Raw genomic sequence first — 126214 nt, 5'->3', positions numbered from 1 at the left:
GTGTGCAGGACCCCGTGCTGTCGGCTCCTGGCGGATGATGACCCAGCGGGAATCTGGGGAAAGAAAATCTGATGGTGGCATGATGCCACCTGGTATAATCTCTGTAAACGATGACGAGCTCTGACAGCATGTCTGTCAGCGGGAACCGATGCACAAATATTTTGACGGTCTAAAACACCCTCTGAGCCCCCCGCGGCACAGGTGGTTATTTGAGGATTCGCTGGGCAAACAAACCGTCGCCTCTGACATAGCATCTGAATAATTTCCACTCTTAGAAAAAAGGGTTCCAATACAGCAGGGGTGGCCAACCCGCGGCTCGCGAGCAGCATGCGGCTCTTTGCCTGGTGTCATGCGGCTCTTACGTTCATATCTAAGTTTGTGTTTTTTTTTATGTGCGTGTTCGCTTCGCTTGAGTTCAATACGGTATTTTTCGTCAAACGCGCATGCGTGAGATGAAAAAAACGCAAAGTTTCCCAGTAGGGCACGGGTCTCAAACTCGTGGGCCAAACGCGGAAAGACCACATCCGAATGTCGAGCGGGCCGTTCTACGGTGGGTTACGCGAATGAAAGTGTCCGAAAATCAAACACTGCACTTACGCCATGAACGCCGCATTATGGGCAGCTGGATGTCCCGCACTATGGCTAAAGTAGTTTACGGTGACGCTTTCTCCAGCCGCCCTCAATTCAGCGGACACGGTGTAAGAGCAGCGTTGCGGAGAACCGCATCCGAATGTCGAACACTCTCTTCGGCTAAAGTGGTTTATTGGTGGGCGTTTGATTACTCCAGCCCCCCATAATGCGGCATTCATGGCGCAAGTGCACCGTTCGATTTTCGGACACCTGTTCTGATTGACACCATGTGAAGGAATTGCTTCGAGTGGCAACAACGGAATTAAGCCAGATTTGAAGAGGATTGTTCAAGGCAAGGAATCCCATAAGTCCCACTAAGCAACATGCATAGTAAAAGAAAACGCTATTGTAAATTATTCTATTTTTGTTTGTGGACTTGGTTGAACTGAGATAATGTGTGTTTGTGTGTGTGTGTGTGAGACAGTGTACACAATGTTCATTGTTGAACATGACAGACCTGTTGTCTTAGTACTGTAGGAGTCCATTTCTGTCATTATCATGTTGGTGTGTGACATTTACAACAAATCTGGCTGATCAGAGGTGTGTGTGTGCGTGTGCGCGCGCACACATATGTGTATGATGTGGCTCTTTGCGGTGACACAGTAAAAAATGTGGCTCTTAGTCTCTGACTGGTTGGCCACCCCTGCAATACAGGATCGTCCTGAAGGGCTGTTGTATACCCAGAATCCTTTGCTGCTGAGCAAACAAACTAAGATGAACTGGTTTCGAGAGTTACGCTGAGCCCTGACCCTGAAATGATATTAACATGTTGATGAAGATCTTGGAAAACAAAAGTATCCCCAGTTCAACCTCCCGGGTGGGTTTCAGATGCAACCCATGGAATATAAAGGAGTCTTCTGTAGAATCCCTTGGTGGCTTTACATTAGCACCCTTCAAAAGTGTTCTGGAACGAGCCTCCACAGAAGATTCTGATGGAACGTTTCTCTGGTTTTAGTTCTAACCCTTCAGGTTGGGTTATTGGTGGAAACTTCTGAAAGGATTCCAAAAATGATTCTCCTTTGAGAACAAACTGAAGAACTATGGTTGTCGTGCAGCTCTCATTATATTGCTGCACACCTCTTCAACCCTCATTTCCTCTCAGCCATTGCAACTAAATTAATTATTAGATATCACCGTGAAACGTCTCCAGTTGATTACTTAATGAGGCATTCTCTTATCAAACATGTTCTAATTTTCACACATTTCCAGAACATAAATCTGAACATTGGATGAAGTCAGGTTCACCATTCTTATTTATTTCTGTTGACATATTGAGTTAAAAAGGTGTATCACAAATACTGTTAGCCATTAATAAATGTAGTAGAAATGAGGCTCTGAATGCAACAATTCTAAAAATTCTCTTTTTCTATATATACATATATATGTGGAAAGAAGCATAGAGCCGAGCTCATAGAAGAGTTAACGACTGTTTATGTGGAAGAACGGACAGAAAGAGAGAGAGAGATACACACAAACAAATATACACACACACACACACACAGGTCCAGTATGAAATACATTTCAGTAAAAGTGTTACATTTTATTACACAACTTCACTTATGATGGGGTTACTTGGGTTGGTTACCGTCATCTGGTGAACATGTAAATGTCAATAGCAACTTTAGAAATATGTTTCGTGAAAAAATTGTGTAATCTTCAATACTTATTATTATTATTATTATTCTCTTTGAAGAATGTCAACAGACTTTATGGCCCTTTGTTAAGTAATGCAATTGTATCTTTTAATATTTTCTCTATACACAAGACTGGTAGAGTCAGGATTCACCCTCTAAAAAAGGCCCAAAACATAACTCTGTATTAAGTCAGGTGTTTTAACATTAATATATTTCTAAAACAATATGTGAAATATGAAACAAAAAATGTAATGCACTTAATTTTCCTTTTTTGGTGCTCCTCCCCCACACCTCACGGATGTCACCGTTTCTATAGTAACAGTTATTTATTTATTTATAATATTCTCAAATTGATGATCAATAAACCTCGCACCACTGTCACTTCATACTTTAGATACACTGTACACACTTTCATTCTTCAAGAAAAGAAAAAAGTTTAAATTTAATCTAATTAATTTGATCAGATTCATAAGAGTAATGTGTGTTTATTAAGTGCAAAGAACGCAGTTTAAATATTAACATTTTAGTGAAGACGCGTGTGTTTGGGGAGAAGTGTTATCACATATATCACATCATGCCTAGTAAATGCTCCTGCAGACCACTGGTTGCCCGAGAGGGTATAATTTACATGACCTTAGGCAAAGTGATATTTTCACAATTATGGCCATGTGAACGGCTAAGGGTCAGACAGTGATCCACGTCATGTCTCTGGTGTAACGCACTCAGTAGCTGACAGCATGCTGCAGGCAGTCATTATCATATTACCGAGAGTTATCATACATTAGAGCATGGAGATATGACGCAACAGGAGGAGGGTTCGTTTCCACCTGAATGATGTGTGTGCAGAATACTGCTGTCCGAACGCTGACTTTGCAATAGCAACACTACGTAAAATTATTTGAAAATATATATATATTGTTGTGAAGGTTGTCATATTAGTCTTAAAGGGGAACTTTACTGCATACACATAGAATACAAACACACAAAAAAGGGAGCTACTGCAAAATATGATTCCTCAAGTGATGTCACTTGAGGCCTGACCTCTGAAGCTAGCTCCAGGCCTGTTAGCACAATACACCTAAATCTCCAACTGAACTGTCTGCGTTCAAGCTGCATTGTGGGTAATGTAAGCGCCAGGTACGGTAATAGAGTAATTAGAAATATTGCTGGTTTTGCTGCATTAATTTGGATCATTTTCTAAAAATTGTGAGTGCTACTCTTCAAAATGTATAACTACAAAATGTGGGCCGGGGTTGTTTTTCCCCTGAATCTTCTCTTTTCTTTCTGCTCTCGGCTCAAACTGCCAGACAAAGATGGAGAAATACATTTTGAAACCGAAGGGCGAGGAAAACGGTTATTGAGAAATAAGGACATTTAGAAAATTATGAAAACCACCAAATTGAAGTGGTTGACGTGGGGCCATGGTTTCTCTGTTTACTCTTTTGTGACACGCCGTCTCCACACTGCACCATGCGACTCACTAATTAGCCTCTTCTCCGAGTGCCACTTACCTGAAGACATTCTTACCTCAAGCAGAAGAAAAAAAGCCTGACTCACTCCAGCTGTCTGGAGATGACGCAACACCACCTCCCAAAGTCAAACACACGCCATTGCTTGCGATTGTGCAAAAAGTGCATGTAGGCCTATCTGCCTGAAGGTGGCGCCATCCGTCTGGGAATATATAAGGACACAGCAAGCAGGTCAAACCCTGACTCCATCTCAGAATCAGCTTTATTGGCCATGTACGTGTGCACATACATGTAATTTGACTCCGGGTTCACTTCATCTCGTCGTACATACATGTAATTTACCAATTAACAAATAGCAGGATAAATATAAAAAAAAGACTATTCACTCAGGAAACATCATTTCGGTTGTAAAGTAAAAGTAAAACTCTGGGGAATATGTCATCGTGATGATTTGGATTCAGAAGATTGAAGTCTCTAGTACACCTGCCCACAGGGTCCAGAGACCAGGAGGAAGATGAGCCACTGTGTAAAAACTCCTTTATTGTCCATTGTTGTGGTTTAAATAAAGGACTTCAGCTCCTGGAGTGAGGCCACGCTTAATCCCCTGAGCAAAAGAAGCCCATGAGAGCTCAGCCATGTAAATCAAATTCAGATGGCAGCCGCGAGGCCTTACACCCAAAATGAAACGTCTCGTGTTGTTCTCCCCACACACTGTTTGAATAAAAGTGTGTTCGGCGCTGCTGCCGAGCCAGGTCGAGGTTGCCATGGCGTTCGTCTCTTTGTGTTCCAGGCAGACCTTTTGGCTCCGGGGCGAACCATAACTCACACCTCATTACCATGAAAGGTGCGCACGCTCAGCGATTCTGCCCAGGTCACATCTGGCACCACCCAAGAATAGAGGAGATGGGGGTGGGATGTGGTGTGTGTGTGTGTGTGTGTGTGGGGCACATTGAACTTCAAAGCAGGCGTTGCAATTAGCTCGGAGGTATTCCCGCTGTATACTCGCGTGACATTGTATTCAGCAGAGATTGAGCACTTGAGAGGCGTCCCACGTGTTGCCATGGAATACGTTGAGATCACCCCAGAACACTCATCGGCTTAGAGGACGCTGAGGACTTCTGTCAGATCATTTGTTGTACGCCACAATTTGTCAGTTTTATACTCAACCTATAGAGGGCCCCATTAATCCCAACGTGTTGTTTGCAGGAGAACATCTGCTGGAGTTATGACTTCATCCACAAGGCCGGTGGAGGATGAGAGCGAGGCCGTGATTGGCTTACCTCGGGCTGCACCAGCCGGGCCCAGCTGTGGTATGAGCCGGGTATATTTCTGCAGGCTGAGAGACATGAACGTACGCAGTCAAAGGAGCTTTAACTCTGTCTCTTATCCAAATACATGCACACACAAGGCATTACCTGCTGCTGTCTTCACACCCCTCTCACACACACACACACACACACACACACACACACATATCACGCCACTCGCAAAAGGCTGTTGGCGTTTTAACAGGGCTCTGACTCAACCTCTCACAATGCACCAGCGCGAACGCAAGTCATGCTCTCGGCGCAGCCAGCCAGGAGGAGATGTTCCAGCTTGTACCTTGACATGGCGGCTCCGTACTTCACTACCACACTTTTCACGTATAATTTACCACTGCGAGAAATTCCTCTTTCGTGTATTATTAAACGGAATAACCCGTCATTTGGACGCTGCACTGTTTTCAATGTGCAATTATGTCCCACACACATGAGCTGACTGTTGGAGAGGGTTTGTGAGTATAGTGACACTGGGTCAAGACACTGGCAGTCAGATGGTATAATGTGGTAGAGGTCTCAATTTAGAAACTAAATGAAGTGAATTTAGCTGATCTATGCATAAAGGCAGTGTATTCTATGGGTTATATGGCTATATTTCTACTTTGTCTTATCACGGTATGTTTATGTATTAGCTATAATTGGTTATTTGTAAAAAGGATGCACTATGCAGGCTTGATTATACATTTAAGGATTACAAATCCATAGTACAACTAGAACGGGCACTCGGTAGAGCGCATACCTTCGCATATCACAAGATTGGGCATTGAATTATGAACATTTTGGCATTAGTTGCATGCCAATTGGATAAAAATTGACCGTGCTATGGTAAAAAGAAGATTTTGACCTTTTCATGACCTTGAACTTGACCTTTGACCCGATTGATCCCAAAATCTAATCAAATGGTCCCCGGATAATAACCAATCATCCCACCGAATTTCATGCGATTCGGTTTAATACTTTTTGTGTTATGCGAATAACACGCATACAAATAAATAAATAAATACACGGCGATCAAAACATAACCTTCCGCATTTGCAATGCGAAGGTAACAATCGTACATTGCACCCTTTAACATATTGTGCACATGTGTGCACGTGGGTATTTCCCATGGTCCACTGCAGTTTATGTGCATACTGTTATGTGTGTGTGTGCCTGTGAGCATGCAACACACATAATCGTTGTGTGTATACGTTTATGTGTATCTGTTCTTGTGTCCATTTGGTGTGCTGGATCAGAGGTCAGTGATGACAGGTTGGGCTCGTTTCAGCCAGTGTCTCACCTTTTCATTAAACTTTTTCAGATCAATTTACATTTTTTTTCATTTTAATTATTGGTTCAGCGCTCTAAAAATCAACTTTCCGACTGAAAAAGAAGACCGAAAGTAGTTTTTCATTGCGCCGCACTGCAGCTGCAAGAAAAACAAACGTTTTCTCCGATCATTCAAAGTAACAAGATGGGAGGAACGGATATACAGCCAGTCATTTTGGAGCTGAAGCATTCCTTTAAACACTAGTGTTATGTCTTCGCTTCAGTCCGTTTCCAGACCTATTTCTTTTTCTTTTTTTTTGTCCTTTCCAACGCAAGATGCTTGAAGCTGTTATTACCAAAGAGATGAGAGTTGTGTGTGTCACCCACGCACAAAGTGTCACATGTGTCCCAATCCTCTCTAAACACCGCTGCTCTCGGGTAAACTGCCATTTGCTTTGCTGAGCCTGCCATCGTGTCGACCTCTAGTCCTATAGTCACAGAACCGCTGCCCCTGCATCGGCTCCGGGTGACGAGGTCACTGCCAGTGTTCCTCGTAGTGAAACCACATGAGAGAGACGGGCTTGACCACAGAGTCATCTTGTGGACTTGGTTGTGGACTGGGGAGGCATACACCGGCCATTCACACGAACTTAACAAACTGAAATGCACGCACTACCCCCCCCCCGCCGCCTTTTGCCCCAGGGTGACACAGGGAGGGTTCATATCCGCGCCGTGCGCGCTGCGGACGGCGGCGCTGGACCGGCGTCGGTGTCGGTTGTTCCCTCAATGCTCCCCTATCGCCCAGTCTCAGTCTTTCCTCCCTCCCCTCCCTACCCCTCCCAAAGCAAGTCATGATCAAGATGTATGTGTGATGTGCAAGGGTGTTTTTGTTTTGTTTCTCCACACTGTACCTCTATCGCACAGTCGGGGCTTTTTCTTTTTCTCGCTTCTCTTATGCTGTCATCTTCATTCTGCTGTCATCTTTCATCCACCCTTCCATATGCGGCGCCGGGGTGTATTGGTGTGCATTGATTTCACCTTCCGCCAAAAAGTTCCTCGTTTGTTTGTGTTTTTAATATGAACATTCTTTGGCAATAAACATGTTTCTGATTCTGATTCTGATTTCTGATTCTATATAAAGGGAGCAGAGCCGTCGCCCGGAAAGAGCCACAGAGCTCCGTCTTCACCCCGTTTTCAGCCGAAAATAAAAAGTATATGCAGGGCCCTATTTGTGGGAGGCAGCGCGTTTATAGTAAAAGGAGCTGTGGGAACTATTGTGGCATGCCATCGGCTGGTTTATAGACTCACTGGTACAACGCAATGTTTTATGAGTATGAGGGGGAATGTGAACGTAGCCTACAGTATGTCGTGCAGGGGCAGGAAGAGCGAGCCAGCACAGGAGAGGCCACTTCCTTCCTGGCGCTCGCCTGTATCTCCGTCCACCGTACTGTACGTGTGAATCAGGCTTCCTGAGGAGTCGTTCTGTGAGAGAGGACGCTTTACATTTCAGATGAGACGGCTGCAAGGAGGAGGACTCCGAAATACCCGATGCCCCGTTACTCAGAAAACAGCAGTCAAGGTGATGTCATCGCACAAAGACCGATACACGGATAACCAAATCATCATTAAGTTGAGTGGAAATGCACACATTCATAATTTTATTTAAATGAAAGGGTATAAGTATCATCAGCACAAAACCAGCCAAATTTACAACATTATTCAATGTAAAAGTACGAATTTCAGAGATTGGCCACTTTAAGAGTGCTATATTATTTTATAGGTGATAATTCTGCTGATTATGTCTGATGCATTCAAAATATTTTAATCATATGATATTATGACCTATGGTGGTGTAGTGGCTAGCACTGTTGCCTCACAGCAAGAGGGCCGTGGGTTCAATTCCATTATTCAAGAATAATCTTCACCGTCAGCACTCTGTAACAGACAAACCTATAGCTATAGGTCGAGGTGGAGCTATTTAAACTACCTTTTAAAACATTTATATTCAAGGTGTCAAATGTATTGTTTGTAAAATCTTGATAATCAATTGTTCTATAGTTGTCAGATAAATATAGGGATGTAATAAGTAGAATATTTATCTTTAAATAGTGTGAAATTAAAGGGTAAAGTAAATTAAATGGAAGTAAAGTGCAAGGAGAACCTCAAAACTGTACTTAAGTACAGCACTTTAGTGAATACTTACTCTCCACCACGACTAAAAATAGTCAACATGTGGGAGTTATTCAGTCAGGGAAATTATGAAAAAGTGCATTATGTGCATTGTAATTTCAGCATAAAAAGAATAGTCAAATCAGCCCAATAGTTTTGATCATTGAAAAAAAATTGGTCTTGAAATTAAAAAAATTCAACAAAGTATTCAAAATACAAATAAGTGTATGAGATGTTTTTTGGGGATAAAATACCATTTTGATTCAGCTCTGGAATGTTTTGGAATAAAATATATATGTTTCTTGTTTCAATCTTTTTCGTCAAATCTTTTTTTTCACTTTCATCAATAATTCTTTTCATTTTCAGACTTCCGGCCTGAATTCGTCGTGTCGACACAATGCAGGTGAATCAAAGTGGGTCACACTGACGTGTGTGTTGGGTTTGTTCTCCTCAAAGTGCTCAGCTTGAAGCATCCAGTGTGTGTTCATGCCGCCTGTACGCATGGGTGGAGGTGTGTGAAGTGTGTGTGCTTGCTCCCTCACGTCGTGGGTTACTTTGCCCGTGTTCCTGCATGTGTGTTCAACCCCCCCACCCCACCCCCTCGGCCCTCGAGCACCACAGAGCATGTCGGGAGGCGGCGGGGGCGTGGGGGGCGTGCCTCAGCGTGGACGGTGATGAGACAGGACGCTGCTGCATCACACAGATTTGAATATTGCATTAGAGCGCTGAAGCTGTGCCTCCTCCACCCCCCTGAGGCTCTGTGGAGCTCTAGCCCAGCCCTGAACCCTCATTCTAGGGGAAGGCACCACCAAGCCTCAGCCTCGGTTGACCCGATTACTCCGGACCAGCCTCTTCCTCGGCGTATTTTCTACTTTCCAAGGAGTTTCCAATGGTGCAGCGTGAGCCACAGTGTGCTGGCGTGTGTCTGTCCGTGTAAATGCGATGACATGGAGGTTATGGAGGTGCTACTGTGAGGAAAGGGAAACTGAGCTCCCGTTTCTCTCAGCCTCCCTAAGTAGCGGCTGGCCACAGAGTTGCATTCTGGACCGAACCCAAAACCACAAATCCCTGTGTGTTTAGAGTGAAGAAGGGTGGGAGCGTGCCGTCTCGGGCTGGGCTGGACTCTACGGAGCGGGGATAAGGATCTGCATGTGAAAAAGAAAAAAAATCAGGAAGATGTTAAGAATTCCTGAGGGGAAAACCAACGTCAGAATATATACTATAAATACCGACATTATGTGGGCTACATTATGTCTCATAGGGTGCAGGAAAGGAGAGTTCACCGACTCTGAAACAAGAGAGACGTTGCACATCTGGCAGCTCAAGCGCCACGAAACATGAGTACAAAGCCCCGAGTCTGTTAGATGTAACCATTAAGCCCAACAGGCATTTTAAAGTGCGACGCTCACATGCGGTAATGCTTTCTTTAAAACAACGCCGCGCTGAGCGTTCATTTGAGTCACAGCCACGAACAATGACCGCTGGAAAGCCAGACGCGTTGGCAACCGAGGGAACGACACGATAGACAGACACCGCTCTGTAACACAATGCCCACTGGCGGATTCCAAACCAAGATGTCATCTACTACACATGTGAGTTTGGGAAACGGTAATGTTGACAGGAACGTTGAGTCTGCTGCAAAATGGAGGAAACGTCAGCCTGCAGGTAGGTGAGAACCGGTCTGTGACTGGAGCACTGTTGGAGCTGGAGTGGGTGATTAACGCTGATGATGGAGGTGGTGTATTTGATGTGCTCCGAGAAGATTCACAACGGGCGGAGTTCAGACGTCCTTTGAAAGGAGGTCATCCAGATGTATTCAATCGGCGCTGCAGCAACAGAGGAGCCCTTCTTCTGTCTTAACCACATCGTCTGCGTCTGTGACAAGAATGAATGAATGAGCCATTGTCTTGAGTCTGGTCCACAGCAGCCACAACAACAACAACAACAACAAAGGAAGACGACAGAAACAAATAACAATTGTGCGGGGTTCTTTTTTTTCGGCAGAGTAGAAAAAAGTGGCCGATTGTTGAAATCGTGCACGTCAGCGATTATGAGGGGCGGGGGGGTGGGGGAAGGGGGGTGGAAGGGAGAGAAACAAAGAAACATGTCATGGTGTTGGTTTTTGGGTAGAACTTGAACCACAGTCCTTAAATATTGAAGAGAGCGAGGGGGACTGTGTGATGTGGCGCGTGCTCTTGGGTGGAGCGTGTGTGTGTGTGTGTGTGTGGGTGTGATGATGACTTCATTGTATGTCTGCATGCGTCGACACATGCATGTAGTCCAAGCTATAACATTTTAATGTCGCCTCTTCATGTCTTCATGTCCCCACTGAGCTCAGGCAGACTCCAAGTTAAGAACACTGCATCCTAAACATAGCACGCGTCTCTACCCTTTAAGTTATTTAGAGGCACTAATTTCAGGTCAGGCGAATATAGCAGCATATTATACATGCATGCACATTAGAATGCCAACTGAAAATGTGGTACAATACTTTGACATTACATATATTATATATACTCACGCAGCCCTTCTCTATGTGGCAGGTTTACTGATTACCCGGAGAAGAGACCTGGAGACTCAGTCCCTCCGTCCAGCGTTGGCTCAAAGCAGCATTTATATATTCACCTTCAAAAGTAAAAGAGCTCAAGTTGTCAAACCCTTAACAACTAAATGTGTTTCGGGTTTTGCTTTTACCATCTGTCATTTTACAGACGTTTAACCTTCCCAGCTGACTCAGCTGTTTCCCATCAAAACAAGGAGAGGAGGCTGAAGCCTCCTTTCTCTGATAGCCACAGGTCCTACCTCACTTCATCTATCCTTCAGTGATTTTCACTTTATCTCCATGAAAGGATGCCACTGAAATCTGAACTGGGGGTCTGCCGAGGTATGCAGAGGTCAGACTGGGAGGCGTTCTGGGGCGAGAATTACTGAACACAAGGGCACGATTTATTTGTGCATGTGATAAATGGACACAATTACAACATTGTATGATATGATTTATTTTCTGTGTTCGTGATCAGCGTGGCACACTCCTGAAACCCCTCCAACCTTGATCTTTGTCTTGTTTTTATATCTCCTTGTGTAAAACCATTTGGTTGCATGTTTACAAAGTGGCTCCATAAAATTCTGAATCTCTTTTTTTTGGTTATATATGAGAGATTTAGTTTTTATTCCAAAGAGTTGTGTGTATGATGTACACAGCAAATAAACACAAAGAATGAAACGAGTGTGTGAAGTTAATTTATTTGTGGTCTTCATTGAGTTTTTGGGCGATTAAAAAAAAAAAATGTCAGTGTCCCTGAATAAATGATACTTAAAAACATCCTGTGAATATTTACGAAATAATTCATGTACTTTAATCTCCTGGTTGACTGAGTCAGTGTTGTGACGCTGTCTCGTCCTTGACTCCTCGTGGCCCCACTCCACCACATCGCGTCTCATTTTTCACATTATCTCAAGTGGCTACGCGCTAATCCTTTTAGCATTCCCTGCATGGTCTGCTCTTGAGTTGCAACAGGTTGTGTTTATAGACAAGAAGCCCTCTGTGTGGCCCGGTGCTATGTCTACGTCGTCTTGAGATCCGAGCCTCCGCCCCCGTCTGCAGACTCTTCCTGACGCTCCGTCTTTGTGTCCTCTCTCTTTCTTGGATTTAGCTACCGGTTCACAATGTATTCAGATCTCAAGGGGAAAGAGAAAAGATTTTTTAATTTTTTAATTTAAAGTCACAGAGCTTTAATCCTGAAGTGAAAATATCAGATGTCACTTTTTTAGAGTTGGTCCATTTATCATCCGACTGACTTTATTTATGTATTTATTTTAAATCAAAATTTTTTGGAAATTCTGCGTAATCACTCTCCTGCTGTTAGTTACATTAGAACATCGTCAAGTGTTGAGCTAGAGCCCAATACACTTGGCTTAGCTTAGCATAAAGACGGGTAAACCGCTCACCTGCCAGTGCTGCTTCGGTTCTCCAAGAAATAGTTACAGCATGTAATTCCTAGTAAAAAGAAAAACACATGTTGTCATATTTAGATTTCTGTTAGTGTACAGATAAATCAAACACGCGATATTGTGTCAATTAGTGAGTTTTAGAATTGCTGAAAGGAAGATTTTAATACTTTGGAGAGCCAGGCTAGCTATTCCCAGTATTGCTAAGCTAGGCGCTTACTCTCGGCAAGAGACCAGAGTGAAACCACTCTCAAGTCTGTATAATAGATATGTAGCCACAGCCGCTGGGAAGCTAAAAAACAACAACCCCAAAGCATCTTTAAAGAGCACTAAGTAGCTTCCCATCATTACATTACATGTCATTTAGCAGACGCTTTTATCCAAAGCGACTTACAATAAGTGCATTTCAACCTAGAGTACAAAACGAAGAACAACAAGAATACAGAAAGGAAGATTTCCTCAACATAGTCGAACTACAAAAGTACCACAATAAGAGCCATTTAAGTGCCACTGAAGTGCAAATCTGTGTTTTAATCCAGATGGTCGGAAAAGATGTGTTTCATCATCTCAAAACTGTTACTTTAAGCTATCACAATGAACTTCATTATTACAAGCAAGTATTGCATATGTGAAATACAAAATGTCTCAATACATAACAATACAATGATCATGTGTGCAGCTGGAAGTTGATCCATTATTAACTTTCCATGGAGCAGTTACAGGGTTTGTCGGACGACTTTTCAGCTTTAATAAAGACTTCAAATTCACACAAAAATAAGATATTATTTCTATGTTATAGAGGCCGAGCATGGTTTCAGGACATTGCAGGAAACAATCAGCCGACACATTCCCAGAGCTCTTTTTTGCAGACGCTGAACAAAATTGTGCTTGTTGGTTAGTTTCTTCGGATCACTCCAAAGTCCTTAAGTCTCTCACAGCAACACTTCAGTGTAACTACACACATAAAAACGCACACATCCAATTTCCCCATCCCTTCACCACAGGTCCCTTTCCCTCTTTGTGTCTTTCCCAAAGCAGAAGAAAACAATAGCCCTCCTATGTGCCTGTGTCTACGTCCGTTACTCTGACCGGAGGTCCTGCTGGGACATCCTGTTTTGGGTTCACAGGACAAGGTTTAAACACACGGTCATGTTTTGGGTTTGGCCTTTCTTACACAGTCTTCCTGGAAACAAAGAGACAATTAAGATTGTATTATTACAGGGTTGTGTCTTTTATTGGCTCATTTGAGATGGTGTACCTGTTAAAATCATTTTGGCATGCTTGCAGAAAATGAGTCGTCTGCAAAGTGGATGATGAACTGGCAGCGACCCACCACCACTCCGGGCTTTGTGGTTTTCCACCGACATACAACAATCACCACAGGGGGTCCAGAAACCTCCCGCTTTACACTTTTGTTGCCCGCCAGCAAATCCTGTCCAGCAAAGCTCTGACACAACTTTGACTTTGAGCATCTCTTGAAACTTTTATGTTTTGGAAACAATTTAATAATCTGCTCAATTAAAGGGCCATTTTGTTTCCTTCCTCCCACGCGAGTACAGCCTACGAGATGTATTTCTAGGGCAACGAATGAAAATGTGATTCCCTTCTTGCCTGGAGTTTGAAACTCACGGTGGTCTTGAACGCCTCGGGCAACTATCAACATCAACCTTTCAGTGTCACAATGCAGAGGCACACATAACATGAGCTTCTTCTGGGCTAAAAACCTCCAGTCCAGCTGTTTGTCAACAACTCCGGTCAAATAATACCATCACTTTATGTCCTAGTGGCCTCAAACTGTGATGCATTTGTAGTTTTCCAGGGTTAGCATGGGTTGTGAAGTGTGTCAAATCTGGCCTGGTTCTTCTGCGTCAGCGGCTTCAGCAGACTGCGGACGTCTCCGCCTGAGAGAAGCTGGCTTCGTGACTCAGGTGGACAGAGAGAGAGAGAGAGAGGCTGGACACACGACACTAGCACAGAGGTCTGTATGATCTGCCGGTACAGGAATAAAACTGCGGTAATAAAGCCAGTTAGCAGCTGTCACCGAGGCACAGTTTCATTAGCGATGTGCTAGCTACATCAAAATGCTACGAGCGTGGAGACGCTGAGGAAGCAGTCGAGAGCTGTGTCCCATATTTTAGTCTGTAGTCCCGAAACACTGGGAGACTCAAATATGACATGTTGTCTAATAGATTAGCTGGATTTTTGAACGGGCACGTTGACGGCCACGTTGCAATACAAAACAGAAACTTGATGAACTCAGAGCTGGAGACGTGTAAGAATGGTGCAGAGTGCAAATTGAGAATGCAACCTTAGTTTTCTCTTTGTAAGCGGTACACTGTGCAAGAATAATCCCTCTTAATCCTCACATATGTCACACTAGAAGTGTGTGGAGGTGTCTGTATCCGCGGAGACACTCGTATACACTTATTTTACTGTGTTTGGGACGTTTTTGGGTGCATGCAAATACACATCCGTGTATAAAGCTATCCCCAACTCCAGACACATAAAAACACAACAAGGTGAAACGTCAAGAGGTCCAAAAACACAGAATCTAGGGTTGCTGTGAGCGAGGGCGAAACTTTGAATGCTGTGTTTACGAACTGTAGCCTAAATCCTTCATGATATGCCTTTAAGTTAAAGCTTCTTTAAAACAGTCTTTGTTTGATTCATGTCTGTCAGCACGAGAAGGAAGGAAACCAGCACGTTGTTAAATTCAAGCAATGCTGTAACAAAGTTCAGCATAAAGCTCCATGTGTTGAGTTCACATCAAACCGAACAGCGTGTTTATTTTGCATTGTTCGAACTATTAAATGGTAGCTGCGGTATGTAGTTTTGGAACTTGAGAGGCGGTTATGAATCAAGAGTGGAAGAGGCCACCGGCTTGATTTGATACAGTCGCAGACTCACGTGTGTGAGTGATTCCAAAGAATGACCGGAATGATCCAAAGCAGCAGCACTCGTATCAGTCATGTGACGGTGTGCAGAAATCCGGCAGCTGGAAAACATCTGGGAACGGAAAGCTACCAGAAAAGAAGATAACTGTTGTGCCTGCTTATTGTCGGACACAGCGCAAAGAAGAATTCAGCTTGTGCCCCTTTCGACTCTGAATGCCAAGCTTCCCCCTCTAAATGGCTGAAATCTTAAACCAGCGTTGGCAGGAGGTCGTAGGGGGGGGGGGGGGGGGGATCTGCTTGGCTGTACCTCCACCTCCGTAACAAAAAACCGTCGCGGAGCTGGAGGTATCCTGTGGCTGCGTGGGGTCATAAATCAGAGGAGTGGCCCTTTTCATTCCACTTCTCTTATGCGTGACCTCGGCCTCCCGGGGGGGTCGGGGAGATGTGCTGAGCCTTCGGGCCGGTTGGAAACCTGACCAGGAGCCACGGAGCCTCTTCAAATAACCGCGCGACGTCAGGAAAGACTACAGCGGCTCAGCCGGGGGGGGATCGGCTTCATCCCCAACTGAAACTTACAGAGGAGACGGGAGATTTATGGATTTTCTTCTTCGTTGACCATCATTGTAGAACGAGGGCGAGGATCGACTGCAGCGGAGCTGAAGCCACACCGAACAGTTTTCAATCAGGGAGTATTCCAGCTATGGACAGTTCCTGGTTGAGGTGTTATATCAGATAGTTTACTTTAACCGTAGGTGCTTATATTCTTGTCGTTTTACACCCAGAGTGTCAGTGTAACACGAAATGATCAAAAGACAAAGCTGTCAGCCGTCTCTGGTATGATACTTCCAGATAATCTCCGACAGGGTGCATTACCCGTCAGCAGAAAAGTGGAATGATTGTCTCTTAAAACTTTCTTCCCCCACAGAAAATATTCAAAAGAAATAGATTAAACTGTCAGAAATAGTCCTTTTCTTTATAGGAAGTTGCATTTCTATACTGTCATAGATGCCTTTAGTTATCATCGCGTATTTTCTTTGTCGGAATATTTTCTCTTTCGCACCTATCTTTGATTTTAATAACATGTCTGCATCGTGACTTTACAACCAAAACATGATTGTGTATTTCTCTCTGCTCATGACACATCTACATATTGAAGATAAACCACGACATATTCTTAATCTGAGATCAGTTGTTATGACTCTTTGTGTGTCTTCCCAAAATGTAATCTCTGAAGTTTGAATCAGAATAGCAATGTATGGCCCCAAAATACATTTAATTATGTAATTATTTTATATATAAGTACTATTTTAACTACTACGTAGTCATGAGTGAAAACGTGCATACCTTAACCCTCCTGTTACTTTTAGGGTCAATTTGACCCCATTCGATGTTTAATGTCGGTGTTCTTTGGGGTCAATTTGTTTTTCACTGTGTCAAACATATAAGAAATATCAACTTTTTTATATATTTAAAGGGCTATTTAGGTAGTCAACAAACAAACATAAAGTACCTCACACTTAAACTTGGGAAACAATATTAATTCTAATAATTTTCTGGAGGTTTTAATTGCTGGGGTCAAATTGACCCCGAGGGTAAAATATGTTAGTAAATGTGAAGGTAACAGGAGGGTTAAAACCACCGAGCAGAGAGCACTATTTTTTGGGATGGGAAAGATAGAAATACATTTTCTTTGTTGTGATAAGTCCAGTGTTTTGGATAGTTTGGGATTGAGGTCGAGAGTTCAGAGCACTGGGCCAAGTTCTACCTGTAGATAATCCTCCATGTTTGCTAGCAGTGCAGATTAACTGGGTTTACTGCACATTTTGCTACGAGAAAGGGGAATATTTTCATTGCGGGGTTTATTTAACCAATATTTAGTGTTGGTGTTACGCCCTTCTTACTCCTTCCCTTTCGGGGAAGAAGAATGAGATGAAATCAACACACAAATTAGTAAAGATTTAGTGGTGAATGCTTTTAGTTGTGCTTTGAAGAATGTTCTAGAAGTGCGGTAGATGTATAATCGTACAGATGTGCATGCTGGTATCTCCTATTTTATGAGACTCGTCTCTATTCCAAAGACTATGGGAATACACTTTACGCTGTAAACCACAAAATAATATTTTCTCCAGCTGCCAAAGAGTGCATCTTGAATACCAGCACAGAGGTTACAGGTGTATTCATTAAAATGAATTCACGCACACTACCTGGAGACATTTGAAAGTTCCTTTGAGAACAGATGCTCCTCATAACAAGAAGTAAACCGCTTTATAATAAAACTACGGAGGTAAATTAAAAATCCTCAGCCAGCCACGTGACATCTTTGGCCAGATTGATGATTTTGATCAAAGTAAGATTTCTTTATTATTTTATATTTTAGCTGTAGGATTGCACCCCATTTATTTTGATCTGAATGTCTCTGCTGTCGCACCAGTCATTACTGACTGACATTCATTTTAAGTTCAATATCTTTCACAATGACCCGATTTTTGCAAAATCTTGATCCATCTAGATTTTTTACTTTTATCCAATTTATGATATATTCCCTACAAATAATCCGTTGACTTTCATGCATATCTGGCATCAACATGCAAACACCACCTGATAGCTGTGTCAGCAAGTCTTACAAGACTGGAATACCGAACTGTTGAAGGGCAAAAAACTATTTAGGTTTCAAACTCGTGAACTTGTTGTTACAGACTGTGCGATCACCACCCCCCGGCATTCCCCCCCCCGGGCAGTCCAAAAACATGGATGTATGTGTTTTCCACTCTTGTTAAAGTATTACATTGACATGTTGTATAATTTCAATACATTTTGTATCCAAATCCATCCGTCATCTTTGACTGAAGCCTTTTAGGCCACTGGGTAGTGAGAAAGCAGCTCAATCACACGGTCAGATCTATATTCACAGTCACGTGGGAACATGTAAACATCAGGTCGACAGCTGGCCTTCGCTCCCCGACTGTATCCATGAAAACATTCATCTACACTTCTCCGCCGCTGACACTCGACTCCCACCAGGGCACAGAGTTCACAGCCCTAACTCCTCGATACAGTCTCTTTATTGGTCACTTTATTGCCCCCCTAGGGTTTTCGTTTACTCTCTTTCACTCGCAGTTTCTTGATCTTTTCACCAAACAGGGAAAAGGTGTCTCCGGAGGACCATATGTTCACGATGTGGCCTGGTGTACAACCAATGACAGACCTTTTTTTTTCTTCTTCTTTGTACATGGTAAAGCTTTGATGTGTTCCACGGCCTGTGGAAATTTGTTTGGGAAAATGTACGTCGATAAATCTTCCTCGACTTCAAATGCTCTCCCTCGACTCCGCCCCCTCCTCACACAAGCCTTCGGTGACGGGGAAATCCACGTTATGCAGTGATCTTCGGGTCATTAACAATCGAAGGAGCAATTATTTGTCATAATATATGCAGGTAGGGTTCACTTGAACAGGTGCTGGTACAAACCCAATGGGTCAAACTCCAAAAACACTCAATCCCACAACTCATAATGCAGTTTGAATGGATTTGTAGAGCTAGAGATCCAAAAATGTTGAACCATGATGGCAAACTTCATACCTGGGAATGCTCGACATGTTTTATGCCACTGTTGGAAGCAAATAGACCAATGGCAGTTATTTTGACTTCACTGAATAACAATTAGACAGACACCAAGTGTCCAGAAGCCTTTAAGACTTGTTCAGGAAGTCATGGTGAAAATATTTTACGGATGAATCTCGACTGCATTTGCGTACGGAATTGTTAAAGAAATTCATTTCCTTTTGTTGTTCATGTGTTTTGGAGAAACACCTGGAACGCTTCAAGCGTAGAGATGGAAAGCTTTCTTTTTGAGCTGCAGCTACAGTGTGTCGACACACCGAGTCCAGGATCAGACTGTAACCTCCCGGCTACAGAGAGAGGAGCAGTGGCCGACATCAGGAGACGGGACTGGAGACTAAATCACTGTCTGCTCCTCCTGTCTGTCCAGGTGACCGTCAGCTCAACGCCACTCCCCTTTGCTGCTGCGGTCACGCTTGTCAAGCTCTTCGTTCTCACGCGGCACACAAGCAGTTCTCAATTCTAACAAAGGCACATTTACCAACCACAGTTCTGAATAATGAGTAAGACAACAGATCTTTCATTTCACACAGAAGTGAACCAACGGAAATATTTCTGGCCGGAAATTTTTGATTAAGTGACTTCATCAGCTGGAGCTAGCTCGATAATAAATGCTAACTCCATAGCTTAGCTGTTAAAACTCAGTCTCTATAGCTGACTTTTTTTATATATCTAGCAGATTTGAACGATCATTCATATATACATATGTATATGAATATATATATGTATATCCATATGTATATATATACATACACACACACACACATATATATATATACACATATACATACATATACAGTACATATATACAAGTACATACATATATACGTATGCATGTATTTTTATATACATATATACATACATATATATGTATATATATATTTATATATATATACAAATATATGTATATATGTATATATACATGTTATATATATACATGCTATAGATATATATATATATATAGATACATGTTATATATAAAGATGAGGTTGTGGTTCCTATGATTGCTAAGCTAGGATTGGACAACGGTTGTTTTGCTTGGTTGTATTTTGAACAGTTAGAGGCCCACTGTTGATACACAGAGGACAATTTACGACAAGTCCCATGCAATCTCACAGAGTGTGTGTGTGTGTGTGTGTGTGTGTGTGTGTGTGTGTGTGTGTGGGGGTTCAAGCTGCGGCACAGTGGAGAGGGTCAGGGAAACAAACGCCGCAGATGGTTTGCACGGGACACCCGGAGATGAATGGCCGGCGGTGCCTGAATGAGCCGGTTCTTCACACGCAGCCAGCAGTTCGGACGCGTCAGCACATCAGGCTCCGGGTGAAGAGCGTCTGCCTTCTCCAACCTCCTCCGCCATCATCAAAGCATGCGAGAACGTTTCACCTCGCCCTCGTCTCCGCCGCAGCTCTGAGGTTAGCCTTTCCTAATTTAACCCCCGTCTGGTTGCCAAGGCGAGGGAAGGCCCATCACCACGGCGCCATGCTGGGCAGGACCAGGACCTCCCCAGAGGATCCGGCCAATGACAGCCCCGAAGAAAACCACAGAGGATCCCCACCTGACTTAATTGCACCGGAGAGGAGAACAGCTGTTTAGCTGTGTTGGAGGGATCACATTTGCTTTTAGGACATTTTTTGAATCCTTGTCTTTCCTGTTGTTATGTCAGAAATAGTTTGATTTGATTTTAACAAAGAATAACTTAACTCCATAATTCTGTCCAGTATGTTTGATTGGTTATTTGTAAAGACACCTTTTACTTTTACAGTATAACTACTTAAAGTATTTGTTATTGAAACCAGTAAAAGTGGAACAACTAAATTAAGAATGGCCTCTTGTACATCCTCTGCCCTTTAGAAAAACACAGAAGTAAAATGTTACCAATTAGATCGTCTCGATGTAAAAGCAAAACAATACATTACATTTTTATAAATGACAACCACCACCAGCATAGTTTAAATGGAAAATAAGTGAGTATTAAATGCAAGAATAAACTCTCTGAAGTAAGCATATCCGGAGGTAACTACCCACAATGCTGATCACAGCTGACAGATAAAACACTTGAAAACAAATTATCGGTCAGCAAATGAAATGAGAACTGCCTGTCGACCCGCTGAAGGCTGACGTGGTCTAATACAGCCCGTTTCCTCTAATTACATTCTTCAGTCCATCAGCATGAGCTCTCATGACTTACTGGCACAATCCTGAGTAACACTGCAAAGTCCAGGGAGGAATGCGTCTCCGTGACGTCACACACTGCAGAATATTTGAGTTTCCATCCGTGTGGTGTATTATTCACTGCGTAGGCAACGCTAAGAGGTGAAAGCAAACGATGCAGCCTGGTGCAGTCGGTCTATTCGTGGAGACTTCTGTCTTTCGGAAAGCATTTTGCTCCAACGTGCCTCGGGGTGATGACACGTGGAGCTCTGTGACATCTTCAAACTGCATGTGTGAAGGCCACAGCTGAATCTGAATGGAATCGCCCCAAAAAACACGCCGCGCAATGGGATTTGAAGCAATTAGTGAGTCACTCACACAGGTGTAGAGGAACAATTAGTCACTCCATTCAATATGTCCAGAGATGACGGGAAAGGATTAGGCCCGCGGTAATCTCCCAGGATTCTCCGAAAAGGTTTCACCATCTGCGGCGACACGCCAGCTGGAAGGTTTGATGACAAGTCATGACACAACAACACTGGATATTGTGTATACTTTTATGTAAGGATGTATAATTGTAACTGTACACATTCCTTGTATATATAATGTTGTTTCCTTTTTTTCGTTTTTAGTGCTATATGTATATAGTTTCTTCCATTTAAATTCCTATTTTCTGATTTATGTTCTATTAAAATGTATATATGTTGAATATCTGTTAACTAATCCTTATTGTGCAACTCTGTATTGTATAATGAAAATAAGAAATATTTGACAAAATGCAAGGTGGCTGCACTTTAATAGATAGAATTATAAGGAAATCCAAGTTGTATGAATAATTCTGGAGGAATATTTCCTGTTTATATATTATAGCCACTTATCCATGCAGTATTGTAATTTGTGTCATCCTGCTTCCGATGTGTGTGTGGGTGTGTATATGTGTGTGTTTTTGATCCCACATCAGAGTGTGTTTATTTTGTTTCACCAAGAAATGGCGCGTGCATGATCTTACAATATGAAATAATGTCAGAGAACAGTTTCAACATTCAGTTGTTTTAAGTCCTCATGAATGCCAACTCCCCACAATAGCCTTGTCCCACAATAGCTCTACCTCCTGACGGCCTCCATCAACTCCTCATCGCGCGACACACCGTCCACTCCGCACCGTCTCCTCACCCCACCTCCTTCACGTCCAGACAGGCTGCGACACCACAGACTCCCACGTCAGAAATAGAGACGGACAGAAGCACGGCGACTCCGACGAGAAGCCGGCGTGAAGAGGAAGGGAGGAATTTGTGTTGGGGGGGGGGGGGGGGAGAGAAGCAACAGAATGGAGGATGGAGGAGGGGCTTTAATGACATCTTGATGACAGGCTCGGTGGGATGTGCAGGGCTCCTGCAGGAGAGGAGCAAGAGCAGGATGTAAGGCGAGCCATTTGAGCCTCGGATGGCTGTGAAGAGACATCTGCTGCTTTACCTGCCAACCCTGCATGGCCTCCATACCTGCTCTGTTCAGACACGATGAGAAACAGGAGCAGTACAGTCGCCAGCTGCGCGTCGATGAGTCACATCCGACTCGTTACCTTACGGGCCACTGGCTGCGGGCTCGATTTGCTGAGCATGGATGCGTGATCGGTGTGTGGAGTATGAGGGCTGCGCGGTGGAAAAAACCCCCGCCGATGACATTCCTTCTTCCTTGAATTAAAGAAGTCCTGTAAAGAGGGTTCAGTATGCTTCACGGTCAGAATCTGTCACCATTCTGCCTCCCTGATCCGTCTTCTGCATCTTTAATGTCTTGGCCTTGACACAAGTCATCATAACAATGGGGATAAGAGTGCTCCCTTTGAGACCGTCTCTCCTCGAAGACTTCTACATTGAGAGAAAAGTTTAAACCCTTAATAGGCATAGTTTGACATTTTGGGAAACGGAGGAGCGTCTTCTTATCTAACTCCAGGAAAGATTAACAACGTATGTTCCTAAATGTCAAACTATGCCTTTAATAACTCTGCCCATAAATCTCCGCTTCCTTATTGAATAGTCCGATTCAGAAAGTTACTAAAATGTACGCTTTTAGACAATATGACAAGCAACTGGAATTGCTGTGCACAAAAAACAACAAAGTATTTCAATAAAAAACATCTAAGAATTACCACCTCGCCGCTGTATGCCTCCACCAACCAGTCATATTGCAGTTTATATCCGTGTGTGTCCAAAAGGGCATCACGTTTATGCTCATAGATATTTCTCAGGAATTGTCAGATAAGCAGAGTTTTTGATTTATGGCCAAAAAAACATGTTTGTGAACAAAATGTATTGCAAGTGGAAGTTTGTGCCAAATTTAAAGCAACGTTCCCAATGTTCACGAGAAAGGGACCGACCTGAGGTCACAGTGACCTTGACCTTTAATCAGATCGACCCTCAAGTCCAGCTGGAAGTTAGTGAAATATTTGAAGATACGAACAGACAAACACAATGCCACTGTCATAAAATGAAAACATGCTTATCTTTGGAGCACTTCTACTTCCGGCACTATGACACCAAACTGGATCGCAGAGATTCGTCACATACTTTGTATTTAAAACTTAAAGTATGACTACAGTAAACGAGAGACGGGAGTTTTTTTATCTCCATCATGCTCAAAATTCAGATACATTTTCTGAATACCTCCCCAGTGTCTTGCTGGAGTCGGTCAGTTCTCACAGTGATCTCTGTGTGCGCGCGAGTGTGTGTGTGTGTGTGTGTTTAGGCTTAGCGGTTATAGCTGCAGGTCGGGAGAAAAAGCAAAGAACAATGACCCTAAACAGCTGTAGCAACAGTAACTTGAGCCTGACAGAGACCGTGTGGAAGGCTAAAGAATCGATTAGCATTCCAACAACCACAATACCCAAATATATACGACATAAAAGATTTCACACGCATGCAAGCGCTTGCGTTACAGTGACCAAAACACCCATAGCAGCAGACCGTAACCCTCTGGCATATCGCTCCCTTAAAAATAACTCCACAAACTATCATTTCCGAGTCAGAAACATCTCAGCTGCTCCGTTATATATTTTCTATGTCATGCATGGAAATACTAGGGCTCATGTTCTTCAGCTCTCAGTGCTGCTCTTAGTAGGAGGCCCACATTATGTGGAAATGATCAATACAACCAACATGAAGTGAGGACAAAAACAAAATTAAAACACATGCTGACTGATAATGTATTGACTCTGTTAAGCCCCGAGCTCTTGTCAGAGCATCAAGAGCTGCAGAAAAATCAATCTATTTACAGCAGACAGAGACAGACCTACATGTGGAGATGGGCGATCAGATTTCAACAGAGATGTAGATTGAGGATGGGAGGCAGGGTGTGTGTGTGTGTGTGTGTGTTTCTGTGTCTGCGTGCCTGTGTGTGTGTGTGTGTGTGTGTGTGTGTGTATTTGTGTTCTTGGTGGACCAGAGGGGGGTGGTGGTTTAGCAGAGAGATTACCCCTCTGCTGGGAACTTTCAGGGGGTATAGGAGGCAAGTTTTCTTTTCAAAGGGGGTCCCAAATCCGATGCTAAAGAGCCTCGAGATTACAAAACTGAGATTGAGTTTCTAGATTAGAGGGATGAAACGTCCTGTGAGAATCTCCTTAACGCGAGGCGAGGGACTGAGGATTGTGGGTCTTTGAATATTTCACCTCCTTGCCTCCATTCTCCACTGAAACGCTGTAAAAATCTTTTAGAGTCACGACACAGCAAATTATTAAATAATACTATAGTTCTTCAAAATGGATCATGATTAAGCATCATCCTATGTAGTTGTTATGAACAATTTTAAGATGCGTATCTTCAAAAAAAAGTACCTGTTTTGAGGATTTATCATCCCAACACGGAGTATTAAGTGACAAACGTTTCATTAAATGAAACAAAATCCAAACCGCACTTTCAACAGCGACCACACATTATCTCTTGAGGATTAACAAGGTTACAGGCTGCAAGGTCATAATAACCCAGTAGTCGAGAGTGAAGACTTACTTTAAAGGGGGGGGGGAATCAAGTTGCCTCCTTCTTATCTCTGCAGACATACTGCAAACACTGGAGATTAACAACTGCTTTGGCTCCATGTTTGTTTGGGGTACCTCCTGCTTCTGGCTGATAAAAGTATCGGAGTGATGTCTGGTGCGAAGTTAGAGCTAATCGCTCACACTCCTCTGCCTGAAGATATGACCTCTGTGCAGCAACTGTAGCTCTGACACATCCGTTCAGTCAAATATGACCACATTATCTTCATTACTATAAACAAGAAGAACCATGAGAGGAGAGATTAGCAGCCTCCATTGGTGTTTCATAATGTGTGGTCAAATGAACTCCATTACAAATAATAGTTTACGCCACAAACTAATGTTGCTCTAAAAAAGGAAGCATGGAGCACTGTTAATGATGTTGGACTGAAAATCAAATAAGAGATAATACTTTTGCACGGTTACTCCAAATGCCAGGTTAAAGGAGCCCTGTGGAGTGTGTTACCTTCAGTGTTACTCGTGAAACACACACGCAGACTCTAACGCACAGCGGCCACATTTAATTCTGCATTAAAACATTTGAAAAAGGCAGCTTTTTGAAGGATTTGAAGTTGAAATTATTTGCATCTATGCGTTTGTAGCCAGCCACCTTGGTTTACCTCGTCTTTATTGGTTTATTACTCAAGCCACCAAGAAGAGGAAAGTTTACATCGTGGTCAAAAGGTGGAATTCCAACTTTTGGGTCAAGTGATGCAATCGGGCCCAAAAAGACTTAGAGGGGGGGGGGGGGAGACGTCTGTAACTCAGTGGCTAATTGTTTTAAAAGGAAAGCGTTATCTAATTCCTATAGCGTGTCTGATATTTCGCGTCTAACTTTCATGACGCTGCACTTTCGTCCTCCCGTCTTACTTGTTTTGAGGAACTTTGTCCTTTCGGCAGGTGAAACACATGTTCGGTTGAACGGAGGTCGGCCGGCTCGCCGGAGAGGAACACAACTCCCTGGGAGTCTAAAGAGGGCTCACCTCTGGAGAAGTCAGCTCGTTGCACCGTCATAGACATTTAATGTCAAATCCAATGCGCTGCAGGGGAGGAAGAACAATGGCATCACAGTCCTTCGCTCGTCTCGTCAGACTTTAATGTTCGCACGTTCCAACGTTCCACAGACTCGTTGCCACATTCTTGCCTCAAGCAGGTGTGGCAGCGGTAGGTACGTTTTTTTCTTGTGTACATCTCTGCAGCCGCAAGTGTGTGAGTCAATCGAGTCTGTAGAGCCGCAGACGTCATACCTGAGCGCTGCCAGACATGTCTGTCTGTCTGCGAGGGCGTTTATGTAAGAAATGCATGTGAACTTTAAAGTCATCTTTAACATCCCCTGTAAATCCCCTCGCCGACTACACTTCTGATCTCAGGTTTCACAAAAAGACGACAGCTCGGTGCCTTGACTTGTAGGCTACGCACGTTTCTCACCGACTGATGCTGTTGCATACATTTAACAACTTTGAGAGCTTTAGCATCTCACTTTGGCTGATTTACGACTCCAGTTAGCCGGGAGGAGTCACAAAGGGACAGACGCTGGAAACACAACTTCATCTAAAATAGTCCCGCTGACCTCATGTGAGGATTTTTTCTTTCTTTAGTGCAGCAACAAAGAAATGAGTTTTCCCTCAGAAAGCATCTCTGTAAAAAACAAATCTAATTAAGATGTTTCTTCTGTATTTAGATGGTCTAAAACTATGCACTTGGCTTGAAAATGTGATATAAAAGCACTTATCATACAACACCTTTGTAGTATTAACCTGTATTGCCATAAATCAGCATTATTACAAAGGCAATACCGCCACAAAAGACAACCATGGTTATAAATAGATTACACTCGTTATCTTCTATTCACCATCTCTCATCCATATGGGCAAGCAGAGTAAAAAGAAAAGCATTGTGGGCCAGGTGCAATAATACACAGCGTTGTGGGCTGCTCTTGTTTGAAGTAATTACGCTGTGTGCAACTGAGCCCCGGGCAAGGTGCGGAGCAGTGTAGTCATCCTTGTTCATCAGCAGGAGAAAAAAAAGAGAATAAAGTCCTGTGTCTGAGTGTTTTTCCGTGTAGGAGGGGTGGGAAAATGTTAGTGGTACAAAACGTGAGCAAGAAAAACCAGATCGTAGAGACAGGGTGACGTAGCGTTTGACACCTGTTAGAAAAGACAAAGAAAAGCAGACACTTTCAGCGGAGCGTGTGAGCAGGAGAGAGTCGGATGTATTAAGGACTTTAATTCTGATCCACAAGAGTGAAATGTGTTAAGAGGGTTGGTGGTTTGATCAACTAGCTCCTCTTGGCATGTCAAAACGTCCTTTCAAAATGTCCGCCATCTTGAAAAATGATCCTGATTGGTGAGAATGTCGGGCGTATGATTGAAGTCACTTTAGCGTCTGCCGAACAAATGGAATGTATCGAGAGAGTGAAGGCGAGGTCAAATCCCATTCGGCTGTGGTGAGTTCAAGTGACAGACAATAACACGGCGTTTAATTAACAACGTTGTGGACTGCTGCTGTTAAGCGGCTAGCTATGCTAGCTATGCTAGCTATGTTTCCAGCGGCTTGATGTCCCAGAAGTATGTTAGGGTGACCAGACGTCTTCTTTTCCCCGGACATGTCCTCTTTTTGAGACCTAAAAAATGCGTCCGGCAGGGATTCCAAAAACGTCCTGGATTTTACTTCGTCGGATATTTGTGTTTCTCTGGGTCTTTCACAAACTAGTTATTACCCCTTACAAGTTTTGGAAATGGTATCTCCCTTACGTTCCACCTTCTTGCGCGAACTCTGACTGTATAGAGAACAGTCATTGGTCGACCGATCTCATAGTTGCCAGATACACGAAAATTATCGCTCAGCACCCTTGACCCCGATGACGATCAAGCACCGAGTTGAGGGCTAATCAGGCCGGTTAAGTGGAAACACCTGTGCTAGCGGCCCTTTAATGAGGGAACCTGCTCCAAGAAATATAAAATTAAATTAAATGCTGTAGAAACTGAAGTAAAAAGCTAAAGCTATGAATAAACTACACCGCGGTCACATGACTTCAGGAAACCAGCTTTTAAATTAAGATTAGTGTTGGCCGTGAGGCCGTGAACGCCTTTTTTGTGAAATTAAACGGATTCTCGTAGTTACGAACTATCACCTTTAAATTGTCTTTGAAGGAGTTCTCCGGTTTATCATACTCCTAACTACAGCTTTTTACTTTCCATTGACAATATACCACGATGTATAAAGTACACGTAGCATGGGAGGAGCTGCTTTCAAAGACATGGTGGACTTCCCATCCACCAGTCTCCTCCGGCACAGACTGCCAACCATATACTTCAGTTTCAGATGCTTTCATGCATCTCCACTGAGGTGTAATAAGAACTGCACACAATCATCACACAGTCAGCAGCGTGATCAGCCTTCACCCAAACAAGCAACTATCGTGATTAAAATCGGCTCCTGTGGAATAGATTTACCTCTCGGGCTTATTTGATGCTCTGTGAAACAGAAACTTGGTGAGTTACATAAATATGTCCAACAAGACGTGTGAGAAGAGGAAGATCTGCTCTGGAGTGAAACTGAGACTGACAACTGTGGAAGTCTGGACGAAACTACCGAGAATCATCGAGTTTCACAAGGTACACGATGACAGCCTGAAATCGGACTGACACTGGAAGCATGTAGAAATAATGGAGGCTGGGTCAGCTGGGAAAAATAATTAAAAAACATGAACTCTAGCTTTGCTCACCTTTTATTGGGGCGTACTGCCACATTCAAAATGGAAATGTCAACAAAGGCCCCATGAATTGAAAAGGAAACATTTGTATCTGAGGAAACAAAGACACGTGAGAGAGGAAGTGTAGATCAGAGAACGAACAGAAACAAAAGGAGGAGGAGAAAAAGAGAGATCGGAGTATTATTGACAGAGCATTTGGTCATAGTTTCAGCTCCATCATAATGGCGTAGGTGTGTATGTGATGGAAACACAGGCAGTAGAACAAGACACGTGTTTTACATCCAGAAGGTGAAGAGAGCCCCCTGCTGGTGAGAGGAGCAACAGACTGGACACCGATTCAAATCATGTTTTATTGAGTCACATCTACATTTTGGATTTAAGAGAAACCTCCCACATAAATGAAGGAAACTGGAAGAAATACCCCAAACTTAAAATTCTGAAAGGAATATGTGAACCACTGTTTACTCATCGTGCTATTTGTGACTCATGATACACATTTAAAGGCCTTTTGAAAACAATAGTTACACTTTTGAGGAAAATGATGATGAAGCAAGTCCAACATGTCACAATGAAAACTTTCAAATGCAGTAACTGTGTCACTGTTGTTGTTGTTGTTGTTGTTGTTGAGTGACTATTTGTAGCACTATAAATAAAGTCCAAACATTATTGTTGGAGCTATTTAATTTGACATTTGTATTTAGGTTTTACTGTAAAGTTATATTGCTTATTTATTGCTTATTTAGGTTATATTTTGATATGTTAGTTGTTTCTTATGATAGTTGTAGTTTAGTTTAATATATTTAGTTTTAGGTTCACTGATTGGGTAACACTGGGCACCTGTGGTTATATGTAGAGGTGGGTAGGCACAGGACCAGCATGCACCATGGTGGCCAATATTTTTTTTTTACCGCAGCATCAGCGAAGAGTGTCAGCGTTTTGTTTGTTCTTTTTGTTTGTTTGGAAAATAAATTATCAGAATCAACATACCGAAATGGACGTTACTTTTCTTTTGCCTGCGTCAACTCCGAAACCCACGGTGCATCAGTGGCAATTTGATTTATAGTTTTGTTTGATTTAGAAGGACAAATGGCCACGACAATTATATTTCTTGACACCTATCAATAAACCTCGCTTTCCTACAGATTGTTTTCTGAGCAACTCCCTGGACAAGAAAACTGGTCCCGCATGTTGCGTTGTTGTTTCTGTCAATATGTTTTGTTGTGGTATTTATTTTTCAAAGAAGACAAGCGAAAAAAAGTGCCGTAAAAAATCAGTCTTAAGAAGTCCAGAGAGACGTAGTTGTAATAAACGTCAGTAGCAGTGAGACAGACTTAAGTCTGGTTTAAAGCCTGATCACAGCGTAACTACGCTATCCCATCGGGCATCTGTTGTATTCTGAAATGATCCAAAATGTTTAAAGAACAACATAAAGTGGCAAAAGGAAGGAAGAAAGAAAGTTTAATTTACTTATTCATGCTAGGTCAGAACTTTTAGTGCAGTAGTCTTTTATTATAGCATACCAGGAAAACAAAACAGATTCAATCATATAACAAGACAGAAACCGTAAGACAAAATAAAACATAAGATAAAATGTACCATAATTTAACATAATATTTAAAGCCGTGTTCTTTCATGTCACAAAAATGAGGAATGTTAAAACCTGACATTATCTCACCACACACACACACATTCTCATTTCACACACGTCGTGCAGAACATTTTCCCTCCCTGATGTCCCAGGAGAGAAAAAGTGGTTCGTAAACACATGAAATATGTAATAGTGACGTGGCTCTGCCAAATCGCTTCACTATAATCCCCTGGCCTCTGCGCAGGTTAAGTGAGATAATCCTCAACTAATCCAGTTATCACTGCCTTTAATCTCCTAATCCGGATTTTGTTGAACTACAGCTCGGATCAACTTTGCTGACAGACATGGAGGCTCCTTTTTGTGGTTTGAAAAGCACTTTTTTGAAATAGCAGATATCATCATGCAACCAAAGAAAGGGCTGTAGTGTGCAACCAAGAAAACAAACTCAACAGCCAATGAATGAATGCATCAGTTGCATTTACCTGAACCTGAATGATCAGCTGTTACACTGTCAGCTGACCACTATGAGCTCGGTAGGCAGCTATGCGTCGTTCACCCACCTCATCCGTGAGAAATAAAGAATTTCATCAATTAATTGTGACTCTCTCTTCACTACAACTAATTGTAAAAGTCCCTTTTGCTGAGTAAACTCATGTGATTCTTTAAAAGTGTAGAAGAAGTATGTATTAGTGACTTTGTGTCTCCCAGGAGGTTTGAAATATCCCCTCATATTCATATAGACGGCATATTAGGAGGGATCATTCATATTATGATCCCTCCTAATATGCCTTCTATATGAATATGTGGGGAACATTATTTAAAATCTGTTCTCTATTTGTGTGGTGGGAGTATGTGGGCCTAAAAAGTTGATTTAAACTTTTTTTTATTCACTGTGATGTGGCCGTAAAAGAACATTTAAATTCAGATCCAAAGAGACTTCTACAAGAGTTGGAGAGTTCAGTTACAGGTCGTCCTGCATATATTATAGCCGCCTCCTAAACTTCCTCCATATTCCAACCTCCAACCTCTTCCTCATATTGTTTTTACACCCCAGATTCCTTCATCACGAGCAGCTAGTTGCTCTTCATCTTCAGCTCAGCCAGCTTGCTGGTGACAAAGTTCCACTTGAAGGACGTGTCCTCGCTTCCTCCTCCGAGAGAGACGTATTTGGAGAAGCTGTTGTTGCCGCTCCGTCCTCCTCCTCCTCCTCCTCCTCCTCCTCCTCCTCCTTCGCTCTCCTCTCCCTGAGGGATGTACCCACCCTGGCTCTCCTCCCCTCCGGCCTCTGCCACCCCATCCTCACCCTGACCCGCTCCGGCCTCGTTGGCGGCAGCGGCGGCGGCGGCGGCAGCTTCCGCCTGCTTCTTGGCCGCCCAGTTGGCTGCAAAGCTATCCCAGATGGCCGCGCGCTTAGTGGGGCGAGGAGGCGTCTCCGGCTTCATTGCAAGTGGACTGAGGATTCGGAGAGAGCAGAGGGGTGAAACACACGGTCGCCATCACTACGGGTGTTTTCTGATTTTAGATTGTATTCTAGGGGTCTACTCATCATTAGAAGACTGTGGTGTAAATCAAACAAAGGATACAGAAACAACAAGGATACATTGGTTTGTGTGCAGTTTGACTTTTTGGTGAGTTAGTTTGTCCGCAATAAGAACCCAGTTATCTTCACTGAGCAGGAAGACAGCAAACTGGGGGAACAGCTAGCCGGCTTTTGTCCAAAGCAGCAACTCTGAACCATATTTTTGTATATTCCTTATATATACAGTCGGTTTATGGTTATTCAGTGAGCTTTGGAGGTGATGGTACTTTTATTTTTCGACTGCCAGGCCTTTCTCCCCTGTTTCCAGTCATTGTGCTAAGCTAAGCTAACCTGACTGCAGTTGTATATTTAGAGCACAGAGACTGGTAAGGATCTTCTCATTTAACTGACGGGAGGAGGGGAAATAAGCAGAAATTTCCTCAAACTACTGCTTTAAATATATCTAATTTACAGTAAATGCTGTGAAGAAAATAGACAACCGAGAAGTCTATTAATCTTCCACATTTAAAAAAAAATTAGCCTTGTGCCTAATCAAAGTTTACATTTAGAATGTTAGTTAGATTATGTAATAATTTCCTTTTTCCTCATTCAGTTTGTCAGTGAGTTAAATAGGAAACTATAAAAATAGACCCAACAAACAGCTTTATTTTACCACACAGATGGGACGCGGTGCAGGAGTGACATCCGTCCGGGGGGAAAGAGGACAGACGTTAACAAAAGAGAAATATCTCCACTCACTGGTCGGCGACGGGCGGGCTCTCGGTCTCCTCTAGAAGCTGGTGTTCGTCGTCTTTGTTGAAGAGAGACGACAGTCTGTTCCAGCTCTTAGTCCCGGCCCCCTGCATCTGGACGGACAACCAACCACACACAGGGGAGGGTAGGGGGGGGGTCAAAGGTCAACGGAGGGAGACATTTGGTTGTTTCAGACGATCACTCGAACAATGGTCTTCTGATACTTGCAGAGGAAGACTTTTAAAAATGAATATTTCATCCACTTATGATATTCCTCTGTGCTGACACAACACGGAGGACGTGTGGTACATTTAACAGTTATCGGAGTCCAGGTGTTTGTTTTTCTTACTTTCTTGGCCAGCTGGGACACCGTGTTGGGTCCCTCATCCTCCTGCAAGGGACTCACATCATTCTCCATCTCCGTGACCTGCAACTGCAGACAAATAAAAGACCCGATGGATGTACAATGCAGATGCACGGGATCTGTGCACCATCTAGTGCAACATCTGGATACTACCACCTGCAGAACGAGGCCTAAAGGCGCACGCCCGAGAAATGTTCATCACAAATATAGAAGGTGGAAGACTGATTTCAAGTCGTATTTCAAGCCCAGTTTATGTTTTGATACGAGATCACGGTGACACACTTGAGCATGTCTCGTATTTCACAAGTGCACACGGAGCAATGACCTTGGATGGAGTACAGGCGTCGCAATGAGGCCGTGTAAACCAGCGGTAGAAGAAGAAGAAGAAGAAGAAGAAGAAGAAGAAGAAGAAGAAGAAGAAGAAGAAGAAGAAGAAGAAGATGGATGTACTGAAGTTCAAGTACAAATACAATAATGTCAAATACTCCAAGTAAAGGTCTTGAAATACTTGAGAAAAATGACTGTTACAAGTGTAGCTGGTGGAGGTAAAGCTATATACTGTTTGGTACATCACTTAAAGCGCACAAAATAAATTTGAAAAGAAGAAATCTTCTGCTACTTAAAGCGTACAAAATAAATTTGAAAAAAAGAACAAAATCTCCTACGCAAATCGTTAATAATTTATTTAACTTTTCTTGAATTATCTCTTCTTTTTTTGTGAAATATTGTTGACTTTTACCTTTTTACAATTATTCAATTGTTAAAGTTACCAGAGGAAATGTCAGACATAAAGATTGGCGGCCACTGGTTTAATCTTCAACAGTAAAATTTGTGTTTTATAATTTAGTGGGCCAGAAGTACCATAAAAAGTAGCCTACATTGGAAACATTACTTAAATGTGTAAAGCACTTCATGAAATGTGATACGTGCGTTGCACTGCTGCCTTGAGGTAAAATACTGCTTTGTTGAGGCTGTTAATACATCTGCTGCTTTATTCTTTGACTCTGGAAACAGAACATATGTTCATCAATACCATTTCATCAGTTAATCCTTCACTCAGAAAATGTCCAGAATACACAAGAGGAAGTATCGCGCCCACGTAACTTCTGCCTCAAAAGTTCCCTTTACACGGCCGAGCGAGCTCGCCTGACCCCGCGGTGAATAAAACATCAGCAGAACCCAAACGCCGTGACTCTCCGACTTCTGTTCCCGACAACCACGTCCACGTTCTGACACTTTATCTATCGCATCCGTTTGAATCGGTGAGATGGAGAAAAGTTGTACCTCTTCCGGAGCGTCCTCCTCATACTCCGGGTTGAGGGTCTTCAGCACTTTGCTCTTGTAGACTTTCCACACCGGGTTCATACTTGCAGGAGAAGATGCTCAACGCTCAGGGCCCCCGACCTCTGAAGACCTCTGCGTGCCTCTGTGGGTCCGCTCTCCGCCGACTCTCCTCTTCCGGCCTCGGCTCGTCTCAGTTGGGCCGACCTCGACCTGCTTCCATGCGCACGAGTTCTCCGTAGCTCGGCCCGGGGCCCAGAACCAGTTCAGCAGCGCGTCATGGCGCCTCTCTTCTCGCTCCGGTACCGTCCGTCTCGTCGAGCAGGCGGAGTTGACGGCTGCTTTCGTCCCCACAGAGTGTCTGAACAGGTAAAGCTTAGGAAGCTGTGCTGCATCCGCCCACGCAAGTGTGTACACACACACACACACGCACACGCACACACACAGTGAGTTCAACGTCACGCTTCAGAATCCCTGCCTTGGTTACCTGGAAACAGGTGTAGATTTCCTCATGCATATTTCAGAGGGTCTCTTTCCCAGAGCCAGAGGTCCATTGTCAGCCAGTGTTGGTAGACTGGCTCCTGTGACCCTGATGCATAGGCACACACACACACACACACACACACTGATGCATAGGCACACACACACATGCACAGTATTGTGTGTGATTATGCTCAAATGTGGATGTTTTTTTAACTTTTTTTTTTAATGCTCCAGCAGCTTCACTTCCTCGAACAAGGTCATGCTTTCTAATATTTGGAGGGATACAAATCCTCCTTCAAAATGATCAGTTTCCTTTCAAATTGGGCGTGAATTCTTCATAACGTCTAGAAACATGCGTTCACTACTTGTTGTCTGATCGGTAATCAGCACACGTTCATTCCTGCAGTTTATTCATGGATGCTCAAGTTCATACCATCTCACCACACACACACACACACACACACACACACACACACAAGGCCACTGTTACTAGTCACTTCCTTGCAAGTCATCCTCCTCCGCTCTCATTGGCTGCCGCCAGCATATCAGTTGGTCATCAATCAGTTTCAGGTTCTCCGCAACGATTTTATTTATTTATTTCTTTTTTTTTTGTTACCGGTCGCTCGGCAACCTGAGAGGGCCGGCGAGTGTCGCGTAGAAGATAAAGACAGATGTATAAAGTTTTGATGACTGATTGAGTTTCTCCAGCCACCCACAACTATACAGCCGAGGACAGAGATGCACACTGCTTTCAGTATTTGCTTGAATTTGCAAAGAAACAACTACATTTAACTTAAACTATACATCTCAATTATCTATTTTATTTCAGCAATGATTAAAGCAAAACTATATATTGACTAAAACAAATGGGAGTGCAGTACTTGCTGTACATCTATGTAAATCTAACCAAATTAGCCAGACGGATAATCTTGATTCATCCGAGAAATTGGATCCAGCTCGTCCTCCAGCTCTCCTGTTGCTGGTTTTGTTTAACGTACAGCTGAATGTGAATGAAGCCGTGGGGTCGGGCAGATCCATAAGATCAACCTGAATTATGAATGCAGTTCTATGCACGACACGTGCGTGCACACAGACTGATTGACGTCTGTTATTTGAAGACCGGCCGGTTTGGTTTAGGCCGCAGCAGCTCGTGTTTCAGAGTGGAAAAGACACACCCGTGTATTCATGTGAGGTAACAGCCCACAGCGGGGCAGAGGATCCTCACGGAGGCGGCACGTCGTCTTCTTTCATCTCCACTGCGTCTGAAGAGGAATGCCAGAGAAGCCACGGACACGTAGAAGCATTATGTCAAACAGGACTTTTGATGAAATAAAGATAAAAGCTAATAGTTAAAAAGGTCTACAAACTGTGTATTTAAAGTGAATATATAAATGATTATAATCATATATATATATATATATAACTTTTCAATTAAGGTCACAGTGGTTAAAGTATTATTCATTAATTGTTCATTAGTTTAAGTATATTACAAACAAAATGTTGTCAAATGATTAAAAAAACAAATTGCAGAATGTTTCAAAATGTTATATTATTGTAAATGTTGTATTATTGTATTTTTATTATCATTATGATTATTGATGCATTAACATGTATGTAGCAAGTGATGATGTTGCTGGTCGAAGTTGAGTTCATTTTAATTACTTTATAAACTGTTGGATAGTTAAATCTACTAAAAAGCATAATTTTATAAGATTTTTTTGTTGTGGAGTAAAATCTTAATGTGTAAAGTAACTAGCAATCGATTCATATCTGTCAAATAAATGTAGTACAGAGCTGGAGTAATAGAAGTTATGCTGTCCTCCTTGCAGAGTGTGTGAATGAGCATAGACACACGATGCAAATAGTGTGCATGATTTAAAACGCCTGTATAGATAATTAATCAAATAAACGAGTTCCTCTTAAGTGTTTTTTATTGAGCTTTCAGTCACATGTCTGCATCCAGGCCTGTGAGAAGACATCTCAGATGAGGCTGAACGTTTCAGTCCAACTGCTGTTCTCAACTATAACAATGAGCCTTCAAGCTCATTTCTTTAATTAAGCAACATATCTGTCGTGCTAGCATCAACAAGTAACTTTATTGGAGAGCGAGAGACACATATTCTGTTCAATTAAACTATTCTTCAAACTCATTAATCAACACGCTCATCTTACTCAACATTAAATTCATGTGACATGTTTTTTTTATTTTATGCCAATAGTCCCTGATATGAAATACAAACCTTGTACCAGTGAAGCCTCCATTTGACCTCGTTTCCTTTCCTTCTTCCAGGTGACCTCTTACTTTCACTTTCACTGATTCTTTCTTATCATTTACTGACTCGTATTTGCTTCTCACGTGGAAAACGTCCAAGGAGGAAACATACCACTGTTTACCACAAGGTGGCGCACGAGTCCTTTCCAGCGTTGAGCATCTGGTTTTGGATGACCTGAGAAAGCGTGAATGTGCAGTGATTCTTAACATGACTTACTTATCATGAAACAATCTGCTCATGCTGGTATAAAGTAGTGAGGGAGGTATTTCATTACTATCTTATTTTCAGTAGATACATATTACTATTGATACAGTTTATGAATCTCAATGCGAGTGATACCTGTACACATGGCATCTATTGCACCTGTCCATCTGGGAGAGGGATCCTCCTCTGTTGCTCTCCTGAAGGTTTCTTCCCTCTTTTTGTATACGATTTTATATATATATATAAAATATTAGATTAAAAAAATATAAAAAATAAACAACATTAATATGAATCAAAGTCCATGCTAATGTCTGCAGGTGCATATATATATTATTTTTCGATATAAGATTATAAATTTAATTAAAATAATCTATATATATTATTTTAATTTTTTTAATTTTGAATAAGATCATGTATATATATATATATATATATATATATATATATATATATATATATATATATATATATATATCTGCTGACCTCTCAGGAGGCATGTCAGCCAGGGATGTCTATAGACATAACCTTATGCTGATAAACCCGTATAGATAAACCAGTAATCAGTGGCAATTTAAAACCATGAGTTGAAGTGGCCTGCTGAACTTCATGTACAGTAAATGCTCTATTTATTCTGCCGCCTGTCAGCACAACCTGCAGTGAAACGCTGTAGAGTTGAAGGTCGATGCAAACGTGACTCCACAGTTTAAATCCTGATCACAGACGCTCAGCCCGCTGTACGTGTAGGCCGACAGTTTGTGGTTTGGCCTATCACACAGAAGATTACCTGAATAGTTTGACATTTTTATTTGACTCCTCCTTCTTCCTCGTCCTTGCTGTAAACAAATTAAGAACTTTGGGTGTTTGCCAGCTCCTTGAGTGCAGCCGCGGCCTTCCCCATCTTCATGAAGATAGCCGGCTTGCGAGCTTAACAAAAGCGTTGTAAAGTTAACAGCATAGTTGGAATTATTATTTTGTCTTCATTTTAACGATAAAAAAAAGTGTTAACGAAAGTGAGTTCGAACCTGTACGAGCGATTAAAAATCATTGTGTATATTTACGGGCCCACAAAACGAGGCTGAGAGTGTAACTTCACTCCAGGTCTGAACCTGGAAATAACACGTGGATTGGTGTAACGCCATACGGGGCTGTTGGAAATCACTTTAATTGTAATGGAAAATACATCATAATAAAGTCACCTGTAAAATAAAAAATAGACACCCAACTTTTGAAAAGGTTTACCCTACATCTGTATGAATGTGTACATGCGTGTACATGTCTTTGTTTGCATGCTGAGGCCATGACAGGCTGTGTGCATGTTGCATCAACATATCACACGCCCCTTGATGGTGTTTTACGAGGCCATGCCATAACGCACGATAAAAACCTACATTTCGCGGCTCCTCCTTCCTCTCAAAACAGGATTTTGCTGTTATGTTCCCATCAGCATCTTGGCTTTCGACTTTGCTTTAACCGAAGAACTCTCAAGGTCATTTGGGGGTAATGGTCTGAGGTGTACCCGTGCTTCTTTTGTATGATTTCCCCAAGCGATCGTTTTAAAAGGTGCATATACATATATGTATTTATACATATACATATTGTGAAGGAGTATATATATATATAAAAGTATATATGTATATATATACATATATGTAGATATGTATATATACATATATACTTTTATATATATATCTAAATATATTGTATATGTGAATATATATATACATATATACACATATATATATATATAAAACAGGCTTGTTTTACATGAATCAGAATATGTACGACTGCATGTAAATATTACATGGAATGATAGTGGAATATTCATTTTCATTGGCCGTGTAAACAGCTTATCTTTAAGGGCAATAAACCGGATTATATGGCTCAGGTAACTATTGATCGATTATATATTTCCATAGCAAATATTATTCATATTAATGCTCTGAGTGTTGTATAGACTGCTCCTTTAATGGTAAATACTGCTCATTCAAAAGCTAATGTGCTTTTACTATCATCTCTATGAGAATACAGACTGAACAACATCAAACTCATTTCACGTGTATAACACATAGCCTTTGATATGAGACGCAGGTTGACTGAGTTCCTTAAGTTGTGACCTCTGTGTTGTCTCTGAACACACACAGATGATTAAATCACCAGTATGGACTGTCAGGCCGAGATTCCGTTCAGGACTCAAAATGCTGAGGCGTCAGTGAGCAGTTTAATAATCAAAACAAAAACTCTCCTAAGAGGTGGAGGCTAAATAATGTACTAAGAAACCAAACGCTGGATTATGAAAACTATAACAAAAATCGCTCTTTCGAGGTTGGTAATCAGTTTCCAAAAAGGCTCGGCGGCTATGAACGTGGCCTTGGTGAACGACCATGAGACGAAACACTTTGGCACAGGACAGAGGGAAGACGCAGACTATAAGCACATGAGGGTAATGGGGAACAGGTGGAAACAATCAGGGATCAGGGGAGACAATCAGACCGGTGACACATGAGGAAGGGCAAGTGACCTGAAACGAGAGGAGAGTTAGACTTCAAAATAAAACAGGAAGTTACGAGACAAAAACCCAAGACAAGCTTCACCACGGTGTGACATGGACGAGTCATCTGACCAGTTTGAATCAGCATAGGCAAACCTGTTGTGCCTATCAGATGATTAAACTCTGGCATTTATCATACATTCTTCTGTTTCATGAGAAAGATAGTCGATATTGACAGAAGTGCAATAACCGCCCAAACAATACTTGATAAACTTAAGTACCCCCAGTCCACCAGGCCTGAGGATGATATCAATATGAACAGACCTGCTGCTGTTAGCAGGTGTTGAATTACATAAGGCCTGCCGTTTTTAGCTTTTTCAAGGAGGTTCCCCATCCCAACCCCTTCCTGTGGTTCTGTGTTCGGTTGTGTGCTCCTCTGTGCCACCGTGGAGGGGTTTATTATTATTTGTTGTCAGGATTGAACCTGTTCAAACCGGCTGTGAATGAGTTCGGAGCAGGTTTCCACCGCGCGGCCGGAGGCAGCTCGTCTCCGTTTAGCTCCACAGGAATTTAAAGTTCATGACCAAGCGGAAAGCAGACGTAGGCTACAGACTCGCCGGAAATAATATGACGTACAGATTTGATGGACTCCGACATTCAAAGATTCAAATGAAAACCCCACGGTTCAATATACACATATTATATATGTAATGGCAGCCAGAGTAAAAAAAGCCTGCTGGACAAGTTTAGAGATCATAAAAATTAAACGTGCAAACTCAGAAGTAAATCTTTTTCCTGGTCCCTTTCCACTGAAGTTGGAAAAGGACAAACGCCACCCTGTGAATCCACGGCGGCGTCCTCTTCAACGTGACGCGCGCTGGATCCTTTCCTCGGCAACCAAAGAGGAGAAAGTCCACCCTTGTGGGTCGGCGTGTGCGTTGTGTAAGTGAAGGGCGTCGTTTTGACGGTTGACACTTTTTAAAAGGTCGGGCGAAATTTAAACTTGTGGTTGCTATTGACGGTTAGCGCGGCTGTTTAAACATGGCGATTTTGTGCAGGTCGCCCTTGTTGTTGCACTTGTGACGACGCCCTCGGACCAATCAGTGGGCTACGCTGATTTGAACTATGCTTTCTAGTCTCGCAGGGCTCTCAAGTGTCACGCATTGAGCGTGAGACTCACGCATTTCGGTCTTATGTCACGCACTCCCGCCACACATCGTATTTTTCACGCTGAAAAAAACTCGGCTATTTCATGTTTTAATGTGCCGCCGCGCTGCCCTCACCGTGGAGGAATCAAGCGCTCCCCTGGAGTTCTGCTGTGAGGAGCCACTTATCAGCCAATCAACAACAACAAAAATGGGCCACACAATAGCCAATCAGAAAAAAACCCATATCTGTTGTATCTGGGTAAGATTTAATCCAGCAACCAATGAAAATAAAGCATCCTGGAATTGCGCGCGACTGACTGATATCCGAAAATTCCGTTCTGATGGAAATGTCACTCTTGCCTGTCTTCAAAACTTGAGAGCCCTGGTATCGCCTCCAGCACGCTAGGAACTTCGTCCGAGGCGAGGCCAAGAAGGAATCTACCGGTACCGTCCACGACAGGGTTTTGAGTGGAGCGGGGCGGGAGGGATCAGAGGGGACGACGAGAAAGTTAAAGCTATAAATCATTTCTGCATTCTCTTAGAGACATTTCTCTGTCTTGGGTTTCGCGTCCTGGCACACGGATGTAAGTGGAACTTTATCCTGCACCGGAGGAGTTACATAAACCTCGTATAAGCAGTTAGCGGCCGAAAAAAGGAAACGAGGGTGTGGATGGTATTCAACACAGCAGCGGGTGTTTCATTTGGACACGAGCGATATGCGTGAGAAGAGATGCAGGTATAAGCAGTCAAAGAGGCCGACACAGGGGCAACATACATGAGCTCCGGGATAGAGCCGACATCTTTGTTTCCCCTCACTCAGCAGTTTACAGTCAGCAAGGTGTGACTCTAAAATTAATCAAGAAATGTGGAGCACCAGAACGTATCGAAGATTACACAAAGTAACCTAAAGATATATTATATATCTTATGTCAACGTGATTGCTGATCGCTGGTTCAAATTCCACGATGACAGAGAAAGAATCGATCAATTGCTCCCGTGTGGTAGCTAATGGTAATAATCCCAGCTGTCAAACAGGCAACCACAAGTTTTTGCATCATTGTTTATGATATACTCATAACCAGGTAATTGCTCGAATTTAAATTTTAGAGGAATAAACTCAGGACTATACTTGCAGGAGATATTAAGTGTCTACAGTGAGTCTTAACCGCAGAGCGGTGTGCAGGTGATATTTTAGTTACTTCTATTTTTGGCATTTGAAGTCAACAGGTTGAAGTGAGTACTGCCGTGTCACCGTTAATATGGTATCCTGTATACGGCTGAGAAGTAGATCACACAATGTACGTGATGTATGTCAATGTCGTAGAGCGGGGGAAAGTGATCTATTCCCAACAAGGCGGTCCACATTTTTTAAATAATTTTTTGCACCAAGAGAACGCAGAGTATTGCACTGGTGTGGAGAATGAGGCAAAAAGACCTGTGAATACTGCAAAGAGAGGAGAGACAATAAAGAAACATATTGCTGTGTAACAGAAAACTCCCACACACACTTTTGTTAACTTAAATATACTGAATGCAAACACCTGAAGCTCTCAAGAAGTGACTGAAACTCTGTAAAAAAAAACCACATCCTACAGTTTATATGACAGTTTGTTCAGGGATAATATTTCATAAAATTCTATCCGCTCATGACAGGAATGAGACTCTACGAAAAGAGACTATCATTCCCAAACCACCGTCTATTCCCAGCTCGGGCTCCCACATGTGGCTAGTATACAAACACACCCCACCAGTATAGACAGGAAATCAGCAGCTTACTGTCCACGGCTGCTCTCATGCAGCGGCTCAGCTCAACAATGTGCCCATGAAAACCTTGCGGGGTGTTGAAACAACATTCTCAGGCTTTCGATGGCAAAAAGACTCGTCTGACGTGATTGTGAAAAGGCAAAGATGAATGCAGAAAAAACTGGGGATATGTTTTACGCATGTTTAATCCAATACAGTGGGATAGTTTTTCCACCATTTGTTCAAAAATAGCTGATATGTGTGAAATCTTCAAATATTTTGAATTACACTGAAAACTACATGAACTTTACGTTTACAGACTTCATTAAAGACAAGACGAGTTGATGAGCTGCTACATTTAAGATGATTTTACAGCAGACTTTAATGATAAAACCATTATAATGTTATGCATCAGGTTATTGATTTTTTTGTTTTGGTCTTGTAAGCTACTACTTAGCATTTTTTTATGCTAAGCAGGAGTTAAAACACTCAATATCTGCACAGAATATATAAATATTGACAACCTAGATTGAAGCGTGTTGTTATGACACTCCGAGGGACAAACTTGCGTGAGGGTGTCGAGTGTTTGTGGTTTACAGAGTCACGACTTCCCTCTCCAGTGATTTCCATTTCAGCGTTCTTTAGCGCTGTGGAGAAAGCTCTGGCTACAGATGTTCTGCTAATGGTTTCCTCCATGCGTTTCCTGGTGGCACGGCGACAGATGAACAGATGGAAGTTTTAGGTTGAGGGACAGAACATCATTGTAAGATTTCAAAACAACTAAAATCCCCCCAAAAATAGGTGTAAACTAGAATGGGCACTCGGTAGAGCGCATACCTTCGCATACCACAAGATTGGGCATTGAATTATGAACATTTTGGCATTAGTTGCATGCCAATTGGACAAAAATGTATCGTGCTATGGTAAAAAAAGAGTTTGACCTTTCCATGACCTTGACCTTTGACCCGATTGATCCCAAAATCTAATCAAATGGTCCCCGGATAATAACCAATCATCCCACCAAATGTCATGCGATTCAAGAACATTTTGACCTGTTCATGACCTTTGACCTTGACCTTTGACCCGATCGATCCCAAAATCTAACCAACTGGTCCCCGGATAATAAACAATCATCCCACCAAATTTCATGCGATTCGGTTCAATACTTTTTGAGTTCTGCGAAAGATTTTGACCTGTTCATGACCTTTGACCTTTGACCAGATCGATCAACATCTCATCAACTGGTCCCCGGATAATAAACAATCATCCCACCAAATTACATGCGATTCGGTTCAATACTTTTTGAGTTTTGCGAATAACACGCATACAAATAAATAAATACACGGCGATCAAAACATAACCTTCCGGCATTTTCAATGCGAAGGTAACAAGAGTTAGCCACGCTAGCGGCTCTGCGAGGTTGAGCTAAATGCTAACGACAATGCTACATCGTCCTCTTAATTGCTAACATTTACTTAGCACTACACACAGCTGAGGCCGAGAGGAACATTATTAGTGGTGGAGCTACAGACTGACCAACACTACCAATGTGTGTCAAAAATAAATAAAAGTGACAAAAGTGTAATTTTGAATGATATCTATGTGAAACTTAAGCGTATTCATGTAGTTGATATGTGGTGGACTGGAGTGACAATACGATGACCTATTTTCTACATTGTTGTCTTTTATGAAGACATTTTCATTGAATCAATCAAACTACCTTGTTCTGACGTTAAACAGTTTGCTAGAATGCACATTATTCAGGCGAGTAGTCACAGTGTACAATCTATAGGGCGTCCGATACCTATGGCTGCACACAGTTTGTCTTAAAAGGATCACATCAATTAGTGATAGTCATAAAGCAAAATAACCATAAACACAGTGGGAGGAAAACAACCTTTGAGGCCATAAACAGGGAAACAAACAGCTCTTCTGGTCCAGAGATAAGCCGCTTTTCAGTAAATCCTAATGAAAACGAAGCCATAGGGAGATAGAAAAGAAATCAGAGATTAGGAGACAGAACATGGCGTCCCACATCACTGACCTGGCCGTTTAAAGGGCTGAGATACTAGAGCACCAACAGCTGCAGCAAACCTATAAATACAACTTAACAATTGTCAGATTACCATTGCAGTTTACTTTTTTTTGGAGGGGGCGGGCAGCAAGTCAGGATATCATATGGCCCATGTCAGTATTTAAAAACACAATCATATTTGAATGATCACTGAAAATGTGCAGATCAACGTGGATGCTGACGTTTCTGCTGCAGGGTGGGGTTGTCGGGAGTCTGAGAGACTGGTTTCTTTCTGTCGTCGGCACGTTTGACGCCAGTCGCAACAGCAGCTTTCCGTGCAGAGCCCCCACCCCCCACCCCCCACGGACGCTGAGATGTGACCCGATGTGGTCTCGGCACATAAACAGGTGCGTTAATCTGTAAAAAAATAAATAAATGAATTAAATAAAAAATTAAATAAATAAAATAATAAATAAATTAAATAATAAATAAATGCTTAAATAAATGTAAAAATTAATAAATAAATGTATAAATAAATAAATAAAATAATAAATAAATGTATAAATAAATAAATAAATAAATAAATAAATAAAAATAAATTAAATAAATAATAAAATAATAAAATAAATTATAAATTAGAATTTCTTATTTCTGCATTATCTTCATTATTCATTCATAAATTTATTTATGTATTATTTTATAACATTATTTTATTTGTTGTTTATATATGTTGAAACTTCAAATGAAATTTATTTTATTTATGACATCTCCGTGTATGTATTGGTCTAGTGTGGCGGTCAACTCTGGTCTGTTTCTGCCTGATTGGTTGATGTGATCCTGAGCTGGCACTCGCTGTGTCGTTAGCAATTAGCCGTTAGACGAAGTTTTTTTTTTGACTTTTTTGACTTCGCAGTTTATCTTCACCCTTTTGACTTGGTACGTTTATCAATCTGGTCTTTTGAGTCTGGTTTTAGGGGACTTTGGGAGTCAGAGGACGCAGGTCTTCTTGTTGGTGTGACGTCACCACATTAATGACTCTTGAGCATCTCAAAACATCTCTAAATAATTTACTGATAATTTGGCAGTGTAAATGTGATGTTGCGGTGTTCACTGTTGTTTGGCGTAGGCTACGAATAAACGAATATAAATACGAACGTCTCGTAGCTTTTGACTAATAATAATATGATATGAAGTTCGTAATCTAAACCCTCAGTCAAATACGTAACGTTTATCTTTTATTAAATAATAAACGTTATCTTCTCTTTAGTTAGTAAATAATAATTATATTGTCACTCTCAGGTCAGAGTGAGACGTCCAGCTGAGTTGGAAAGCTTCAAAAAGTCCTGTTTCGGCGAGCATTCTCAAAGCCACACTTGCAGAGACCGCTCGGAGCATGAGGGTCCGCGACTCAGGGGGCTCATCTTCCATCCTTCCATTATCAGACTGAATCTCGATTAGACACGATGATTAATTAAAACATGCCAAACACTTAACTTATTTTAACTAAACAAGCATCCTTAAGTACATTTTTAGAATGTACAGACAATGGACAAAAAGAATTTAGAATGTACAGACGCAAGTGCAGTGGAGTGTAAGTCTCGTCTGCTTCTTGCTTGCTCCTTGCTCAACTTCTTTCTCTGTTAACAATGAGTTCACATATATTCTTCAAAAATGATAACACGCTAAATGTAACACACAAATAAATGAAGAAACCAGTGTAGACACATAATAAATAATGAAAAAAAGAAAGAAATACAATGTAGAAATACATTTGTTTAATGATGTCTGTTTGAGTTATAATATATTATAATAATTGTATTTTATTTCTTATATATGTATTTATTTATGTTATTTTATTTATTATTATTATTGTTTTATTTTTTATTTATTTATTTATACATTTATTTAAGCATTTATTCATTTATTCATGCATTTATTTATTTATTTATTTATACTTGTCATTTTGAGTCCTCCATAAATCTGCAGGACCGTGATTCACATTCTTTATGTGCCGCTGATCTCGTCTCTGCTCCTGCTCGACATCGATCATGTCATATGCATTCAATACACAGGTCTATATTAAGCTTCGGGAAAACACCTTACCCTACACCTTTCCACGGTTGAAATTAGGGGGACTGTGTCTGAACTTTGTCTCTGTGGCTCAGAAACAGGACGATATGCGACGCATCACCGGTTAGCCAATGGGCGCCCTTCGTTAAGGGTCGTGTCCCGAGCCTAGCATCACTGAAACGGCAAAGTAGAAAAAAAGAAAAATGTGCCCAGTGATGTGCGAGGGGGGGGGGGGGCTTGCGCCGTGGCCAGAGGGGCACGTGGCGCCCAATGAGTTCTCAGCCTGTCACAGGGCATCACATCAGACTGAACAGGCATGCGCACGACTCCACGCCGTGAAAGAGGACGTGCAGACAAGCCATCGCCGATCTGCCGCAAGCACATCTGTGCTGCAGGAGAACCAAGTCTGTTTTTAGTGAACAAAGTTATTAACTGTGTGCAACACGAGTCTCATAATGCAAAGAACGTTTCATGAAGTGTTTAGAAAGGTGGCCTCTTCATATGGAGGACAGATATTACCAGTTTGTTCTTTAATTTAGCATTAAGGCATATTCACAAACCAAAATCTACTCAAACGTCCCATTTGCTTTATAATCGTATTACCTGCGTAATGTGGAGCATGTTGACTGTTCAATAAACTATCAATTGCTTCCTTCAAAAGAGTCTAAAATACAAGCTCCGATGTAGACGTCAACACACAACTTGACGTTTAAAGTAAAACATGACGTTTTCCTTGGAACTCAAAGACGTGGCGAGCGTGTTCTCCTCAAACAGTCATTTCAGGCCTCGAGGACCTCCTACTGACGCTCAAGCAAAGCCATCCTTACACAACCACATGTTTTGCAAAGTGACGACACATTTGGGCTAGCGTGAGACGAAGGCACAAGCCGTACCTTCACATTTACTAACAGATTTTACCCTCGGGGTCAATTTGACCCCAGCAATTAAAACCTCCAGAAAATTAGAATTAATATTGTTTTCCAAGTTTAAGTGTGAGGTACTTTATGTTTGTTTGTTGACTACCTAAATAGCCCTTTAAATATATAAAAAAGATGATATTTATTCTATGTTTGACAGTGAAAAACAGCCTGGGGTCAAATTGACCCCAAAGAACACCGACATTAAACATTGAATGGGGTCAAATTGACCCGAAAGGTAACAGGAGGGTTAAAGACTGCGTGCATCAGCTCGACCACTTCCTGTTCTGTGCGGATGACAGACTCCGATACAGGAAGCGCTGTAACCGAGGAACTGTTCAAACTCAGCGCCATAGATCACCAAACACTCAATTTAAAATATTCACAGCTTTATTATCTTTACAAAATAAAGTTATACATTCATCCATCAATAAAAACAAGTCTTTGATTTTTGCTTGGATTAAAAGTCAGCACACCCACGCAATGTTCAGTGAAGTTAAACATTTGCATTAACATGAAGTAAATATTGCAGGACAGGTTCTCAACCAGCGTGCCTATTAGAGACAGTCACACATCTTATTAACAGGACTTCATTGGTTTATGATACAATCGCGTGAAATCACAGGAACAACAAATCAAATCACGAGTAGTTTCAAGTCCCTTTAAAGATCTAAATGTAGCATTTAAAAATAAACTATTCAGACAGATATATTTCACATGTATACATGTTGACACTTATCGATGACAGCTCTTTGTCCGTTCACGAGGCTCGGCAAGGTTCACTTTCTATCCCCTTTAACCGCGTTCTGGGCCCGCCATGACTTCATTACAAGGTACATCTCAAGTGCAGTTTGCTTCTTTTTAAAAAGGCATTACTGTTCATCCAGGTCAGCTTTGAGCCCTGGCTAAAAATCACAGTTATACAAGAGTTCCCCTTCTCTTGTTGTAGTTCAGAACAGTATCGACAGCATCCTGCAAGCATGTACTTTTGTAATGACTAATGGTCAGACCCAGTTGACAGTCAGCTGGTTGTGATAACCCACTTAAACCAGTCCATTAAACCAGTCTCATCTATGACCCCCGTAAAACCCAGGTATAAAACACCACGCCCTGTTGTCTTTGCTCATGGTGCGAGGGATCCCAGAAATTCAGTGTGACTATGACTGCCCCCCCTCCCCCCTCCCCCCCACTTCTCTTTGGCTCATGCGTTGTTATCACCACCGTCATCAGGGCAGTCGAGTCTCCTCAGGGTGCAGGCGGGACCTGGACCGTCTCCGTCATCTGCTTGGCGCTGTAGTAGGACAGACTCAGGCCCATGATGGCCAGCATCATGGCGATGTGGTTGATGGAACGGTCCTGTGGTTGCGTCTGCACCTCACCGGCAACCTGCCTCTGCAAAAAAAGGACAAAGGTCAGCCAACAGTAGAAAACTATGAGCACCAACTACTTTGGCCTGTAAGGAGGGAAGTCTTAGGACAAACACCTTCAGCGACGCAGCCCTCTGCCGTGTGACCAAACCCTCGGCAGGGGAAATTTGCGAGGAGGGGGGAGAGTCTTGCGTAAATAAGGGAACACAATGTTCTGGGCACCAAGGAGCCAATCACATACCCAAAATCAAATGGCTTGTATAGTATAAAATGACTGCCCACATTAGATTATGCCAACTGTGTGTGGCATGTCATCGCCATCATAGACATAAATACATTTGGAGTCAGCCTTTTTGCAGATGTTTAACAAGCGCTCCTCGACGTGATGCCAAGTTGGTGAACACATTTTTAAAAGGAGGCGACTGTAGACCACAATGTGAAACGCAGCAAACCGTGAAAGTGGTGGTGGATGTTGAAATTGTGGTTTAACATCTAGCTTTCCTTAACCCTAATAAAATGTTTCCCATAAGCACACAAATGCATTCAAATCTAACCATTTTGAAATCTTTGTGGTTGACTCTCCAAAGGAAACATGTACTGTCCCGCCAATGTGCCCAATCTTATGCAAGAGGCGGTCACTTGAGGCTTTTGAGTCGATGTAAAGCCGTGCGAGGAGACAGCCTTCGTTTCCAAATTAATGTAAATAAGCGAACAAAGACTTTACACGGCGGACGAGACATATGGAGGTTCACTGCTGATGAAGGGGATTACGACGACAGCGGGACGAACAAAAAGAAACGTAGGAGGAAATTATATTACAATGATTAGTGTCACCCCTAATTATACCGGGGATGAAAGCGGATTGTGGGCCACAGAACAGCACCGGGGCCCCCGTCTGGCTGCGGTTCAGATTACAACCGGTGATAATACGCAATAAGCAAAGGATAAAGACCAAGTGTGATGACGCGTTGACAGCTAAAAGGGGGAAATTAAGTGTGTGAGCGGGAGTCTAACTCCACATTCCTCCGACAGGTGGTTTGGAGATTATGTGCCAGTAAAAAAAGATCTGGCATTAATTTTCATGATCAGAAATTAGCCAATCAAATCGAGTTATGCAAAGCATCTCAACCATCATCCGCACACTGTGGTGCTGCTACGCCTACTTCGAGGAGGCGGAAGTATCCGGGAGTCAGCCTGCCCAGTCTGATGATCATGTCTGTTGATGTGGTGAAAGGCGGGGCCAAACGGAGGGAAGAGCTGGGGCGGCTCTCAAGACCTGCACAAAAAAAAAAAATAGAATTCACTTAGTAACGATGCAGAAATCAGACAGAAAAAAAGAGGAAACACACACACAACAGCTTAGAAACCAGGTATATCCACCAGAAACGACAGCGTGGAGTCTCAACTTCCATAGCAGCATCCGATACGGTCTCCTAAACCTTTAGTGGAGTTTAATACTGCTGCCAAAAAGGAAGAGAACATTGGCATTCACTTGCAAATAAACCAGCTGATCTCTAAAAGAGGGAACATCTCTGGCCTGCAGGCATGGCATAACAATTTAAGACTTATAACATACAAGTGATGGAATATTTTCATAAACTGACGCCACAAAGACTCATTTTATTTATTTATTTTTTGTAATCACGCAAAGACAGTCACACGTGCAACTGATGAAGAAATTGTCGTGTCACCAAGTCGCTGGACACCAATTGTTAAGGCGCACCAAAGCATATGAAGGGATGAATGTGCAGCCAACCGTGGAGTAGAACAAAAAGATACCCAGGAGGGAGAAGCCAAGCATTAATATTTACAAACTGGATGGGCTCTGTTAAAAAGGATGGGGAAACAGTCATCTCAAAGAGCATCCCAGAGATACGTTATTATTTTTAAAAGCAGATTAGGTTGTACACTATAGAAAGACACAAATCCCTGAAGGCGTTTGTGTCTTTAACGCGGCAAGTCACGTTCAGCTGGGGTTGACAACATCTGTGAGTAAAGTTCCAGGGAAGGTGAGGAGGTAAAATCATGTGAAGCATTAATGTGCCAACCTGGTTTGAGTTACACTCTCAGTCCTCACAAGGAACAGAAACGCAAAACGAGCTTTCAAAGTGACCCCCGGTGTGAAAAGTTGCTCTTATTCGTAAACGCAGCAGGTCGGGATTCCTCACCTCCGGAGGCCGATTTGAAGGCACACAAAAAAGCCCGAAACCGACCAGGGGAGACCTTCCACTTCCCAACCACGCTGAAAACGCCAAACAGATGCCAATCAGAGAGCGAGGAACTCGAACTAGAGTTTCAGAGTCGCGCTCCACATTTTTATACAGCCCCGCTCTCACCCAACCAGATCTGCGGGCTTGCCTTCAGCACACGCCCACTTTATAAATAAATAAAAAGAAGAAATAAGCCACATACTCTGTCGAAATGCATTACTCTCGGTGGGTTGCATCCCCAAACGCACACTTCCCCCTCCAAAAATAAAAAAATCCTTTGTGAAGAGTCAGATATTTCCTCAGTGACTCATATTTAAAGGAATGATGCAAACAATACAACAGAGTGGCGCACACGCACACATTGCCTTCATCCAATCAGCACGCGTGTCAGAGTTGCATAACCAACCTGACGCGCCCATTTAATCTCAGCTGGAGCAGAAATTAAATGCCACAGACCTCGGGCCTGTCCATCAGGAACCCGACAGACGGATTACAAACATGCGACAGGAATGGACCTTTTACACATGTTTTAATATCCGGCTGCCAGTGTTTTATGATCAATTTCCAGTTCAGTGGACAAAGCTGCAGTGCCTCTCCTTGGATATTTGATAATAAACCAGTGTTATCATCACGCAGCCTGGAGTTTACAGTGTTTTGACGGACAGACACGTGCTTTTTTTTGGTCAAAGTGCTGAAATGCAGCATCACACGAATTTATCAGGACATTCAGGCGGCGCAGAGTTTGGTCACACCTTGAATAAAGATAACAATTTAGGTCGAACTCAGAACAAGGAGGCATCTCAGGGATTGAAATTTAAAGCAAACAAACCAAATTAGTCACATTAACAATTTGAACTCATAATTGGATGTCTTTACATCACAAGGATTTGAGAGACTAAATCTAAAGACTCCAAACAATTGTACTAGAATCTAAGCTTTTACACAAAGATTTAACTTGGAAATTAGAGTTTATGGAGGCACATGAGAAGGGTGCGTGTGTGTGTGTGTGTGTGTGTGTGCTTTCAGTCATAACATGTGGCTTTGTCTCATGGTGATGGAGGCTCGTTGCCAACCAGGTCACCATAAGACAGGCTCAGGGAATGCCGTTTCATCCACACGACAACAGGCGACTTCACCCCTTTTGTTTAAAAATTACAATAAATGTTAATTTCTTCAACATCATACGTTCATCTAACACGGATAAGTTTCACAGACTTCCTAACAACCGCAATGACGCCATCAAGGTCTTCCATTTAGGTTATGAGAGTCAACGTTTTCTGCAGACAGCCTGCGTGTCAAACTGGCAGAAAGCGATTTGAAAGAAGTGGGCATGGTGGGGCTAATAATAGATACTAGGGTGGTGCATTGTGGGAGTTGTAGGATTACAACTTTGTTGTGGTCCTACAATATGTTTTTTTAATAGTTTCCTTTGGATTCATGTAAACATAGAAGTCCGTCTGAATCAGGACCTCCTTACTGGCAGCTGATTCATGTTGAGGTGTGAGTGTTTAGGAGTGGTTCACTGCATACCTCCAGGTGAATCACTTGTGAACCATTCAGGTTCACCTGAGGCCCACAATAAAGGCAGGAGGGTGTTTCCTCCCATATGTGCATCACCTGTGACCACATTACAACATACCAGCTGCAGATGGATCAGGTCGCGACACACGGACATCGGCCTGCGTTTGTTTTCTGGACAAACAACTTTGTAGTTCCGTTAAATGAACAAGCGACCTAATGTTTCATCCGAGTCCGGATTCAAGCTTTTAGAAATAATATGCCGTTGCATCAGGAGAGGTTATACAAACAAAGAGGGCTGGCATGTATTCATAGTTACTTCATCTTTCCCACTGAGACGGAAGAAGAATATACAATAAAAACCCTGGGAGGATGGCCATCCTCCTGCAGAAGGCATATATAAACATGTACTGGGTACATTGTGTACTCTACTCCAAACAGCCAATGAAATATCAGCACTCCTCTTGGTCCCGCCTCCTTCTTCCCCTGCAGCAGGGGATCTCCTGCGAGTGCGAGTGAGAGTGGGATACAGCAGAGTAGAAAATACAATAACAGAGGCGACAGGAGCTGCAGAACGATCGACGAAATAAAAATCTGCCGAGCAACAGCGTCTCAGGATTGCGTCATCGACCAGAGTGTCTGGTCGGGGAGTCATCCTCGGGGAATCCACCGCGCATGAGGATGGCATGGACGCGACCACGGGGAGTCTGCGGTGTGCACCTGTGATGCAATGATGAAAACTATAGTAGGACAAGCCCACATGTGCCCACGAGCCTTCAAATAATTTTTCATTAAATAAAAAAAGTGTTGACAAGGGAGCCCAATAGTACACGGTTCGGTTCACATCCTGGTTTAAAGAGGCTCTTTTTCAGAGTTTGGAACAGCAAGGTAACTTCTTTTTTTAAACACGGATTATTTTTTCTAATTTTTTTTTTTATGAACAGGAAGTATTGCAAGTGATGTTCTGTCTTTGTCTGCTTGCTGGAGCATTTGCCCCCCTGGCAACTTTGTTCAACTAAACGCCCGACCACTGAACAGACGCGGCCCCAAGAGGCTAGACAACTGAAAAGCATCCCTTATGTTGTGAAAATGAAAATTCATCAAATTGTTAAAAAACAAAAAACAATGAGTGGCAAGATTTGAAGACGCCAAAAAGTCATGCCAAATTCTGTAGAAATTCATCACAAAATAATTACGGATGCAACCACAGATTTTAAATTATTAATGTATCCAGTATTCTAAAAGGAAAAACGTTTAGTCCATATAAATAGAAAACGAATGACGCAATTTCACATTGAATATATTTCAGTCGGTCGTTTTTAGTCGACCAATCGTTTTTCAGCTCAACGAAACTCAATTAAAAGGAGACGTGAACTAATATTTATTAATTAATTTCCCCCCTTTAGTGGCTAATTAACTTCAGGTGCGCGAAACGAATCTCTAAACATGGCGTATATGTTTTACACGCAACTCTTCATTTTAGGTGTGTTTGCCCTTTAAAAAGTCTGTAGTCTCAACATAAAATGTACTCAATTTGTCCACACACACCACTCAGAATATTTAAGTTTTAAATGAAGAAACAAGCCGCAGAAACATATACTGCCTTTACCTTTTAGCAAGTACTGCCACACACAGACAATAGGATACTTGTCTTTTCCTGTCTTTCTATAGGAGTCGTAAAACCAGCTGTGGACGCTTCTTCCACATCTTTTACTTATTTTTTGGTCTCAATACACTTCTTTAAAAATATGAATTTTAGAAAAAACAGAGAGCCCCGGCTTACCTGCGGATGCACCGGTTTTTAGGGGGCGTGAGGGATCACTCTGCCTGCGTTTGGGTGGAAAGTACAACATGTACGGGAAGATTTATATAGGAGGCCGGGGCATGTTCTGTATGGGCGGGGGGGGGGGGGCGGAGCACGGGGAGTCCTGCCTACACAATGCATGCTGGGCTGCATGTGAAACACATACGGCGTTTCTCAATTCAAAGTACACGAGTACAGACTTGTGTTCTTTTGGATTCTGGACTTGGGAGTCCAGACTCCAGAGGACGGGAGAACGGGAGGACGGTCTTTCTGCGATTGGAACAGTAGCTGACTTGATGACGTCACCACATCAGCTGTTCTTGCTCCTGGGTTTACTCTAATTATTCACTGTAAATTATTTTTTACAGTCAAATAAACAAAACATCCTAAAAATACATTCCGTGACTCAACAACAGTAGTATTTATAAAAAGTCAACTGTCAGTTGTTTATTTTCTCCTCCGCTACTGTTTCCGGTTGCTGGTGAAATGCATTCTGGGATATCTGCTGGCCAGAGTACGCACAAGTCTCCTCTGATGCATCCTCCGGAAAGTGGGAGGATCAAGTCACATCCGGGCATTTTGACCGTGCTTTGCGAGAAGCGAACTTTGAATGTGAACATGTACTCGGGCTGCGACTGATGACGTTTCACGAGTCACGAGGACACAAGTAGAGGAAAGTACGCACAAGTACGCATATTGAGAAACGCCGATAGACCCCCACGTCTAGGAGAAATGGACTCGTCCACGTTTTTACGCTCTCATGTTGGCCACTGGCTGGTACATTTCGTCCCTGAAGGTGTTTCTTTTACGTCGGGAAATGCCAAAACAGAGACGACCCCACACGGCACGTGCACACTGTGGGAGTATGGCATAATTACAATAGTTCAAAGTCATATCCCTTCATTTATTAAGTTGAAATGTTATATTTAAATAGGTAAAATAGGTTAAACTTGCATTTTAAAAAAAGTAGCTCTGTGGGAAGAGTTGAGCGAGATTGAAAAAGTAATTTAACAACACAATTTTATAACAAGTTCAGTTTTCTAGATGTATTTTGGATATTTTACATCACCCAATATTCCCTCATTTAGATGGAGCCAGTTGTCACAATCACCTAAATGTAAACATTTCCATTTTCTCAGCGACTTGTCTGAAAAAAATCTATTTCCATTCATCTCGATTCCCAGCCAAGTCCGTAAAGTGATCAGAATTGTCAAAATAAATTGAGAAAGTTCTGTGCCTCAAAAACAGAACTCATCTCACCACAATGACCAATCAGGGCCTGTTCTGGAGCTTTTTGCTTTTAGTGCATGATCTAACCAACATGAAAGAGACATGAAACAACGGCAAAGAGCAACACCACGACCACAATAAGGGCCAAAAGATATCTTACCAAAAGGCCAACATGACTACAGAGAGACGCAAACTCACCACAGAGAGAAACTAGAATGGGCACTCGGTAGAGCGCATACCTTCGCATATCACAAGATTGGGCATTGAATTATGAACATTTTGGCATTAGTTGCATGCCAATTAGACAAAAATGTATCGTGCTATGGTAAAAAAAGAGTTTGACCTTTCCATGACCTTGACCTTTGACCCGATTGATCCCAAAATCTAATCAAATGGTCCCCGGATAATAACCAATCATCCCACCAAATTTCATGCGATTCAAGAACATTTAGACCTGTTCATGACCTTTGACCTTGACCTTTGACCCGATCGATCCCAAAATCTAATCAACTGGTCCCCGGATAATAAACAATCATCCCACCAAATTTCATGCGATTCGGTTCAATACTTTTTGAGTTCTGCGAAAGATTTTGACCTGTTCATGACCTTTGACCTTTGACCCGATCGATCCCAAAATCTAATCAACTGGTCCCCGCATAATAAACAATCATCCCACCAAATTTCATGCGATTCGGTTCAATACTTTTTGAGTTCTGCGAAAGATTTTGACCTGTTCATGACCTTTGACCTTTGACCTTTGACCCGATCGATCCCAAAATCTCATCAACTGGTCCCCGGATAATAAACAATCATCCCACCAAATTTCATGCGATTCGGTTCAATACTTTTTGAGTTTTGCGAATAACACGCATACAAATAAATAAATAAATAAATACACGGCGATCAAAACATAACCTTCCGGCATTTTCAATGCGAAGGTAACAAAGCCACAGCGATACATAAGGACAACAAAGAGACGCAAGACAACAACATAAAGAGGCTGAACAACATCTTGTTGGAGAGCTGGTGGGACCTTTCTTTGTGGGTGTTGTCGGTGTTTGCCCCTGAGGTTTTCCCAACATAGTAGTTGACCTCTGCCCTTCTTCCTATGTGGGGTGACATGACCTCTAACTGATTTAAACTATATGTTTGACCCCAACCCACAGAGTGTGGCTCCAGTCACCTGGTGAGATTAAAGTCGACATGGCATTTACTTATTTTCATGCTGGGTTCAAATATGTTATCCACTGGTCCACTCATTGGCTGTTCTGGAGTTTTCGGTCGCATCACACAATCTTCCTCAGCAGATGGATGAGATCTTCATCTCCATCTCCATGACGATGTTCCAGTGAGCTCCATCTGATGAGGAAGATCGGGGTGATTCGATCGAAAGCTCCAAAGTGGAAGTTATGCTGAGATCGGTGAGCTGTTTTGAACACATAGTGTTTCCAAAGACGGAAAAATGATGTTAGAAAAGAAAAAAGACGGAATACTATAATCTTTTATGACTTTATTATTAAAACGACATCACAACACACATTACAGTTCAAACTAAAACAGGGGAATTAAATACCAATGAATATACACAATATGTATAACAAGGAATGTATATCTACACTAAAAAACTAAAACATTGTGAAAAATACTTTTTTTAAAGAGCTTGACTGGCATCAGCTTGTTAAGCAATCGTCACAAAGGATGCAAGTACTTCTGGAAAGATCCCGAACAGTGCTTGAAGCCTACTTTAGTCTCCTTGTGATGAACCATAAAAATCAGCATGACCCTGGGTGATGGAGCAGTCTGGTCAAAGGGTTCAAAACAAAACGTCATATTTGACCGACTTTCACAGACTGGACAAGTCAAAGAAGAAACAGAGAGGATAAGCATCTCCTCCGGGCGCAGTGCTGCCCTCTACTGGTGCTGCGGCGCAAGGACACCGAGGCTTCTCAAGAGCGGAGACCCCACCATAGCACTTTCAACTCAAATACTGATCTCTACTGAAATATTTACACCTGGATAGATATTTAAATATTGTACAACTTCACAAATCCACTCCGTTTAAATATGCATTGAAGTTCAGGATCACTGGAGCTGGATCTTTTGGCACATTAATGGAGATTAGCTACCAAACAGCAACCTGGACGAACTACAATATGACAACTCTACCCGACGTAACAGTGAATTCATACAGTTGTAAGACAGTAACATGTGTTGTTTAACTCCCAGTAGTGTAGCGTTTACATGTTTCAAAGGACATTTATAGGTTTAGCCTTTTTCAGGTGAAGGGATTTATAATATCCAAGTTCAGGTAAAGAAGAAACCTATTAAGAGATGAAAGCAGGTAAAAAGAAAACCTAAGCCACCAACATAAGCCCTCAGTGGTGACTTATTAAACAAACACATCTTCATTGAGGAATGAGCATGACAATGTTTTGGGGGTTAGTCGGCCTTGTTTACCAGCATGTCGTACCAACTCCTGTAGAGAGTCGGACACGACCGCTGCTCACCAATACTACTTCCTGTTCTCCTATTTATGTTTTCATGTCGCCAAAAAGTAATGCCATGAAAACATTTTGACAATTTTTTTTATTCAACAACATTTAGATCAGCCATTAAAGTCAGAAAAGTTCAGCCAGGAGAAACATAACTTAACAGGACTTATCATCAGATGACCAGGTTCACATCATACATGTTTTTGGGAGGTCTCAGTCTTTTTGACATAACTGTATTTTTGTGTGGTATTTTCACTGACTGCAACATGTTTTAACATGCAGTGTTTCAAAACATTTGGTAAGCAATTTCTTATTAGTTTACATTAGAACATGAGATTAAAAAAGGTAAAATTCCTATTTTCCCTCAGATTTTAACAATATGCTTTAGCTGCCTCATAATGTTTAAAATTAGATTCATATTCCAACTTGGTGGAAAATATCTATTATTCAGCAGTTAAAAAAACAAAAAAACGATTAGACAAACTTAAAATGCCACGTCTAAGAGATATGGACGGTAATCATTTTAAAAATCGATATAAAATGGATATGAATGTGACAACAAACTTTTGTTACAAGTGCAAGCCAAAAACAAACATAAATGACATTTGTAATATAAAACTTGGTAAAAAATACTAATTTAAAACTGTACAATCACCAAGTACACAGAGTGAGCACTTCAACTGTTATTCATTTGGCTTCAGCAGCTTCGGCCTTTGGCTCCTGGGAACAGAAGAGGAAAAGCCTTGTTATACGTTACATGCTGGTTTCAGCAGCACATTCCCTCACTGGGGTCTCAGCATTCCATCACCCAATTAGGTCAATTAATGTCGCCATCACGTCGGAAACAGACATTTCTGCTCCTTCAAATACCAAATAAAAATGGAGGGAAAAATGTATTGACAGAACATCTGATTTCTAAAGACTTTATTCAAGTATAAATGGTAAAAATACAAATCTGTTTGTAGAATTTCATCTTAAGGAAATTGATTTTTCCAAACTTTCATTGGATTAAAAGTTCCTAATTACAGCTTTTGCTCACAATCACTAATTTCTTATCATTCATTAAAGAAAAAACATTGTCCAAGATCTTTCTCGTAAAAGAAACAAACCTCAGTCTTGGGGTTTCCATTTTCGGCTTGTTTGGCCTTCTTTGCTTTGAGCACCTTCTACAAAAGACATGACAATTGATTGCAAACAGATTAGAGCACTCAGGCAAGTACACAAACATCACATGTTTCAGATCAATGAAGAAAAACAAGTATACCAACACATCCAAAAGGTATTTCCTCTTGAACTAGGCCACATTTAATTTCTCTTCAAGGAACTGAAGGCCATGTATCAGCTTCACATGTGACAAACAGCACACAGAGACGTTCTGTTAATATCAGCTGCATACTTTTACAGGAGCTTTTTTCTTAGTCTCCACTGCTCTGGTTGGTTTCTGCAAAACAAATATAATTTAATTTAGTATTTGACAGTAGAACAACAACAAGAGTATCTTGGGGGGGGATGTCTGGTAACACAAGGCACATTATTTGTTTTTTGACCATCTTTCCCTGTTTTGTAATTAAAAACGATCATAGATAAATATTTTTTTATTTTGATGAACCGATATTGAGGGATGCATGTTTGTGGAAAGCACAAACAGACAACGGGTTTATGATTCAAATTTGAAGGTTAAAGCTAATCCTCAGGAACAAGAATAATCACAAAACAAAATAGCATCCCTAATAACTGATTAATGAATGTGTTTCTGAAGCTTACCACAGCAGCCAGCCGCTTGGAATACCGCCTTTCCTATTGAGATAGAGGAAGAAAACCGTCAGTAATGATTGCAGATGTAACTAATTTGCATGAGAATCCAAACTAAAGCTATTCACAGCCCTAAAGTGGGCATCAGATGAAGTTTCATCAAATGACTGAAGCAGAAAACTAAAAATCTAAATAAAATTACACTCATAGCAGCATTTACTACAAATCCAAGTTATCAAATATATAAACATATTTGTAATACGATTCTACTACAGCAATAACAGACCATGGATATAGATCATGCATAATATCAACAAATAGGAGATGTTTACAAACCTCACTCTGCACAGCTGTCTGAAAGACAAATAGAAAAAACACAATATTAAAATGTTAATATGATTATTATTATTGACGACAACTCAAATATCCCTTAAAATCCCAGAGTTTCAGACATAATCCAAAGACAATTTTGGACCTGACAAAGAACTTCCCGCGCATATTTGAATTCAAACGCGTCCTGTCACTGCGTTGGCGCGCTGACAGCTTCCTTTGTTTTGTATCGCTGCGCGCCGACACACAGACAGCTGTTGGGAAACTGACAAGATTACCACTTTACTAAACGCAGCCACACGAGATCTCGAGGTGCAATTTAATAATTTTAAAAAAATGTAAAAAGGAAAAAAAGGGATTGAGATTTCAGAAATGCTTAATTTTTTTAATTTCATGTAAAAAATATAATCTATTAAAACACGCTGCAACAGTTTGCCATCGCGATACGCAAAATGGACTCAGTCAAATATATTAATAATTTTATGGGGAAGGAAAACAAATTTCCCATCCATACACACGTTAATTCACTGATTACGCACACGTGTGACGTTGTGTTAATGTCAGCCGACCGAGACGTTTAAGCCAATTTAGATTTAATTCAGTCCGACCGACGACACAATGCATCCGTTTGAACAAACCTGCACGAGCAAGTCTGACTTATGCGACTCAAAACAAGAGTGAAAAATAAATAAATAAATGTGACCTCCCCTCCCCCAACCTGAAACATGCAAGTTGCGCTTAATAACTTACTTCTTAATGCTCGATAACGCGTTACCCATTCGGTAAGAAAGTATGTCGCGAGCCCCGCTCTCGCGTCGAACCGGGCGTCTAACGTTTCTGCCATTTAACGTTTCGGCGCGTAATGTTATCTACAACCCCCCCAACCTGCTGCTAAAGAGAGGGAAAAACAAAAAAAACAAACAAGCCAGCGCAATGTCAACGGCGGCACTTGTCAAGGAGCTGTGGCGCAGGGCGTGAAACACAATAATATGTTCGTTCATCAGTCGTGTTTACCGGATAACGGGGCATTTCACGTGATTAACAAGACGGCAAAACTTTAATTTTCGACGACCGGGGAGGAGGATGCCCGCCCAGGGTTCCTCCGGTCGGACCGCCATGTCTGCCCACTGTGAACGGGGACGATGACGTTCCTCTGATGCAGATCTATCAAAACGGCGGACTCAAGTTAACGCGGAGCGAGCGCGCGCGGAGTTAAAAAATAAAATCAAACGTCTTACCTTCGTTTTGCCCATGTTGATGATAGGAAGGGAAGAGAGAGCTCACGAAGAAATATAATTGCAAAGACGTGTTTTTTTTTTTTTTTTTTGCCCGGAGAGATAACACACAACAACCGACCAGTCGCTGCGTAAAATGGCGAATGTATAATGCAAACGAATGTTTTCTGTAGTTTATACGCTGAAATATAAGAACGAAACCGGTTCGAACCAGTTTTGTGTTTCGCTGTCTGTCATTGGATGCAAATACGTCACGTGCGTCTAGGCCCCGCCTATTTTTTTAAAGAGGCAGAAGGCAGAAAGGAAAAATACTCACCAGTGCCGCGAGGGGGCGCTGTATTGAAGGTACAATTAAAGTAGGTCCAGTTCGTCATCTAAATACTTCAGTGGTGGAAGAAGTACTTTTACTGAAGATTAAGTAGGAATGCCACAGCGTAACCAATACTTAGTTTCGAAATCTGGTAATCATTTTATAATGAGATTCAATGTTAACTATCCAATATCAAGTAGGGAAAATTATTCCATTTGTTTTGTTAATATTTCCTATAGAAAAACTTTCAAATTCCTAATTCTACTAAGAAAATGAAGATGTTTTGCAGTTTGGATGTAAAACATGAGGAGATAAAATTGAAGGAGTCAAAGTTACCCAGTTTTATATATACCAACACATTACAACTACGAGCTAAAAATAGCGTTGAACAAAAATAGCAAATATATACAATTATACTGATTCAATATATGCAATTCAATTCTCAAATAAAGTCTATTCATCATGTAAATGAGAGAGGTCCAGTACTTCCTCCCAACAGTTACAAGTAGAAACTAAAGGCAAGTACAAAGGTTACAGTATTACATCATTTAATCATAGATGACATACAATAATCGCTTCATTCTGTTAAAGGAATCTGGTCAAAATATAGTTATGTCATCAACATCACACTCGACGAACAACTTTTTGGGTCACAACAAAACTGCACTGACGTATATTAATCTGGACGGCTGCTTTGGGATCCCTGGCGGTCATTCTTATATTTTGATCTTCCAGTTCATGGCATGCAGTCGACAGCAAAGTTCCACAATTACGTAACTACATCTTGACCAGACAATTCCACGTATTAGACTTCTTTTAATATCTTCAATCATAAATATCAATTATCTTACAGCCCCATAGGGGTAAAATTGCGCTCTCGTTTTAGTATATTTCTTTATAAATATAATTCAGTAACACCATGAAACCATTCCCAGTTACAGTTCACTCTTAATTTTTTCCACGGAAGCCCTTCAGGGAAGAGGACGGGGCTCCGTGGTCCTCGGAGGCCTCCTAGGCCGAGACGGCGTCGCTCCACAAGTCATTTAAGAAAGAGTCTCTCTTGTGCTTCAGCGCTTCGAGGAAGTTCTGAATCCGTTCTTCCCGGCAGGTGCAGTAGCGCAGCAGGGCCTCTTGTCTTCTCTGGGCGTCGGCGGGCTTCCCGTTCCCATGATGCAGCAGGTGCTCCGCCACGCAGGCGCGGTCCGCCTCCAGCTGCTGCGAGGCCTGGTGCTCTCGATGGAGGTCTCTGGCTTTCTAAAATACAACGACGTCAGAGATGTTCACAGAAATCCTGATGCTGATTCTAAGCATAAAACACAAAACCACCGTAACAAGTAAAAAGAAAAGTCTAAAAAAGTTATATAGACGAGGTATTACGGTTATCAAAGCTTTTGCAGCTTTGCAACATCACATGCAATCAGGGTAGGACATTTACATTTATTTTTTTAGGGGCAAAAAGAAATTGAGGGGACTTTTTAAACTTTGTTTAAAAATACTAAATATACTTATTTAGGCTTACAGTATACGAGGAATTGTCCGAATAATGGCATTAATACAACTATTAGGCAGTCGTCTAATAAATTCTGGACCGGGTCATATAAGCTACGATGTTTTTGACAAGTTCATTAAATTATCATAATTATTAGAGGAAATTATGAGGTCATTTTTTGCCCCTCTCCTAGTGATATCAGGGGCAAAATGATATTTCACAAGGGCAGTTTTGCCCTTTGCCCTTGCGTATTTCCGACGCTTCATGCAATCGTTTTTTATTTCTCAAATTTATGTTTGGCGCCAGAATAAATAGAGCGAGAAGAGACATTCTGTGGTTGGACAAAACAAAATAAAAACAACATCCAGTTAATCTCCATTTGATAAAGCCGTCAATGTTTGGGGCTTGTTGAAATCGCTGATACCAAATTTTAATATTGCAAAAATACATTACGTATATATTCAAAATATTAATAAATATACTTTTTTCCTCATTTGCCAAAACAGTTTTCCCTCATTTGAATGCTTACGATTTCTTATGTTCCTCCCGTTGACACATTACATCATGCTGTGAATGTTTTTCGAGTGATGAACCGAGCAGTCAAACGACCCATACTTACTTCATTTAAATATTAAAGACTCATTTGTGTAGCTACCATTGTCACAACGATTAGTCGGTGAAATACCTAATCAGAAGTACCCGTTCAGTTTTATGAGAGAAAGGAGCAAAGGAAGGGAAACTGCACAAGGCCAATGTGTTCCAGTGAATATCGGTGACAACAAACAAACAAACAAACAAAGTGTCCCCTCATGTATGCCTCACCTGAATGGCTGTGTGATTTAATTGGTATTGGAGAATGGCTTCACACAGGTTCCAGAAGGAATACTCGGGCCACAGAACGGACTGAAACACTAGACAGGAGTGGGAAGTCTGCAGAGTGGGACAAGGAAGAGAATCAGGAGAAGTCTCGGAGATGCTGGGAAGTTTTCAAATCCATGGTCATTTGATTAATGGCGTCTTTAAAAGATTGCAAGCCTGCTTTGGTGGATAATACATTGTGGTTTTTGGCATGAAAAAAGTATGATATATAAAAGTCAATTGTACTTAAAAAACAAAAAGCCTGCTTTTCTTACGCTCTTTTCACGTGGTATGTTCGATATTACGCAGTGCAAAAAGGATGCCCTGCAATTGGTCTAAATAATATGAACTTCTACAGCGCTTTCTAGTCTTCAGACCTTTAACACAGTACATGACATCATTCACCCCCATTCATACACTGAAGGGAGGAGCAACGGTTCCACCTGCCCATCAGGAGTAACTAACATCCACACACCGAAGACACAGCTACGGGAGCAGATTTTGGGGTCAAGTGTGACAAATCAACATGGGCAAGCAGAGCCGGGGATCGAACTGCCGATCCTCTGATTGAAGGACGACCCTGCTCACCAGCCACAGTCCTTGAGAATGTTTTGCTCTTTAAGTGCCTTAAAGGAAGTTGTGGCTGAATGAGACATGTCATCACATTGACTCCTCATGCGACCGCGGTGGACTTTGTTTATAGCCTCATCTGAATTTTTTTAACCTGATGATTGCATTTCTGGACAAAAATTGGCATCATAAACTTGTTTTTGCCAGTTTATTGTTTGTGATATACCCAATTCGGATGGAAAATCCGACAGACTTTGAGGAAACCAGTGAATTGATAACTTCTGGGGTTGTCCTGATAAAATATTTTAGATTAGATATTCCTTTATTATCCTGTTTATTTATTTATTAATAAATAAATAAATATCTATTTATTAATTAATAAATAAATAAAATATGTATTATCTTATTTATTAATAAATAAAATATTTATCATCTTATTTATTAATTCATATCTTATTATTTCATCCCTGCATCACTTTATTACAGATGAAGGAAATGAGGGACGGGATGCGACTCGACCCAAAGTGTCTAATTCTGATGACCACTGCAGAGTCTTAAAAAAAAAAAAAAAGGAGACTTCTTTCTTATAATCTATCAATTATCTTCAACTATTTCTGATTTATTATGTAAGCATCGTAGACATATTATGGGCTGTGTCTACATAAACTAAAAGTCTTCTCTAACCAATGTTTTGGAGGCTAATATTAGTGCTCCTAATTGGCAATGATCACTTCCCCCTAAACCAAAACTTGGAATTCACATCTCTTTCTTTAGTGTTTTCAAAGTTAACAATAATCGGAATAAAAATCATCTCATGTCACCATGTTTCCATGCAGTCTCTCTCATCTCTCACCTGCCAGAGAAGGAAGTCGCTGAGTCGCACCTCTCCAGATGTGCGGATGAGCAGATCCGGATTGGGAGATTTATTGCTGTACAAACACTCACTCAGCAGCGGCTCTGAAACGTCACTGAGCACGACAGAACAACACAAACGCAGCGTGTTTGAGCAAAAGATCTCCAGGTTGCATCACAGGTGTGGGCAGAAAATATCAAGATCAACTCAGGATTGTCACCTTGCTTTGATCAAGCCCTGCTCCACCCCCCACGCCATTTCTCTGACCGCGTTGGTGATTTCATATCTTGACGTGTAGGCGAAGCACACATTCAGGAAGCATCTGCAAAACAAGCAGTTGTACATCTGGGGTCACTTATAATGTACAGCAGGACATCTGTTCATGTCATATGGTCACTATGGGTGAGCCACTGATGAGGAGGGTCATAGAAGCCGAGGAACAAATCAATGCAACGCGTACTTATTGTGCGCCTTGGTGCTGACCACAGCTTTGGCAATAAGCTGCTGAAGGTCGAGCGGCAGCATATTCAAGTCGCCCAGCACCCGGACACAAACGCCATGCTTCTCCAGATTCTCCCTTTGGTAGGAGAGAGAGACAGGAGGAGAACAATCAAGAAAAAAAGCACGAAGCAGAACATGCAGAACAAAACGACCGTTTAGAGAAGGCTACTATTTATTATTATTATTATTGACAACAACCTTTATTTCCCCAGATAATTCAATTGAGAGCCGGCTCTCATTTACAATGACGACCCGGCCAAAAAGGCAGCAACAGGAGGCAAATCGATAAAGACTGAATAAAAACACACTACTCCTCGAGCACTCTTGGGTCACCACCTAGTGGTCATTTGTGGAACTGTAGATAAACAAGCCTTTACTTGTTGATCATTTATTTTACATCTACATTTGCACTAATGAACACTTTACAGTACAATAAGAGGCATACATCTAAAAAGGTGTTACTTAGATATTCTTGTGTATTGGCGAGAAGTAGTCCGTGTCCGCTTAAATAACATGGAAATAAGTGATATTGTACACTGCTATTTATAAGCCAGACTTTCTTCCCCATGACCATTCTGGCATCAGTCCAAAGTATATCTTCCTCGTTGGCCAATGCAGGGGGAGGAGATTTTGTGCCAGTGACGACCGTTAACATATCCAGTTTTAGCAAAACAGTCCAGTATTTATTCAGTTTGTACTTTTAAATGCAACGGTGAACCATGCAGATTTAAAAGGGAGTTTGAAAAAAAGGGTTTGTTACAACAGGCGACTTACTATCTATCTGAAGCACAGTTAAATAAATAAAAAAACCATAGCTCAACGTTTCAGGCTTACGAAGACACTAAACTTAATTTAACTACACAACAGTCACAGCGTGTGGCTTCTTTCAATGTAACTTTAAGGAAGCTGTGAATCATATGATGAAGAACATGTGACTTTCCCCGAAGGCAACAGCAAAGTAAAGGAGCCATTGTAAAGTTCCTGAACATTAAAACTCACCGTTCATCCAACAGCTTTTCAAATTTCTGCCTGGCCAGCTCCAACAGCCCATCCACCTCATTTTTGGTGCGCTTGAAGTTCTCGATGCTGAAGGCGTAGACCGTAACCTCTCGGATGTCCAGATGCTTACACCACCGCAATGTCTGGTACGGAAGGGACAAAGGGTCACGTGTAAATTAAACAACCGATTTCATGGGTTTGAGGAAGACGAGCTTTAAGCCCACAGCAACTCACCTCTGCCAGCTTGTCGAAGCCCTGCATGTGCCCTTCCTGGCGCTCCATGTTATTCTTACGCGCAAAGCGGCGGTTACCATCCATGATGAAGGCCACATGTTTCGGCATGGGTCCAGCCTGGAGGAGACGATGCACATCAGGGGAGTGGGGACCAGATTGGGGTTGAGGAGACATTAAGTACCGTTATTAATACAGTTTAGAGCTTAAAGAAGGAAAGAAAACTATGATGTATGGCACATTTTCTCTGGTTCAAGCTTCCACAATGTCAAGGTATTTGTCTTTTCAGTGTAATTCATGACCTGAGAAAAAGTTTTTCTCAGAGCCTTCACCTGCATCTCAGTCTTTATCAGCAGTCGAGAATAGGGTCATCCGATTAAATGATACCGTTTATAACTCTGAGTTGCTGCCCTCGAATGGTGTTGATGGCAAAGTAGCCACATGGTATACCCCCATGTATTAACATTTCACCAAGTCAAATGCCTTGTATGTGTCACGTACGTGACAATAAACAGTCACAAATATATATTTTTAGATACAAATTGAAAAATATTACACAATTAAAGACTTTTCATTTTGTTTTATATTATATAGGATTGAGCAAGGAGATGTCATATATAATTAAGTTTGTTTAACCCTCCTGCCGCCTTCGGGTCAATTTGACCCGATTCAATGTTTCACCTTCCTGTTACCTTTATATTTACTGACATATTTTACCCTTGGGGTCACTATGACCCCAGCTATTAAAATCTCCAGAAAATTATTAGAATTAATATTGTTTTCCAAGTTTAAGTGTGAGGTACTTTATGTTTGTTTGTTGACTACCGAAAGAACACCGACATTAAACATTGAATCGGGTCAAATTGACCCGAAGGCGGCAGGAGGGTTAATGAGCTATGGAGATTTTTAAAACGGGAAGAGAGAGGTAGCTACATACACATAAGTATTTATGAATATAAAAATGAGGCTTACCTTCAGGACATTGGCGGAAATCTTCTCGAGCAGGTTTAGTTCACCCTCTCTTATCCACGACATGTTCTGGCTTTCAACAGTCTAAAAATAGGTGATTCAAAATGGTTATGAATATCGACATTATAACCAAGCCCTTTTCTAGTCAGAGACAATGACGAAGTCACTGTTTATATGTCCAAAAGAGCGACATTTCTGAGGCGTTACACGCTGCCAGTGATTGATTTATCTATTAACTGCACGCTTGGCTCACGAGACATGCCCTGAACTCAACTGCTTTGAGGCTTTAAAATACCCAAAAGAGTCACACGTCGTCCGGAAACCCCAAACCCTCCGTGGAAACCGCTCCACTCATTCAAACGGTTGAACCAGACGGTTCTACTCACACAATTACGGTCATTTTAATCACATTTCAGAGAGCCTCCAACTCACAGCTTTAACGATGACGACCTCTTCCGCATTGGAGGAAAGTGACGTAGCAGCGCAGGGACAACTTCCGGTTGGACGTTAGTAGATTTCCAAACTATGTGGATGAATTGTACGTTAATAAGAAACGTTAAAAATGAGAAATACCACCATATGAAAATACTCATGTATTTTTATAGGTTATTTTTATATTAAAATTCTCAAGTATTTTTATATGCATTACAAGTTTAATTATCGGGCTAAAAGTCTACATAAAAGTAAACCAAACTGTAATCTAGTCGTGGTTTGCAATGATGTATATTGTAAATTGTAAGAGATTGTTTGTAAATATAGTTATGTGTATCTGGCGTTGTAAAATATCCTTAATTATTTTGATGCCTTTTAAAACATGTTGCTTCTCGTTTTGATAAGTGCTATACAAATACGCTGCATTTTTTATTAACCACACAATAGGTATGTTTTAGATTAAACCGCCATTGCACAGCATGAGACTATTAGCCAACCATGTAGTGTTGATAACAATTGGGATTTTCTACAAAACGTGTTTTTTGTTGTCAAAACCAAGATCCAATTAGCTCTTAGATCAGGCGAAGGTCAGGTGTTTCCGGTCAAGCCCCGGTCTTGTCTTCTGTGAAGATCAACTGCAACTCACTGGTAATAAACCTAATATATATCATCCCAATTGTGTGGCTTATTTGTTTGCGAAAAAGTGCAAATCCAGTGTTTGAATACAATTACCTCACATTAGTAATGCTGCAGGCCATGAGTGCTGCAGGCCATGAGTTGTATTATGATTTAAATGAGACAGAGACAGCAATGACAACTTATGTTAAATCAGTATTATACTGCCATATTATATAAGGAATCATACTAAATATTGACATTAATTGTATTAGTATATGTATTCAATGGAGACAACACGACAGCCTTACGCTGCTTTCTCTCAATCCTGGAATTTGTAAGCCTTTCCATGTCACTTAAAAACAATGTTAAAAAAAGAAACCCAATATTAATCATCCCAATGATGTGGCCTTTGTTTGGAGAAATGTGCAAATGTTGTGTTCTGAATATAAGATCGCCTTGCATCAGTAATGCTGAAGGTCAGGAGTGCTGAGTTGACCTTACTGAGATGAAAAACATAACAAGGTATGTTAAAAATAAGATCGCAATCAGGAACATTGCTAAATGTGTATTACACTGACAAGTTATTAATTAATCATATCGTTCATATTAATTACAACTACTGAATATGAAATATACATCATCCTTATATCTAATCATCAGTGATGCTGTATCGTCAGGAGTACTGGAGGCTTAGGAGGACACATGTTATTGTGGGAGAAGCACTGACGTCGACTGGGTGCCAGTAGGTGGAGGAGCAGTGATGCAAAAAGCTAAACCAGTGAAGAAAACACTATTGATGACCACAACTAATGATGTTATATTACTTAATGCGCGGGATCCAGCGCCACACTAGATGAATGGAGGGGTCTCTGTTGTTGCTTGCAATCTCCATCCTCACCACTTGATGCCACTAAATCTAGCTCAGTTCCTTTTAACAAGGGGACTATTCCATACTTCCATATTTCAGCATGATAGGTAACTAGCTGTTACACTTACTAATCTTTAAATATTAGCACATTTAAAAAACAAAACATTGACATGAATAACAACATTCTCCATGAATATTATAAATTAATTAATTGGTTGACTAATTAGCAAAAAAATCACAATGTTGTCTCTCTGTTTGCACCAATTATACCAATATTCACACACTCAAATGGCCTGCCAAGTACTATCTGAAGTCTTTATAAAGGACTTGACAATCAAGCATTCAAAACGTCTTCATACAGCTCTGATAACTGGACAACCTGGAGTGTTATGCATCATATAATTACTTATTATATTATTGCATATTTAGTATCACTATTATATGAATGTGCAAGGGGAATTTTACTCTTAGCTTGTCGATATATAGAGAAACATAAAGTCATGTAAAGTAAAATAGAAAAATTTATCTCACAAATATATACAGTGTACTTTCCACCACTGCATTACTCATATGTAATATATTCATATCCCATATAGCCTTCTTTTTACATATTAAAATGGGTAGATATATGAATAATGTGTGCAGACAAATTTTAACGAACAACTAATATATAGGGGCTCAAAGTGTTCAACATTTTAGAAATACATTTGAAATAATGAAATAAATAATATTATGAATGAATTATTTAATGAGTACTTGATGAATTGATTCATAAAAAGGAAGGAATGAGGTTCATGGTTCAAATAATATAATTTCAGATATATTCTGATGAAGATGAAAGTCTGTCTCTCAGACTGCAATTGAGGTCTGTTAGTCTTTAATAAATCCTAGGAGAATAATCATGTGCATATAACAATTAAAAGAGGTTATTTTGTGTGTGTAATCTAACGGGAACACAATGGCCTATGTGGAGAAAAGTAAAGTATACATCATTTGGAAGCTGAGGATGACAATGATTTGTCAGAGGACTTGATGAGAGATCTATAAATACGATAAGCTGTGCCTGTGACTTAGGTCCAAAAAAAGAAGGGAACAAAAGTGTGTCTATCTATTTATAACAAAATCTCAACACATTGAATGATTAAAAACGAATTTAGCTCGTGAGATTAAAAGAAAAAAAGTTGATGAAAATGGAATTTAGCTTATAAAATAAAAAGCAAAAAAGTTGATGAAAAATCACACCAACTAACTAAACTAAAGAAGTTAAGTTTGAAAATTTACTGACATATTTAATTCTTTGTATGGTTATTCGTTGTGTGTGTATATGTTAATATCGTTATGAATCCCTTGTTTCTGTAATAAACGTTAAGGACACCGTGAGCTTGTCCTTACACTTGCTGCTGGCCCGATTTGCATATCTGCAGTGTAGTACCTCCTTCGGCCTCTGGGGTGTGACAGCAAGTTCATCAACAGTTCCTTTGCACTTTCTAATGGCAAAGAAGAAGGTTTTTTTTGTTGGCGGGCGGGAGGGGGTGTTAGGGAGCGAGGGGCTGGCCTTTTTCTTTTCTTTTTTCTGTTCCGATGGAAAATCCTGCTTGAACGGTGAGCAGGAGCACCACACACCGACGAGAGACCTCAACGACTCGGCCAAAAAAAAAACCTCGCGGCGCCAGGTAGAGACCGCACCTCCCCGCAGAGGAAGACCGGGAGTCCCGAACAAGACGACATCGCCCTCCAGCTCTCCCGTTACCGCCTCCAGGGTCAGCCACCGGGGCAGCTCGCAGTCCGTTAGCCTCAACTCCTCTGCGGGTTCCGGGGGGGGGGGGGGGGGGGCTCTGGTAGGGGGGCAGGGGGCGGGGGGAGCACCGAGAGAAGCAGAAGACTCCACGCCGAGAGGAGGGGGCCGGCGGTTTGACCATAGGACCCGGACAAGCTAGCTTGTGCCCGCGCAGCTAAGTGAATGGGATGGAGCCGGGACCGTCTGGCGCTGGTAGGTTTAACACATTGTGTTTTTTATTATACTTTACTCCTTTAAAATGGTATCAGTCTGCAATGCCGGAGTTATGGCTGCTGCAAACACATAGACCGCAGTTGGAAACGGGGCTCCGGAGGCTGGCCTCCGCGTCAGGCAGGAGGGGGTGTCGAGGGACGCTGGGTGAGAACCCCGTCTGTTGCATCGCAACGAGATGGAGGTGGAGGTGGAGGTGGAGGGGGCTCTCTGGTAGTCTGCATGCACACACCTTTTGTAGAGATTATTCATTCCAGATGTATAGCTGTAGATGAGCCTTTCGAGGAGCGGTATCCTCAGCCATGCGCGGGGGGGGCAAGGGAGGTCGTGGGAATCTGTGTGAGGAGGGATGAGGTGAAGCCACAGCAGCAGCAGCAGCTGGCTGCACCCAGCACTCCCCACACAGCAGACCGGCCTCCCTGGTCACTGACAGGTGGGGGATGCTCACATCAGGCGGTCTCAACATCAGGGACACAGACGTTCAACATCTGTATGGGACACATCAATTATGTATACATGTTGAACCAAAAATAATCATCAATTGGGATATCCTCGCATCCACGCTGTTAGAGTTTAAGGAAGCATGTGCAGTGCATCGTATGCGGGGCTTCGATCCACATGCTTGAGATCTACAGCTGGTGCTTTATCAGTGCCGGTGCTGCTCTTTATTTAGCAGGTTTCTGCGATGGCTGATGTGTGGAAGCAGGCAATTAAAACACAAACTCGTTTCCCTTCATGCCCAAGTCTAAAGTCCACCTATTGCGGAAATTCGTGAACTCTAGCATTCATAAACCAGCCTTGACTCTTGAGTCTTGTACTTTTGTAAGGCAGGGTTTATAATGCTATTGTATAGTAGAAGACGGTGAACTCATAACTGTACTTTTATTTGCACAAGTATGCCTGAGATTGAAAGGATGTTGTCCATCCAAACACTGAACATGGAATTCAGTTGAATCGGCTTGTTTTTATTTTTTTTCAGGATGGGGGGAAGGGTCCCGAGGGGCCCCTCATCTCAGTGTCTGCTTTTGTGTTTTGAAGTGTGATTATTCAATGTGCTATCTTCCAAGATAGAGCTGATTGCCACGTTTAGAGCTCATGTTCAACAGCCAATTATTCGGGGAGCAGAACTGTTTGGCCAAAACAATGGACGCATAATCGTCTGTTCCCTTTCTCCTTCATGCACTTGGCCTGTCGTGCTCTCCTGATGAGGGACGGGGGTCACCACTGGTCCCGTATTTGAACATTTTGTTCTTTTTGTGAGGCGATTTTTACAAATATTTATACTGGCTCTGAAGCTCAGTATTGCTCATCATTTATCATTAGCTACACTTGAGAACTGCCATCACTGCCAAAGTCCAAATTGAATTATTTTAAAGTGACACACTGAACCCAGAATCTAAAAGCCGTACTACAAGTCATAAAAATGAACCGAAAAACAAAGTGCACATTTCATGTCTCCCCTTAATACCACCTGATAGTCGTCCTTTCCCACGGGCCCTCTCGGTCTTACGGCTCGTGACGTCATCGCAGGCGTAACGTTGCGAGCGTCTTCATGTCGCGATGCTCTGCTTTCAGGCTCGCCGCCCGGGGGAACGCTGCCATTGTCACGGGATGTGTGAAAAGCGCTCACCATCTGCCTTCACTGGCACGAGGGAAAAGTGTGTGTGTCATTGTGCGAGTGCGCGGCGGTCACGACTCACTGGAGACGCCCGAGCATTCACACACGCACACACGGAGTACGTGTGGTCAGCACACGTCTGGCGTCCGCGTTCACGGCGCTTTGTCCGCGTCGTGGCAGCGAAAGTGCGATTCTACGAGCATCTTTTCGCTGTTTTCATGGCCGACGTTACTGTTTGGCATCATCCAAAAAGGTTTAGTGAGCACATGATTTTTTTTGGGCGGGGGGGGGGGGGGGGGGGGGGCAGTGGACCCCAGCATTTCCATCGTAGCTATTTAAATCAGGGCTTTTCCAGTTTTGGATCCACATCGCTCAGTGTGGTGACCGAAAAGACCACGGCCATACACACACACACACACACACACACACACACACACACACACAGGTCCCCTGATATCCATGACAATGCTGTGTTGCCGTGGTGTCTCCATGGTGAGGCTGGGAATGTGGAGGGGGCCCCCTCTGTTTCTGTGTCTGAGGGTGTGTGTGTTCACCGCAGTAAGGGCGGCGCGCTCCCTCTGCTCCGTACGCCCGCGTTTTGTGTGTGTGTGTGTGTGTTTGTGTGTTTGTGTGTGCGTGAGACAGAGGAGCAGGGCAGCTGGGGTCTTTGTTGTGGGAGAGGAGGGCTGTTCTCTGGGGACCCAGAGGTTAGGGCACTGGGCCCCTCTCAGGCAGGAGCCAGCTTCACATCCAGCACCCAGTCCTGGACCCCCCCCCCCCCACTGCCCCGCCCCATCCTCTCTTTAACGGCTCAGACTTGTTTTTAAGGCGTGATGGTCACTAATCGGTGGATGCGGTGGAATCCTTGTTACTTCAACCGCCAATGAAATGCTGCTTTTTTTCCCCCCGGCCTAGTTTGAATGAGCAAATGCCCAAATTTAAACCACCTAAAAAATAACTGACACTTGAAGTGTTTATTGGATGAAGACATTTTCAAAAAGACCTATTTTGAAATTGAAAAAAAAAACATTTACGGCAACTTTTGTTTCATTTTCATTTTATTTTCACAATTAATTGATGTATCAATTCCTCTATACAATGTAAAACAATAAGGGTGGAGTATGCCGAATCCCAGAACCCTGTGACATCTCGCCTGAATATAATCACATTGTTTTCCTTTTCTTCCCCTGCCATAACTTATCTTTTATCACCCTCTCCATCCTCATTTGACCTTATCTCTCTGTTCCTCCTCCTCTTCCTTATGCCATGTCAATATCTCTGTCCATCACCCTTGACTTGTCTTTTATATAACACACAACCCCCTTTCCCTGGCTCCTAATGCACCTTTTACTGCTTCACTCGACCCACTCTGATCGTCTCTCTTTTCCTATCTTCCCTCTTCCCGTCTTCCTGTGCCCGCCACTCACTCGGGTCGCCCACCTATCATGTCCTCTCGGCTCCCGACGACGCTTCCTTCCCCACTTCTTCCACATTCCTCGCCCTCATCTCCTCGGCCTCTGCTGCTCACGGCCACTTCCTTTGCCACCTCGTCACTTTTATCCATTGTTTATGTCTTTCCTCATTCCTTCCATGTCTGGCTCTGAACCGCCTCCCCTCTGTCACCTGTCCTCATCAATGGCTCCCTGCTGTCTCCCGTCTGTCCAGAGCCCATGGAGGACTTCCCCCCACCCCCGCAGCAGGTGTTCCATGCCCCCCGCCGGCCAGGCATGGGTACCGTGGGCAAGCCCATCAAGCTGCTGGCCAACTACTTTGAGGTGGAGATCCCAAAGATTGACGTCCATCACTATGAGGTGGACATTAAGCCCGACAAGTGCCCGCGGAGAGTCAACAGGTAATAGGACGTGGCTCCACCTTCATCTGGTGTTTCTTGTGTGTCTCGTCTGGGATGACCCACATTAATTTAAACGATCAGTACGTGTCTGTTGTCACGTGTCATAAGTGGGGTTTAAAAAAAATCTTGTAGCAGCCAGTTATGCATTTTAACAAGTCAACAAGCAGCTGAAGTGTCTGCAGAGCGGAACAGGTTGAAATTGAATAGTGAAAGCCCAACAGTCCCAACCACAGCTACGTTCAGCATTAACAGTGCAACTGAGATTTTAATGTTATTCTTTGGATCAACTAATGAAATAAACTAGAACGGGCACTCGGTAGAGCGCATACCTTCGCATATCACAAGATTGGGCATTGAATTATGAACATTTTGGCATTAGTTGAATGCCAATTGGATACAAATTGACTGTGCTATGGTAAAAAGAAGATTTTGACCTTTTCATGACCTTGACCTTTGACCTGATCGATCCCAAAATCTAATCAAATGGTCCCCGGATAATAACCAATCATCCCACCAAATGTCATGCGATTTGGTTTAATACTTTTTGAGTTATGCGAGTAACACGCATACAAATAAATAAATAAATACACGGCGATCAAAACATAACCTTCCGCATTTTCAATGCGAAGGTAATAATATTCTAATTTTGTGATGGAAATAATATGAACATATACCTGTTGCTACTAAGGCAGAGTGCCTCAACTCTCAAGATGGAGTTTCAGGTATAGACGCGCTCATTTACATGCAGTGCAACTGGTTAAAAAGTATGCGTTTACTATTGTTTTCGCCCACGTCATAGATTAGTCTTACTAGCTTTAATGTGCCTCATTTTTGATATTTAATCATAAATTACACAAATGAGAGGGCAAGAAAACTCAACCTTGTAATCTAATTTTAATTTTTTCAGGCGATGAAATGTATTTTCCTAACTAAATAAGTCCATACATCTGTGCAGAATGCGACTCAAATAAAACGCCTAAGTGTGCATGGGTTTCCCTTCACATTAAGCAGAAGGAAGACTTCTTCTCATGCAGTAGCTGTGTTAAAGCGAGTCTGACTTTACTCACCTTTCACCTTATGAGTGGGCTTGAATCGTCTGATGCAGGGTCAACTTAAGGTGTCAAAATCAAAAGTCACAAACAAAAAATATACTGAGATTATGAGCATGTAGCAAGTAACTACATGCTTGTAATCTCAGGATATTCTTTTCATGAAACCATTCATTCCTAGTCAGTTTTTACTTCATTTACCTTCATTTATTTTCTGCCGCATCCAATTAAAAACAAGAATGTCATTTTCCCTTTTCCTCTTCTCTCTCGGTGCTTTGGACTCACACGGTCAGGTCACACTTTGAGGTGGCAGTCAACAAGATACATGGTGCGGTCTTTTGTGTGGGGTAGTGTGTCAGGTATCAGGAATATGATCTATAGATGCCGACTCTATGTTTTATCAGTGTCTAGGCACGACCCCAACCCACGAGCACTCAGGTTTACTGCCCCAGTGCTGCTGACTAATGGCCTTGGCCCTTTGGAGAATCGTCAATAGTCATTTAGAAAGATGAGGAGTAAAATGGTGATATTAGAATCAATTTACGAAGCCCTGATAGATGGTCTTTGTCTTTTCGCATCGGGCTTTTTGAAGCAAGATGCGAGTTCAAAAATGTTTAGGAGCCATTATTATTTGTTTAGACTTACACAACTTTAATGATAACTCTATCATGTATTATTTCCCCCCCCAAAACTGAACAGAATAATGTGACATATATGTGTTTATATGTAATTAAAAAGCCCTGACTAGTGGTTTCACGTCGCATATGTTCCTTTATTGAATAGGCCATTCTTTTGTTTAAAAAAAAGAAAGAAAGTCCAGAGTCCTCCAGGAGAGTCCTTGAGCTTTGCTCTCCTCCCAACTAATAAGGGCGGGAACAGTAATGGAAACAAATCAATTACAAATGGCTACTGAAATTCTCTGGAAGAGTCCCTGAAAGTTGCGTGTGATCATACACCTGCTTTAACATTCAGAGAGGGCTTCTTTTGTTTTTTTTACGGTTCGAGACAAAGGTTCTAAGAAGGCCTGCAAAGGTCACACCCTTTGACCTGTTTCTTTTCAGAACCCCCCCCCCCACCCACCCCCCACGTCTATGAAGGCCAAGGCACCGTGCATTGAAGAGCGGGCCCCTGCCCACACCCTCTTTCTTTTTGTCCTTGCCTCTCCCCCTGTGACCATGAGATATTGCACCCAACAGCTGCATCCTGCTTGATCAATATTCTATCATCTCTAGATGGGTTTAGTGGGCAGAGCAGGGTCTCTTTCTTTCTTTTAATCCCATACTGTGTTTGTCCCTTTCCTCCAGGGAGGTGGTGGAATACATGGTGCAGCACTTCAAGCCCCAGCTCTTTGGCGACAGGAAGCCAGTGTACGACGGCAAGAAGAACATCTACACGGTGCTAGCGCTTCCTATTGGGAGTGAGAAGGTAGATGTTTGAAGTTGTTTTGCTTTACAATGGCATCACCAACTCATTTATCTTCGGGGAACAATAAAGTTAGTCTTAAGGCCTGTTGGAACAGGATTCCACTGCTTCTCAAGCGGAGGGTTTTATGAAAAACACTGAATAGAAAGCACTAGTTATCTCCTGTAAAGCACTTATTTCTATCCAAAATTCCCAATATTCATAACAATAACAAATACTTATTGTATTATGGAACACTAGCTGTTTCAAAACGTGCGTCTTCTCTACTGGCCAGCAGGCGGAGCAGACTCCTTGGGTTGCAAAATTAAGTCTGATTAAATTGAAGTCTAAGAAAACGACTCTACTTTTCTCTTATTTTATTACCTCAGTAAACATTGTCATCATGAGTTTATGGCCTCAATTCCTTGTTTTAAGTCTTCTTCAAGACAACATGATGTTAGTCTAGTAAATTATGGTACCATTTAGAGTAAAATAGACCAGAATTACTGGCCTTTCTACATCCCCCCTGTTCCGTCATTGCAAAAAGCCAAGATGGTGATGCCCAAGTTGCCAAACTCGAGGCTTCAAAACGACATAGTGACTATGTCCCCTTCTTATATCACGTCTATGGCCACGGCCAGTTAGCATAAATACTGTAAATAGGGGGAAAGCAACCATGGCCCTATTCAAGAGGTCTCCAACCAATAGTCCAACACAGCTATAAAACTTGATTTTTTTTTTTTTTTTACAGATGACAAACAAGATATGTGTTAATTGAACTCTAGAGGTGCTAGTAGGTGGATTTAGTTACTTTTGGAGAGCCTGGTGTCACAGCTCAGCTCTAAAACTGTGACAAAAACACAGGTAAAAATAAGTCTAACAAACAAATAGCTGGGAGGAATCTGTGAAGTCAGAACTGCAGCAGGCTGAAAATGTGCTACATTGATGTAAAAAAAAAAAAAAAAAAAAGTGCCAACAAGGCAGCGTGGGGCGAAAGGAGCTCTGCCGACCGAAGACTCGTGCTGCTCCGGTTTTTATGCGTCGGGCACAACTGGCCCAGGTGTGTGCAACGCCACTGATTACTCTGCAATCAGGTCTGCAGCCCTGGAGACAGAAAGCACAGACACAGCAGAGGAACCAAGAGGAGAGGGTCGGCCGAGCTGGAGTTCCCAGTTTCCAGTCTTTATGCCAAGCTAAGCGGCTGGCTGTAGCGTCACATTTCCCGTACACGCTTCAACTTCCTATTCATTTTTTCTGTTTCTGAACCACCCACTTTTGTGCGAAGTGTTTTTCGAATAAGGGGATCTTGTCTGAAATTGGGTTTTCCTGAATAGATCAAACTTTTATTCCATACTCAAGGTCCAGAAAGTACAAGACATTAAAATATCATAAAATACGGACAAAATCACAAGTAAAAAACAAACAAAGAACTACACATGCTTTATAAATAGACAGCTGTACCAGTGTCTCCACCGCTGGGACTGGTAGCGTGTCGTGCTGAATTTTATATTTGATAAAAACATGATCTCATTTTCGGAGTCATCAACCCGGCAGATACATTTGTACATTAGATTTCTTCTGTATACTGCACAGCTTGATAAAGATATGTTGTTGTTGTTGTTGTTGTTCTCCTCCTCCTGCAGCCTTGTTCTTTACCTCCCCTCTCCGTTTCTGTCTTTTCTGTCTTCTATTTCTCCAGGTGGATTTTGAGGTAACCATCCCAGGTGAGGGCAAAGATCGAATCTTCAAGGTGTCCATCCGTTGGCTGGCCATAGTGTCATGGCGCCTGCTGCAGGAGACTCTGGTCAGCGGTCGGCTGCAGGTCCCCCTCGAATCGGTCCAAGCTCTGGATGTGGCCATGCGCCACCTGGCCTCTATGAGGTACACCGTCGTTACCCTTTCTCTCTCAGTCACACGGACACTCACACGTACATACGGCAACACCCGCACGCCTGCCTCATCGAGTTATATCCATGGACATGAATCATTCATGTTTTTGCTAAGTTGTCAGTAACAGTGGCGGTCGAACAAGATCAGCGGGACTGTTCCGCTCGCACACGTCGCACCAGGGATTAGAGTTGTGAAATAAAGGTTGTGAGCTGATATCTGTGTGAATGTCTCCACTGAACAATGCATGGCAGGGGTAAAACAAGAACTCTTCAAGCCTGCAGTTTGGAAAGTTTAGTGGGAATGTTCCCCCGTCTTTTGTCCGATTCAGATAAACACGCCACTGTTCCTCTTAAGTCCCATTTCTTCTATCGAGTGGACCTATTCTGAAACCTCCTTCATGAGACGATCGCCTGACTGGATATGTAGTCATGCTGAGGTTGTGCGTTGTATTAAGTCAAGTCTTTTTGCACAATCATAATTTTCTCCTGCCTACGTCCTCTCATTAGGTACACTCCAGTGGGCCGATCATTTTTCTCCCCACCTGAAGGATACTACCATCCACTGGGTGGGGGGAGGGAGGTCTGGTTTGGCTTCCACCAGTCCGTGCGCCCCGCCATGTGGAAGATGATGCTTAACATTGATGGTGAGTCACCAACGGACTGAGAGTCAGCCAGGGAGCTCATTATTTTTACTGACTTTGCGTGACACAGAAACAGTAGGTGAGAAGTCAAAAATGATCTGGGACCAAGGAGGACATGAATCTTCAAATGTTTAATTATATCATAAATAAAGGCTTCTATTGGCCGATTGTAACATCAATGTGGGTCTGATAAATACCTTAAATGGTGACAAAAAGGCGCTTAAAAGCTGCAGGCATCCATCAACCTTTAAGTTGCTCTCCTTTATGGACGCAACGCTGCTCTCTGTCTCCCTCTAGTGTCCGCCACAGCCTTCTACAAAGCCCAGCCCGTCATCGAGTTCATGTGTGAAGTTTTGGACATCCGTAATATCGACGAGCAGCCCAAGACCCTCACGGATTCGCAAAGGGTCCGCTTCACCAAGGAGATTAAGGGTGGGTTACCGGCCCGCGTGAAACACACCATGATGAGCCCTCAACAAGGAAATAAATGTCCACTTTCATGCCTCCGTCTAAAGATTCTTCTTCTTCTTCTAACTACACCACTTTACACCACTCGATGTTGGCGTCGCCAGGCCTGAAGGTGGAGGTGACTCACTGTGGCCAGATGAAGAGGAAGTATCGTGTCTGCAATGTCACCCGACGACCTGCCAGCCACCAAACGTGAGAACGCCGACCACGTTGAATTTCATGACCAAATGCACCCGTTGTTTACCTACGTTATCGGTATATCCACTGCGTCTGAGGAGCTACGAGGCAAATTAGAACGGTGAAGGGTTGTTGGAACGACAGGCTCTCTCTCTCTGTCTGTCTGTCTGTCTGTCTGTCTCTCTCTCTCTCTCTTTATCTGTGTAACACCCTGTTCTGTTTCTCCTGTGTTCCGTGTCTCCTATGTCTCCTCTGTGTCTCCTCTCTGTCTTAATTGTTTAATTCCCTGCACCTGCCCTCAGCCACTCTTGTCTCGTTAGTGTCTGATGTCGTACACCTGTTTCCCCCCTATATATTGTCAGTCTTTCCATTGTCGTCTCTAGTTCCGTGTCCTTTTCCCGTCGTCCTGTCCGTGTTCCTGGTTCTGCCTGTTGACCCTGCCTGCCCTGAACTTGGATTCTCTGCCTGCCCCTTTTGGACCTTGTTTTTTGTAAACTGTTTTGCCTCATTAAAGAGTGCTTTTTTTGTTATTCATATTGCGTCCAGCCTGTCTCTCTGCGCCTGAGCCTCACCCCGTCACAAGAACCTGACAATCTGACTCTCTCCTAGAGGAGCTATATTAATCTCTAGTCACTGATTTCCTCAAAAGGTTCTCAATCCCTTCGGAAGTTGTTGCATTGGAGAGGTTCCTCTTAAGTATTCGTATTTAATCGAAAATAAATTGGAATTTAATAAAAATAAAGACAAAGAAAACTGCTTGCTGGCAACTGAATACGCAACTTTTATATGTTACTTTGGAGTCGTCGGTTGTGATTGTCATTACTTTAAACAATTGAACATCAACCTGGATGAATCAGCAAGCCAGGAGCTGGCAAGTGACGCATTGGGGTGATGGTGATGTGTGACTGGGGCTTCCACACACTTGTCGTGACCCAACGGGTGTATCCACACACAGTCTTCTGCAAATCATCAACTCATCCTTTTTTCACCAGCTCACACCATCGTTCATGTTTCTTGTCTCGTCAACCAGGTTTCCCCTCCAGCTCGAAAGTGGGCAGACAGTAGAATGTACAGTGGCCCAGTACTTCAAGCAGAAGTACAACCTGCAGCTAAAATACCCCCACCTACCCTGTCTACAGGTGGGGCAGGAGCAGAAGCACACCTACCTGCCTCTGGAGGTGAGGAAGGACTCAAGGAGGATTGAGCTGTGATATAATAACTGAGTCCTTTCCTTAATTCATCTGTAAAACATCATGAAAAACGACTTAAAAACTATATTTGAGATGCATCCAGGATTAATGCAGTTGCTGTGAATAACCACCATGCACACCCCACTGATTCTGCGTTCACTCGTTCCAGGTGTGCAACATTGTAGCAGGTCAGCGATGCATCAAGAAGCTGACGGATAATCAGACGTCCACCATGATCAAAGCCACAGCTCGCTCTGCACCCGACAGACAAGAGGAGATCAGCAGGCTGGTGAGTTGTCGAGACCACCAGGGGGAGGGAGGCCCCCACAGCGGATGTAACGACGGTGTGCATATGACGGATGGATGGTCTTCCTCTCTCTCTCCACAGATGAAGAATGCTAACTTCAACCTGGACCCGTACATCCAGGAGTTTGGGATCAAGGTGAAAGATGAAATGGCTGAGGTGACGGGGAGGGTGCTTCCAGCCCCTATCCTGCAGTACGGAGGACGGGTAATACATGGGTCATTTATCATTTCAAATATGATCTGTCTTTTAGTTATAATAGGAGTGTATTGAACAAAAATTCCGTCAGTTGCATTTTCCCCCCACACTAGTGTACGTCATTTCGCAGTAGATTTTAGCTTTAAACTCCCTCTCCTCCCGTTTCACAGAACCGTGCCATCGCAACCCCCAACCAGGGCGTGTGGGACATGAGGGGAAAGCAGTTTTATAACGGCATCGAGATCAAAGTGTGGGCCATCGCCTGCTTTGCCCCTCAGAAACAGTGCAGAGAAGAGGTGCTCAAGTAAGTACTAATGAGTGGTAACAGCTGCAATACATTTATTTTGGGAGGAATACACACAAAAAATCCCCTTCAAATTCTTTGGCTGTTTTGCATTTAATATTGGGAAGTCATGCAGTTCATAATTTAGCTGCTAGCAAGAGAGAGAAATGTGTATCCACAACGCCCACGTTTAGTACCTCGAACAGAATGATTCATTTCCTTATGATATCATTCATCACATTTCCTGATGACAGGGCAGAGAAACAGTGCGAGGCAAGTGTAAAGTATGAAAAATTAATTTAGTCTCAACTACTCTGGGTTTTCATTCAGGAACTTCACAGACCAGCTGCGGAAGATCTCCAAGGATGCTGGGATGCCGATTCAGGGCCAGCCGTGTTTCTGTAAATACGCCCAGGGAGCGGACAGCGTGGAGCCCATGTTCAGACACCTGAAGAACACCTACTCCGGACTGCAGCTCATCATCGTCATCCTGCCGGGGAAGACTCCCGTCTATGGTTAGAAAACTGCTTCAAATAAAAATCACATTGGAGCCCCATGAAACGCTTGGTGGTTAAGACTGTATTGTGCAATATACTTTTAAATCTATGTCCATGAAAGAAGCAAGCATGACCTATTTGAGAATATAACATTTAAAACACTTTTTCTACCCACCCATAGCGGAGGTGAAGCGTGTGGGAGACACCCTGCTGGGCATGGCCACGCAGTGCGTCCAGGTGAAGAACGTGGTGAAGACGTCCCCTCAGACCCTCTCCAACCTCTGCCTCAAGATCAACGTGAAGCTGGGCGGCATCAACAACATCCTGGTGCCTCACCAACGGTGAGCTCTTGTTTGGGCTGCTTTTGAATTGGTTGTACACATTCATGGCAGGAGGACCACGGTGAGAATTTAAAGAATTGTTGTCGGGTATACACTACCGTTCAAAAGTTTGGGATCACTTAGAAATGACTTTATTTTTCAAAGAAAAGCACTGTTTTCTCAATAAAGATAACATTAAATTAATCAGAAATACACTCTCTACATTGTTAATGTGGTAAATGACTATTCTAGGTGGAAACGTCTGGTTTCTAATGAAATCTCTCCAGAGGTGTATAGAGGCCCATTTCCATCAACTATCACTCCAGTGTTCTAATGGTACATTGTGTTTGCTAATCGCCTTAGAAGACTAATGTCTGATTAGAAAACCCTTGCAATTATGTTAGCACAGCTGAAAACAGTTATGCTGGTGATATAAGCTATACAACTGGCCTTCCTTTGAGCTTGAAGTTTGTAGAACAAAATTAATATTTCAAATATTAATCATTATTTCTAACCTTGTCAATGTCTTGACTATATTTTATATTCATTTGATAAATAAAAGTGTGATTTTTCATGGAAGACACGAAATTGTCTGGGTGAACCCAAACTTTTGAACGGTAGTGTATATATATATAAACAGGAGTTTGACCTTTTTATGTAACCCAGGTTATGTAACCCAGACAACTGCCACAGGTCATTGCTGTCCATATACGACATGGGACTGCAGTTTTTCCAGACACTATTAAACCATAGAATTATTATCATCTTAAAGTGTATTTTTATATTTATGACTCTATCAACACTTGTAATATTACCACCGAAGATGCATTCGAGAGCGCGTGTAATTTGCATCTCCTCGTCCACTTGCGCTCTCAGGTCAGCAGTGTTCCAGCAGCCGGTTATCTTCCTGGGAGCAGACGTCACGCACCCCCCTGCTGGAGACGGCAAGAAGCCCTCCATAACTGCTGTAAGTCACGGACGTAACAGCTTCATTAAACAACAGGAGTCGACCTTGTACACAACTCAGGAAAAAGGAAGGGAATGTGCTCATAAAGCACGTCACACATGGTCAGCATGGACATTTCACAGAATTGATATGCACGGCTGTGGGGCAGGTTCACTTTGTGTTGGACACATGCAGCATATGCAAGAGAAAGATTATGTAAATAATGCAAATGACCTCAAGATGTCACAAAACGGCCAACGCACATGGTCGTGGTTGCTTGGTGACAGTGGCACAAAAGAAGAATCCTACAGCCGTGAATAGTATGTTTGAGGCAGAGCTTTACCACCTTTTTAAATCTTTAACACAGTGTCATTATTTTCTGATTTTATTATCAACTCGACTGTTATGGGAACGTGAATGCACACAAGAAATGGGGAAATGCGCTGATGTTTTTTGACTGTTTGAAGTGATGAATATGAATAGATTAATTAATCACTTTGAGCTCTGGTAACTTTGGATGGGCATTTGTAATTCATTTTGGCATTTTCATTAAAACATCAATAATGAAGCCCTAATTATTAACTTAAGTCTAAGCAGTTAGAGACTGACAGTTCTTCAGGCTTAATGGATTTGTTTAATTTATTATTTATTGCATAAGTGGCGATCTCCTGCTTTAAAAATCCATTTCCTGGGAAACTGCAGTGAATGTGACTTTTTGTTAAGCTCGGATATACAATAAGAGGCTGAACGCAAACATTTTTAGAAAGGGGTCAGGGAAGGATAAAGGGAAACAAATGGCTCACTCTGACTCACATTCAAAAAGGAAATGACGTCATCCCCCCGTCCGCCCTTGACCTCAAGCTCAGCTGTGGTTGGCTGTGTTGTTGCCTAGCAATTCTGACAACTGCTCGAGTCACACACAGAGAGGATGGGAGAGCAGAGTGGAATGTAATGGGTCCGTCTTATTCCTCCCCACTGTGGAAAACTGCTTTGAAAATGATGATTGTAGTGCAGGGGAAGAATTTGAGGGAAGAAAAATAACAGGCTGATGAAAAGCCTCCCACACTTCCCAGTGACGACCTCTAGGGGGTGCTAACGTACAAATGTACGCATTGGGACCAATGAGCGGTGGATTGAGGTGGAGTCTCACTGTTTCTCGGTCTTAAATGTAATGGATGCCTTGATGCAAAGCATCTTATCTTATGCATATGTGTCACGAAGCCCGTCGATGTTCCGTGTCCAACTCTGTCCCGTCCTTCCTCCCGTCTCCTCCAGGTGGTAGGCAGTATGGATGCTCATCCCAGCAGATACTGTGCCACAGTGCGAGTCCAGAGGCCCAGGCAGGAGATCATTGAAGATTTGTCATACATGGTGCGCGAACTGTTAATTCAGTTCTACAAGTCGACCCGGTTCAAGCCCACCAGGATCATTTTCTACAGAGACGGAGTTCCTGAGGGACAGTTGCCACAGGTGAGGTTGAAACTGATGTACTAGACTCCATCGGATTGGCCTAAATGTGTAAAAATGCCGACCTCATTTCTTTTTGGCAGGGTGCATTTTTCTCTAAAATTGATGATATCATAGTCGGTGCTCAGAAAACAATGTTTTGGTGTGCAGATTCTCCACTACGAGCTCCTGGCCATCAGAGACGCGTGCATCAAGCTGGAGAAAGACTATCAGCCAGGCATCACTTACATCGTGGTGCAGAAACGCCACCACACACGCCTCTTCTGTGCCGACAAGTCTGAAAGGGTGGGCTTTCTATTTTCTAACTATAAAAAAATAAATAAGTGTTCTCTTTTCAAAGTTACTTTGTTTTGATATGTGTAATACATATGTTGTGTGTGATAGATTGGGAAGAGTGGGAATATTCCTGCAGGTACTACGGTGGACACGAGCATCACTCATCCCTTTGAGTTTGACTTCTACCTGTGCAGCCACGCGGGCATACAGGTAATATTACAGAATGAATAGATGAAGGCCTCTAACCCCAGTACTATCGCATCGGCATATTTCTGTGTGTTTCGTCACATTTTTATTGCCTTCCCTCTGTCTCCAGGGCACCAGCCGGCCGTCTCATTACTACGTCTTATGGGATGACAATCGGTTCACGGCTGATGAGTTGCAGATTCTCACCTACCAGTTGTGCCACACCTACGTGCGCTGCACCCGCTCGGTCTCCATCCCCGCGCCAGCCTACTACGCCCGTCTCGTGGCCTTCCGTGCCCGCTACCATCTGGTGGACAAAGAGCATGACAGGTGAGCGCGGATGTGAAAGACGACCGCTTTTGGTCCCCAACACTGTTACACCACACAGTTATTGGAAACGTCTTTATTTTATTATATAAATGTAATACATTTTCATTTAAATATTTTAAATGCATTTACACCAGTCCTAATATACTTGCTCACTCGATATTGATGTGTAAGGGAACCTTCCGGGTGATTCAAGGATGCTCACTCTGTCGGCTTCCATTTCACAAAGCACATGTCACTTCTTACACACCATGCTTACGAATGAGATCAATAATTTGACACAGAAATATTTATAGACTTTTTTTTAAATGGTCCTCTCGCTGTGTGGGGTGAGAGCTGTGTCCATGGCAACGGTCTGTTACTCATAGCAGAGGTCTGCTCTGATTAAATATCAGACCGTAGAATGTCATAATCGACCAATCGGAATCGAGTATTCAATTCAACGAAGCTGTTTAATTAACTCTGATAATCGCAAGCGAAGTGTGACTGATCTGTGCTCTGCGACTTCATCTCTCTGCAGTGGAGAGGGCAGCCACGTGTCTGGTCAGAGTAACGGTCGGGACCCCCAGGCGCTGGCCAAAGCTGTTCAGATTCACCAAGACACCCTGAGGACCATGTACTTCGCCTGAGCTACACCACCCATTCCCACCATCGACCCCCTCCCACTCATTTCTACCTGAGTGGCCACACAGCCCACCGCCACCTCATCCCTTATTGCAAATGACTGCCCACCAGGCAGACTCCCCAGAAGCTACAAACACAAGGCCCATCACAGGCAGACTTTACAGCCGCATGCACTCAAAACGGTTATGAATATTATTATTACATTAGCATTTTTATTGTTTTTACTTTACCAGGACTGTTGCTCTTTTGACGGGAACGAGTTTTTAACGTGGGTATTATTATGTTATCGTTGTTATGAACTACATTCATGTTTTTGTTTTTGTTTTTTTTAACTGCCTGAGGTATGTACATTAGCACTTAGTGTTAGCATGTAGGTGCTACCAGTCCTGCACATAAGAGTTTGTTAGCACATGTGAGGCTAGCCCTCCGGTCTTTCTATTAGCGGAGACAGAAAGCGCAGGTGTAGCGTACCGTAGACACGGGAGAGAGGTCCTGCAGCGCTCTCCGTGCTGGTCGGCCAGTCCCTTCTAGAGGCACGCTTACCATAACGATAGAGGGACCATTTGCATCGCGTTTATCAAATATACTTGCACCCCATGCACCTAAACCAGCGTTATTAAACAGCCAAAAGTGATGCCAACCAATGGAAAAGGGGCACTTCAACAGGAAGATAGTCTCTCATTTCTGTATGCGTTGCTCTTTAAGTCTTTACGAGGCACTTTCTAAAAAAAACCTGTGACTTATTGATTTGTTTTTACTTCCAAATAGTTCAGTAGTGTTGTCTGTCCTGAGGCGAGACATCCACACCTGCGTAGCTTTACAAACCAGTCGGTAACTAAGGCAAGGTCAACACTCTTCTGTCGATTTGAATGCAGGCAAATATAAAGTCTGAGATCACTTAAGTTGCTGCGAAGCGGAACTCGCGTTCAGCAAATTGACCTCGCTCCGATCATTCTGCACATTCCAACATGTATCAGTGGAGATGACTCTACAGGGTGCACTCTAAACTTCCACACACACACACACACACACACACACACCTATCTCAGTGTTTACTTTCCACAAAGCTCTTCCCTCTGCAGGCATTTACAACTCATAGCCTGAATAGCAGAAGCACCCACACACACTTAGCTGCCCTCTCCGTCTCTTTCTCAGCATGTAGTGACACCAACCTCTTCAAATGCACTTGTCCCCTTATCTCCCTCCGAGCCAAACTATCACTATCGTCACTCTTTCCATCGTCACCTATCCTCAAATTTTAGCATCACACACACCTGCAGCATCCCCTGCCCCAATCCCCTAGCTTGTGTTAGCCAATACCCATTGGTGCTCTGTGTGCATGGGCGGCACAGGTAGGGGATTGCTACTTTGGACAGGGTGGGCCACTGTTACTACTACGTAATACGCCCTGCCTTTACATCTAGTCACTTTCTGGATGGAGGGGAAAAAATGCATGTAATTCTTTTTTTATGACTGGATATTCTAAGCCACCTTATTTTGGTTTCCTTACACACTGCCTGTCGGACGTTTTGCCTCTATTGTGTAACAGCTATGAATCCTGCTTTTTCCTTTGTTATTATTATTATTATTAGGAATATTGTGACTAGTGTCAGTGTTTCCTCAAGAGGGCATTGTGGAGACGGCCTCACAATTCCACCTCAGTTGCCCTTTAAGCGCCTCAAATCTCGCCTGATAATCTGAAAGGTTTTGAGCTGAAAGAGATCAAAAGATAATGGATCAAATAAGTTTAGATTTTAAAACATGTTTATTAACTGGCAGAATCAAAATGCCTTTGTACGCCGTTTTACTGATCCGTCTTTGTGTCCAAGGTAATTTGTATTTATAAATAATATGTAATATCAACCTGTTATGTATTTTGGCTCACCGTTTGCCAGGTTTTTTCACACTGTTTTACCCCCCATCATATTTAGGTAAATAAGAAAAGAAAAAAGAGGTCTTGGGGCATTTCCCAGTGTCACTGAAACCAGATGCAGTTCTTCACTCACTGAAGCCACAAAGCACCTTGCAAAGGGGGAAGACGAAATGGCAGTCGCCCTGGTAATGCATCATGTGGATACCGGAGAGTCCTCTCCACACAGCCTCACTGTCTGACGAAGCAATACCGACGCCACGGATCACAAACGGTCCTCACCATAGCACTTCCCAATAGATTTGAATGAAAGGACATGGAAGCATATTATTTTTTGGCTCTGTATGTCATGGGAACTCTGTTGGGGGCGGGTTATTTTTTAAAGAAAATAAAATTGTTTTTTATTACTCCTGTTTATTGTTTTCTTCCCTCCTTCTTCTTTTACTTATAGCTACATTTGCTCGAATTTGAGTTACATTTACATCTCAAGAACTAGAACAGACTATAAAATGGAACTTGCACATTTTGCATTAAAATAGACATGCAGCCCTAAACTGTCGGTTTTAATACAAAAGACAAGCACCAATCCTCTATCTGATATACATTTGACATATTTGATCCACTAATGTGTGCACCGGGTTGTAAACGTCGGGTTCCCTCCGGACGAGGGCGGAGTTGATGACGTCATGTGACACTGAGCCCACCTCTTCCTGTCGGTGTCAGAAAGGCAACTTCACCATATTTAGCTGCGGAAGCCCCGCAGAGTTGATCTGTCAACCAGACGGACGACGTTGACACTTATCGGCCGACATTGCCCGGTGTTGACAGGGTTGTTGTTGTTGTTATTTTTTATTTTTCCGGGCACCGGGACACTAACGCCAGACGACAGGACGGACCGACGTCGTTTTGCGATACGTCGCTTTGGGGGAACGGGGCAGTGTGTCAAGGGCTGTTTGAAAAAAAAAAGACATTTTAGTTTTTTTTACGTGATTAAATTAACCGCGGTCTGCCAGACAGCCGAGCTAGCCAGTTAAGCTAAATACCGAAGCCCCGGCGCTCCGCTGTGCGGTAGAAACGAACTAGTCTCGTTTAATGTCCATCTTTTTATCTGGAGGAACTCGTTTGGACTCGATGACCCCGCCGAGGTGATGTCCTGACGGTACCTCTCGCCCGTTCACCCGCCACTCGAGCCCCCGACACCCGGCGTAGCGGAGCTAACTTGGCTAACTAGCAGGCTTTCACTTTTCACGGCGTCGTGCGGAGCAACCGGTAGCTTTCCCCGGTGGCGTCGGACGCTGGGGACGAAACGAGGCGCCCTCTTTTTTCTTCTTTTTTTATTCGTTTGACAGTCTTTTTAGGGAAGAGGAGCTAGCAGAGAGAAGGACGCTCGGGCCGTTCGGAAGGCGGTGCTCTGCCGAAGGAGACACCGGGTTGGACGGAGGAAGAGTCCCTCTCCCCCTCCATCGTTTGACTGCAGTGATCCGGGAAGCGATCCGGACAGAGACCTCATGAATGGAAATCGGAACTACAGGTAAATTGCTCCTAACTAAGTTGTTGTCTGACTTGGGGGGGAAGAAAAAAAAAACAGTGGAAGTTACATTTACCAGGGTTTTTTTTCTTCTCCCCCTTGTCAAAACCCCAAACCCTGGAGGTTGTTTCATCTGTGCCTGACACCCCCGGGGGACTCTCCAGGGAGTCTCTCACCTTCTGTTTTATTTCCCCCTAGACGTGAGTAACGTTCGTGAATGACACTTCCATTCGTATTCTTAATTGAAGTCAACATATAAAATATCAGGCTGTCCCCCCAGGGCTCTCCCTGGTTTTAAAGTCGTTGGCATGATCATCAGCCAGGTGCAGGTGTCGAGGTTAGGCCTGGTATTCAGGCATGGTCAGGAAGACGCCCACACTATTATCTCATGTTTTAATAGTGCATAAGAGATGCTTTGATCATCCTAAACCGAGACCGTGAGTCATGTCAGTCACTTGTCATGATGGGATACTCTCTGTCCTTTCAGCGGCCTCAGGTCTTGGTCACCCGCTTGACCCCAGATCACCTTCAACGTATTCAGCAGCATCCCAGAGGTCCTTTTTGGCCATCCCCATGTTTAGTGCATGCACTATTTAGCTAATACTATACTTCAAGAAAAAGGAGTATGTATAGGAAGGCAGTACATTATTTCTTAAAAACATGGAGAGATCATTGTTTTTTTAAAATATATGTGTTTTGGAACAAATCAGCTGTTTAACCTGCAGCCTTTCATATAGTTTTTTCGAACGGAAAAAAAATTGTCTGAACATGTCGGTCCACAGCAGTAACCTCACATTCCTGTCGAGTCCAGGTGATAAAAAAATGGTAGACCTATAGGCCCCCGGCCAGTAAACTCCACCTTTCTTGGTCCACAGCGGCAGTTTAACGGTCCGAACCGCCGGGCTTTGTCTGCTGTAACGGAAGCTTTCCACTTACCTGACCACAGACTGAATGCCAGGTATTCTTGATCAGCCAGTGACACATGATCCAGCTATGGGTTCTTGGCCCCCACCGTAGTCAGAGGAGATCCCTCTCTGCAGGCTGCTGTCTCATTAGCGTCTCCGCTCCTCACTGTTGGGAACCGTCCAAATATCTGTGTAGCATATAGGGAACAAAAGGTCTTTTTTTCCCCAGTAACCAAGCACCTCCAGTAAAATCAAACGGTTTGGCGTCCGTTTGGGCAGCTGTGTGAGTTAAGCTTATCACACACTCTTGAGCTAGATTCACTTTGCTGTGTTCTCACGGGCAAAATGACAAGTCTCCGTCCAGAGAGAAGCACCAGATTTGACCTCGCTCTTCCAAGTGTGAAAACTATGTCTTCGACACATTTCGGCTGCATCTGTTCAGTAATATTATGTACGTTCTACAGAATATTTTCATTGTACTCCTATAGCGACAGTATTTTAATTTCTCTGATAATTCAGTGTTTTCTCATGAGTCTTCCACCATATCTGTCAAGATCCTCAATCAGCGTTGATGCCATAAACGCAAGACTTGGGCTCTCGCCCCGTGAGTGTTTTGGGGTTCGCTCGCAGCACAGGATTCCACGGCAGTCTTAAAGCTGTCACAGCACATTGAATGCAGATTCACGAAGAGCGTACTATTAGCTAGCCTAAAGGTGCGTTCGCACCAAAAGCAAAACTATTTTTCGCGTCGCCCAAAACGCGTGAGTTTACTCGCTCGACCGTTCGCCGTGTTCAGGCCATGAGCGTCGAGACGCTCCGAGAGGGGCGGGGCTTATCTCCGTGTCTCGTCTCCGTAAAGACCGTTATCATCTCCTTCATCCACCAGAATAACTAACCGCTAGTTCTGCTTTATATTTGTCGTGGACGTCCCACACACTAACGCCCTCGTGTTTGGGTTCATGACATCACCCGTAGGCTCACTCAGCTCAGTCACTTTCACCGATGAAGTTACTGTTACGTCTGAAAGACTTCCGCTTCCAGCTACGAGAGCGGAACTCGAGAGCCGATTGGCCCGAGTTGCGAGATGACCGCTTCAAAGTTGAAATATTTCAACTCTGGGCGAAAATCTTGCCGCTAAAAACGAGCCGCCCACATCGAGTCGCCCCAAACGCGCCTCCCGGGAAAATATCGCGTCCATCGCAGGCACACGCGTATGTACGTTGACTTTTCATGGGATTCGGTCACGCGAAAAAATAGTTTTGCTTTTGGTGTGAACGCACCTTGACATTAAGTGTATTAAGGGGAGCGGTTGACGCTTTCACTTTGGAAGACATTAGTGTTGGAGTCGGTTTACAAGCACATATCGCAAACCGCCACAGGCCAACCAGTGAGCCCAGTTCCACGGTGAATGATTAAAAGGGGGCCCTCCATCAGTCAGTCGGTCGGCGGCTTGGGGAGGAGCGTGAGAAAATGCAAATGAATTGCACAGCCCGCTTGGAAATGGAGTCTTCTCCCCGGTAGCAGTTTGGCGCAGAGGCACATGGCGTGTCGGAGCCACGGCTCTGGAGAGTTAAGCACGTGGGATATAATGAGTGCAAGGCTTTTGAGCCGTAAGCAACTCAAACCCATTTGGATGTGCTAACCCCGCGGCGTGCCGACAAACGGCTCGTAACCTGATATCGATGTGATGTTACGTTACGGCCGAGTTCAGAACTGGTTAGAAATGAGAAATCATGAGCTTCCCCATGTTAATGTTGGAGGAAGACTCATGGTTAAACACAACCTTGAATAAAGACATGAATATATATTTTACATACACTACCGTTCAAAAGTTTGGGGTCATCCAGACAATTTCGTGTCTTCCATGAAAACTCACTTTTATTTATCAAATGAATTGAAAATTGAATAGGAAATATAGTCAAGACATTGACAAGGTTAGAAATAATGATTAATATTTTGAAGTATAAATTTTGTTCTTCAAACTTCAAGCTCAAAGGAAGGCCAGTTGTATAGCTTATATCACCAGCATAACTGTTTTCAGCTGTGCTAACATAATTGCACAAGGGTTTTCTAATCAGACATTAGTCTTCTAAGGCGATTAGCAAACACAATGTACCATTAGAACACTGGAGTGATTGTTGATGGAAATGGGCCTCTATACACCTATGGAGATATTTCATTAGAAACCAGACACTTCCACCTAGAATAGTCATTTACCACATTAACAATGTATAGAGTGTATTTTTGATTAATGTTATCTTTATTGAAAAAACAGTGCTTTTCTTTGAAAAATAAAGACATTTCTAAGTGACCCCAAACTTTTGAACGGTAGTGTATGTATTTTTTTAACTTTCTATTTTTTTTACCGGTTATGAAATGAAAGTGTATTTTCCCAAAAATGGCAAATTATATTAAATGACATTGTTGCCCATATCAAGATGTCCTCTTCCAGCCGAGCCGTATGGATGCTGGGCAACCTGCGACCGTCAACTGTACCACAGCCTCGCCTTTTCTTACTGTAGAAACGACAAACTTTACACAGGAATGTACTTTGTTTTTAGAGAAGAGATGCAATGCAGACATGTGCTCCCTGATGTCTTGCTCATGTTGTTTGGCACCCCGTTTTTCTCTCAATCCCGAGTTTCCCGCTCTTTTTTTTTGTTGATTCACAGACAGTCCCCCCCAGCCTTGGTTACTGCCCCTTTAAAATGTCCTTCTCAGTGGGAAGCGCTGTCTGCCCTGTTATTCTCCTTGTCGCCTGGTTCTCTGTGGATTCTGTGCAGACAGTGGGGTCCACGTTGAGGGAGGGCTTGGCACTTGATTTGCAGTCTCTCGCCATAATGCTCAGTTCATTCAAGCAGCCCGCTGACAATGGACAACCCCCATCCTCAACCTCAGCCCACCATAAGGCTTACCATTGTCATAATTGTTGTAGGTTTCTATGGAGAATTCAGTTTGCCGTTGCTCTTTAAGCTCATTCTATTAAAGTGAGATTTACCCGTGCTTTTATTCTACACTGAAGAAAGGGAAATACCATTCCAACTAATCATCATAAATATCCAGCTTCTTTAATGTGTGACCATTTGTTTTGTAAATGTTGGTTATTTGAATATAAGTAATTGATGCTGTCAAAGATATTCAAAAGGCCGTGTTCCTTCAAGTATTTATTTGATTTTGTAAGTGAATCACTGTTTCCGGATTTTTTGGGCAAGGTAAAGTAACCGGTCGACCCTTTTTTGCCTCCTTTCTTTTGGGGTTGAGTCAGACATGCTTCCTAGTTCTTTCCACACTTGACTCGACGGTATTTACAATGAGCGAAAGACAATCAAGCTTCTGTTTGGATACATTTTGAGGAATTTCTCAGGTTCCCTACAAACTCCTGATCGTGTGTTTGTGTGGAAGGCTACGAGGCAGCTCCGGCTGGAGGACAGCCAGAAGTCAGCCTGAGAGAGATATCTAAAATACCTCATTATTCCAAATACTTTGACTTAATTACAATCGGCTGAGAAACATTTGAATGATTTCGGCCTGTTTTGACTCCCGTGTTTAGGTGGCAGTGTTTTTAACGGCAACAAACAAAAACCAGAGGGAAACATTTAAAAAGGCTCGTGATCGTCTGCCTTTCAGCAGTCCGCCAAAACCAGTGCGCTTTTCAATGACTACATGATTTAGTTGCATTTTAAGATGGAGAAGAAGTAGCTCCACTCCACCGGTTATCTTTGTCTCTCCAATCAGAGAGTAGCGCTGCTAATTTTAACTTTTTCTGATTTGGGAAAACTAATGTAAGCAAGATGTTCTGACTAAGATGTTGACATGACGGCTGCACAAATCTGAGTAATATTTGCTTTTGGTTCTAGTTATTTATTAGACTGTATGTAAACTCTAAATGAGGGAGCAGGCGTCTTGCCCAAGGCAACATAAAAAGTCAACAGCCCCTTTTCCACTCGTGTGTGTGTTACAGAAATTGTCTGTTCCTATAAAGTAATGCAATCCTCTTTCTGTCGGTAATAACATAAAATGGCAGTGAGATTTAAGAATGTAAATAATAAAAAAATGAAAGTGTTCCTTCAGTATAAAGCGAAGCAGTGCAAGGTTTATTGCTGTTCATATGAGGAGGATAACATTGATTACATGTATCAAACATTCTTCCAACAAGTATTTACTCCCTTTTGTATATCTCTTGTATGCTGGTGGCAGGAGATAAGCGCAGTGGAAGCTTGCGGCTGAATGCTGCGCTCGCCCAGTGAAAACTCCCTCTCACTCCCCCTCACCAACAAGCACGTTTGTTATGTCTGTTTTCTGGAGGGAACAGAGAGGCACAGTTTACCAAGAAGGCCAGATGAGAGGGAGGCAACTCATTTGTTGCTTATGATGCGATCATAATCAATTAACACATCTATGGGACATGCCCACTTGATTTTGTTCTCTCGCGCGGCATGTTGCTCGCCGTGTGCTTGTCCAATCGGGCTCCTCTTTCGGAGGCTCGGCCTTGGAGATTGCGCTGCGTCGGGAATAATTTGTTTGTGTGAATGTGAAAACCTATCCGCGTCCGGCGTAAGCAACACGCGGAGATCTCCGCGGGGTCGTCATGGAGACTACGTCCATGTTTCATACAATCTACGGGATAAAAAAAACCTCATTCTATCGTGTGTATTTGTGATAGTCCAGCAACAACAATGCTGTACACCTGTATGTGTCTGTGCAACTTGATGAAAAAAATAAATAAATGTGTGTATTGCTGCTTTTCTTCTTCTCGATGTGAGATCCTTTCATTGCTCCCGTCATCCACGACTGAACCCCGGCGCGTGGACTCGATGATGTTCTCCGGCTCTGTGACTCACGCTGAAGGAAAGCCAGTTCTGAGAGCCGGATGAAAGCTGAAAAACACCGACCCTGCCCACTCTCTATTCCTGCCACTCCCTGCAATTCTCCTCCCAACGTGCCGACTTCAGGACCATCGGGAAAAAAAAAAAGTGCTGTTGGTAACAGGGGACCCTCTTGAAGTTTGAGCTCTTGGCGCCAGAACACAGGCGTCTCACAACCCGCTGGTAGACGCGTTTATTCCCGGAGCCTTAATGAAGATTTACCAGAATATTTGTCGTCTTTCTTTGTGTTGGTCGGTGTGTGTGAAATTAGGCTTACATCACCTCGGGCCCCATTGGAATTACCATCACAAAAGTGTGTGTGCACGTCGTTTTGTGTGAGGGGGACAGCCGTGGCAGGAATTCCAGACTTTCCGCTCTTTTTTTCTTTCTTTCTTTCTTTTTTCTCTTCTTCACCATTTTATCCCAGCAGGCTATTTCAAAAGCGAGGCCTTAACCCTGCATCCACCCCGTTAGCCTCCACTCCACGGCCCACCGGAGGGGAAACCGAGAGGAAGAAAAAAAAAAGGAGAGCGGTGCAGAAAGTACACACAGAAGGCCGACTGTAAACAAACGGGGTTGCAACCGAACAGGAAGAGTGTGTAAGGCGGACAGCCTTACACACTCTTCCTGTTCGGTTGTAAAAGGGAGTTTATTTTTGTTGTTGATGAACTTCCCCTCAGCAGGGCCCTCCAACCCCCAAAACCACCGACACATGTGAGTCAAACCGGTGATGAATCACACTCACCCATGACTCTCTTTTACCAATGACACATTTGAGGCCGTTTTCTTTGAAGGGAAACTAGAGAACGCCAGGCTGCGGAGACGGAACCAGACGGGTGGATACAACCGGAGACCGTGGGTGGGGGTTGGAAGGGTACACAAAGTCACATTGGTCAAGCTAATGGTTATGTCTCATCTGAGCTTTTGTGTTGAGATGGCTATTGCATAACAAAAGCAACCTGTACAATAAAGTCATCCCAACATTGTACGGGCACTTCTTTAATACCGTTTGTTTTGTCCTGCCTCGGCAGACGAGGTTCAAGGTTCAAGGTTTTTTTATTTGCCATCTGTGCCTAGACCAGCAGTCCAGACACATCGGAATTATTTTTGCAGGGCTCTGTCAGCAGAGATACAAAACAAACACACTATAATAATAATAGTAACAGTAATAATAATAGAAATATGAAAAATATATTTTAAAAAACCAGACCCAGGAAGAGCTCTGGCATGAGTGTGACACATTAAGTTGAATATAACTCCCTGTCTCCAGATCAAAGGGACTCGTGTCTAAGACATCTCATGGACTTTGTGAGAGAGTGTGTGTGTGTGTGTGTGTGTGTGTGTGTGAGAGCAGTGATACATTTCTTTTTTCTTTTTTTTTACCACAAATGTGAAAACTGTCTGCCAGCGAGTGGATTGTCCAACAAATGTTCTGCTTTTGAAGAGCACTTCAAAGTTAATGGTCATTAATCTGAGCTTTCGTATTCCCAGAGCAAAAGTGTCGCGATTTTACTTTTCTAGGTTCAGAATTATGCTTGGAGTCTGCCTGCTGGTCGGAAGAGAATGAAATATCTTTTTTTTTAAACGGAGGAAAGTTGTGTACGCAATATTCGAGGTTACATCCTCTGAAGTGAGTCATTCCCACATCTATCATCTTAGAAGGCCAATGTTTTTACCGCTTTATAAGTCACATTATTCTGCCCTTTATAAATCAATAAATGTGACAGTGATTGTGTTTGTCGCATTATTTGAAAGGCATAATGGACATATTGCCTCATTGCAAACAACACAGCGCCATACATTTATTTTATTGCCATCAAAATGGCTTGATTTGACAATGTACTTCCTGTGTGTGTGTGTGTTGTACACGTGTTCATTCCGTAGTGAGATGTGTTTCTCCTACACAAACACCGTATTCTGAATTTTTTTATGTCCGTATTTTTTCCCCCATGTTACCACAGTTACAGGATGCGGGACTTAACCAACGGGAACAAACCACCGAGGGGTCGGTGATGAGGGGCGGTTGAAAGACGATGCTTTTATTAAACCCGCCCGTCTCATTCAGTTTGAACATTCGTTTGTCGTGGTTAACTTTTTTTTGTTTTCGCAATGGAGCCCACCACCTTTGACAAAGATACCTTATATTTGAGCGTTAAGCTTTTTTCAAAGTTATAAGTAAATTCACTGGAAATTAAATAATTTAAACAACTTGAGTTTGAAAAGTAATGCATATTAAATACCCAAACTGAGATCAGGATATGTCAACGCCATCCCGTCGTATCGGCCGAGCTTTACGTATTTACTCTGAGTCAGATTCACACTGAGTTCTCATCTGTCCTCCCTTCCTCCCTCCTCGTTCTCCCAGGAGACGTTGGGGCCCAGTCCCTGTTCTCCCTGCCTCGGCGGCCTGGCTATGGCACCATGGGGAAGCCCATCAAGCTGCTGGCCAACTGCTTCCAGGTGGATATCCCCAAGATGGACGTCTACCTCTACGAGGTGGACATCCAGCCTGACAAGTGTCCCCGGCGAGTCAACAGGTAGGCTCCGCCCTCCGTGTCGTATCTGTGAATCTTCCCCGACACGCCTCTCGTACAGTATTAATACGGAGCCGTGAGAGAACACACCGGGCTTCGCAGTCTCGCCAGAAGAACAATGGCTGCTGATGGACACATCGGATCGTTTGTGTTGACTCTGTGACCTTTTCGTAACCAAAACTCACTTTGTGTGTACGTTGTGCAGGGAGGTGGTCGACTCAATGGTACAGCACTTTAAGGTGACCATCTTTGGGGATCGCAGGCCAGTCTATGATGGAAAGAGGAGCCTGTACACAGCCAATCCACTACCTGTGGCGCCCGCAGGGGTGAGCTGAAAGAACAAAAGAAAACTCACACGCAGACATAACAATGAAAACCACGTGTGACATCTAGTGTGCAGACACACAATCTCAACGGCTCGCCATTCGCTGGAGCAAAACACACCAGCAGTCTGTCACACATGCAAAAAACACGGCACAAATACACTTCATCTTAAGGAACCACCACTTGACCTCCTCTGTCCCGTCTCGCCCTGCTTCTTTCATCCCCCCCCCCCCTTTTCCAGGTGGACCTGGATGTCACTCTGCCGGGCGAGGGAGGGAAAGATCGCCCCTTCAAGGTCTCCATAAAGTTTGTGTCTCTGGTCAGCTGGCACATGCTCCACGAGGTGCTGACTGGCCGCTGCATGCCTGAGCCCCTGGAGCTGGACAAGCCCATCAGCACCAACCCGGTGCACGCAGTGGATGTGGTGCTGCGACACCTGCCCTCCATGAAGTGAGCGTCACTCCAATAGACTCTTTTATTGTCTTATTACCTTCGCATTGACAATGCGAAAGGTTATGTTTTGATCGCCGTGTATTTATTTATTTGTATGCGTGTTACTCGCATAACTCAAAAAGTATTAAACCGAATCGCATGAAATGTGGTGGGATGATTGGTTATTATCCGGGGACCATTTGATTAGATTTTGGCATTGATCGGGTCAAAGGTCAAGGTCAAGGTCATGAAAAGGTCAAAATCTTCTTTTTACCATACCATCAATTTCTATCCAATTGGCATGCAACTAATGCCAACATGTTCATAATTCAATGCCCAATCTTGTGATATGTGAAGGTATGCGCTCTACCGAGTGCCCATTCTAGTTCGATGATTTGGAGATATTGTTAAACGACTGTAAATGATGAATGTCTTTTTAACAGCTGATCCGTTCAGAAGAAAAGCCCATTCGTCCGAGCCCAATCTCTCTACCTTCATTTTCAGTCGGCAAATATAAAAGATGGAGAACACATTGTTCCCTTTTGATGCTCGGAGTAAATACTACATATTTGTTTTGTCACAGTGGCAGCAGCAATATCGACACTCTGATCCCAACGGAAATCAAACGCGGCTTATATGGGCGCTCACGAAGCCGCTGACTTGACCTCATACCGTCTTCCACTCCGTATCACTTTGCTGAGCCCCATCACGAGCACACGGGAACACAATACCACCAGTGTCTTAATGAAAATCTTTTTTTTCAAAGCATTATTACAAAAAGTGGCTCTATCCACACAGGTTTCTTGTAGCCCTGTTCCCAGACACCGGACAACGTGAAGACATCGTCAGTCCAGGATTCACCGGGAAAAATGTGGAAGAGCATTTGACCGCGACCAGTTAACGGACATTCAATTCAATTTAATTCAGTTTATTTTGTATCGCCCATTATCACAAATTACAAATCAGCCTCAGAGGGCTTTACAATCTGTACACATACGACACCCCTGACCTTTGACCTCACATCGGAGCAGGAAAAAGTCCCAAAAAATAGAAGAAAAAAACTTTCACAGGGGAAAAAAAAGGGAAGAAACCTTCAGGAGAGCAACAGAGGAGGATCCCTCTCCAGGATGGACAGAAGCAATAGATGTCATGTGACCAGAAGGAATCATTACAGAGTAACAACACATTCAATGAGTCTGACATACATTCACAATTCAGGATGTTTGAATTTCCCGTCTCCTTTGCTCCTTGCCCCACGCGCTCCTCATTTTCATCTCGACCTCCCCATTTATCTTCTTATTTGTATTTCTTTCGATCTCTTTGTTCTCTCTCTCCTCATAAACGCCACTCTTCTTCTCCTCCTAGGTACACCCCGGTGGGTCGATCCTTCTTCTCGGCTCCAGAGGGCTACGACCATCCCCTGGGAGGCGGGAGGGAGGTTTGGTTCGGCTTCCATCAATCTGTGCGCCCGGCCATGTGGAAGATGATGCTGAACATTGATGGTGAGCACCAGAGTCCACTTTGCCTTTTTTTGTTTTTGTTTTCACGGCGCTTCAAACGAACGGCTACAAAGCTGATTATTTACCGACTGCGTCAGACAGGAGTAAGAACTGTTTTTGCTAATGCAGCTGTTCATATGTCAAAAATATTGAAATGTGTTCAACATTCACACTACTTTCTTTGGGATATGTTCAGTCACACACGCATTGTTTTCTCTGCTCCCCTCTCACAACAGGGGAAATTAGTTTTTAATAATTAAATCGACAGATGAGAGGACATGGAGCCTCCGTTATACATGCTATATTTAGAGATTGGTGCATGATTGATTTACTTTCAGGGATATTGTGTTTGAGGAAATGTAACGACTGTCTTTAACAGAAATCTAACATGGAAATACCACGCTCATTAGAAAGCTATTCCATGAAGTCTGCAGGCTACTCTCGGCTTTTTCATCATCGGGGACAATGAAGTGCAAAATATAGTTTTTTATCCTAAGGCAGCCTGACGGACTAATATTTTTGTGTGTGTGTGTGTGTGTGTGGCTGAGAGGTTGTGTCCCTGGAGAGCAGAGAGTTGCCTTCATAGTCTGAAAATATTAGCCAAATTAAATAATTGACATAACGCAATAAGAGATGCATTGATTGCACAGACGGGGGGGGGGGGGGGAGCATCCTCATTAGATGGGTTACTTTTAAAAACAAACACCGTTGGACCATTTGGAAAATTACATATGAATCTAATACATAAGCAAGATAACACATGGGATGTAAAACATATCCCTTCTTGCAATAACCTTGTTTATTAAAAGTGCATTTATGTATCTCGAGAAAACAATACATTATCCCTTATTGTGGCCTGTCATAAGAAACCTCCAGCGAGGGTGTCGATGAATAGCATCTAATAGGTCTTAATTACAATTTCTTAGCAAATATTAGATGTTTTCTTTAAATATTAATAGCTTTTTACAGACACTGAGGGCTAAAACACATGAATTCCTCTTCATAATAATTCACTACATGTTTACAATCCAGAAGGAATGCTTGGAAAAACTTATTAAAATATGCAATAATTAATGATGGAATAATGTGCCAGAGGCCAACAGGCTTTTACAGCAGAAGTGTATCTCCAGGTAGCTCTTCTGTTTTTCAACGTACACGTGTGCAACAATTACAGGCTTGAGAGTGGAATAACAATTATTTAGCTTTGTAATTTGTATATTTTTTAATTAAACTGAGTACTTGCTGCCTGCATTAGTTGTAAAGGCTTTTAAAGGCCTTCAGCTTTACATGGCGCTCCTTCTCTCACGCCACACAGTATTTAGTTGTGGACCGACTGGTCAGCATGGAGCCACTTCCTCTGCCTGAGGACCAGCTTTTGGGGAAGTTCAAGATGCAGTTTTGATAATTGGCTTCAGCACTGACCTGTTGCCAGCAGACGCACTTTGTTTGTTGACTTGGAAAAGTGAGCTACAATTTGAATCTGATATTTGTGGGAAGAAAAGTGTCAGAAAGGGTGATGGACAATGTGCTTTGCCATATGCGCACTGCAGGGGGTCGTGGGGGACCAAGTCTCTGGTCTTTGGTTTGGATGGGAACTGTTGCTGTGGAGACGGTGTGCGTGTGTGTGAGTGTGTGTGTGTGCATGGGGGAGACTGATGGGTGTTGCCTGGGTCAGGAGGGTCGCTGTCTGCAGCATTTCCTCGAGACGGCTTTTGTTCTGCTTCAAGTCTTTGAAGCCGCCGTCTCTATTTGAATCGTTTCCCTCTCTCGTTCTCTTTGTCTAATTTTCCCGCCCTCTCAGTCTCATCCTTCCAAATCCATCGCTCAGCTCGAGTCTCTTGTGTGCTGTCCAACTACAAACTAGAACTCAAGTGTTGCAAAGCATATATATATATATGCATTAGAAAAACAAAATTCTTATATGCGCGGATGCAAATGTTTGTAATTAAAGAGGAATTGGACTTTTCTTCAATTTTGCATTTTGCAAGAATGACTCATAAACGCTTTCCAAACAATCGCACTGCGTGGAGAGGAGTGAGACTGAGGTCTCTCCGGGTTGTTGGTGAAAGGCTTCAAGGATGCAAACCAGGCGTGTAAGTTTGTGTATACAATGCAGTGTTTGCCTCATGGATGTGCGCGAGCTGTGCTTTCATCAAACACACCGTCACAACAGCTGAGCCTGATGACTCGTCAGCAACTTCCTCAACGCCACACTTACTTCAGCTCTCTGTTCATTTTATTTATTTTGATTGTGCATTGTTTTGTTTTTTATATCCCTTTTGGCAGACGCTCCACGCCGACTTCAAGTGTTCACGCTGTGTTCAAGGAGTGTTCCCGCTTCATTTTTATTTTTTAGCACGGTGCTTACACAAACATTATGTGCTCCGCCTCTATAAGAGCGTTTTAATAATGGCACATTCAAAAAGACAAAGTCCATCCCATTTCTAAAGGAATTATAAACTGGTGAAGAGTGTTAAATGAGATGAGTTTCCCGTAAGTCTTACTTCTTGCACAAGGCCAAACAAAGCCTTACAAAGTGCCCGTTAACAGACGATGTCTTTTAACTGCATTACTTTTTGCACACACCAAATCCTCAACAAAGATGCAAACCATCCAATTAAAACTACGAGGTCACCGCAGCCAGCGGGATAACACGTGGTTGTTGTTTGCCTGTAATTGTTATATTTTTGTGTACGAAATGATCTTTTTGTCCTTCTTCCTGCAGTGTCCGCCACCGCCTTCTACAAGGCTCAGCCAGTCATCCAGTTCATGTGCGAAGTGCTGGACATTCACAACATCGACGAGCAGCCACGCCCCCTCACAGACTCGCACCGGGTCAAATTCACCAAAGAAATCAAAGGTGAGAATGGGAGCGTAAAGTGTGCGAGAAAGTGTTAAAATCACATTAAAATGCATTATATGTGGGGGAGAGAGAGGGAGAGGGAGAGGGAGAGAGAGAGAGAGAGGAGAGAGAGAGAGGGAGAGGGAGAGAGAGAGAGAGAGGGAGGGAGGGGGAGAGAGAGAGGGAGGGAGGGAGAGAGAGAGAGGGAGAGAGAGAGAGAGGAGGGGGGAGAGAGAGAGGGAGAGGGAGGGAGGAGAGAGAGGGAGGAGAGAGAGGGGGGGGAGAGAGAGGGGAGAGAGGAGAGGAGAGAGGAGAGAGGAGAGGAGAGAGGAGAGGGGAGAGAGAAGAGAGGAGAGAGAGAGGGAGAGAGAGAGGGAGAGAGAGAGAGAGGGAGAGAGAGAGGAGAGAGAGAGAGAGAGAGAGAGAGAGAGAGAGGGAGGGAGAGAGAGAGAGGGAGAGAGAGAGAGAGAGAGAGAGGGAGAGAGAGAGAGAGAGAGAGAGAGAGAGAGAGAGAGAGAGCCATTCATTCATTCACACAGACACATTCTACTCCAACACGTTCTATTTTTCACCAGGTCTGAAGGTGGAGGTGACGCACTGTGGAACCATGCGCAGGAAGTACCGCGTCTGCAACGTGACCCGGCGGCCCGCCAGCCACCAAACGTGAGTCAGCCGACCGGGCGGGCGAGCGAGGGAAACCGGAGACTCGTGCCAGAGTGTGTGTGGATGGGATGGGGGGGCGGGGGGGCGGGGGGGAGAGCACAGTCCACAGATGATGTGATTACCAATTCACCGCCAAACAAACCGGATAAAAGCTGACTCATCTTACTACCATGTGGTCAACATTAGTCATCCATTCGTGAAGTAGCCGGTGTGTGTGTGTGTGTGTGACTGCTGATCTTCAGTGTTTCCTAACTCTTTACACGTTAACTAGATTACCTTGCTGCGTGATATCCTTAAATTGATTTATACACCATAATTCCATCACAAAGGATGGTCCGTATCTCTGCCGTTGTGCTGTTTAGCAGTTAGAAGTCGAAGAGTAAAGACACTGGATGATATTTAGATTTATTGTGAGGTTTGACAGTCGTCGGCTACACACTATTACAATGTTGTTAATGCGTGCTATGGCTCTGATTTTGTAAATAATAATTGAATTTGCATTACACAGCGTAGATTACATAGCATTAGTTTTAACTCGGCGTGTAATTGTAACGGGAGCAATAAGCCTCATCCATATGAAGATGATAATGTTCTGTTATGATCATAGAGCTATACTAACATCTGTAAAAAAAAACGTTTGAACCTTCATCAAATCATTTTTGCATTAGTTTTTATTATAACTAAGTGGGTGTTTCAGTCACTCTTTGTTTACATGAATTACTTGAGTAGTCCGTTAGAGTCCCTGTATGCAGTCAACCTATACCACCACACCCCATTCTGCTCGTCTCTGCCACACAGTGAGGTACATTAAAGCTCGTATAACAGATGCTTGACAATTGCGAACCACTTTTGCCTTGCGACTTCCTTTTTCTATGGTTTAAAATTTGTAAAAGTGGATGAAAAATAAAAATTGGACTGATTAAGCCTAGTTTTTGACACAAGATGCTCTTTTCTGTGCAGGTTCCCTCTCCAGTTGGAAAACGGTCAGACTGTCGAGCGCACGGTGGCCCAGTACTTCAGGGAGAAGTACAACCTGCAGCTCAAGTACCCACATTTACCCTGTCTGCAGGTTGGCCAGGAGCAGAAGCACACCTACCTGCCCCTGGAGGTGAGCGAAAACAAGTTGATATTCCTCAACATAACTCCAAATATGATGACGGCTGCAGTGTGTGTGGTCTACTGGGCAACTCCCACATGTGCCTGTCTAGCAGCTGTATGATGACAAAGGAGAGCAGCTGCATGACGTTTGCCCCAGACACACTTTTACTGGGCAAACGTGAATTAAAATGCCTTTTTTTTTCTTTTCTTGCAGGTGTGCAACATTGTACCTGGTCAACGTTGCATCAAGAAGCTGACAGACAATCAGACGTCCACCATGATCAAAGCCACAGCTCGCTCAGCTCCCGACAGACAAGAGGAGATCAGCAGGCTGGTGAGTTGGATCCACGGGGCTCTTCTATCACTTCGTATCTCTTCACACACGCCCTATTTGAATACTGACGATGATATTGAGGGACATCTGTTGAGTGGTAAGACTGCAGATGTCAAACCTTCCTTCAGCATCAACACACTTTCAATTTAAAACGCGTGCAAAGGTAGTATGGTTAAAATGATGTGTTGTATTTTCTTACTGATCATAAAACAATGTCGTTACAGAAGACAAAAACAAAAGCGCGTTTGTGCATCAAATACCTGCCGATTTGAACATTTAGGCACAGTTGCGGTATAATTGGTACACTGCCATGTTTTCAATTTCAAAAACATTATCGGGGCTCTCTCTCGTGGTGGCGGACGCAGCCAAAGACATAACGCTGCCGTGATGCGAGCCGCGTTGCTAGGCTCGTCAACACTCGGTTGCCGTGCTGCTCATCTTGATATAAGATTCCCTGTTTACTAATCACCTCTGCCAGATTCTCATTTTATTTAGTTAACGGAGGCATGACCGCGTGCTCGCTCATCGGATTTGGCAATTACGAGGCGGGGCCTACCTGCGCTCGACAAAATACCACAGTCGTAATGGCTTTTAATGTGTGTGTGTGAGGCGGCTACGGCGTGTGCGGCATATTGTTTATGGAAAGATTGACAGACTGTACACTGCATCCAGCCACCATCAGATTGGCAGCGCACATTTAGTATCCGCCACAACCTTTATTAAACCACGCTCCCCTATCTCTTCACTCGGGAACAACACGGGTGGACTTGCTGACAGGAAATCATTGTGGACGGCGCTGTGGGGGCGTTTTCATTTAGATGCTGAAACCGGGCAGTGTGGGGGGGGTAGCAGAGGTTGAGAGACGAGGAAAAAGGATAAAAACAAGCAGATAAGCTTGCAGTCATTTTAGGATTAGGGTACTGGCACCTTACGTTTTGTGGCATGTTCCCTGATTTATATTGCATTTTTCGTCTCCAACAACATCCAATAAAAAAAAAAGAAAACAGAAACACTGCTAACCGCAGACGAAGAATTGCCTTCAGAAGCATAAAGGAAAAACTAATATACATACACTAGAAAAGCTATGTCTTATTATCATCCTGAGAACTACTTTTTCCTAATTATCTACGTTGGAAATTCAGCCTCATGAATCTATCTTCTGCTCTTAAAGAATTAAAACTATTCTTTTTTTAAACAAAACAAGCCACAATGAGTAATCCGGTATAGCAAACGTCAGTAAATCACTTTGCTATATATATTATAACCCTTCAGTCCTGCGATGGTCTTCATGGCCTGACCCTGCGTTCCACTGTCCCCCTCCCCCGTCTCTGCAGGTGCGCAGTGCCAACTACGAGGCCGACCCCTTCGTGCAGGAATTCAAGTTCAAGGTGCGCGACGAGATGGCCCACGTGACCGGGCGAGTGCTACCCGCCCCCATGCTGCAGTACGGCGGCAGGGTGAGCACAGAGCACTTTATGGTACTCCTCCTTTAAATCACGCACATCCTCTCCGTTTGTCCGACACGCTATCTCCCCCCCCCCATCTCTCAAGGGAACTAACTCACTGGCTTCTGTTTGTGTGTCATGGTGCCAGTGGCTTTGGCTTTCGGTTGAGTCTCAGAAGTGCAAACTTTGAATTAAATATTAAAAATGTAGAGATGGAATTGGCTTTTTTGGCAAATGGGACAGGAACACTTTTGGTCTCTGGGATGAGGATTTTCTTTTTTCATAAAAAGAAAGAAAAATACCCAAATTATGTATTTTCTTGGTGAAGTGGTTTTCTGAAAAATCACACAAAGAAGCAGCTTACTGAGACTGAACCACAGTGTGTATTAACATCTGTCTGTTTATCTGGGGTGACACGCCTGTACAGCGCTGTACTACATCTGGATTTGTGTGTAAGTGAGAACTATGACACCACTGTGCACACTATGTTGTGCGAGATAAACACATTAAATAGCATTTTAACTACCATAAACTCTGTCAAAAAGTTAACCACGTTGCATTTGCATTGAAATACAACTTGATATTTGTTCATTTATTTGAAAGTTAAATGTTTTTTAGAATAATCAAAATGCGCCAATGCATGTTTTTTTGACTGGCATGTTTCTTTTTTTCTCAAAGGGAACATTGATGTATGAAAATAAGTGTTAATACATGTTGGTGTGGATGAAGTGTGTGTGTTTTGTGGATCTTGAGCCTGTATGAACAATATGAACGTGAGTGTTTGACCACATCATCACGGGTACATGTGGTGAGACTACACTGTTGTTTCAGAACCGCACGGTGGCCACGCCCAGCCACGGCGTGTGGGACATGAGGGGGAAGCAGTTCCACACCGGGGTGGAGATCAAGATGTGGGCCATCGCCTGCTTCGCCACACAGAGGCAGTGTCGCGAGGAAATACTAAAGTAGGATTATTTGCAAATGTTTGGTCTTCTCCCTGTTAAAGCTTTTCGCAAAAGTCCATTTCAATAACATGTTTTTGTCATTGATCTTTAATGATGTTAGAGATCCATTCATTCATATAAATGTATCTCCATAGTTTGTAATCTGGCTTGAATAATAATGTTTCTTCAAAACAGGTAGCATCTCTTCTCAATTATGAAAAATAACTGTGTCAGAGGTAGATAGACGTCTTCATCTGTAGTCCCTGACTAGATGTCAACAACATACAGCTTTATGCACTTGAGTTAGTTTTTTGACATTTTCGGATAATAAATACAGGCTTTAACATATTCAAAATCTAAAACTTGTAGGAAAACTGATTCATGTCAAACATCTAGCATTGCCATTTACTTTTATGTGAGGAACCGTGTTTTATTTAATGCCCCCTCTTTTTTTAGAGAGGGCCTTAATTAGTCGTTGACTTCACTCTTCTATTGACGCTTCACCTCCTGCGTCTTCCTCGTTTAGGGGTTTCACAGACCAGCTGCGGAAGATCTCCAAGGATGCTGGGATGCCGATTCAGGGCCAGCCGTGTTTCTGTAAATACGCTCAGGGAGCGGACAGCGTGGAGCCCATGTTCAGACACCTGAAGAACACCTACTCCGGACTGCAGCTCATCATCGTCATCCTGCCGGGGAAGACTCCCGTCTATGGTTAGAAAACTGCTTCAAATAAATATCACATTGGAGCCCCATGAAACGCTTGGTGGTTAAGACTGTATTGTGCAATATTCTTTTAAATCTATGTCCATGAAAGAAGCAAGCATGACCTATTTGAAAATATAACATTTAAAACACTTTTTCTACCCACCCATAGCGGAGGTGAAGCGTGTGGGAGACACCCTGCTGGGCATGGCCACGCAGTGCGTCCAGGTGAAGAACGTGGTGAAGACGTCCCCTCAGACCCTCTCCAACCTCTGCCTCAAGATCAACGTGAAGCTGGGCGGCATCAACAACATCCTGGTGCCTCACCAACGGTCAGTCGGCCGTTCCTCTCCTCCAATCGGTGTCGTGCTCTGCGATTGCGACGCTGTTTTTTAAAAAACCGCTCCTCGGAGCGTGGACTGTTCAGATCTCTGTGTCGGATGGGCTCAAAGTGTGTCTTAAATAACAATAACACACACATACACATCATCAAGAGAACCATCTATATGTTGTTGTCATGTAACTCAATCTAATTATTGTCTTTGTTGCGTCTCTCAATTAATAGACCATCAGTGTTTCAGCAGCCAATCATTTTCTTGGGTGCGGATGTCACACATCCACCTGCCGGAGATGGGAAGAAGCCTTCAATTGCTGCAGTAAGTTCCATCATTATCCTACAGCGGCCCTCTTTGTTGAATGTGTGAACTCGTGTTTGTTCCCCCTCTATCTGACTCATTCCTCCGTTGACCGCTTGCAACCTCATCTCCCCCTCTCCTCCAGGTGGTCGGCAGTATGGACGCCCACCCCAGCAGGTACTGTGCCACCGTGCGAGTCCAGAGGCCCAGGCAGGAGGTCATCCAGGACCTGGCCTCCATGGTGCGGGAACTGCTCATCCAGTTCTACAAGTCGACCCGCTACAAGCCCACCAGGATCATTTTCTACAGGGACGGCGTTTCAGAAGGCCAGTTCAGACAGGTCAGCTCCCGCTTGACCTCACGGAGGTCGGGCTGTGAATGGAACAGCAGTCACCGCCCCAAAGTCTGTGACGATTGTCAGAATTGTCTTTACTTAGTTGTTCAGTGTCATAATTTAGATTTACTACCAGTACATTTGGGTGGTCTTTGCTTCCGTAGCTTGAAATCAAAATGTCCGAATGTATTCAAATATATTCTTTAATCACAGATGATTTAATCAGAAATGTTCTTGTATTTGGACTATATGACTTAACATCACGATACCTCTACTAGTGGGTATCTTCCATATATGATGGGACACGATGAAACTAAGGTGACACAACGTTATAGGAACACATTCTGTAACTGTACAGTGTATGAAGAATATAGTTGTAATGGTTTTTATTACCACTCCCCTTCCCCCTCTTGTTCCTCCTTAGGTGCTGTATTATGAGCTGCTGGCCATTCGTGAGGCCTGTATCAACTTGGAAAAGGATTACCAGCCAGGCATCACCTACATAGTTGTGCAAAAACGCCACCACACACGGCTCTTCTGTGCCGACCGCAACGAGAGAGTGCGTACCCACCGCGCGCACACACACACGCACGCACACACACACACACACACACACACACACACACACACACACACTTTCAGGCTCTTGGAGCACGGCGCAGCACTGGTACCCATTAAAGTCAGCACGGAGGGTTATGCGGTAGTCAGTATTATTTTTTGTGCCAGCACATTAAGTACTCAAAATGGGCCTCCTTAATTACCTTTTGTTGTCAATTGTACTGTTCACCCTCCTCACCCCTGCAATTACATTCGATTAAAGCATTAGGGCCCAATTCAACCCGAGAGCTCTGGAGTGGCACTCAAGGGCCCTCGAGTAAGACTCGGCTAGTAACAACCTTATTTTCAGTGCAGAGCATTAGGCTTTTAAATTGGTTGATTGGGAAGCATTTGGTCGCCTGACTTGGTCCATTATCTAGTTATTTTTTTCCCACCGATTATACTCGTTACCTCCTGCCGTCATTTAGTGCTTTAAAAGCTTTATTTTCTGCTGCTCTTCTCCTGAACCTTCCATTTTCTGTTCAAGTTGTTCTTGTTTACATGGTGAAACATTCCCGAAAGGCATTACCGGGGACTAACTGACCATTATGTGTGTCAGGTTGGACGTAGTGGAAACATTCCTGCCGGCACCACCGTGGATACGGACATCACGCATCCCTACGAGTTTGACTTTTACCTCTGCAGTCACGCTGGAATACAGGTCAGTCCAACCTCTTCTTGCCTTCTCTGTCTTTGTTAGCAGGATTCATCATACTCTCTTTTGCTTTTGCAGAGCGTTGCGTTCTTGCAAAAAGATGTTCAACGGGATTCAGAAATAAAAGGAAATGCCCCTTGTTTGGCCCACTCCCTGTAATTATTTGAAGTTAGATCCCCTGGAACTGACAAAGTGGTGCCGGCGATCATGTGCCGAGGGAGCTACCGTACCATCCCTTCTTGAAATTCACATCCTTATGCCACAGGAAATGGGCACAAGATTGCAGCTAACCTCATAGTTTTTAACCCCCCCCCCCTCCTCTTAGACCTCTCAGACGCCTCTCGTCTGTGCGTTGTACACAAACCACGATGCGTTCATCAGAACATCCACGGCAGCATGTGGATGGGAGTATTCATTATTCATCAGCCATGTAAAAGGCTCCGTCGGAAAATTGTCTTTTTCGTAAAAATTGCACACCGCAGCACATTTGTGTGCGCGTAAACGTAATCGGTGTAGTTATGGGATGTCGGGAAGACTCTCAAATTCTTTCGACGAAGCTGATATGGCAATATTGTATTGCGCCGTCTCAAATCTGAGTCCAATAACGATCCCGTTCTCCCAGGGCACCAGCCGGCCCTCCCACTACCACGTGCTGTGGGACGACAATTGTTTCACCGCCGACGAGTTCCAGCTGCTCACCTACCAGTTGTGCCACACCTACGTGCGCTGCACCCGCTCGGTCTCCATCCCCGCGCCAGCCTACTACGCCCACCTGGTGGCCTTCCGTGCCCGCTACCATCTGGTGGACAAGGAGCATGACAGGTGAGCGCAGGGAGGGTGAACACGAGGCGCCCCTGTCTTGAACTCTGAAGCGTAATTATTTTTGGAAAAGCAGTCGCCTTGTGTTGCTTTAAAAAAAAAAACTGTGCCAGATTTGTCCCAATACAACTGCTGCTCTCCTCCACTCTGCAGCGCCGAGGGCAGCCACGTGTCTGGTCAGAGTAACGGTCGGGACCCCCAGGCGCTGGCCAAAGCTGTTCAGATCCACCACGACACCCTGAGGACCATGTACTTCGCCTGAGCTACAACACCCATTCCCAACCATTGCAACCCTTTACACACACACACATGAACACACACATACACACACACAGACACAGCCATGCACACCTGGCTTGCCAGTCAAGGAGTCCTCATATGTGCAAGTCCCCTCCCCCGACACACCTAGTCAACCCGGACCTGACACTGTGCAGAGGAAAGCAGGGAGGAGGGAGGGGAGGAGCCCCCCCCCCCCACCCCCCACACTGGACTGAGGACGCTAACGCTGCTTTAAAAAACAAACGAGAGAAACTCAGCACTATTATGCAATATTTAACCAGCCAACTAGTTCATTTGTGCCCTTATCAGGCCCCCTCTTCATTGCCCCTCCTATCTGCTCTTCCCTGTTTGTCTCCTTTCCTTGTGGCCTAGCGGTTTTGTTTTTTTACTTTCCCCTTCCTTTGGCACGGTCTTTTCTTTATAGAATACTTTAGTATTCCTCTCTTTTGCAATCTACAGTACCTCAAGTTCATGTTGACTCCCCCCTCCCAGTCTTTCAAACGAGGGAACAGAGAAGGAAGGGTCGACTCTGGAGTCGTTGCGTTGGCGTTTTTTTATTTTGGAAAGGAGTCGTTTCATTGGACCAGAGGTCCTCCCAGTTGCCACTTTTATATTTTAATTTCTCCTCTTGTTTCCCTCTTTTTCTGTCAATTTTCACTTGTGTGAGAAGTCTCCAGTCTCTATGATGGAGCAACATGTTCTTTGGAGCACACTGCCACCTGCTGGCGACGAGGTATAAATGCCCCTTTAAAGTCACGACAACCAATCGTTGTGTGACGAGGTTCCGGATCAGTTCTGATTCATCTTCATCACATCAACGGGCAGTTTATACGGGCTGATATATCAATTGCAGCCATCTATGGATTTTATTTAAAGTATAACACTGTTATTTGTTTTATGGTGGTTATTTTTCTTTTACATTATGTGAAACATTTGTAATCGTTTAAACCGTGTAAGCTTCTGTTTTTTTTAATCTTAGTCGTCGTCACGCCTTCATTTCTCTCAGTGCTTTAAATCACATTTCTCTCTCTCTGCCTCACAGTTGGAGAAAGTGGGTCAACAGAGATCACGTCGATGGTTTCCTGTAGTGCAATAATCAGTTGAACGAAGGGAAGTGGATTTTAGGGGGCTTGAAAGATTCAAAAGAACAGTCGGCCCCTCGCTGCTCCTCTGGGACGCGATGTGTCGTGTTTCATGAGTTTGTCTTTGATGTTGCAAAACTGCAGTTTTGGTGATTTCCGTGTTTTTACTTGAATTGAAGGAATTTATGCCGCTCAGTGTTTTTAAGAATACTTTATCATCAAGTGGCATCATTTCAAAATTCCTGATCTTCAGGTTGCTAATGAGGCTGATCTTCTCCATTCTCCTAATAAGAGTAACAATGTGTGTGTGTGTAAAGGCCATAAAGAAGTAGTATTCAAGTGCCTGGTGGGAGTCACGTGTTAAAATGGCGAAAAGCTGCATAACTCGTCATTGGGATTCTATTTCGGTGGGTTTAATTCATCCCAAAAAAACACATATTCCAACAAATGGACAGCGTACGATGGTTTAAAGCGAGATCGTTTCACCCGATGCCTCGTAGTCCCCAGACTTTTCTATACATCTCATCCCAAGTGCAACACATTTCTGCGTTTGCCTAAACCGCTGCCGTTCGAGCAAAGCAGGCCGAGTCGTCTTTTTGCTTATTCTTCACCAGACATGGATCAGCTGCTACAGCGTGTGTGCGTGAGTGAGTGTGTGTGTGTGTGTGTGTGCATGTACCTAAAAGGCCGGGTCCAGGACGAGGTGCGACTCCTGTAACCGTGTAACCGGCCCAATGTTGTGACTGAGGAGTAGAAGTTCGTGACCAATATTCGCAGCTGACTTTTGATGTGAAACCTCGATTGTAGTCGTCGCAACTCGCCTCCCCCCCCCCCCCCCCCTTGTGCCACTGAAGCTCCGAGTCTGGGGAGGAGTTAGAAATGATCTGCACTAAAAAAAGAAGCTGTGTTTCGGGACTGAACAGGCGCGGTGCTATTCTTGTCTGGATTAGAATCTGAAGCTGAACTTCTGTGTATACGAGACTCTCGATGAGCAGGTGGGTTCGGGACAAGAAAACGGAAAACCTGCCTCCCTTGAGGAGAAAGTCCCACCGCCGTGGCGTGAGGCAGATTTAGCGCGTCACTCCGTCGTCGCGATCGTACCGAGAACCGGCGCCGCGGTACGATGGCGGACGGCGAGGTGCGACGGCGGCTCCCGCGTCCACCGACTGACCGGCGGGGGTCGAGCCTTCGCGATGTCGCTCGTGTTTCTAAAAGCCAGATGGAAAGTATATTTGTACATTTTAAATGATGAAATGCACACACCACTTATTTTTGCTAACGGAAAGGAAAAAAAGTCGCTAATAATGAATAATCTTAGTAATGGTAAAAAAAAAAAAAAGTATAATAACAAAGTTTATTATTGCAATCGACTGACTGTATTTACGTGTGGGGTTGTTGGAACTAGTGGCGTGTGTTCAGACTGTCGTACTGTTATTGATGGGATGTGGACTGAAACCGTGTCTTGCTTTGATGTTTGGGGGGGAAGAAAAAAAAAGAAGCTGCAAGTTGTTTAATGCTTATTTCTTACGTCTCTCTTATTTCTTTTTGTGTGTAGACGCCCAAACAGTCTGAGATTTGTCGTAGAGGAGAGAATCACACGAATCCTTTCGAGCGCGGCGCTTAATATGAAGACGTCCCATCCCTATCGGGGCGGCGGAATAGACGTCGAGCCGTTTGACGTATTGAGCTCCTGCTCTCGAATGTTCTCGGGGGTTTTCGTGCCTGATCCTTATCAGGAGGGAGAGGGGGAAAAGGAACGGGCGAGTGGTGTTCTCAAAGTGTTGATGCTCCATTTCAAGGACCCGCGTGATGAAAGCATATTGTTACTAGAACGGGCACTCGGTAGAGCGCATACCTTCGCATATCACAAGATTGGGCATTGAATTATGAACATGTTGGCATTAGTTGCATGCCAATTGGATAGAAATTGACCGTGCTATGATAAAAAGAAAATGTTGACCTTTTCATGACCTTGACCTTTGACCCGATCGATCCCAAAAAATACCACATTTTATGCGATTCGGTTTAATACTTTTTGATTAATGCGAGTAACACCGATACAAATAAATAAATAAATACACGGCGATCAAAACATAACCTTCCGCATTGTCAATGCGAAGGTAACAAGAGGGGGGGTACTTCTCCATTCTTTGTCGTTAAAGCCTCGGGAGGATTTAGGTTGGATTGCACTTTGCTCCTCAGACTCCCCTCGGTACCCGAGCCTCTTCACTCCTTTTGTAAATCCGCGGCGTGACAAAGCCTGTAATCTTATCGCTGCTCTCTTTTCCCTTCTTTTTGTTGTTGCTCCTGAACATTTACTCCCTTTGTGACCAGAGGTCTACATTCCCTCTACATTCCGCGGCCCGACCATCCCATCGCCATCCCGCTCTGGGAGGTGTGGGAACGCTCGCAGCTGGAGGTCAACAGTGGCGTCCGGTCCTGCTGCTCACGCGTGGCGTCGGACGGAGTTGGAAGCAGATCGACGGCGGCTTCTCGCGGCGAGTTGTGCACCATCGGGATAACCAGAACGTGTTTATAACATGTTTATAACGCGTTTATAATGTGTTTATAACATGATTATAACGTGTTTATAACATGATTATAATGTGTTTATAACTTGTTTATAATGTGTTTATAACATGATTATAACGTGTTTATAATGTGTTTATAACATGATTATAACGTGTTTATAACGTGTTTATAACATGATTATAACGTGTTTGTGTTTATAACATGATTATAACGTGTTTATAACATGTTTATAATGTGTTTATAACATGATTATAACGTGTTTATAACGTGTTTATAAAATGATGTGTTTATAACTTGTGTGTTTATAACATGATTATAACGTGTTTATAACGTGTTTACAACATGTTTATAACGTGTTTATAACATGATTATAATGTGTTTATAAAATGATTATGTGTTTATAACGTGTTTATAACTTGTGTGTTAACGTGTTTATAACATGATTATAATGTGTTTATAACGTGTTTATAACATGATTATAACGTGTTTATAAAATGATTATAACGTGTTTATAACGTGTTTATAACATGATTATAACGTGTTTATAACTCACCGTCTCTGCCGTCGGTGATGGATGCTCGCGTACGGACGACTCTCTTGAGGGCAGTTGAACACATGTTTACATAGCAGATGTGTTTTTTGCCTCGCTTTACAAGTGAAATGTCATCAGCTCTGCTTTGCAATTATCAGCCGGCGGAGAAGTGACAGGAGGCCGTGGCAGCAACGCTCGGAGGGACGCAAAGACGTTGTTTAGGTGGTCAATTTGTCCGCGACAGACATCGCAACGGACTCGTTTTGTCCTCCCGGTTCTATTAAAATGTTCGACTTGACGGAAAACGAAAGGCTGCACGCGGCTTCCAGCTGGCCGTGCGGCCTCTCGGTGAGGATCGCGACCGATACGGAAGTCTCTTTGTTTTGTTGTTTTTATGGAAGCTGAAGATCAAACATCTAATCCAGAGCGACGACTGGTGAAGCTAAATTGGCTCCGAAAAAAGGTCGACGTCTCCGTTTGTTTTAAATGAAAGCGAAGGTGTATTCTGTTTCCGCTCAGCGATTAATAACCCCGGTTGTTTTGGCTGCTCTCCGTTCGTAGCGATGGAGCGAGAACAAGTCCACAGAAAGTGCCTTTCCTCTCGATGGTGCTGTCAACGGAAAGATCAAAATGTGCTGCATTCGCTCACCGTACTAAACGTTTGTTTCTCAATGCCAATGCAAACTCGTGTTTCATGTATTTAGACATTAAATAGAATATATGCCAAGTATATGGTTGTGGTTGAGCTTTCGCTTCCTCGTGCATTTAGTGTCTCGGACCAATGGCGTCGTTGGTACGGTGGGATGTGTGTGTCTGGGTGGGCGTCGTAGCTGACGCTAGCACAGCACTTTAGGGACTGCCACTCTCACTCAGACACATAGCCAGGCGGTCTCTGTCCCTCCGGTCCCCCTCTTCCTCCCCGAGGGGAGGATGAGGAGAGGATTTCAACCTCGAGGGAGTCGACGCGTTACCAAACGAAGCAGTCGGCCGTTTAAAGTGTTGTTGAGCTCCCCACTCGACACCTCGGTACCGTCAACACCCAGATTCTTTTTTGCCATCAAGCACCTCAAACTTGGGACGAGCAGTCCAAGCGTTGTTGTTGTTTTTTTACCGGAGTATCTTCTTGCACTGAGAATTCCAGGTTTTCTTCTTGAAGGGCATTCTACTTTGACAAAGCAACACAATAAGTGAGAAGGAAAACCTTGAAAAAAAGCAAGAACGACTCTGATGATTTATTCTCGTGGCGCGGTGTGTCGTCGTGCTGCAGGAACAGAGACGAACAGAACCAGAGTCAGTATTGATTCCTCTCTCCCGACGCCCGGCCCGCTGCGCTCCTCCATCGAAGAACCGAGGGTGGTCCGAAGGTTCTGTGGGTACCGTTTCAGTCCTGGGGGGTGAAATGTTTCGATGACGAGAGATCTTAAAGAAAACAAAAAAAACACTGCACCTCACTTCCCTTGGTATGCTGCATCTGTTATACGACATGAAAGAAAACAACGCAAACTGCTTTTATGATATGTAATGCTTGAGTAATGCCTGATTGCGATATTCTTATACGGTAACTATTTTAGAGTCAAACTATGTATAACTGTAAAAAAAAAAAACATAATAATAATATTCTCTGTTTTGTCTTAACACTTTATCCCAATTTTGAGAAAAATTGTTCTTGAGCCAACTTTTACTTTTGTCGTCCTATTTAAATGTGTCGTTCTTTAAATTTGTATAAGAAATATATATTATGCGGAATATTTTATGGTGTATTTATTGAGAGTGCATTCAAGCGGCTGGAGTCTCTCCGCATCGCGTTGCCAGCACGGTGGGGGCGGAGCCAGGAGGATGAGGCCTTTAGCCCCTCCCCCTCCATGTTGATGCCTTATTCTCCGAGACACTCGAGCACAACAACATGGAGGGGGAGTTGGGGGGGGGAGTGGTGGATTTGACTCTACCTCGTCCTTTCCTTGGCATTCTTCACCCTCCTCCACTCTTTTGCCACCTGACAACGACGACGCCCACATATTGGAGCTCATCTCTGACGAAGGGAACCATTTCTGAATCACACTGACCAAGAGCTGACCCCACGCTGCTAATAAAGTAAACGCCATGTCGATTCCCCGAGCCTGGAAAGAGGGCGGGCGGGTGGACGTAACATGTAAAAAGCGGTAGAGGAAGGAAGGAAGGAAGGATGAAAGAAAGAAAGAAAGAAAGATGTTAACAATACAAGGGGCCACTTCTTTCCTCTTAAATTGGCTCCTTTTATTTCCCTGTGTCTCAACATTTCACAGCAGGAACCGGTCTCCTCCCACGAGATCCAGACCGGCCTCAGCCTTAAGTGCGTTCTTACATAATCGTCAGATTTCTACGTGACTTTAGCGACGCCGGTGTCGGTAAAAGATTTTAATATTTAACGGTAACAGGAGAACATTATAAAAAAAATAAGAAATTCAAAAATTCTGAATGACATGGAATAATTTGACTTTCATACACTTAATTGATGTTGAATCAAAAGAACAAAATTCTCAGATCCAACTTGACCCGGGCCTGGCGGGAAGTGGGCGGTTCCCCCCAGACAGTGACCTGGAAGATGAACCACGACTGCGTTGTGTTTTTATTTCTCTTCTTTTCTGTTGCTGGTTGTCCCCTCCCCCTATTGGAGGATCAGAGACATGGAGCTTTTAAATATGGCCCGTCCCGAAGTAAATGAGCCGTCTGTCCTTTTTTTTCAACGGATACATTTTGGTTTTAACTCATGTTCATGACGGTTACACCTCTTTTCACACCATGAGCATTCCAATCATGACTTTGAACCAAGTCGTGTCCACATCACGGTGCTGGAGATGGATATTTGATGGAGGCCGAGGATCCAACTGAGACCACAGACTGCCGTCTGCCCATTGGTCAGATTGTTTTTATTATTATGTTCCTCACGCGTCGTATCACTCTCGTTTCAAACCCACGATCTCGGACCCTCGATGCCTCTCTGAGTGACGCACCAGCAAACGGATGTAGAAGTGAACCTCCGGCCCCGGCTCAGTCCCGCTGTATGTTGTACCAACAGCTCTATTCCTCTCCGTTTTAAATGTCTTTTCTTTTGTAACTCTCTCTCTTATAGGTCGTTGTCCTTTTTAGTGTTGTTTTGCTTCAGTTTGAAGTGTATCTTTGACTAATACTTGCAATAAAATGCTTTGCTTTACCGTGACTGTCTCACTTTTTAAAGTAACCGTATTTAGGAACGCAGGACGGCAGCGGAGACGTGTGGCCTGTTGCCATGACAGCTACAACATAGTTATATTTACTATTTGGGATTTTGACACACTGGGTACTGATCTTTAAAAAATAAAAAATTATGTAGAAATATGAAATTAATTCCAAAACCTGGCTTTTTGTTTTCCTGGAGTTTGGGTGTGATTATCATTTATTAAAAACATTCGATTAATTACGTGCCTGTCATTGTGGGAGATTAGTGTGCATCAACCCTCTTTAGCATGCACGCTGAATGCTGAGTCAGCGTTCTTGCACGAAAGATAGATACTAGATACTAGATCGCTGAAGATCTTGGCAAACTCAGCATTTTATTTTTCATCTGTATACTTAGTATTTTAGTATTTAGTATTCAGTATTGTTTTTGTTTTATTTTCTATTAATGCTCTCATGTGCACCGCTGCTGTGATCCTGAAATGTCCCCGCTGTGGGACTAATAAAGGAATATCTAATCTAATCTAAAAACCTGCTGAGGATCAGTATGGAGTACGGGTTTGGGGCAAAGCATCTTCATCAGCTTCATCTATCGTGGAAACATTTGCTACTTGGCACTAAACACAATGCACATCTGACTGGAACGACCTTGTGGTGCTCCAAGAAAGGTCAGGAGGTCATCTAAGGCATCGTGGGTTCATCTAACGTAGAACTGAAGCCGTCTTCAACCATTTTATTTTGTTGGGGGGTGAAAACCTGAAGGTGCAGCGCAGCGTAACGAGAGAATAATAACCAACGGCAAATGATAATTGCCGAGCGGCAACACTTCCCATCGTTACAATTACGCAGAGACGGATGCTGTGTGAGGAGAGCAGATGCTCTGCAGGCTGCCACCGCCATTACGTTGCTCTTCCTCTCCGCCATCAACCGTCCAAGTGACGCCATGATGAGTTTATTTATTTCGATCAGCAAAATATACAACCACCAGGAATAAAAAGAGGAAGAAAGATACATGTGGCTTACTGAAAGGGTTAAGGCTGAAGCTCTCTAGCTTCTAAGTGACTTTGGAACGACCTACCGGAGGGATGAGGCTCGCAGAATCAGTAACTTTGGTTAAATCACTTCTTAAAACCCATTTTTATAGAACAGCTTCTAAGTGATGTCGTCCTTTTATGCAGTTCTTTAGTTCCCCTAATTTAGTTTGTCTGTTTTTATTTTATATTTGTTTCTTACAATTTTATTTTTTGCCTTGATTCTCTGTAGAGCACTTTGTAAACTTTGTTTTTAAAAGTGCTATATAAATAAAGTTATTATTATTATTATTATTATAAGTGGCCTAACCTATAATTGCTTGAGAACTTTTCAGAAGAGCCTTATATATATATCTCAAAAAATTTAAATAAACAAACAAACAAATAAACCAGAAATGCAAGCATTTGTCCCCATAATCCGTTTCTTCTTATGCTTTATCAATACCGTTAAGTTTATACTTCTCCAGTCATGTTTTAAAAAAAAGTTTTAATTGCACCCAGATTTTCACTTTCTTTGATCAGTTAAATGATTCCACTGCGTCACCCCACAGACAGATATGCACATGCTTTTCATTTGGTGTTGTGTTTCTTTTTTATACGTTATCTCTCCTTATTTTTGTTATTTATTAAGCCTACTGAACAGGACTGATTATGAAATACAATATTAAAATAGACCGCTCCAGCCGGACTTATCGGGCTCTTCAGCTGGTAAATCCTCCACTAATTTCACCAAAATGTCAAACTTTGTCTGCCATTTGGTGATGGACATGGAAAGTTCAGGAAAGTTTCCCACGTGGAAAATAATGTGAAATCAGCGAATCAAAATCTCCCTGCTTAACATTAGAGGTATTATTTATCAAGTAAGATGCTCCTCAATGGTAAATATACATACACTACCGTTCAAAAGTTTGGGGTCACTTAGAAATGTCTTTATTTTTCAAAGAAAAGCACTGTTTTTTCAATAAAGATAACATTAATCAAAAATACACACTATACATTGTTAATGTGGTAAATGACTATTCTAGGTGGAAACGTCTGGTTTCTAATGAAATATCTCCATAGGTGTATAGAGGCCCATTTCCATCAACGATCACTCCAGTGTTCTAATGGTACATTGTGTTTGCTAATCGCCTTAGAAGACTAATGTCTGATTAGAAAACCCTTGTGCAATTATGTTAGCACAGCTGAAAACAGTTATGCTGGTGATATAAGCTATACAACTGGCCTTCCTTTGAGCTTGAAGTTTGAAGAACAAAATTAATACTTCAAATATTAATCATTATTTCTAACCTTGTCAATGTCTTGACTATATTTTCTATTCAATTTTCAATTCATTTGATAAATAAAAGTGAGTTTTCATGGAAGACACGAAATTGTCTGGATGACCCCAAACTTTTGAACGGTAGTGTATATATTTTTCAGCATTTATCCACCACTGCCATCAAAGGATGAGGAAAATAAAACTCACAGCCAAGCTCTGCTGCTGTGTGGGGAGGAACAGTATTATCATCACTTTCTCAGATGTAAATGTAATAATTTCCGAGGCTTTCAGTCTGCGTGTAGCCTTTCATGTTTATTCTCCCTGTCACAATATATCATTCTGCAGAGTTAAATATTGATGCACCGGCAATCCAGACAAGCAACACTTTATCATAATTACCAAAAACAGCAACATAAATGATGCCAATTAAAATAAATACCAACTGCAAATATGTGTCTGCTTCAATACAGCTCTTTATTACCATATTTAGAAATGAGTTAACCGGGAAGCTGGATGTTCAAACTGACAGCCGCTGTCTGGACCGCACAGGTGTCTCTCAGGCCGCTGATTAGGTGGCAGCTCCTCATTATTAAATACATTTTTAGTTGTGTCTTTCTTGTTTTGACAAAAACACTTTATTCTAAATGGATTCTAATGGATGCTTTGATGACGTTTCTTTACCGGCCTGAGCTTCATATTTTCATATTCATCAACATTCTGCAGGGAGACACATTTTTACGGCTTCCCAAATCAAATTTGGAGCTCAGGTTTAAGATTCAGCGAAGAGGCTTTATATGTGAGGGTGGCAGCGAGAGAACACCGTTTAGTTCGGATGAAGATCTTCCTCACAACAATGAAAGTTTGTGTTTTTTAATCTAAAATTATTATTTTTTTAAACGTCACAAGCATCGGGGCACGAATAAAATATGTATTAAAATATCAGCCACGTCCGTTAAAGGAATGACTATCTCCAACCTCAACTTGTTTCTCCTTCATTCTAGTGGTGTGTGTTCTGCTGCTGTTGGTTTCACTCCCTGGATTCCCAGTAGCCCCCTGCAGTTCCACCTCTCACCAGGAGGGGGAGCACTTCCCCAAGAGAAAGCGTGCTCTGCTAAGGAGGGGCTGTGTGGGGGGCTTCACAGACGTTACGTGCGATAGGATGTAAAGGGGCGTGTCTTCGGAGAGAAGTCACAATGAGGGTGAAACAAGGTCACACGGACATTTGGACTTACAGGTGGAGATTTATGGAAAAGCTTCGCAGGATGTCGACGTCGTTATTTCAGCGCAGCATCTTGTGTGCGTGGCGTTTTTATTTGACCTCTGACCTCCACCGCTGCTTAGAAGGCCGGGTGTTACACAACTTGACTCCCGGGCTGCACATCCTCTCCGTCCCAAAGATGACAAACGACCTGGCGGCGGGGGGGACTTATCGCAGACGTCAATCTGGAGAAGAAACCCGGGAGGCCATTGTTTGTGGGCACAGGCAGCAACAATAGTGAATTAGTGACACCACAATCTGTGTGTATGTATGGATAGTTTGTGATTGACTGTCTTATAAGTTGATATTTAGCTCTGAAGTAACTTGGATCCATTTTGATGCGCTTTAAGCGCTTTGTAATGTAAAAAAACCACAAAAAATTAGCCATAAATGACAATCACTTCAGGATTAGTTTGACATTTTTCGTATATACGCTTCCTCGCTTTCATGCTGAGAGAAGATGTATATCGGCGCTCGTGTCTGTCAAGTTAATAACTGCTCGCAGTACTAAAAAGACTCATGCCCAATGGGGCACCTTTTTGTCTTTTATTGTATTGTAATTTAATAGGTTACAAGGGGTTATCTGCTTTTTAATATAATCTTACTGCCATCCCGCTTTCCAATAAATCCACCCCACTTGCATTGACTGATAATTTATACCCGTCAAAATCAGATGTTGTTTCAGTCCATGACAATTAGATTGAACCTTATTTCACTCTTGAAATGATGATTCTGTTAAAGCTCTGTGAAGGGAAGATTTTTAATGTTTAATCATAGGGATGTTTGAGCTCATATTTAATGCTGGTTTGATGGATAAAAACTCTTTCCCTAATGGAAATTAATAAATTGCTTCTTATTTTTGCAGCTGATAATCTTAGTTTAGGTTAGCACAAAGACTGCAGACGGGAGGAAAGAGCTCCGGCTCAGTCTGGAGGTAACATCATCCGCCAACCTCTAAAACCCACTAATTATTCTCTCTTTTTTAATCCATTGTGTTGAAAATATAAATGGAAAGGTTGTGATGTAACAGGGGGTTAATGTGCAGAGTTGCTGTTTCCGGCCATTATGCTAAGCGAATTACCTTCTCCGAGTTTCTATAACAGCTTGTCACATTTTGTGTCTAATCATGCCCTACCACCCATTCAACTTTTTGCTCGCCTTTCACCGCTCCCTATCTGCATAAACATCAATATATATTTATTTTTGGCCGGGAAATGCAGCCGCGATAAGAGTTGCATGGCTGGAATGCACAAAGACGTGTATGTGTGTGTGTGTGTGTGTGTGTGTGTGTGTGTGTCAAGGATCAGCAGACAGCTTTTTCTATTTTATGGACTGTGTGAATTATGACCGACTATACAAGTTATTCCTTCCCAGCAGCCATCTCCAGGGTCCGGTAATGTATCGATGGCTTTAGAGATTAATTACAAATCATTTTGAAGGAACTTTTATTTCAAATGAATAAAGTACCCCCTTTAAATCTTTTCTCAACCCAGACAATTGCCTAATATCAACCTCATTAGTCTCTTTGGTCCAGACTGAACTCTCCACTCACGCTGCCTCGAGGATCAATACCCCTTTTTTTGTCCAGGTCAGGTCACTTTTTTGATGACATTCCCATCAATGTCTGCTAAACTTCAGCGTGTCGCTTTAGTTGTGAGCATGTAAGCATGTTTTTAGAGTATGACCAGCACAGCCAGTACACCCAGTACAGCCAGTACACAGAGCTGCCTGTAGACTTGTGCCGTGCGACAGCGGCTTAAAGGACTATACAATCGTATATTTTTGACCTTTTTCTCCGCAGGCGGCTGGTCCAGGCTGCTACGATATATTCTCCAATCTGGCATTAAAGATAATTCATCTGCTCTTTCGGGGGAAAACTGACAAAAAAACCTTTAGTGAGAAATTCCATTCAGCTGTAAACTGGAAAACAACCAGTTCCCTCAACACTACACACCCCCTCTCTCAGCCACTCGCTGCTTTCAGTATTTCACGGACAACAATGG

The 126214-nt window shown here is 43.0% G+C and overlaps 5 protein-coding genes and 1 long non-coding RNA gene across 13 annotated transcripts; 2 read left to right on the top strand and 4 right to left on the bottom strand.

The window, feature by feature from the left end:
• Positions 1-31478: 31478 nt before the first annotated feature.
• On the bottom strand, positions 31479-34406 carry LOC130213229 (uncharacterized protein C1orf232). Its single transcript, XM_056444705.1, has 4 exons — positions 34326-34406; positions 33027-33110; positions 32684-32790; positions 31479-31857 (listed from the first exon to the last, which is right to left on the bottom strand). Exons 1-4 carry the CDS (start codon positions 34404-34406, stop codon positions 31479-31481), a joined length of 651 nt encoding a protein of 216 aa, XP_056300680.1.
• A 13627-nt stretch (positions 34407-48033) lies between these two features.
• Positions 48034-51507, bottom strand: LOC130212566 (putative transmembrane protein ZNF593OS). 3 transcript variants are annotated; one of them, XM_056443577.1, is made up of 4 exons: positions 51198-51328; positions 50410-50489; positions 50193-50305; positions 48034-49054 (listed from the first exon to the last, which is right to left on the bottom strand). In XM_056443577.1, exons 2-4 carry the CDS (start codon positions 50447-50449, stop codon positions 48908-48910), a joined length of 300 nt encoding a protein of 99 aa, XP_056299552.1. In that variant the 5' UTR covers positions 50450-50489; positions 51198-51328; the 3' UTR covers positions 48034-48907. The 3 variants fall into 3 exon arrangements, with proteins under 3 accessions (XP_056299552.1, XP_056299553.1, XP_056299554.1); XM_056443578.1 differs by having other exon boundaries at positions 50410-50486; XM_056443579.1 differs by lacking the exons at positions 50410-50489; positions 51198-51328 and adding an exon at positions 51442-51507.
• A 6851-nt stretch (positions 51508-58358) lies between these two features.
• Positions 58359-61802, bottom strand: LOC130212567 (uncharacterized). Its single transcript, XR_008835374.1, has 6 exons — positions 61604-61802; positions 60372-60389; positions 60048-60080; positions 59680-59724; positions 59393-59449; positions 58359-59003 (listed from the first exon to the last, which is right to left on the bottom strand). It is a non-coding gene; the product is annotated as an uncharacterized LOC130212567 (long non-coding RNA).
• Positions 61803-62227: 425 nt separating this feature from the next.
• On the bottom strand, positions 62228-68831 carry dhdds (dehydrodolichyl diphosphate synthase). 3 transcript variants are annotated; one of them, XM_056443567.1, is made up of 9 exons: positions 68813-68831; positions 68384-68464; positions 67415-67531; positions 67181-67323; positions 66141-66257; positions 65901-66002; positions 65681-65795; positions 64222-64329; positions 62228-63164 (listed from the first exon to the last, which is right to left on the bottom strand). In XM_056443567.1, the coding sequence occupies exons 2-9, from the start codon at positions 68444-68446 to the stop codon at positions 62922-62924; spliced, it is 1008 nt and encodes a 335-aa protein (XP_056299542.1). In that variant the 5' UTR covers positions 68447-68464; positions 68813-68831; the 3' UTR covers positions 62228-62921. The 3 variants fall into 3 exon arrangements, with proteins under 3 accessions (XP_056299542.1, XP_056299543.1, XP_056299541.1); XM_056443568.1 differs by lacking the exon at positions 68813-68831 and adding an exon at positions 68790-68808; XM_056443566.1 differs by lacking the exon at positions 68813-68831 and adding an exon at positions 68767-68803.
• Positions 68832-72203: 3372 nt separating this feature from the next.
• ago1 (argonaute RISC component 1) lies at positions 72204-90301 on the top strand. 2 transcript variants are annotated; one of them, XM_056443554.1, is made up of 19 exons: positions 72204-72288; positions 75590-75776; positions 78130-78250; positions 79926-80107; positions 80623-80759; positions 81054-81188; positions 81329-81416; positions 82432-82579; positions 82761-82880; positions 82980-83102; positions 83264-83397; positions 83707-83891; positions 84055-84214; positions 85070-85160; positions 86415-86609; positions 86757-86891; positions 86991-87092; positions 87199-87398; positions 87916-90301. In XM_056443554.1, the coding sequence occupies exons 1-19, from the start codon at positions 72264-72266 to the stop codon at positions 88022-88024; spliced, it is 2577 nt and encodes an 858-aa protein (XP_056299529.1). In that variant the 5' UTR covers positions 72204-72263; the 3' UTR covers positions 88025-90301. The 2 variants fall into 2 exon arrangements, with proteins under 2 accessions (XP_056299529.1, XP_056299527.1); XM_056443552.1 differs by having other exon boundaries at positions 81272-81416.
• Positions 90302-90626: 325 nt separating this feature from the next.
• LOC130212950 (protein argonaute-3) lies at positions 90627-114744 on the top strand. Of its 3 annotated transcripts, none has more exons than XM_056444282.1 (19): positions 90627-91420; positions 99553-99724; positions 99927-100047; positions 100287-100495; positions 101843-101979; positions 104702-104836; positions 105394-105481; positions 106442-106589; positions 106794-106913; positions 108248-108370; positions 109190-109323; positions 109829-110013; positions 110177-110336; positions 110570-110660; positions 110785-110979; positions 111398-111532; positions 112130-112231; positions 112848-113047; positions 113198-114744. In XM_056444282.1, the coding sequence occupies exons 1-19, from the start codon at positions 91402-91404 to the stop codon at positions 113304-113306; spliced, it is 2583 nt and encodes an 860-aa protein (XP_056300257.1). In that variant the 5' UTR covers positions 90627-91401; the 3' UTR covers positions 113307-114744. The 3 variants fall into 3 exon arrangements, with proteins under 3 accessions (XP_056300257.1, XP_056300256.1, XP_056300258.1); XM_056444281.1 differs by having other exon boundaries at positions 108248-108391; XM_056444283.1 differs by lacking the exon at positions 113198-114744 and having other exon boundaries at positions 108248-108391; positions 112848-113051.
• Positions 114745-126214: the final 11470 nt, after the last annotated feature.

Source organism: Pseudoliparis swirei, chromosome 22, assembly GCF_029220125.1.
Source record: "Pseudoliparis swirei isolate HS2019 ecotype Mariana Trench chromosome 22, NWPU_hadal_v1, whole genome shotgun sequence".
NCBI classification, from domain to species: Eukaryota; Metazoa; Chordata; class Actinopteri; order Perciformes; family Liparidae; genus Pseudoliparis; species Pseudoliparis swirei.
The sequence above is the reverse complement of the archived record's forward strand: the minus strand, read 5'-3'. Positions and strand labels throughout refer to the sequence as shown.

Excerpts from the sequence above, each read along its gene's own strand:
- LOC130213229 (XM_056444705.1), bottom strand. The coding sequence starts at position 34,406 with ATGAACCCGGTGTGGAAAGTCTACAAGAGCAAAGTGCTGAAGACCCTC. Across the intron at positions 33,111-34,325 it reads AGGAGGACGCTCCGGAAGAG|TTGCAGGTCACGGAGATGGA; the intron begins GTACAACTTTTC and ends ATTTGTCTGCAG. Across the intron at positions 31,858-32,683 it reads AGCCCGCCCGTCGCCGACCA|TCCACTTGCAATGAAGCCGG; the intron begins GTGAGTGGAGAT and ends CCGAATCCTCAG.
- LOC130212566 (XM_056443577.1), bottom strand. The coding sequence starts at position 50,449 with ATGCTGCTATGGAAGTTGAGACTCCACGCTGTCGTTTCTG. Across the intron at positions 50,306-50,409 it reads ACTCCACGCTGTCGTTTCTG|GTCTTGAGAGCCGCCCCAGC; the intron begins GTGGATATACCT and ends TTTTTTGTGCAG. Across the intron at positions 49,055-50,192 it reads GATACTTCCGCCTCCTCGAA|AGGCAGGTTGCCGGTGAGGT; the intron begins GTAGGCGTAGCA and ends CTTTTTTTGCAG.
- dhdds (XM_056443567.1), bottom strand. The coding sequence starts at position 68,446 with ATGTCGTGGATAAGAGAGGGTGAACTAAACCTGCTCGAGAAGATTTCC. Across the intron at positions 67,532-68,383 it reads TTTCCGCCAATGTCCTGAAG|GCTGGACCCATGCCGAAACA; the intron begins GTAAGCCTCATT and ends CGTCTCCTCCAG. Across the intron at positions 64,330-65,680 it reads GCGACTTCCTTCTCTGGCAG|ACTTCCCACTCCTGTCTAGT; the intron begins GTGAGAGATGAG and ends CCCACTCTGCAG.
- ago1 (XM_056443552.1), top strand. The coding sequence starts at position 72,264 with ATGGAGCCGGGACCGTCTGGCGCTG. Across the intron at positions 80,760-81,053 it reads GATGATGCTTAACATTGATG|TGTCCGCCACAGCCTTCTAC; the intron begins GTGAGTCACCAA and ends GTCTCCCTCTAG. Across the intron at positions 81,417-82,431 it reads CGACCTGCCAGCCACCAAAC|GTTTCCCCTCCAGCTCGAAA; the intron begins GTGAGAACGCCG and ends CTCGTCAACCAG.
- LOC130212950 (XM_056444281.1), top strand. Across the intron at positions 110,980-111,397 it reads CAGAAGGCCAGTTCAGACAG|GTGCTGTATTATGAGCTGCT; the intron begins GTCAGCTCCCGC and ends GTTCCTCCTTAG. Across the intron at positions 112,232-112,847 it reads GCAGTCACGCTGGAATACAG|GGCACCAGCCGGCCCTCCCA; the intron begins GTCAGTCCAACC and ends CCGTTCTCCCAG.